This window comes from Mesoplodon densirostris, chromosome 1 (genome assembly GCF_025265405.1).
Source record: "Mesoplodon densirostris isolate mMesDen1 chromosome 1, mMesDen1 primary haplotype, whole genome shotgun sequence".
NCBI lineage: Eukaryota > Metazoa > Chordata > Mammalia > Artiodactyla > Ziphiidae > Mesoplodon > Mesoplodon densirostris.
Genome location: NC_082661.1, coordinates 146,602,218 through 146,746,396, shown reverse-complemented (window position 1 = coordinate 146,746,396; position 144,179 = coordinate 146,602,218). Strand labels below are relative to the sequence as shown.

Genomic DNA, 144,179 nt, shown 5'->3' with positions numbered 1-144,179 from the left:
ACTGAGTACGGCACAGTCACAGGGATATCTTGGCTTCTTTTACAGGCAATGCCAGGACACTCAGAAACTATTTTTCAAAGGATATTCATTTGAGTATGGAGACAAAATAAACAAACCAATTATCACACATGTTTTATTTAACTATGACCACACCCATCTCAGAGTATGGATATTTTTTCCATGCAGAAGTAGTTTGACTCACGACCAATACAAATGTCATTGACTGAGGTCAAAGTGTAATGAAGAAACTTATTCACCAGATCTATAGGTTCCAGCTGTAGTCTAAATTAGAGCCAGACAAGTCTGGGCACATTTGGCAAATTGGCTGGGTGTGTCTGCCAAGTATTGACTGGCAGGAGAATGGGAGGCCTCCCAGGACAACTCATTCTGGGAAAAGAAGATGCTGTATAAAAACAGCTAAGTTCAATAAAGCATCTGTAGTGACTGGAGAGGAGGTGTGGCTCTGTTTCAAGCATGGTGATTGTAACTCGGCTCCCTCTCTGGTCCAACCCCATAGCTGGGTCCTAGGGTTAAGAAGAGGACAGTAAAAACTGTAATAGCTATTTGGCTAAACTATGTGATTGGAGCCTAAGCAGCACTAGTACAGGGCACCATGAACAGAGTGTGGCACAATGGAAGTGCAGACAAACATAGTGAGAGGTGGTGGAAGGGCATGGGTCTCCATCCACTTTCCTTTACCTTCAGTCTGTTCTCCAACCAGCAGCCAGAGGAATCTTTACAAAACAAATCAAACAACCTCTGCCTAGAACCCTTCAGAATGCTATAAGGACACAGTTTATCTATGGTAAGATCTTGGGATGGAGACCAAGCTTAAGTCACAAACATGTACACTAAACTGCTATGCAGAGGACAATGAGGGGAATTAACTGACTCCTTGATAAGACAGAGGAGAAGAGTGAAGAAATAGGTGCCCCATCCCAAATCATCAGTAGAGTGCCCAGTACCCATGGATGCTTGGTGATGAGGGCACAACCACGGCAGCATTGCTGGTAGCTGGTGTCCAGGATACAGAGGAGGCCAGAAGAACCTGAGTTCCCCTGACATTTGATGGAAATCCCTGGAAGATCTTTGGACATTCACATACCGTGGAATGGTGGTGTTCAAATAAATCTCATTTAGATCTCAAAGAATGGGGAGTTCCTGGCTGACATCTGAGATAACATTGAATGAATGGAATGAATGAGGGAAAGAGGGAACGAATGAATGAATGAATGAAGGCATCAGGTTCTATGAAGCTAGACTGGAGAATTTTAGAATTTTATATACTTCAATTCTTATAGAATAGTCTAGAAGAGTGATGTCTGAGTATCAGGTACTCCAAAGTCTCCCCATTTTACTAGAAATACATCTTGATAGTACTTCTTGTACTTTAGCCCTAGATTTCTAGTTATTATGAGCCTGAAACATTGAGGTCAACCTTGTCTCCTCTCTTCCCCTCATAACCCGCCTCCAAGCTGTCTGTAGATCCTAATGAGTCTGCCTTCGGAACATATGTAGAGGGAATTCCCTGGCAGTCCAGTGGTTAGGACACGGCGCTTTCACTGCCATGGGTCCAGGATCGATCCCTTGTTGGGAGAACTAAGATCCATGCCGTGCGGCCAAAAAAACAAAAAACGAACAAACAAAAAAATATCTGGAATCTAACCACTTCTCACCAGCCCACTGCTAACCCCCTAGTCCAAGCCACCACTATCTCTTGCTGGGTTATTGCTGGAGCCTCTTCACTGGTCTCCCTGCTTCCACACTTGCCTTTCTTTGAATCTTCTCAACTCTTTTAAAAGTTGTTAGGTCAGGGCCTCCCTGGTGGCGCAAGTGGTGAGAGTCCGCCTGCCGATGCAGGGGATACGGGTTCGTGCCCCGGTCTGGGAGGATCCCATATGCCGCGGAGCGGCTGGGCCCGTGAGCCATGGCCGCTGAGCCTGCGCGTCCAGAGCCTGCGCGTCCGGAGCCTGTGCTCCGCAATGGGAGAGGCCACAACAGTGAGAGGCCCGCATACCGCAAAAAAAAAAAAAAAAAAAAAAGTTGTTAGGTCAGGCCACTCCCGCTCAAAAGCTTTACCAGTTGTTTCTATACCTTAGCTATTGTAAATAATGCTGCTATGAATACAGGAGTGTAGATATCTCTTTGAGATCATGATTTTTTTCCTTTGGATATATATCTAGAAGTGGGATTGCTGAATCGTATGATATTTCTATTTTTAATTTCTTGAGGGGGCCCCCATACTGTTTTCCACAGTGGCTGTACCAGTTGACATGGATGGATGTGTTAATTAACTCAATGGGGGAAATCTTTTCACAGTGTATATGTATAGCAAATCATCACCCTGTACACTTTAAATATCTTATAATTTTGTCAATTATACCTCAATAAAGTCCTTTATGGCTTACAAAGCCCTAAGTAATGTGCCTAACCTCCCCCTGTCCATTCACCTTATCTCCTACTATTGTCCCACTGCTCTCTTCCCTTCAGCCACACTGGCTTCCTGGCTTTTCCTGCTGCAACTCAGGACATTACACTAGACATTGCTGCTGCCTGGAACTTTCTTCCTCCAAAGAGATGTGTGGCCTGCTCCCTCGCTTTCCTCAATACTCTGCTCAAATGTCACTTTCTCCATGAAGACTTCTCTGGCCACCCTTTACAACTGCAAAACTGCCCACCTCCTGGGACACTTCCTATTCCTCTTCCCTGCCTCATTTTTCTCTAAATAGACATCACTGTCTGACACAAGGTGTATTTCACTTAATGGTTTTATTTATTGTCTGTCTCTGCCCAATAGAGTGAAAACCTCATGGGAGCAGGGATTTTTGTCTAGTTTATCAGAAGTGTATCCCTAGCTCCACTAACAGTACCTGACCCTGTAGTAGGTGCTCAATAAATAAATGAATTAATGCACTGTTCATTCGAACTCTGATTTGAGGCCATTGTTCCTTGCACATCTCAATTTATATATAACCCTCTTAACACCAGCCCTATCCTGGAAGCGGATAGTGACATGTGAAGTAAATTGTGCCTGGAAAAACACAGTCCCTCTCAGAAGCCCTAGAGGCATTGCTAGGGCAACAGAGATTATGTTTTTAGCCAGTTTCCTCTCATCATTCATAAATCTAGAGCAGAGACTGGCAGAGAACAAGTTGACCCAGGCTGCGCAGCAGTTAGAAGGGGCCTTTGATAGGCCCCCCTGAGGAGTCCAACGACCCTATCTGAAAACCAACTGGAATCTGGCAAAACCCCCAGAATTCTGGGAAGCTCTGACTCAACACAGGAAGCACAAATCCTTTTCTTCTGGGCCTGCTGACTGGCCATTCCCCACAGAAAACTCTGTCTCCATAAACAGCAATCACCTTTATGCCAAAACCAGACCAATGTCCCTACATTGCTTGGGATACTTATGTTCATTGCTTATCCTTTGGTTTTGAGATTAAAACCATGATATTTTAGATTGGCCTTGCCTCTGTCCATGAAACACAATAATTATAACTTGGCTTTTTGTAATGTTTTCTGTAGAAATGGTCTCTATGGGGGGCATTCTGCAATGGGTAAGCTAACCTTGCCTGCCCAATCTGGGTGCTAACACTGGGTGGAACAACCCTATCCCCAGCAACTCTTCTTTACTCTGACTCACCAAAACAATAGGAAGATTAGGCAAGAAGCCTTGCTGCCTCGACAGATCTCACTACCTGTTACAAATTGAATTGTAACCCCTCAAATTCATCTGTTGAAGTCTCAATGCCAATATTCCAAAATGTAACTGTATTTGGAGATAGGGTCCTTAAATAGGTGCTTAAGATGGAGCACCTAATCCAATATGACTGGTGTCTTTGTAAGAAGAAGAAGGGGTGAGTGCACATGAGAGATAGCCACATGAGGACACAGGGAGAAAAGAGGCCATCTGCAAGCCAAGGAGAGAGGCCTCAGAGGGAACCAACCCTGCAGGCACCTTGATCTTGGACTTCCATCCACTAGAACAGTGAGAAAATTAATTTCTGTTGTTAAAGCCACCCAGTCAATGTGATTTTATTATGGCAGCCCTAGCAAATGAATACATGAATTATTTCTCCTGTTCTATTTCTGTTCCTATCTGCTTTACCACACATCATGAAGTGTTGAAAATTCTAAAGATGTGTGTGCCTTCCTATGCAAACGCACTTCTTAAGTACCTGCTGCAAAGTTCTTGTAAATGCCTTGATACATTACAGCCCACAACCAATTCCTATGGCAATGATGAGATGGTCTTAAAAATAAACTTCCATGGTGAGTAGGGAAAACCATGAAGTTGATTTGCAGGAGAAATCTGATCAGAATCTTGCTCTTAATTTGTTAGTGTACAAAGTTGGTTGAAAACAAAGAACACTGATTCTTGTCATCTAAGCTCATTGAAATATATAAAGCAAAGCACAGATACATTACTTTACAGTGAGAGTTACTTCTTTCTAGTGTCTAAAATACTGCTACTCCTTTATGAAGCATTGTCTTCCCACACACAAACACTGGGGAAGATGTACTGACAACTGGCGATCAGACTTGGGAGTGTGGCATCAGATCAGAGGAGAGTGGTGGATGGACAGTGGTAGAGGTGTTTTTCCAGGGCGTGGTCCCTGTGCCAGCAAGAGCGTTCCTCACCAGGCACCAGAAAACTGGTGCTCTCCAGAGAAGCACCTCTCTCACCTGGAGAGTGCCAGGTATACACTTCCCACTTTGCATGCTCCAAGTTGACCCTGCTCTTTCTGTTTGCCTACTCTTTATCCAAAAAGGAGATGATTCAGTTGATTAGACTTTCTTTTTCTAATGACAGATCACGTTCGGATTGGAGTTTTAGCTGTTCCCAAATTCTTGGAGGCCTCGTTTACACACAGTTTCTTGCTTTACTCGTGAAGACGTCAATCATACCGATCGGATATGGATTTTATTAGATGAACACTGAGGACAGCCATTTTTCCAGGGTTTAGGGAGCACATTACTAGGATCTCATGAATGGACAATAATACCTGGTTTTCAGTAGGAAAAAAAAAATGTCCTAGGCACCATTGTCTATTGTATCCCCCTTCAGTAATTCCCAAGCTGAGGCTGCCCCTTGCTGCTCTTTAACTTTCATGCCCAGTCGTGTCTGTGCTCTGCTTCTGGGGCAAGTTCCACGCATGGCACCCCACATCCCTCTTAGCGCACAGGGCAATAGACGTCACAGAAACCCCAGGTGTTCTGGTCAGGATTTGTTTGGTTGTCAGAAATACCCAAACTAGCTTGAATAAAAATAGGACTTCTTACATAGGTACACAGCCTTCGGGAACTTGAAGGTATTAGACCCAAAGCTCACCCGGGCAAAGCAGCCCCAGTTTGGCTCCAGTGTCCCAGAGGGAGGAGCGGAGGATGGTGAGACAAGCAGGGGCTCTCCCAGGACTGCAGCTGATAGACCACAGCTTCTGTGAGAGCTTGTGTAAAACAAACTTCAAAGTTACTTGGCGGCCTAAGGAGAAAAGACAATTGTTAAAATATATATCTTATGTGACTATTTTTTAAATTATAAAAAGCACTCTGCTTTGCCTCTGGGTGAAGGAGTATATTTGACTGCACAGACCCCCCCTCTGTTCATGTCTCCTGCTCTTTTTCAAACAGCTGTTGGCAGATGGATTCGTAAGAGTCTCTTGAGAGCTCACGCAAGGAGTCTCTCTCTCCAGGTCTACGTTGTTCTCCTCTGGCCTTTCATCTCCATCCTCTCCGTGCCTCTCAGCCATGCTTTTCCCTCACACACTGTCTCCATCAGCTTGCGTTCTCAACTGCACATTCTTCCTTAAGTTTAACTTGGCACATGGCTGTAGCATCCATTTATTTAGCCTCAATATTTATTCCATATGATCTTTCAGTGCACATTAGCAGTCTCTGTAAATCTCAGGTGAAGATTCTCCCAAGAGGGAGAATCTGATTGGTTGCAGGCCACCCAGCAGCTGAGTAGGTCTGGGTCAGGCCTCCACCCATGATGTGATCAGCAGTGACTGAAGAAAGAAGGTGACCACTAGCTAGCTGTAGAGGATGAGGCACAAGAAGCCAGGAGGGAACGTTGGACATGGCAGCAAGCAGATCAATATGTCCTCTGCTCCTAAGTCTCCCAGCGCCCCTGAAATAAAACAGCCCTGAAAGCCAGGGCTTCTGATGCCCAATCCAATGCCACATCCACTGGAATATTTATGGTGAGTATACTAAAAGTAGAGTTTCTCCATCCAGAAATAGATCCACATATATGCTGTCATTTCATTTACAACAGAAGTGCCACCATACTGCAGTGGGAAAGGATGGCCTTTCCAATAAATAGTACTGGAGCAATTGGATATCCATATTGGGGGCAGGGAGGGGGAGGATAAACCTTGACCACTTCCTCGTATCACACTTAAAAGCTAATTTGAGACGTGTCATATATATAAATGTGAAAGGTACAATGATAAAGCTTCTAGAAGACACGTAGGAGAATATTTTCTTGACTTATGCTAGGCAAAGATTTCTTCAACAGTACACAAAAAAGCACCAAATGTGACAGTTAAAAAAAATTTGTTTGATAATTTGGGTCTCAATAAATTAAGAACTTCTGTTTTTCACCATCAAGATAGAAAATAGACAAGCCATAGAATGGGAGAAAATATTTGTAATACATAATATAATGAAGGACTCATATCAAGAATATATAAAGAACTCCTACAAATCAGTAAGAAAAAGACAATCAACCCAAAATAAAAATGGGTAAAAGAAAGGTACTTCTCAGGCTTCCCTGGTGGCACAGTGGTTGAGAGTCTGCCTGCCGATGCAGAGGACGCGGGTTCATGCCCCGGTCCAGGAAAATCCCACATGCCGCGGAGAGGCTGGGCCCGTGAGCCATGGCTGCTGAGCCTGCGCGTCCGGAGCCTGTGCTCCGCAACGGGAGAGGCCACAACAGTGAGAGGCCCGCATACCGCAAAAAAAAAAAAGAAAGGTACTTCTCAAAAAAAAAAGTATTCAGTTGGCCTATAAGCTTATGAAAAGCTTGGTCAACATTATTATTCACCAAGGAAATGCAAATTAAAACCACAATGATCAGAACAAGAGAGACATATATCATATGATATCATTTATATGTGGAATCTAAAAACAATTATACAAATGAACTTATTTACAAAGCAGAAACAGACTCACAGGCTTAGAAAACACATTTATGGTTACCAAAGGGGAAAGGGAGGATAAATTAGGACTTTGGGATTAGCAGATACAAACTACTATAAATAAAATAAATAAGCAACAAGGGCCTACCGTATAGCACAGGGAACTATATTCAGTATCTTGTAATAAACTATAATGGAAAAGAAAAAATAAAAACCACAATGAGTTACCACTATATACCCGCCAGAATGGCTAAAATTAAAGACTGAGACACCAAGCACTGGTAAGGATATTGAACAACTGGAACTCTTACACATGGCTGATGGAATCTCAGCCATTTTAGACGACTGGTAATAACCACTGAAGTTAGACTTACACCTACCCTAGAAGACAGCAATTCCACTTCTGGGTATATAATGAAGACAAGGGAGTGCTTGTGGCAACTAAAAGATAAATGCCAGTGTGTTCCTAGCAGCTTTATTTATAATGACCCAGTATTGAAGACAACCCACATGTCCATCAACTAGAGAATGGATCCATTCTGATATAGTCACATAAGGAATGCTATACCCAATTTAAAAAAGAAAAATCTACTGATGCAGGCTACAACATGAATGAATCTCACAGCCCTGTGGAGCAGAAGAAGCTACACTCAAAAGAGAAATAGTGTTCGATTCCATTGATATGAGGTCCATAAGGACGCAAAACTGTGAATTGTGGTAAAAAATCATATTAGTGGTAAACTCCAGTAGAGGGCCAGGTATGGACAGGCAAGGGGTGAAGGAACTTTCTGAGGTGCTGTAGATTTTTATATCTTGATCTGAATGGTAGTTACATGAGTGTATACATGTAAGTTAAAAGTACTGAGCTTTATACTTAGGATTGTACATTTTGTGCACTTTGATGTTAACTTAAATTTTGTACCTCAATAAGAAAATACATAAATTCTAAGTAAAAGACTAAATGGTGGAAACAATGATTCTTCTCATTGTTTGTCTTTTCTAGACTGTGTTTGAGGCCATAATGAAATAAGGGGATAGAAATTAATAGTATTGATTCAGTAATGAATCATGAATAGTCTTTAAAATAATGGTGGCATTGACAATCACATGTAAAAAATCCATATATTCTCTCATAGGGACATGGAAAATACTGTTCCTTTTTCAGTGTTCTGGGGTCTTAATTTTCTTCACAATATACTAGCTTTAACAATTAAACACACAGCACACTCTCTACCCTTATAACATTCTGGAAATCCGTTAGATCAGGAAAAGTGAAGCAGGGAAACAGTTTTTATCTTATCTAATCTGAAAAAAACAGACCAATTGGATTTCTATAAAGAACAGGAAGGAATTGTTAATGCTATCGATATATAGTTAGCCTTGTGTGCAATGCGCCTCTGGAGGGCAAAGCAACCATAATACAAACAGTTCCCACACTTGGCCTCCTGCTTGTTAGGAAAACAGGAAACAACGTTGACATTAGGAAGATAAATCTTGCACGGAACGCTGTTCCAGACAAAAGGGCAATAGAAGCAGCCACCAGACTGAATGGGAGATGAGGGGTGTTGTATACATTGAGATAAAGTCTAGGAAGCGTGAGGCTATATCTGAAAGCAATGTACAGCAAAGCAGAAACAAACTGGAGCAGATGGAAACACTTGGGTCTGAATGACAGGTGGCCTTCATCCTTAGTGCCCTCGTACTGACCTCCCAGAAAATTAGATTTGCATCTGAGGGAAAAGTCCACATAAGTTTCCTTAGCCATAATTTATTTTTTTAATTGTATTAGATAAGAAAATAATAAGACTATAAAGAGGAAAAGAATAGAGTGGCAGGATGAAATAGAAAGAAGTTTCCAAATATTTTCTGAAGGCCTGGTTCTACCATGAATGGGTTATATGGCCTTGTGTGAGTCCCCCAACTTTTCTGGACCTCAAGAGCCTTTGCTGCCCTAAAGTTTAGATCAAATCTGTAAAACATCTCTGAAACAGAAACAATTCACAGTTTGTGAATTCAGTACAAAAGGTATTTAACTTTGGATAAATCCACCAAGTTTCTGACTCAAGATATACATATATATATAAAAAAAATTTTTTTGGATGAAATTGCCTTTTCTCCTAGACAACTCAGCTGAAGATAGTACCATTAGCTGTACTTCATGATTCAAGTAGGCCAGGAAGACATTTGACACAATCTGCTAGGCTGAGCAAGTTTTTAAAAAATCTTTTCATCATAACACCTTCTTTGTTTTAGCTGGGGACCAGCAGGAAGACATAAGGTTAAATGTTTTGACTACAGTTGACCTTGAAGGTGGTGGCTGGTCTCAATGGCCAATGATCACAACCTTCAATAGGGCTCATCAATATGAAGGAGAAGGGCAGATTCAACCTCACAGTCTCTTCTAACACTTCTATATCTGACACTCTGCTCTTATCTTTTAACCTTTTTCTGCTTCTGGAATTTGTATTTAAAATCCTCAACCACAGTCACAAAACAGCATTTAAAAAAATATGATTCCCCCCAAACATGATTCATGGACAGCCAGCATCACAAAACCACTGGGTGGGGAGGTGGGGGATGCGGTCCGCGCGAACGTGCAGATGCCTGGGCCTAGCCCCAGAGTTTCTGAGTCAGAAACTGTGGATATGGGGCCTGGCACTGTGTGCTTTTGACAAACATCCTGAGTGATTCTAAAACACAGTGAATTTGAGAACCATTTATACAGCTTCCCAGCCTGAACAAAACTGAGGCTTCACTGTTAAATTTTAACAGCAACTAAAAAAAAAGATGGGAGGTGGGAGGTTAGTAGTTTAAATCACCATAGCTTTGGTTCTATAATATGCGGTATCATTTTTTAAGTGTTTTTTTATGTGCTCAAGGCTCACCCGAGGATCTGGTTAAAACACAGATTCTGATTCAGTGGATCTAAGGTGGGTCGTCGTGTTCTACAGTTCCCACAAGCTCCTGGGTGATGCTGGTGCTGCTGATTCATGGACCACTCTTTGAGCAGGAAGGGTGTAGAACTTTGAGACCTGCTCTGGAGCAGTGCATCCATCTCATAACTAAGGGATCTGGTCTCTGGCATTCTGTTAACCAGTAAAGCCTCTTGTCAACATGTCTGCATCTGGAACGTTATGGTAGTTGACTTGGGAACAGCCCTTCCAGGTGTTGACAGTATTCTAAAAATAGTGATTAGCATTTGGGGGTTATCAGTTTTGGCTTCATGTCCCACTTTCACCACCTATTTCTTGTGTATGACGTTGGGCAGAAAACTTAATAACCTGTGCCTCAGTTTCTTCATCTGTAAAATGGGTACACTCCTGATGCCTAATCCTCTGAACTGTTGGGAGAATCAGATGAGAAGAAAAGTAAAAACACTCTGAGCTACAAAGTGCAGCATCAGTATGGATGATGGAGAACTCCATCAGGCTCCAAATTTCAACTTTCCAGTTGTGGGACTTTGAATGAATCCCATAATCTCTCGGGGCTTTGGTTTCTTCATCTGTACAATAAACCTGTCTCAAGGAGTTGTTAGGAGAATTAAATCAGATACTGTGCAATACAAGGCATGTAATATATTTGTTAAATGTTAGTTAAGATAATGTGTATTATTGTTTATTTCACTACTACAGGTATTTTAGTGCACTCTATTTTTTAAAGAAAATATGTAATACATTCATTAATCAGATTAATGAATCCTTGCTCCTAATGTGATAACTTTCCCTGGGTTTACCTAATGTCTAAACTCAATTAAAACATGAATCTCCTTATCATCTCACACCAGTCAGAATAGCCATCATCAAAAAATCTACAAACAATAAATGCTGGAGAGGGTGTGGAGAAAAGGGAACCCTCTTGCACTGTTGCTGGGAATGTAAACTGATATAGCCACTATGGAGAACAGTATGGAGGTTCCTTAAAAAACTAAAAATAGAACTACCATATGACCCAGCAATCCCACTACTGGGCATATACCCTGAGAAAACCATAATTCAAAAAGAGTCATGTACCACAATGTTCATTGCAGCTCTATTTACAATAGCCAGGACATGGAAGCAACCTAAGTGTCCATCGGCAGATGAATGGATAAAGAAGATGTGGCACATATATACAATGGAATATTACTCAGCCATAAAAAGGAACGAAACTGAGTTATTTGTCGTGAGGTGGATGGACCTAGAGACTGTCGTACAGAGTGAAGTAAGTCAGAAAGAGAAAAACAAATACCGTATGCTAATGCATATATATGGAATCTAAAAAAAAAAATGGTCAGAAGAACCTAGGGGCAAGATGGGAATAAAGATGCAGACCTACTAGAGAATGGACTTGAGGATACGGGGAGGGGGAAGCATAAGCTGGGACAAAGTGAGAGAGTGGCATGGACATATATACACTACCAAACGTAAAATAGATAGCTAGTGGGAAGCAGGCACATAGCTCAGGGAGATCAGCTCAGTGCTTTGTGACCAGGTAGAAGGGTGGGATAGGGAGGGTGGGAGGGAGGGAGATGCAAGAGGGAAGAGATATGGGGACATATGTATATGTATAACTGATGCACTTTGTTATAAAGCAGAAACTGACACCCCATTGTAAAGCAATTATCCTCTGATAAAGATTATAAAAAAAAAAGACAAAAACAAAAAACCCCGAAAAAAACACATGAATCTCCTGAAAAAGACCATTAAGAGGGATCAATGATGGGAATTTGGGCAGAGACGGTATTACATTAAAATGAGGCCTTATGGGTGGGACCCTAATCCAATATGATAGGTGTCCTTATAAGAAGAAGAAGTAGAGATAACAGTGGTGCATACACAGAAGGACGGCCATGTGAGGGCACATAGAGAAGACTTCCCTCTGCAAGCTAAGGAGAGAGGTCTCGGCAGATACCAATATTGCTGACACCTTGATCTTGGACTTCCAGCCTCGAGAACTGTGAGAAAATACATTGTGCTCTTTAAGCCACCCAGTCTGTAGGGTTTTGTTATAGCAGCCCTAGTCAATTAAAACAGGAAGGAAACACTTGGGCAAAAGAAGCTTTTGTCATGCAGAAACCACACCTCACAAATATGCTGTTATTTTTCAGCAGTGCCCCTATTCCACATAATTTTTGCTATGTTCAGTAAAAATATTTAATGCACCGCTAACATGTGTCATCTTCATACTTTCACATGAGTATGAACAACTCTATGAATATGGAGGGAGAAATCTTCGCCAGTCCTCTGTATGAGTTTTGATTCATACTCTGGTCTCCCTTCCTGTAGCAGGTGTGAGGCTCCCACAGAGAAGCCACACATGGGGGTCCCTCTATTACCTGGCAGGCCTGGGGTGTAACGGTCCCTCAAAGACATCCACGTCCTAATCACTATAAATATGGTAAAAGGGATCTTGCAGGTGTGATTAATTAAGGATCTGGAAATAGGGAGATTATCCAGGTGGGCACAATGTCATCCTAGGCATCCTTAAAAGAGGGGAGCAGGAGGGTGAGAGTGAGGTGTAGGAGATGTGATGATGGGGGCAAAAAATTAGGAGTGGTGTGAAAAAGGGGCCACGAGCCAAGGGATGCAGGCAACTTAAGCAAGTTGAGAACAGCCAAGCAAACAGATTCTTCCCTGAAGCCTCTGGAAAGAACACAACCATGCCAACACCTTGATTTTAGACTTCTGAGCCCCGGCCCTGTGAGATAATACATTTGTATTGTTTTAAGCCACTAAGTCTGTGGTACTTTGTTACTGGCAGCAGCAGAAAAGTGACATAACAAGCGACCACTCTGGTTTGCGGAGGTGACCAGATCCCAGGGAGCAGACCGTGTCTGCAGTGAGTGCGGTCCAGGGCTGAGAGACTCAGTGAGGGGCAGAGGAGGGAGGCCCACCTGGAGGAGTGTTGATTCCACCCCTGCCTGCTCACAACTGTCCACAGCAGAGCTGGGCAGTGTCAGCCCCCTGTTCCCTATCCAGGCACCTCCCTGACCTGGGACAAGTCTCAGCACCCCAGCCTTTTCTGCCCTGCTCATGGGCACCAAACTGACTGTGCCAGGTACTGGAGCAAGGTCTCAGGGGCCCCAGACATACAGGTACTACTCATTTGGCTGCTGGTTCATAGGGTTCCTGAGGAAGGTGGTCTGGGTAGCTGGGGGCAGCAGAAGGACATTGAGGGGCCCAGGTAGCGGCTATGGAAAAATGTCGGTATTTTTGCATCTTTGACAGCCTCCCTTATGCGACCACCTGATGATACAACCTGGCCACGCTCCTCATGGGGCTTTGTCCCGGGTCTCTCCCAGAGATGGAGGCCCAACCATAGGAGCAGGACAGATGGAGTGTCCAGCATGCTGATCCTCAAGCTGGCAGCACAAGCCTAAATTAGCTACCCTTGGGTTGGACTCCATGTCTGTTCAACAAGCTGTGGCCCTGGGGGCAGTGTCACATGGCACAGAACCTGGCTATTTGTGTGCAGGAACCAGAAGCTTAGTGCAGTGTATAACCCTGACTATAGCCCTTTATGGGAGTGGATGGGGGTGGTGAGTTCCGAGGTCTCTCCTATCCCGTGTATATCTGCTGACCTCCTCCAATGCCCACCTACAATGGCTTTTCTTGTCAACTGCCCATTGTCTTGATTAAAGATCCCATGTTGTAGGTTGCCCCTTGCCCTACTTGGACAGAGGTCTAGTCTTTTCTCTCTAATTGAGAGTAAAAATGAGAGGGGAGAGAGCCGGTATAATTTTACTTCTTCAATCAAAAAAGACCTCGAGGGCTTCCCTGCTGGCGCAGTGGTTGAGAGTCTGCCTGCCGATGCAGGGGACACGGGTTTGTGCCCCGGTCCAGGAAGATCCCACATGCCGCGGAGCGGCTGGGCCCGTGAGCCATGGCCACTGGGCCTGCGCATCCGGAGCCTGTGCTCCGCAGTGGGAGAGGTCACAACAGTGAGAGGCCCGCGTACCGCAAAAAAAATAAATAAATAAAAAGACCTCGAGGAGAAGGCAGTGTTTCATGGTGATGTGTAACAGCACACACGCCTCGTGCAAACGCAGTCGGTGGGGACTCTTCCCTTGGGAAGAGTTTCGAGGAAGGAGGAGAGGCAGGGTGAGGTGGGAGGTGCTTGGAGAGTAACCTCAGGCATCACTGTCTTTTTTCCTTCAAGACTGCTGGTCCTCCAACTGTCCAGACTTCACATCCTGGGACAGTGCCAGCCATGGGACCACACGACTTAGCCAGCCTTTTTATTTAGTCCTTGAGCACAGAGCTAAGATCTCTCCGTGCCCCACCCCCCACTGACTTATAGTCTCAATCTTCCATTTGCTTTAAATAGCTATCAGGGATTGTGCACAGAAGACTCTTCTCAGAGTGTAAGTGCTGATCCTCACACTGAAATGCCCCAGTTCCTATGAATGAAGTAACTTCAGGTAATTCTGTACGATCGGATTTGAGGAATCTGAGGAGAACAGAAATGGGGGGAAAACTACCTTACATTTTCCTCCTCCTGGTAGCATTCTCATTATTCCAGTGATGTGGACAACTACACTTCTCTGCAAAGTTCCAGAGTCTGACTCCTGCATGTCAGGGGTGACCCTCACTCTACTGCTTAAACACCAGGCTCTGTTTTCTAGTAAAATCCAGGGTTCCGAGGGCATAAGTTCCTACCATGCTCCAAGCACTGCTTTAGGAACCATAGGTTCCTAATATTCAAGACAGATGTATTGGTTAAGGGAATTCTAGAACGTGTAACAAACTAGGCTCAAACATGACGGATGTTGATTTCTCCTTCACATACAGTTCACAGTGGGCATTGCTCACAAGTGGATGCCTCATCCAAGCAGAAATCTGAGGACCCAGCCTTCTTCATCTCGTGGCTCTGACAGGTTTAGCACGAGGCTTTCCAGGTCTCTGTGGAGCATGGAGGATGGCCTGTAGGGGCCTAGAGGACAGAGCAACTAATTCTATTGGGGAAGTGGTTTAACCATGTTAAATAAGAAAAACCAGAACTGTGTTGAATAATCATGATATTATTTGGTATCTTTTTTTGCTTCTTGAACTTGATGTTTATGCTCCCAATGTTTTACTGTTAAGTATCTGTGGAGATGTCCCCTTTCTCCCACATTCAGAGAGTATCTCTGTAACCCTAGGTTTGCTTTTGAAGCAGATCCATTGAATGGGGACCAGAGATGACTGGTTATGGGAGACAGCATGTGAGGCAAACAGGCAGCAGACAGGAGGCTGTTTCCTTCTTCCCGGGTGCACTCAGGAGGACCAGGACCAAGGCCGTGGCAGGCACTGGGCCAGGACACTTCTGTGGATCCCAGGGCTTGAAGAGGGGGTATGAGGGGCTGTGGGTATCTTTATAGTTTCTACCTTGGGAGAGTAACCCCAAGTGTGCATGGGAAGAAAGGAGGTGAGATGGATTAGAGGAGGAGGATGGCGGGCTCTGGTTGGGGACCGGCAGGACATCTAAGGTGACAGAGTAAATAGATAGTTGGAAATATAAATCCAGAACTCAGATAAGGAACTAAGGCTGGGCAGAGAGCGACATCAATATATGTATTGTGTGGGCAGGTAGTAGTGAAAGTCGTGGCAAGTAGAGAATGAAGTTGTTGGGGTTTTTTTTGGGGGGGGGTGTTCTGTTTGTTTTTTGGCTTGCAGGATCTTAGTTCCCTGACCAGGGATTGAACCCCAGGCCCTGGAAGTGAAAGCACCCAGTCCTAACCACTGGACCACCAGGGAATTCCCAGAAGCTGTTGTTTGGAGTGTGTTAGAGACACACACACAAAGGAAAGGTGTCCCTTAAGGGTCGACCCCTTGAAGATCAACACATTCCAGCATCTGGGAGGAAGGGAAGACAGGAGCTCAGGCAAGGCAACAAGATAACCCATCTCTAGGCCAGTGTGGGTACAAAATGACTTTCCTAGGTCCAGAATTCATTCTGGACTCTGAGCTGCTCTGCTGTCCTGTGGTTCTTATTCCTCTCTGGAGGTTGTGTGGCTTTCCCTTGATTCCAAAGGGGCCTGGCCAAGAGCTTGAGATTATGTTTTCCTTATCTCCATATACATACTAGCAAAACCCGCCTTACTTGAAGTAACACAGGTAAGTGTACTCCTTTGCGTTCTTTACTACCAAGGAGTGGAGTGTGTGTGTGTGTTTGTAGAGCGTGTCCTGTGTTGGGAAGATGAGGTGAGAAGTGAAAGGCATAGAGGGCAGCAAAGCGGTGATGAGATTGGGAGGACGGAGAGGTGATAGGGTAGGAGAGTCGAGCCAACAGAGTAACGGAAATGGACGAACTCATCATTCCGGCTTCTTGACACATTTGTCTGGCACCAGAGCCGTGGCTTCCTGTGTCCCTCAGATTCCCTTTCTCTTAAATATATCACACAGGCAGAGAAGAGGGTACATATCCCTTCTATTTACATTCCTGATCCATCGTTGTATTTACTCAGAAAGTCAGCTCATCTTCTTCTAAAGAGCTGCTTTGTAGACCATATTGGTCAGGACTCCTGCTCAGAGGGGGAAGAAGCCCAGTTTGGACCAACCTCTGGCTTCTCCTGGCCTGTCAGTCACCTTCCCATGGGCCTGCTGTCTCCCTGGGGCTGGGACCACGAGGGGGCGGCTCCTGCATCCACATCCTTGCAGCTTCACCGGCCCAGACCACAGAGACCCTTAGAGTGAGCGCTGTAACCAGAAGGGAGCTGTCCTATTTGCATCACCTGTGAGAGCCTTGAAAAAGGTTTGGGGCAAGCACGATAGGGGAGTTGCTGGGATCCACACACACACAGAGTGTCGGCCACATGAGCTGTGGGCCTGGCTCTGGATGTGACCAGCATAGCCGCCACTGCCCTGGACACCCCACTGTAGACTTGCAGCTCCCCTCTATCCCAGTAGGAGGCAGCATTGCCTCTCTTTGTCTGCTCAGCCCGGGCCTCTCCACAGGCTGTGATTCCAGGGTTCCGTCTCAGCAGGAATGGAATTGGAAAAGATGATTTTATCTTCAGAAAACTCTCTCACTCCTCAAATGTCAAGACTCTCCAAGAGTAATCTAGATTTCCCTCCTCCTCTTAAGGTCTCAAATTTTAAAATGGAATTATAAAACAGAAGGAGCCTTTGGAATTATATCACTTCCAACACTCTGGTTTAAAGATGAAGAAATAGAAAAAATAAAGAAATAGAAATACATGAAGAGAGGCAAAGAGATTCAAATATATATTTTAGTATTTGGTAGAAAATTGCTAAGTCATCTGAACCAAACATAAAGCAATCAAGGAGAGAGAAAAATAGCTAAATGAGGTATCGGTTCTCAGTTTCTAGGAGGTAGGAACTAAGCTTTTAATAGAAAGACAACTTGTAAAAAACACCCAAGTAACCTTGAAGAAGAAACACTTGTACAATATTTGGACAAGCACTGTGCACTAGAAGTATCATTTGAGCCACAAAGTTTAAGACATAGACATAATTTTAAAGTGGCTACCAGAAAATTTTTGAAAGGTAAAAAGAAACAGGTGAAATCAATTTTAATAATACTTTAATATTTAACCCACGTATCAAATATATTATTTTACCATGTAATCAATAAAACATTATGAATGGGATCGTTCACAGTTTTTTTCTGCACTAAGTCTTTGAAAGCTGGTGTGTATTTTACCCTCAGAGCACCTCTCAGTTTGGACCAGTCACATTTCAAATACTCAGTAGCCACATGCTGGTGGTTCCTGTATTGGACTGTGCAGGATTGAACACCAGGTTCATTCCAGACCTTGCAAAGCCTTCAGGACACACTGCACAGACACCTGTGCTCACCCAGAGTCCTTCTGAGAAATGTTTTATCCAAATGGAATATAATGGACTGATAACCTTTGATCAAAAGGAGCTTCCTGTTTCAAAATAACCTACTTTTAACTCCACCTCTCCTCCTCAGATAAAGTCCAGAAGGACACATGATAATCTCATCCTTGTTATTCTTCAACAATGAGCTAGAGTGGACACGGTCAGGTCAACGTCCACGGGAGCTGGATGGAAGAGGCTGTCCTGCTCTCTCCCAGAGGGATGCCACACTCCATGCCGCAGGAGGGATTCACATGCTATCAACAAGCCTGCTGAGAACAAATGTGCTGAAAACACCAGGGGCAACTTTCACAGAGCCACCCTTTCTTTATAGGGGCTGGTGGGAGACGGAGCTGTCATCAGAGTGTGTTATGAGGACAAACAGAACACCTCGGGCAGATTGCTCCTTTTGACAAAAGCCAAATAAGCAAAATAGCTTTCAGGATTTCCAGACACTTTCACATGCTCAGGAATGGATAGCGGTTCCAAACCCAGCGTCAAAATGAAGAAGAGTCAAGGCCAACCTGGATGCCAGCAAGGAGTGGGTTAAGAGGCCCCCGAGGGCTTCCCTGGTGGCGTCGTGGTTGAGAGGGGAGCCTGGCTCCTGAGCAAGCAAGCCAGTCTTGCTTTGAGTCATACTGTAATGATTTTTCTCTAAAAAATTAAGTGAAGAGACACAGAAACTAGGAGTTGAGAGCTGAGTCTCATTAATGTCACAGTTGGGGTCCACATGGCCCTCAGGACTGGCTGTTCAACTCCTCCTTGAATTCTGAGAGGAATCCATTGAATTCCCCTTGCCCAACACAGCTACTTGTAATTGTTAGTGAAGAGCACTTGAGTTGTCTTTTCAGCACGCTTGGCTTGAGTCCTGTACACTCATAGAAGTCATATCACTACCTTTTATTTCATTGATTCTAAAACATCATCTCCCAGTTTAAAGGTGTCTTATTTAGTTCTTACAAATGAGACACCATACTCTAAATAGTAGTGTCTAAAATAAATCAAATTTATTTACACCCTTAGTGTAAAAGCTCCTCAAGGGCATTGATTTCATCTGTTTTGTTTACTTCTGTATCCTGAGCACCTAGCAAAATGCCTATTACTTAGTAGTATTCAATAATAATAGTAATAATGAACAAAGAGCTATGTATAAATATTTTCTCCCATTTTAAACATGTGGTAACTTGCTATATATACTGTTCTGCATGTTGCTTTTTTTTCTTGAAACTTATTCATATACATTAGAGATTGTCAACAGAGGGGCAGGAGGCAGGATTCGTTTAATGAAAGAGTTCTAAGCAGAAAAAAGCAACTCTCCATCCATGCATTAGTGTACTAATCCCAGGAAACAGCCATCATCCAGCATGAATTAAACCCGCTGGGCAGGGCATGCCTGGTATGTGACAGAGCCCCTCTTTGTTCTGTTTTTAAGTGAGATGGCCCAGACAATAGCCTACATACAGCCTACAGAACCAGTTAAATTTTTAAATGTCTATTTTGCCCTGTGGAATCCTTTTATCTTCCTACGAAGCTAAACACAGGTGACTTACACATTATAGGCACTCAAACGTGTAGGGGGTGAATTAAAAGTTAAGATCTACTAAAAAGTAGCTTATATTAATTTTTTTAAGTTAAGGTGATTCAAACAACAAAGAGATACCACTATGCACTTACTAGAGTGGCCAAAATCCTGAACACGGACAACACCAAGTGATGATGAGGATGAGAAGCAATAGGAGCTCTCACTCATTGCTGGTGGGAATGCAGAACAGTACAGCCACTTTGGAAGACAGCTTGGCATTATAAAACTAAACATATTCTTACCATACAATCTGTCAATTGGACTTTTGGTATTTACCCAAAGGAGATGAAAACTTACGTCCATACAAAAACCTGCACACAGGGCTTCCCTGGTGGCGCAGTGGTTGAGAGTCCGCCTGCCGGTGCAGGGGACGTGGGTTCATGCCCCGGTCCGGGGGGATCCCACACACCGTGGAGCGGCTGGGCCCATGGGCCATGGCCGCTGAGCCTGTGCGTCCGGAGCCTGTGCTCCGCAACGGGAGAGGCCACTACAGTGAGAGGCCCGCATACCACAAAAAAAACCCATAAGATGTACAGGTGTGACATAGCTACATAATATTGCCTGAGAAAGAAACCTGGAAGTGGAGGAGGAAGGGGAAGAAATGGAGCTGCTGTCTCTAAGCTGAACCTGGTCACCTTTTTTGAGCAAAGAGCCCTGGGATGTGAAGAAAAGGAGACAACAGTCATACACCCAGGTAGGTTATTACAGACTGTTGAGGAGAGTTCCCTGTGCTATCAGCCATGTGGCTGACAGGGTCTTGGTGCTCCGGTCAGGTGTCAGGCCTGAGTCTCTGATGTGGGAGAGCCAAGTTCAGGATATTGGTCCACCAGAGACCCCCTGGCTCCACATAATATCAATTGGTGAAATCTCTCCCAGAGATCTCCATCTCAATGCTAAGACCCAGCTCCACTCAACGACCAGCAAGCTACAGTGCTGGACACCCTATGCCAAACAACTAGCAAGACAACAACACAACACCACCCATTAGCAGAGAGGCTGTCTAAAATCATAATAAGTTCACAGAAACCCCAAAACACACACCAGACGTGGTCCTGCCAACCACAAAGACAAGATCCAGCCTCATCCACCAGAACACAGGCACTAGTCCCCTCCACCAGGAAGCCTACACAACCCACTGAACCAGCCTTACCCACTGGGGGCAGACACCAAAAACAACGAGAACTATGACCCTGCAGCCTGGGAAAAGGAGACCCCAAACACAGTAAGTTAAGCAAAATGAGAAGACAGAGAAATACACAGCAGATGAAGGAGCAAGGTAAAACCCCACCAGACCAAACAACTGAAGAGGAAATAGACAGTCTACCTGAAAAATAATTCAGAGTAATGATAGTAAAGATGATCCAAAATCTTGGAAATAGAATGGAGAAAATACAAGAAACATTTAACAAGGACCTAGAAGAACTAAAGAGGAAACGATGATGAACAACACAATAAATGAAATTAAAAACTCTCTAGAAGGAATCAATAGCAGAATAATTGAGGCAGAAGAATGGATAAGTGACCTGGAAGATAAAATAGTGGAAATAACTACCACAGAGCAGAATAAAGAAAAAAGAATAAAAAGAACTGAGGACAGTCTCAGAGACCTCTGGGATGATATTAAATGCACCAACATTCGAATTATAGGGGTACGAGAAGAAAAAGAGAAAAAGAAAGGGACTGAGAGAATATTTGAAGAGATTATAGTTGAAAACTTCCCTAATATGGGAAAGGAAATAGTTAATCCAGTCCAGGAAGCACAGAGAGTCCCATACAGGATAAATCCAAGGAGAAACACATCAAGACACATATTAATCTATCAAAACTTAAACTTAAACTATCAAAAATTAAATACAAAGAAAAAATATTAAGAGCAGCAAGGGAAAAACAACAAATAACATACAAGGGAATCCCCATAAGGTTAACAGCTGATCTTTCAACAGAAACTCTGCAAGCCAGAAGGGAGTGGCAGGACATATTTAAAGTGATAAAAGGGGAAAACCTACAACCAAGATTACTCTACCCAGCAAGGACCTCATTCAGATTCAGTGGAGAAATTAAAACGTTTACAGACAAGAAAAAGTTAAGAGAATTCAGCACCACCAAACCAGCTTTACAAAAAATGCTAAAGGAACTTCTTTAGGCAGGAAACACAACGGAAGGAAAAGACCTACAATAACAAACCCAAAACAATTAAGAAAATGGTAATAGGAACATACATATCGATAACTACCTTAAATGTAAATGGGTTAAATGCTCCAACCAAAAGACATAGACTGGCTGAATGGATACAAAAACAAGACCCATATATATGCTGTCTACAAGAGACCCACTTCAGACCTAGAGACACATACAGACTGAAAGTGAGGGGTTGGATAAAGATATTCCATGCAAATGGAAATCAAAAGAAAGCTGGAGTAGCAATTCTCACATAAGACAAAATAGACTTTAAAATAAAGACTATTACAAGAGACAAAGAAGGACACTACATAATGATCAAGGCATCAACAAAGAAGAAGATACAACAACTGTAAATATTTATGCACCCAACATAGGAGCACTTCAATACATAAGGCAAAAGCTAACAGCCATAAAAGGGGAAATCGACAGTAACACAGTCAGAGTAGAGGACTTTAACACCACATTTTCACCAATGGACAGATCATCCAAAATGAAAATAAATAAGGAAACACAAGCTTTAAATGAAACATTAAATAAGATGGACTTAATTGATATATATAGGACATTCCATCCAAAAACAACAGAATATACACTTTCTTCTCAAGTGCTCATGGAATATTCTCCAGAATAGATCATATCTTGGGTCACAAAACAAGCCTTGGTAAATTTAAGGAAATTGAAATCGTATCAAGTATCTTTTCCAAACACAATGCTATGAGACTAGACATCAACTCCAGGAAAAAAAATTGTAAAAAATACAGATACATGGAGGATAAACAATATCTACTAAATAACCAAGACATCACTGAAAAAATCAAAGAGGAGATCAAAAAATATCTAGAAACAAATGACAATGAAAACACTATGAGCCAAAACCTATGGGATGCAGCAAAAGCAGTTCTAAGAAGGAAGTTTATAGCAATTCAATCTCACCTCAAGAAACAAGAAAAATCTCAAATAAACAACCTAGCCCATCGACAGACAAATGGATAAAGAAGATGTAGTACATATATACAATGGAATATTACTCAGCGATAAAAAGGAACAATATTGGGTCATTTGTAGAGGCGGGGATGGATCTAGAGACTGTCATACAGAGTGAAGTAAGTCAGAAAGAGAAAAACAAATATCGTATATTAACGCATATATGTGGAACCTAGAAAAATGGTACAGATGAACCAGTTTGCAGGGCAGAAATAGAGACACAGATGTAGCAAACAAATATATGGACACCAAGGGGGGGAAACTGGTATGGGGAGTGGTGGTTGTGGGATGAATTGGGAGATTGGGATTGACATATATGCACTAATATGTATAAAATAGATAACTAATAAGAACCTGTTGTATAAAAAAAAATAAAATTAATTAATTAATTAATTAAATTAAATAGGAAAAAAAACACAACCTAACCTTACACCTAAAGCAATTAGAGAAAGAAGAATAAAAAAATACCCAAGGTTAGCAGAAGGAAAGAAATCATAAAGATCAGATCAGAAATAATTGAAAAAGAAATGAAGGAAACAGTAGCAAAGATTAATAAAGCAGAAAGCTGGTTCTTTGAGAAGGCAAACAAAATTGGTCAACCATTAGCTAGACACATCAAGAAAAAAAGGGAGAAGACTCAAATCAATAGAATTAGAAATGAAAAAGGAGAAGTAACAACTGACACTGCAGAAATGCAAAGGATATTGAGAGATTACTACAAGCAAGTATATGCCAATAAAATGGACAACCTGGAAGAAATGGACAAATTCTTAGAAAAGCACAACCTTCTGAGGCTGGACCAGGAAGAAATAGAAAATATAAACAGACCAATCACAAGCACTGAAATTGAAACTGTGATTAAAAATATTTGAACAAACAAAAGCCCAGAACCAGATGCCTTCACAGGCAAATTCTATCAAACATTTAGAGAAGAGTTAACACCTATCCTTCTCCAACTCTTCCAAAATATAGCAGAGGGAGGAACACTCCCAAACTCATTCTACGAGGTCACCATCACCCTGATACCAGAACCAGACAAACACGTCATCATAAAAGAAAATTACAGGCAAATATCACTGATGAACATAGAAGCAAAAATCCTCAACAAAATACTAGCAAACAGAATCCAACAACACATTAAAAGCATCATACACCATGATCAAGTGGGGTTTATCCCAGGAATGCAAAGATTCTTCAAAATATGCAAATCAATCAGTGTGATACACCATATTAACAAATTGAAGGATAAAAACCATATGATCATCTCCAGAGATGCAGAAAATGCTTTTGACAAAATTTAACACCCATTTACGATAAAAACCCTCCAGAAGGTAGGCATAGAGGGAACTTACCTCAACATAATAAAGGCCATATATGACAAACTGACAGCCAACATTGTTCTCAATGGTGAAAAACTGAAACCACTTCCACTAAGATCAGGAACAAGACACGGTTGCCCACTCTCACCACTATAGAAATAAAAGGAATCCAAATTGGAAAAGAAGAAGTAAAAGTGTCACTGTTTGCAGATGACATGATACTATTCATAGAGAATCCTAAAGATGCTCCTAGAAAACTACTAGGACTAATCAATGAATTTAGTAAAGTAGCAGGATACAAAATTAATGCACAGAAGTCTCTTGCATTCCTATACACTAACGATGAAAAATCTAAAAGAGAAATTAAGGAAACACTCCCATTTACCACTGCAACAAAAAGAAAAAAATACCTAGGAATAAACCTACCTAAGGAGACAAAAGACGTGTATGCAGAAAACTATAAGAGACTGATGAAAGAAATTAAAGATGATACAACAGATGGAGAGATATACCCTATTCTTAGATTGGAAGAATCAACATTGTGAAAATGACTATAATACCCAAAGCAATCTACAGATTCAATGCAATCCCTATCAAACTACCAATAGCATTTTTCACAGACTAGAACAAAAAATTGCACAATTTGTATGGAAACACAAAGGACCCCGAAAAGACAAAGCAATCTTGAGAAAGAAAAACGGAGCTGGAGGAATCAGGTGCCCGGACTTCAGACTAAACTACAAAGTTACAGTAATCAAGACAGGATGGTACTGGCCCAAAAATAGAAATATAGATCAATGAAACAGGATAGAAAGCCCAGAGATAAACCCACACACATATGGTCACCTTACCTTTGATAAAGGAGGCAAGAATATTCAATGGAGAAAAGACCGCCTCTTCAATAAGTGGTACTGGGAAAACTGGACAGCTGCATGTAAAGAATGAAATTAGAACACTCCCTAACACCATATACAAAAATAAACTCAGAATGGATTAAAGAACTACATGTAAGGCCAGACACTATAAAACTCTTAGAGGAAAACAGAGGGAGAACACTCTTTGACATAAATCACAGCAAGATCCTTTTGACCCACTTCTTAGAGAAATGGAAATAAAAACAAAAATAAACAAATGGGACCTAATGAAACTTAAAAGCTATTGCACAACAAAGGAAACCATAAACAAGACGAAAATACAACCCTCAGAATGGGAGAAAATATTTGCAAATGGAGCAACTGACAAAGATTGATCTCAAAATATACAAGCAGCTCATGCAGCTCAATATCAAAGAAACAAACAACCCAATCTAAAAATGGGCAGAAGGCCTAAATAGACATTTCTCCAAAGAAGACATACAGATGGCCAACAAACACATGAAAGATGCTCAACATCACTAATCAGAGAAATGCGAATCAAAACTACAATGAGGTATCACCTCACACCAGTCAGAATGGCCATCATCAAAAAATCTACAAACAATAAATGCTGGAGAGGGTGTGGAGAAAAGGGAACCCTCTTGCACTGTTGCTGGGAATGTAAATTGGTACAGCCACTATGGAGAACAGTATGGAGGTTCCTTAAAAAACTAAAAATAGAATTACCATACGACCTAGCAATCCCACTACTGGGCATATACCCTGAGAAAACCATAATTCAAAAAGAGTCATGTACCACAATGTTCACTGCAGCACTATTCACAATAGCCAGGACATGGAAGCAATCTAAGTGTCCATCAACAAACGAATGGATAAAGAAGATGTGGCACATATATACAGTGGAATATTTTTCAGCCATAAAAAGAAATGGAATTGATTTATTTGTGTGAGGTGGATGGACTTAGAGTCTGTCATACGGAGTGAAGTAAGTCATAAAGAGAAAAACAAATACCGTATGCTAACACATACATATGGAATCTAAAAAAAAAAAGTTCTGAGGAAAGTAGGGGCAGGGCAGGAATAAAGATGCAGACGTAGTGTATGGACTTGAGGACATGGGGAGGGGGAAGGGTAAGCTGAGACGAAGTGAGAGAGTGGCATGGACATATATACACTACCAAACGTAAAATAGATAGCTAGTGGGAAGCAGCTGCATAGAACAGGGAGATCAGCTCAGTGCTTTGTGACCACCTAGAGGGGTGGGATAGGGAGGGTGGGAGGGAGACGTAAGAGGGAGGAGATATGGGGATATATGTATATGTATAGCTGATTCACTTTGTTATAAAGCAGAAACTAACACACCATTGTAAAGCAATTATACTCCAATAAAGGTGTTAAAAATAAAAACAAATAAATAAATAAAATATAAAGTTACAACCCAGTTTGGTAGAGCTTGACTTCAGATATCTCTGCATTGTTTAGGCTTTCACTCTCACCCTCCTCAAAGTCCTTCTGTCCATTACCCCATTTCAAAGTCACACTCGTAGGTTCAGGATTTTGTTATGGCAGCACCCCACATCTGGATTAGTTATCAACTACTGAGTAAAATAATACCTCAGAGTTTAGTTTGGCTTAAAACAATTGTGGAATAATGGAAAATATATAGAATCATCTTTATCTACAGTTCCTGGCACACAGCTTCTAAGACCCTTGGAATTTCTGCAAGGATGTGTCTTTTTTTGTTTGTTTTTTGCTGCTTTCGGGATCTTAGTTCTCTGACCAGAGATTGAACCTGGATGACCACAGTGAGGGCACCAAGTCTGGACCGACAGGGAATTCCCCAAGAGTGTCTTTTATATGCTAATGAGATGACTGGTGGCCTGGGACCTCTAGGTAGCTTCAGGGTGGGGCTGGTGGCCAGAAAGACCAAGCCATGGTTAGAGTGTTGGAAATTTCAACCCCACCCCCTCAATCATTTCCCAGCCCCTCCCTGGCCCTCAGAGGGGAGAGGGGCTGGAGTTTGAGTTCAATCACTAACAACAAATGATTTGATCCAGCATTCTTATGTAATGTTACCTTTGTCAAAATCCTAAACAATGAGGTTCAGAAAGGTTCTGGCTTGGTGAACACATGAAGGTGCTGGGAGGGTGGTACCCCCAGTGAGGGCATGGAAGCTCCACTCACTTTTTCCATACCTTGCCCTGTGCTTCTCTTCCATCTGGCTGCTCCTGAGTTGTATTCTTTGCAACAAACTGGTAAAGAGACGTAAAGTGTTTCCTCAGTTCTGTGAGCTATTGTAGCAAATTTTATTATCTCACAGTTTCTGTGAATAAGGAATTTGGGAGCAGCTTCACTGGATGGTTCTAGGTTAGAGTCTTTCTGGGAGGTTGCAATCAAGAAGTCTCGGAAGGCTACAGTCATCAGAAGGCTTGAGTGAGTGGGCCAGGAAGATTTACTTCCAAAGTAGCCCACTCACATGACTGCCAAGTTGGTGCTGGCTGTGGCCAGGAGGACTTGGTTCCTCACCTCTGGGGCCTCTCCTGGGGGCTGCTCAGGACATGATGGCTTCCCCCACAGCAAATGCACCCCAAGAAAGCAAGATGAAAGTGATCATGTGTTTTCTGTCTTAGCCTCCTAAGTCATACCCTGTCATTTCCAGCCTCCTAAGTCATACCCTGTCATTTCCACAAAGTCCTCTTGGTCACCCAGGTTGGCCCCAAGGATTATAGAAGGAAACTACCACATAAGAACATAAATAACAGGACAGCCGTCTCGGAGACTGAAACACAGTGTTCAAATATATTTTTCAAATAAATGAATGAATGATTTAATCATCTCCAAGTCCTCTAAACTCAGTCCATTTGGATCTAGTGTTTAGCATGAGAGCTCAGGCTTCTGGCAGCATGCAACTTTTTATTGGCTTTTGTGTTTTCACTCTGGAGGAGCTCAGACAAATGATCTGCTTTCATTGTGTCTCAAGTCTTAAAACGGGGGTTGTAAAATCACCATGAAATTAAATAATTTTAGAGCCATGAAGAATGTTCACTATTAAAATTCTCCCACAGGGCCAGCCCCAGGCAAAATTGTGAAGTGAGAGGAACTTGGCTTTTCTACCCCAAATCTACAAATCTCCACAAGCCCTCCACCCACAACCATTACCAAACTAACACATGCAATATCCAGCTCCATGGACAGACATGTATTTTGCAGGGTTTGCTTGAGGAAGAACCAGTTAAAAATCATAATACTATATCACTGCACATTTTAGTAAATTCAATAAGACCAATTCTTCCCCTGGCTTTGAAACACATCACTCAATCAAAGTTGAGCATCTGATAAAATTATTGGCTTACAACTAGGAGTTGAGGCGTATGGAAATCCTTAGCACTAGGAAAGTTCATTGTGGGGAGATAATCAATGTCTAGATCTCCCTAAGGTGCAGCAGATTCCCGCACCCCATCTCAAGCTCACTTGAAGAACACACGCATTGAGTGGAAAGATAGAGTTTACTTATCTGTTCATTTAACAAATCTTCTCTGAGCCACATATTGTTCTAGGTGCCAGGTTACTCTCACTTCCAGTCTTTGCTCAAATCTCCTTTCAGTGAAGACTAGCCTGACCGTTATATTTTAAATTGCAATTTAAATTGCAGACTTCTTGTATCTTTTTTACTCTGCTCTATGCTTTCTTGTTTCATAACATGTGCTACCTGCTAACATACTATAATTTACTTTTTTAAAATTTTATATTGGACTATGGTTGACTAACAATGTTGTGTTAGTTTCGGGTGTACAGCCAAGTGATTCAGTTATACATACCCATGTATCTATTCTTTTTCAAGTTCTTTTCCCATTGAGGTTATTACAGAGTATTGAGCCAAGTTCCCTGTGCTCTACAGTAGGTCCTTGTTGGTTATCTATTTTAAATACAGCAGTGTGTACATGTCAATCCCAAACTCTCAATCTATCCCTCCCCCTCCCCCTTCTCCCCTTATAATTTACATCTTTATTGCTTTTTATTTGTATCTTTCTCCCCCACCCTGACTCCATGCTGGAAGTTCAGCTCCGGAAAGCAGGAATCTTAACCCGTTTTGTTCACTGATACAGGGCCTGGCTCATAATAGGTACTGAATAGTTGGTGAGTGAACAGAACAAGGCCTGGGGGTACAAGAGTGAATAAAACAGACACAATTCTCTGCCTTCTGCAAATATACCCCGCTGTCCCACTCTCTCCATCCATGCACAGAGTTGCGATTCACTGGGTTTAATCTAGCAATGATGGATTTAACACATGGTCCTGAACTTTCTGCTGTTTTCTGCAGATGCCCCAGGCAATCTGTGGCTTCTCCTTTCCAGAGAAGCCTAAGTGCCTTGGCTGCAAAACCTACATCCTCCAGGTCACTCCAGATTCTAATTTCACACTTGTTTTTAGGAAAATAGAGTTTGCCCTTCAAATGTAAAATGTTCCAGAGCTCCAGCCCTGCTTCCTGAACTCTCTGCGTGGCAGTACTTCTGAGCTTAAGGAAGAAAACCTGCTTGTTTTTACCCTCAAATCATTCAAAACAGGGTTACAAAGCTACACTCTTTTGTCAGTAAAGTTAAGATTATCACCCGTCCCTTTCCAAACTATGAAAAAGACAATGCCCGTTCCTCTCCAAAAAGCCATATTAAAGGCAAGAACATTCCAGTGACAGTTTAATAAAAAACAGGCCATGCCAAAAGGAAGCATACAGAGAATGACAACTGGAATTAAACAAGGGGGCCAGAGAGGCCAGATTAAGATTCTTAGTGAGCATGTCAGCAACAGGCATGTTTTAAGGCGGGTTTTCATTAAAGTGCATGAAAATGGTAACTGGCTTAAGTAACATCCATGACCTTTCAACAGAGATAATTACATCAGTGTATGTGATACAGATTAGACATGAGGAAGTATTTTTCCAGGTAGAAAACAAAATGGGAACAAAAAGCATTATATGTGGAAACCAACTGGGCAGAAAACCAGAGGAAAAAAAGAGAGGATATGAGTAGAAGAGGAAAGATGCTGAAACCAGCAACGAAGGGCTGTCTCAGAAATTTAAAGGAGTGTTTTGGTGGGAGGGTGGGAGCAGAGAGGAACACACACACACACACACAAAGCCTTGCGGCTTTTGTTTCTTTTGCTGAAGAAAGAAAGGCCCGTAGTATGTGGTCCTGCAAACCTGGGACAGAATTATAACAAACCCGATCCTCTAGAGCTCAGTCCAGTAAGGTAGCCACCAGCCACATGTGCTATTTAGAATTAACTAAAATTAATGGAAATGAAATAAAATTTAGATTCTCAGTCATATTAGGCACATTTCAAGGGCTCAGTTGCCACATGTGACATAGCATAGTGCAGATAGTGATAGTTTCCATCACTCCAGAAAGTTCTCTAGGGCAGCACTGTTACAGAGCTTGATAGTGAAAAAGCAAATACATGTCAATACCTATACCAGCTTGACCTATTATTCTCTTATCCCCCTAAAGAGAGGCAGACTCATAATGCTGTAGTTGGCAAGGACCTTGGCAACCTAGGTCGAAATTCTTCTTACTGCTCCTAAAGCTTTTTTTTTTTTTTTTTTTTTTTTTTTTTTTTTTAACAAATGAGGCCCTGGGAGGTTAGTTTAAGCCATTTATTGAACATATATTTATAAAGATGCCAGAGACACTAAAGTGAATAAAACACAGTCCAAAACCTCTAGATGCTCACATCTAAGTCAGAAGAATGGACATGAAAGAAACTAATTGTATCAAGTTGGTAAATATTATAATAGAGGTGTGTATAAGGCACTGTAACAGATGGATTTTCTAAAAACAGCCACGGCAGTATTTTCAGTTCCACATACTTTTCCAGAACCCTCTCTCCCCCATCAAGAGGCAGAATCAATTTCCCCACCCCCTCCAACCTAGGTGGGCTCATGACTGCTCTGCAGGATACAGTATGGCAGAAGTTATGCTACGTGACTTCCAAGGCTGCTAGATCATATAAAGAATACAGCTTCTTCCTGGCTCTCTGTACACCTCTGGAGCCCTGAACCACCTTGTAAAAAGTCCAGCCACCTTGAAGCTGCAATATGGAGAAACAGCAGAGATATAGAAAAAGATGCCAAGGAAACCCCACTGTTCCACCCCACAGATGTTTGGCCCTTTCCATCAACCACCAGCCAGGTGAGTGAACAAGTCATCGGCTGATCCTAGCCCCACCATCAAGCCTTCCAACTGAGGCAGGGACAAGCCAACCTGCTGTGCCGTGTACAAATTCCATGGAATCCAGGAATATAATAAACAGTTATTTTCACCACTAAGTTTTGGAGTAGATTGTTACACAGATATACTAAGTGAAACAGCCACTCTGGGAGAATGAAACTCTTCACTCTATTTAGGGAAGTCAAATAAGATTGTCCAGAGCTGCTGATATTTGAGCTCAGTCCTGAAGGAGGATGCACAAGGAATTCCCTGGATGAACAATAAAGAGATATTCTTCCAGACACAGAATAAATTGTGCAAAATGCAGAAGCCAGAGAGCAAGTCTACAAACTGTTAACAGTCAGGTACAGCTGGAGTGTGGGAAGTTGTGCTCGAGGTAGGAGTTTCATTCATTCATTCATTCTCTTATTCATTCATCCAATAAATACATATTGAGCCCATGGTGTCTGGTACCCAACTCATGTATCACTGAGGATTGCTTTTGACTGCAAATCCCCCCTCCAAAAAAGTGGTTTCAACACTAAGGAACTATTGTTTACTTAATGAGAAAATCAGAGGTTGCCAAGGCAGGCAGCATCAGGTAATGCAATGCAGAGCCACGGAAAGACATGGAAACGTTGCAGGCAGCACACTGATTTTTTTCAGAAACACAATGGGAAACAAAGGAGAGGGAAAGAAGGGGAAGCAGAGTATAGTAATTTCCACATCACACCTTCACAAGTCATTCTTACACACGCACACACACATATACACACATACACACACAATCATATAATTATTATTTAAGTCAATAAGAATAATAGGACACATTAGAAAACTCTGGTGTAGTATGGGAGATGGATTGGCTGGGACTAAGTCAGAAGCAGGAAGACTAGACTTGTCAAAAAAAATCCACCTTAAACAGACATTTCTCCAAAGAAGACATACAGATGGCCAAGAGGCACATGAAAAGATGTTCAACATCACTAATTATTAGAGAAATGCAAATCAAAACTACAATGAGGTATCACGTCACACTGGTCAGAATGGCCATCATCAAAAAATCTACAAACAATAAATGCTGGAGAGGGTGTGGAGAAAAGGGAACCCTCTTGCACTGTTGGTAAGAATGTAAATTGGTGCAGCCATTATGGAAAAGAGTATGGAGGTTCCTTAAAAAACTAAAAATAGAGTTACCGTATGATCCAGCAATCCCAATCCTGAGCATATATCTGGAGAAAACCATAATTCTAAAAGATACATGCACCCCAATATTCATAGCAGCTCTATTTACAATAGCCAAGACATGGAAGCAACCTAAATGTCCATCAACAGATGAATGGATGAAGATGATGTGGTACAGATACACAATGGAATATTACTCAGCCATAGAAAACAATGAAATAATGCCATTTGCAGCAACATGGATGGACCTAGAGATGATCATACTAAGAGAAGTAAGTCAGACAGAGAAAGACAAATATCATATGATATCACTTATATATGAAATCTAAAAAAAAAGTTACAAAAAAATGATACAAATGAACTTATTTACAAGACAGAAATAGACTCACAGACATAGAAAACAAATTTATGGTTACCAAAGGGGGCAAGGGGGAGGGACAAATTAGGAGTTTAGGATTGAAATATACATACTACTATATATGGAGTAGATAACCAACAAGGACATACTGTATAGCAGAGGGAACTATATACTCAGTATCTCGTAATACCTGTAGGGAAAAGAATCTGAAAAAGAATATACATATATATGTATATACATATGTATGTATAGCTGAATCACTTTCCTGTACACCTGAAACTAACACAACATTGTAAATCAACTATATTTCAATAAAATTTTTTTTAAAAAATCCACCTTCGTTTTAAAGCAAATTTGAAGCCAAGTTTGAAGAACCTACTTCATTATTATATGATCTACAGAAGCATAAAAATTGCCTTCTCCAGAATTCCTTTCAATTTAAATGTTTTCTATAACCAAAGCAATAGAGAAAGAGGCAGAAGTAAATTTCTTTAGATTGAGAGAACTTTCCAGTGCTTTAAAGAGGAACAAAGGAACTTTGTAACACAAAGAGTGTCAGCTCCAGAGAGGATGCCCGCCCCCTCCTGTACCAACTGCTCACCTTCCCCCAGCACAGGAGGGCAAAATGCAACTCATTTTTCACTGAACTGCCAAAGCACATTTTCTCTCCACCAAGCTCAGTCCTGAGCTTGATAGATAGAAAGTGTTCAAATAAGAAATGGCTCTGAGATGTTCTAAAATAGTAATTAAGCTGCATACACAATTGCTCTAGCCAAAAGGGTCTCTAATCGTTTTTCTGCGGATAAGGAATAGACACAATTACCCAAAGGCTTCTGAGTGTTGGTGTTCAAAGGGCATATTGAGAGTGAATTACACTGGAAGGTTAGGCTAAACATAAAAGTAAACTGGCTCATTCTTCTAGGAAAAGTTACCTTTTCGCTGAAAAATGAATCTGACTGCGAGGTCTTGCTTTTCTCCCAAATCAGTGTTCAACCAGGAGACTGGAAGTATCTACAGGATGAAAAAGAAACATGTGTGAGTGCTGGGTGTATACGGATGGAAGGGAATGGGCACAGCTTTTCGCTGAGGGTGGAGGATCGTACGTAAGAAGTGAAATCTTCCTGCCAGCTGCTCTTGTCCCTGAGTTGCCCCAGCCAGGTGTAGCTCTGGGTGACTCCAGCACAGCAATGTGGGGCCCACCTAAGACAGGCAAGTAAGCATCAACCCAGCTGCCCAGGGTGCTTGGTGTCCTGCAGAAGCCACTGGAGCCACACTCTACCCCTCCTGCAGGCTCCCCAGTCATCCCCTGCATTCAAGCCATGCCCCTCAAAGGAAGGAGCAACTCAGCCCGGGCAGGGTGGTGGCACATGTTAGAGAGTGACCTGTTTGGTTGGGGAATAAGGGAAATGGGAGAGAGGAGTGACTGGGAAACTGTACCTCCTCAACCCCAAGATCTAAACCTCCCACCCTCTCTCACATGTATGAATAGTGATGGTTCATGTGTCAGCTTGGCTAAGCCACCCTACTCAGATATTTGGTCAAACATTGTTTCAGATGTTTCTGTGAAGGTATTTTTAGATTAATGTTTAAGACAGCAGATTTTGAGTAAAGCAGATTACCCTCCATAATGTGGGTGGGCCTAATCCAATCAGTTGAAGGCCTTAATAGAACAAAGATTGATCTCTCCTGAAGAAGAGGGAATTCCGCCAACAGACCTCCTTTGGACTCAAGCTGCAATTCCTTCCTGGGTCTCCAGCCTGCCAGCCCACCCTACAGATTTTGAACTTGCCAGCCTTCACTGTTGACTATTGTGTGAACCAATTCCTTACAATTTTTCCTCTTTTTCTCTCTCTCTGTCATGCTGGAGGGAAGCAAGCTGCCATGTATGACCAGCCTGACAGAGAACCCCATTAGACTAGGAACTGCTATCCCCAGCCAATATCCAGTGAAGTTCTGAGACTTGTCAACAGCCATAGGACTTAGCTTGAAAATGAATATTCTGTAGCCTGCCAACGGTGACCTGAGTGAGCTTAGAAGCAGATCATCTTGTAGTCAAGCCTTCAGCAGCCCCAGCTTGAATGCAACCTCATCAGAGATCCTGAGCAAGAGGCTCTCAGCTGAGTGACACCCAAATTCCTGACCCATAGAAACTGAAATACTGGATATTTGTTGTTTTAAGCTGCTAAGTTTTGGGGTAATTTGTTACACAGCAGTAGATAACTAATACACTGCTGAAGAAAGTACATCCACTTGGAGGGCAATTCGGCAACATCTAGTAGGGCAGACAAGCCTTCGAACCAGAAATTCTAATCCTGGGTATTGTGGTAAGCATTTATTATGCTTTTTAGCCACCAAATACCCTTTGAAAACTGTCCTCCATTTGAGGGATTTCCCACCTTTAGCTCCATCTCCCCGGGGCAGAACCTCGTGCTGCCTCTTTCTCAGCCCCCCTTACTGCTAAAGCATAGGAATATGACCCAGGCTTCACCATTTAGATACACTCACGTGAACCTATGATTTAGAAGAGAATAGGGTGGAAATGATTCTGGCAAGGAGGAACCACATGACGCTGGCCTTTCAGAGGCAGTAGACATGGAGTTCCCAGTGATAAGAGCCATGCCTGGCATCATGGTGAGAACGGCAATGCCCCTGCTAGAAGCCTCAGCAGCTCCTCTCCCCTGGGGCAATCTGACAGTGTTGGTGGATATTTTCCCTCACTATGAGCTTCCAAATCTGCTTCTCTGCCCTTTCTGGAGATTCTGTTTGAGTTAGAATCCTCTAATATATCCTTTTTACATGTGCCTAAGCCAACTAAGGCAGTCTATTTTTTGCAACTAAGACCCCAAAGGAGTTCAAGGAACTGTTGGGTTGAAGGCCTTAGTTCCTCACTGGCTGGTCATCAGAGGCTTCTCTGAGTTTCTTAGCTGATTTGAGTTGCTATAACAAAATGTCGTAGACTGGGGAGCTTAAATAACAAACATTGATTTCTCCTGGTTCTGGAGGCTGGGAAGTTCAAGATCAAGGTGCCAGAAGATTCAGTGTCTGGTGAGAGGCTTCTTCTTTGTTTACAGAGGGTCTCCTTGTTGTATCCTCACATGGGAGGGAAAGGTTGGGGGGAGGGAATGGTGTCTTCCACCTCTTATAAGGACATTAATCTCATTAGGGCAGGTCTACCCTCATGCCTTTCAAGTTGGCACTGAACTATATGTTAAGTGCCTGTGATGTGAACACTGAGTATCCTACATGCAACTGGTGCTCCATCTATGCTTTACTGGTTGCTAGATTGTGGATTCTTGTATCTATAATGTCCAGGCCTGGACGCTCTCTGTCCTTTGGTCCCTACAGTGGGGCCAGCCCACTGAACATAACTAGAACCTTTTTTTTCCGGCTGTGCCGCAAGGCTTGTGGGATCTTAGTTCCCCCACCAGGGATTGAACCTGGGCCCTCGGCAGTGAAAGCGCAGAGTCCTAACCACTGGACCACCAGGGAATTACCCATAACTAGATTCTTAATTAAAGCAGGATGAAGACCAAGCAGTCCCTATCAACCCTCTCCTGGATAAGGCAAAATTTCACCACCTAAAAAATTCACCTGGGGGGCTTCCCTGGTGGCGCAGTGGTTGAGAGTCCACCTGCCGATGCAGGGGACACGGGTTCGTGCCCTGGTCCGGGAGGATCCCACATGCCGCGGAGCGGCTGGGCCCGTGAGCCGTGGCCGCTGAGCCTGCGCGTCCGGAGCCTGTGCCCCCCAACGGGAGAGGCCACAACAATGAGAGGCCCGCGTACCGCAAAAAAAAAAAAAAAAAAATTCACCTGATGCCACTGGACACTGCAGAGAAGGTGCGAGTCAGCTCTGGACCTCTCACAGCTCCTCTCCAGTAACCCATGCTGCCAGCCCTACCACCCCTTCCCGAGGTTTAGGGACAAGGAAAGTTTTGTGGGAGTAGGTGGTGCCAGCTGTTAGATAGTAGTAAAACTGGGTGTCAGGGAGAGTGAAAGGGCACATCGAACCCTCTGTGAATTTCTTTTTTAATTTGCACTAGAGTTACTAAAGCTATATGATCAGAATTTTTAAAGGATGCCCAATCAACATGATCTTATTTATCATGCCCAATCAACATGATCTTATTTATCTCCTATTCCAGGTAAAAGGGGAAGCATAGTTTTATTTATTTTTTTAGTATATTGGCCAATAAATTTGCATGGGCTCTTAGAAGAACTCTCCTAGCACTCCCCCTTTTCCCCTCCACTACCTTGGCCTAACTATATTCTTGTCCTTTGGATCTTAGCTTAGAAATAATCCCCTCCAGCATGTTAATTTTACTGCCACACATCATACTGCATGTACTTGCCTGTATAACTGTCTGTTTCCCTGAGAGCAATATCCATGACTTATTCATGATTAAATGCCTAGATCTTGGCAGAATGCTGAGCACATGCTAGATAACTGTTGAGTTTAATGAATCTGGTCCAATCCTTTACCATACCCCAACATCATTTTATCATGTTTGCTTTACTAGGTGGAATCAAGGCACTCCCCGCCCCACAAGACAGCTTGCTCCAGATTTAGAAAATTCTAGATATCAGAAAAATAAGTCTTCCTTAAAAAGGGCTTACAGCTGCCTTCCTGTAATTGTTTCCACCCCCTGGCTCCAGTTCTGCCTTCCTAAGCTACACAGAATAAGCCCAGTACCTATTCCGTCAATCAATCCTTGAGCGCTTGGAGCCACATCCTCCCTTCCCAGACAGGGTGAAGCTCCTTCTCTTTAGTCTTTAGATCAAGCATCTGGATACTTATCAACACGTGTGAAGTATGTGTTTTCCTAGTGAATACTGTTTATAGGAAACCAAATAGACTTCAGACCCAAAAGAGGTAAGACATTTCTTAAGGCCAGCAATTGCATGTTACTTTTCTTTATATCTACTTCCCAGGGCTCAGTAGATGTTCAAATTCAGCTATGTTGGCTATTCTTTTTCTTTTATTGTATAAATGTGAAAAAACAAGCATGGCTCCACAAAGTCTTCCCCTACATTGTCCCTCCTCATGCCCACCCCCAGCCTTGTTGGAAAGAATTCATTGATCCTTCAGGTACTTTCACAGCCCTTTGTACAAACCTATGTAAGAGTCCTGATCACAATGTATTATCATGAAATTTCCTGTATCTGTCTATTTCCACACTAGACCGTGAACCCCTTGAGGAGGGCAGGGTCTTATTTGTTATTGTATCACATTACCTAACACAGTGCCTGGTACATCATAGATAGTCAATATATGTTGCGAGTAAGTGCCATAGAGTATCTAAGCTAAAAATACCTTATTTGTACACAGGATGCCTTGTCTTATCCATTTTGAATAAAGGGATAAAGTTCTGCTTTGCTGGGCCACTTGGGGGCAAGAAAAGATGACTGTACCTATATTGTAGGTATAATGTTCAGATATTTGGGGGCTCTCAAAAGGGAGTCTTTGCAGGTTTTCAGAAGAAAAGGTATATATTTTTTATGCTTCTGTGTAGTAAATTTACAGAGCACAGGCTATGCCCTGAGTTGAATTTAATGGCATGACGCTTCATTGAGGGCACTCTGATGTTCCAAAACATGATGCCTGGAGAGTGCAGAAAATGTCCTCGCCCCTTTAAGGAAACCTCTGTGAGAAACAGCAATCCAAGACAAGACTTCCCCCTGGGAGTCAACCCTTACAATGAAATTTCTTTCTTTCTTTTTTAAAAATGAATCTCTATAGTCACTTTAATCTTCTTTAGCAACCTAATGGATTGGTGGGTTAGAAGTCAATAGCCATGAAAAGCTTTTCCCAAGAGGTATCCTCACAGCTGCTATGAAATCGGAAATGTGTGTGTAGCATGGAAGTGATGGGTCAAGGAGACTTCAGTTCAAAAAGAACCAGAGGGTACTAGAATTTCACTGAGATGCCCCCAAGGACAGACACTCAAATTTACAAAAGTGAAGTCCAGACAAATTCCATGGCAACCATCGTTAGGAGATGTGGGGTTAGTAAGAGAGAAGAGAGTTAGAAACAACAGATGAGCTTTTATCTTATGGCTATTGCAAAGCATGTAACTGTCCATTTCCCTTTTGCAGCTGGCTGTTGAGTGAGCCAAATCTGTGGTCCACCCTTAGGAATTGTGAGTTTACATTCTGTATACCACCTCTTTGCTGAACTATCTTATGTGTCTACCTTATCTTTATCAGTCCTCATAAATTTGTTTGGTAACAAAGTCAGAAATAGTGGAAACTCTCTGTACACAGGGCTTGTTGCCTGGTGGGCTTCTCTGGTGGGACAGTAGGCTAGAGATCACTAATTCTTTGCATGCTCGGGCTAGATACCACTAATTCTTTTCTCTCGGGCCAATTGGTTTTACCAGAGAGGCATCTTCTGACTTTCTACCTAGGAGTAGAGAGGGACTTAAAGCCTCTTTCCCCGTCTGCATGTGCTTTCAGAACCCAGTGGGGAAGGAGAACTAGGGAAGAGGGTAGTCACTGTTCAGTTGATGTCCTCTTGTGATTTCCCCTTTGCTTGTCCCTTTACTAGATATTAGTGATGGGGGAAGGGTGGTGGACTGAGGTAAGCATGTGTTTTCAACCTACCATGATTAATTGCAAGTCCTTCCAGGGATGTCAGGGCACGGTGGGGCCCTGTAAGTGATTGCATGAGCAGGAACATCAAGTATGACCTGTATCAAGTATCAAGTATGACCTGGAGAACACTCAGCTGAACTTTCTCTTTGGAAACAGAGCTGCTATTCTTCAGGTTACCTACCATTCCTTGGACCATACTAACCTGGGGGACTTAAAATATCCATCTGTGAAAGTTCCAGAAAAAGGCCAGACACTGTCTGCTATGTAGGTTCTAAGCCATCCCCAATTGATCTGGAGTGGCCTCAGCCTGCAATGACTTGAAGCAGGATTTTGGTTCCTCGGCTGGAGATTGAAATCAGGTCGCAGCAGTGAGAGCGCTGAACCCTAGCCACTAGTCCAGTGGCCAGTGACAAGGCCCCTGGCCTGTTGTCTTTGTAGAAGTGAACTCCCACAAAGAGACAGAAAGTAGTGAAGCAAGTGTTTAGTAGGAAGAACAAGGGTACGTGTGAATAGACTCACATGGGTGGGCTCAGAGTGAGAGTTGTGCCCTTGTGTTAGTTTGAATCACTTATGTGAGGCATTTCTTCCAGGTTTCCTTTGGCCAATCATCTTGCTTTGCCTGGTTCTGAGTCCGTATTTGGTTTGTCTCAGGGTCCTCCCCTGTGTGCGTGCACATCTCTTAGCCAAGATGGGTTCCAGCAAAGAGGCCTATGGGTAGGTTGACATCACTCACTTTTTGACCTCCAAGGAGCCTTTCTGCGCATGCATAGTCAGGAAGGTCTCATTGACCTTGAGAATGAGAAATATGTGGTTTCTCTTTTATCTGGGCAGGGCCCAGCCTCTCCTATTATCCTCCTGCCATTATCTTCATCTTGGAGTATCTGTCCGCAGGGGACAAACTCCAGCTGCTCAGCCTGGAGCCCATCTATCTCCTGCCTCACAATCACTAGAGACCCCATGGTCTTTGAAACCATTATTGAGAGAGGTTTGGGTACACACCAGGACCGTCCTGGTCCACTTCCTCAAAAGGGGTGCTCCAGATTAGATTCCAGGCTAAGGTCCTGCTAGGGGTGCCTACTCTCCTTCTCTGTGATTATTAACTCTAGAGAGTCCTAGTGTCCTCAGGTGACCCCCAAGCAAACTCAATCCCAGGAAGCTCTGGGAAGCTGTGAGAATGTGGGGAGCCTGCCCACGTCGTACGAAGCACATTTCTACATACCAGGGATACAACAGGGAAGAACATAGGAAAAAATTCTGCCCTGGTGGAGCTAACGTTCTCAGGAGGATGAAAGAGAGCTTAAATTTAAAGAGACCAAGACCCATTTTAGGAACAACCTACCCACTCATTCTAATTTGGTAAGAAAAATAAATACAAGTGGTGCATGTAGGCTTCTAAATCTTAGGAAACACAGGTTTTTATAAACTCAAAGAGTGAAGGTGGTGGCCACAGGGGAGCAGAATGGCAGGTTAGCAGGTCAGCAGTGAGTCAGCAATGTTCCCTGAGCCCCTGTGAGGTCTGGACTGGACGTTCCTCTCCAACCATTGCTGAGCTGGTGATCTAACATTTTAATTTTTCACATCTGCACTTTCTCTATTGGATACAGAAACACAGGTAAAGTGTTGTACACAATGCTCAAAGGATAAATGCTGATATTACAGCCATTGTAATGAACTGTCCTGCTTCCACCCCTTATTCAAGTCTTACTGTGTACACATACATTTCCAAACACACTCCTCTTATCTGAAACTTTGTTCCCTTAAAGCACTTGGATTTATGCTATAGATAAAATTTCTCATTTAACCCCATAAAAAAACATTTGGAAAATTGCGGTCTCCTTTGACTGTTTAGGGTGTTGACTTCTTTTGTTATCGTAACGCAGAGATCAGGTTTAGGCAGGTCTGGTAAAGGACATTTGTTGATTTGGGGTCATCCAGTATCCATTCACCCTACTTCCACTAATAGGCCCTGCTCTCATTTTCTTTGGGGAATCCACACTCCCTTATTCTTATACCATGTAGATCAGATGTACACCACCCCTCATCTCCCTGTGACACCACCACCCCCGCTAAAGCACAAGGGGTGAAGTATGTGAACTCAGCTAAGCCACTCATTCAAACTCCCCACACGCAGTGATTGACCTAAGGTACCAACACACGTTCTAATCAGAACTACAGAAATGTAATGAGACCTTCTGTGGAAATGCTAGGATAGAAACCAGTGTTCTTTCCTGATGAACCTGAACCTCAGACATTGGAAGACCTAGGGCCACGGACATCTTGAACCAGGAGGACACTGAGAATAGAGCTAAAATTGAGGAAATAGAGCTGAAAGGGTGAGATAAAATAGGGGAGACAAAGGATATAAAAGGAAAGAGGAAAGAGAGATTGGATCCTGTGGACGTTATATGAGCCCTGGATCAACCTGTGCTGGAGCCTGGAGAGAGAGCCCTGGACTTTTCAGTTATGTGAAGCAATCATCTCCCATTTCCACTTAAACCAATTTGCATTACACTGGTTGTCATTTGCCAAGAGAGAAGCTTACTTGATAAGCTGGTGTGGCTACCAGCAGAATGAGGAGGAAAGGATGCCTCATGGATGTGACTTGAAGGACACCAGGTCCAGGACCAGCTGACCTGATGGGAGAGAAGTGCACACATCAGACCCTCCTGGTCATCCTACAGGATCTGGGACTGCTGAGAGCTTGGAAAGAGAAGACACTGTTTGTGTCAAGTAACGCTGAGCCTATATGGCTATAAATTTGGAGGAGACGTGATTTGAGAGATTGCAATTAGGATAATAACAAAGTGCTTCATAGGTAGATTTCCTAAGTCTCTCAGATTCCAGAAAGGAAATGATTCTCATAGGGTTCTAACACATGGATTCATCAAAAGATCACTGGGTCAAAGGAAAGAACCCAGTTCCCACATTCTAAACCCCAGAAACTTTTTAATGTGAGGTACAAAGTAAACCACTGTCTTAGCTCAGGCTGCTATAACATTAATTAAACAGGTGGCTTAAACAACAGACATTTATTTCTCTCAGTCTGGAGGCTGGGAAGTCTGAGATCAGGGTGCCAGCACGGTGAGATTCTGGTGAGAACCCTCTTCCTGGCTTGCAGACAGCTGCCTTCTTGCTGTGTCACCTCATGGCAGGGAGAGAGGAAGCTCCAGTGTCTCTTTCTTTTCTTATAAGGGCACTAATCCCAACACGAGGGCTGCACCCTCATGACCTCATCGAAACCTAATTACCTTCCAAAGGCTCCACCTCCTAATACCATCACATTGGAGGTTAGGGCTTCAGCATATGAACTAGGGGGAGAGGGGAGGCAGGGAACACAAATGTTCAGTCCATAACAATCACCAAGATGCTGCAGATATTCAGAAGATGCCTGGCTGGTGCCGCTCTTTAAATTTCATGCTATTACAACCCCCTTCTGGTTTTTCAGAGGCTGCTGTGACAATTTTAATAGCTGAGCTTCCAGACCCTCAGCTTCGACCTCGCACCCCAAACCAACGTGCCCCATTCTCATGGGGTCGGCAGGTTTCCTCCGCGTTCTCCTTCCTTCCTTCAGTTTCAAGTTTAGCCCTGTTTTCTAAATTGGTATGCTGCCCTTGGCTGCTGATCATGGTGACCTGCTAAAGGGGCTTAGCCAAGAAAATAAGCCTCGTTCCTATGAAAGACCCCTGCTGGAAAAGCTTAACTTAAACCACATTCCACAAATCACACCACCCCCGGAGAACCCTCCGTTCTAAGAAGATGACTGCACTTTTTGTCTATTAAGTAGAGCTCAAACTCCTGTGAATTCTGTCAGGGATTCTCCATGGGATAATGAGATTTGGGAATAGGATGAACACCAGAGTATATATCCCCAAAGTTTCAAAGAATTACTATTCTTTAAATCCTGTTTTTCATTTTGTTAGAAAATGAAGTTAAAGGGACAGCAAATTACTCACTGGCTTGTTTGTTAATTAAAACAATATGGAGCAAAAATTCCATCTTTGGTCAGCTTGAACAAAGCATTCTCTACCCAGTGAGGTATCCTTAAATTCCAGAGTGTGATTTCCATCTGGTCCAAGCCAAAACGTAAAATAAAAGAGAAGAAAACTAGGCAGAGATTCTCATCTTCTCTATTAGAGTACACTCACGATTGCAAAAAACAACCCCAATCTTAGTGACTTAACATTAGTCAATTTTCTTTCTTGCTTATGCAAAGCTCAGTTGTCTGTAAGGCGGACAGTGTAGTGGGGCTACCGTCTTCCAGCTGAGCCCTGGGGTTGTCGCTACACTCTCTGCTCCTGGCTCGCAGATGAGGGCAGGAGGGAGAAGAGGAGAAACACGCAGGAGGATGCAGGGGCAGGAGTCCCTACTAACTGCAAGGGAGGCTGAGAAAGGCAGTCCCACTCTGTCCCCAGGGAGAGGAGGGCATGGGCCCTCTAGCTGGACTCTGTCACCTCCGCTCTGCCCAACACTCTAAGTCAGCATACAGGCTTCTCTTCTGTCTTCTATGCAGTTCTTATCAAAATCACAATATTTGCCTCATATTTTGCAGTTTGCAAAGCCCTTGCCTGTGCACTATTTTACTAATCCTCCCATTTTAAGAGACGGTGATTAGTGTCAATGATTAATCCCCACTTTAATGATGAGCAAATTGAGGCAAGAGTGAATGAGCAACAGAGCTGGGTCTGGAACCCAGGGTTTGTGGCTCCAACTGCTCTACTTCCCCAGGGGGACAGGGTAGCGAGGTGGCCAAGGGACCTGGCTCTGGCACCAGACTACCGGGCTGCAATCTGAGCACTGCCGCTGGTTGACCACATGATCCATGGCACTTGTTGACTCTCCAGCACCAGTTTACAACGTGGGGCAATTGAAAAACAGCTCTCGTAGGGCCACTGATGAAATTCCAGCTGGTGATGTCCAAGGGGCCTGCAAAGCACCTGGCTTCTAACAAACATCCTCAATGATTGCTAACAGCAGCCAGGGGAAGAAGACTAAGAAAACATCCAGACTCTCGCAGGGCCCCTTCTTAGAGCTCCAGGGTTTGCTATTGAATAACGTTTTCATAAATTTCATTTCCATGCAGAGAAAAAGCCTTCTGACTGCATTTTCACTTTTCATCACCACAGAGGGGTGCCCTCTGGTCTCTTGGGGAGGGACCCACGGAGTTAGTATTCTCTCTCCAGGCTTCCGTCATGACAGCCCTTCATTAATTGCCAGGATGTGCTCAACCCAGAGAGGGAGACTCCAAGACTGGGAACAACTTCTGAGGGTCCCATGACGAGGACCCATGCCCAGGGACCCAGCCCAAGGTGGCCTTCAAACTGGGGACTCACAAACACTTGGACTATTTCATTTCAACACCATGGGTAATTACTAATGATACCAAGACCCCACCAAGTTTCCGTAGACTCAGTAATTTACAAAGACATTCCCCACTTGACTGTCCCACACTTCCCCCATGAGGGAGACATGGAAGATGTTATTACTGGCCATTTCTAAGACTAAGGAAACTGAACCTCACTTTAATAACCTTTCCAAGGTTGTATGGTTATTAAATAGCAGGGTCAGTACTAGAACCTTGCTAGAATATAAAGCGTGACTGCCTTTCTTTGTATGGAGACCTCAGATGCAGACTCTGGACAAGGATTTGAAGGCAAGTAGTTCATTTTAGAGACGATCCCAGGAAGTAGAGAAAGGAAAGAAGAAAGGGAAGGAGCCAGTGTGTCCCCTGTAGGCAACTGTGCAGCTCATCCTGCTGGGGAGTTCTGGAAGATGGTGTAGAACATGCCACCCCAGGGATGCTTGTCCTGTAACCCCCATCTGTCATTGGCCAGGGGTCCCAGGGACATTAACTCCCGGGCCCATTCAGCTTACCTCATGCCCAGGCTGAGAGCAAGCCTTTGTGTGGAGAACCCTGGGGCCTGCAGTAGGATGCTTCTGACATGAGCCCGGACAGGGGGTGTGAAGGGGAAATGGGTGGGGCACCCACAGCATCTGCCGGGCTCAGTGTGGGACCAGAAGCCTCCTTCCAGTGTCCCCTCCTTAGCCCCCAACGTATTCCCACTGACAATCTCTACAGGGGGTCCATAATGGAGACTGGATTTTCCCAAGGGCTGCACATGTTTCCTGAGAGAGACGGGATTAGAAATAGCTGATGATAGGGATATAGATTGAATCCAGCTCTGTCATTTCCTTGGGTAAATCACCTTAACCTCTTAGAGCCTATTTCTCCACCTGTAAAATAGGTATAATATATATTGCAGTGGATTTGGGAGAGGATTAAAAATAGAAAAACTAAAGGGTAAGCCCCCATGACAGCAGGGACCATGCGTGTTGTAATCATCAATGTATTCCCAGAATTTAACACAGTGTTTGGGAATGAATGAATGAATGAATGAATGAATGAGTGGAAGGAAAGATAGAAGTAAGGAAAGTGGGGGTGGAGAGAGAGAAAAGAAAGAGAGACAGAAAGAAAGAAAAAGAAGGAAGAAAAAGCAGGAAGGATGGAAGGAAGGAAGGGATGATGTCAAGTACCTGGCCCACTGAAGGCTCTCAAAAAGTGTTGGTTCTCATCCTGCCTTCTGGTTCTTGGCCTGGTGGTATACTACGTTATAATAGCTGAACCAGGAGAAAATGAAACCTTTAAACTCTGATAAATATTGTTTCATTTCTCAGGCGAGCCACAGAGTATAAAGTTTAAAAAGTGTTTCCCTAAAAAAGAGGCTCAATGTCTCTCTAGCTGTGATCCGTCAAGCACTGGGTGGACTTGCCCTCTCTCCTCCCCCTGCCTCCATCCTGTGGTTCCTTCTCCCACCTGGACGGGTGGTTTTTCAGCCCAGAACTGCCAGGTGCAAAGGACAAGGGCTGGGCAAAAGCTCCAATTTTCTTCCTGCTTTCTGCACCTCTCCTTTTATGTCCTGCCTGCCATGCACCACCTCTGCTCACCTCCCTCCTCTCCCATCTCCCACCTTACCCTAGTAGTGGACCCCAGCAGCGGACGCCAGCAGTGGACCCTGGCAATGGACCCCAGCAGCGGACGCCAGCAGTGGACCCTGGCAATGGACCCCAGCACTGTTCCTCAGCAGAGTACCCCAGCTGTACTGTGAAAACTCGCCTCACGTGAGAAAACTCGCCTCACGTGGAATCTCCTACTCATCTTGGGTCCCAGTGAACGTTGCTGTGAACACTCATATGTCCCCCAAAGCCAGAAACACGCTCTGCATTGACAGTCGTAATGACAATGCTGAGACACCCCAGGCTGATTCACTCCTCCCACAAGCCTTTACTGAGCCACTGTCCCGTAGCCGGCAGTGTGCCCGGTTGTGGGGAGACAGTAGCAAATAAGGTAGAACCTGTCTCTCCTCTCACGGAACCTGAAGCCTAGTAGGAGAGGCAGATAGTAAACAAGTAATCACCAAACAAATACATATTTACAGTCATACGCAAGGTGAAGGACACGTACAAGAGCCTGTAGTAGGGAGATGACGCCTCACCTGGGCAGGTTTGCTGCGGAAGTGGCATTTGGTATGCAGAGGCTAACTAAGGCAAGAGGTATGAGCAGGAGATGGGGACTGCCTGGTAAAACCCTAGAGCAGGAAGAAACCCACTATGTGCCGAGACCTGAGAGGCCTGTATGACTAAGGCGCCGTAAGTGAGGAGCATGGGACGCCGGTGAAGCCTGAGAATTTCAATGACCTGTCCTGAGGTCACACAACCAGGACATTTGGGGACTGGACTGGATCCTGAGCTGGATGATGCAGAGCATTATAGGTTTAAGTCATTCATTCCATGGACACTTATTGAGCACCTACTGTGTGCCATGCACTGTTTTAGGCATTGAAATAGAGAAGAAAATAAAGTCTCTTCTCTCAAGGAGTTTGATCTTTGTCCAGAGCCCTGGAAGCCCCAAGGAAGGATTTTTAGGCAGGAGGTAACAAAATCAGACCTGTATGAGAGACTGGGCTGCTGGCAGTGTGGTGAAAGGTGCAGAGGCCATCTGGGAGGCAGCCCGGTGGTCAGGGTGAGAGCCAACAGCTTGGCCCAGAGAGTGACAGAGGCCATAGAAAGAAGTGGACACATTCCAGAGACATTTAGAAGGACACAGTTATAGCCCTTGGTGATTCATTGGATGTCAGGGTGACGGTGATAGAGACATCACAGGTAACTTCCAGGTCCCTGAAGATATGCAGTGCCTTCTGAATCACCTAAGAATGAATAGTTTGTGGCAAGGTAGTGTAAATATTTGGATTCCTAAAACCATGGACACTGGTATGGGACACCGTAGTTAACCAGAACTCACCCTTTTCTCATCTATGCTTAGCTTAGGATAAATGAAAGGTGCGTGTGAGTAGGGGGTGTTATTTATACTGGCAGAAGTATCGTTGCTGATAAAAAAAATGTTCAGAATGTCCTTAATCATCATGAGGGTTATATTAGTTTCCTAGGGCTGCCATAACAAATGACCACAAACATGGCAGCTTGAAACAACAGAAGCGTATTTGCTCACAGTTACAGAAGCCAGAAGTCTGAAATCAAGGTGTTGGCAGGGTTGGTTCTTTCTGGAGGCTCTGAGAGGGAATCCACCCCATGTGCCCATGTGCCCCCCTCCCAGTTTCTGGTCACTAGCAGCAATCCTTGGCCTTCCCTGACTTGCAGGCGCACAACTCTAATCTCGACCTCAGTCTTTACTGGCTTTCCCCCCAATAAGGTCCCTTATAAGGACCAGTCATTGGATTTAGGACCTACCCTACATCCAGGATGATTTCATCTCAAGCTCCCTAACTTAAATACATCTGCTAAAACCCTATTTCCGAATAAGTTCACATTCATAGAGTTAGGACTTGGACATGCCTTTTGGGGAGATACACTTCAACCCATTACAAGGAAATAACCACAAATATTAGGAAATATGATTGCAGGAAACAGACTCGGAGAGAGACATTTCTGGGTTTCAAGGATGTGCATAGAAATGCACCAGTTTTCTCTTTGTTGCTAAACATTTTTTGTGTGTGTGTGTGTGGTACACGGGCCTCTCACTGTTGTGGCCTCTCCCATTGCGGAGCACAGGCTCCGGACGCGCAGGCTCAGCGACCATGGCTCACGGGCCCAGCCGCTCCGCGGCATGTGGGATCTTCCCGGACCGGGGCACGAACCCTTGTCCCCCACGTCGGCAGGCGGACTCAACCACTGCATCACCAGGGAAGCCCCCTTTTTTTTTTTTTTTTGCTAAACATTAATTAACATAGTCTTTTCTTTTTCTTCTTCTTCCCGAAGTGCCTTAGAGGAAAGATGAGATTTCCATAGTTCTATCTCACAGCTTATATATAAACAGAGGAAACAAAGGATTTGTTTCATTGTACATGGCCCTGGAGATTTATACAAATTATTTCAAGCTAAGACTAATTGTTTAGTGTTAAGGTTGGTAATTTTTGTGCCTAAGAGTAAGAAAATAACCAGAGATTAAAGAACAGCTGTGGATGAATTAATTTTATCTCCAATCACATGGCTGAGAGCTGGAAATGTACCAGGAGGAAAAGCAAATAAATGAATTGAAAATCCTAGTCATGTACATCAGACTTAAGCTGATCATTTCCAATCTATTCCCTACTGCAAAGAATAATAATAATCACAGCTTACAATATTGAACATTTACTTTGTGCTTGCCAACTACTGTTCAAAGCACTCTACATATATTATCTATGTGATCCTCACAACAACGCTATGACAATTATCACCTCCATTTTGCAGAAGAGAATATTGAGGCAATAAGAAACTTGCTCAAGGCCACAAAGCCACTAAGAAGTAGAGAGGCCAGGATTTGGACTCAGGCAGACATCAGAGCACCTACTTTAAATCAGTATGTAATTTTTAAAGTCTTCTTTATTTCAAAAATATATAATAACCACTATTTTTTTTCCTGCTTAAGGCAAAAATGTTGGATAAATTCCTGCCTGTCTCTACCAAGATCCCAAACTTCTAATCAACCTTCATCTTCCTACCTTCCAAAATGATCATTTGACTGTATTTAATGTCTTTCTACAGAAAATGTTAAGTGTAAAACTGTTTTTTAGGGCAGGCAGTCTCTGTTTGCATATCTAGCCAGTATATAAAGGACTTCAGACACTGGGGCAAGGTCACATAAAGGACACCCTCCAAGATTAAAACCAAGAAAACTCAGATTGTGGATTCTGTTTAAAAAAAAAAAAAAGAAAAGGATGAGAAGAAACCTGCTGATTAAAAGAGACTTAAAAGATATAACAATTTTTTAAATGATCAAGTCTAAACAAACCATAGTGTCCATAGATGCACACCAGGTAATAAAACTATTTTTAAAAACACAAGAAAGTGATAGCAGTTAAGTCAGCAGAGTGGTTACCTCTGGGGAAAGACGGGGTGGTGTTTACAATGGGGCACGTGGAGGGGCTTCTGGGTGTCTCCCCAAGTTCTATCTCTTGTCTTGGGTGATGGTTACAGGGAGTTCAATATGCTCTCCAGGTCCCATTAAACCATTCATTGGCTTTATGTGGTGTTCTGTGTCTGTGTTTTATTTTACCTTAAAGAGGTTTTATAATTTAAGAATAATTTAAGCATATTATTTACAAATACAGAGGTAATCAGGAGAAACGGCTAAAACAGGAGAGGGTAGTTCCTTCTAGGGGGTGTATGGCTTAGGGGTGATGAACTCCTATATTTCATTGTAAATCTTTTGATGCTGAGTCTTTCTGATTAAAAAATTAATTAATCTTAAAAATAATATAAACTAGGTATAGTAAAAGCTTACCTGCAGGACTGTCAAAAGGATTTAATGATGAACACGGAGCCTAGCTCTTAGGAGGCACTCAGTAAATGATGGCGATTCTATTCCTTCTCCCATGCCAAACTGAGGGATGGAGAAATGTGTCCATGGATCCCCAGCACTGCCTGGCACATAGTATGCACTCAATATATATCTACTTATTGAATGAATAAGTGAATATAGGGGTCTTTTTATATAATTCAACGTATTTTCAACATAAGCTTCCTAGCAAACCCTTGCTAGTTCTGACTGTGAGCCAGCTCGGAAATGCCACATCATATTAAGGCATTTATAATTAGTGTGAGGAAGGTATTGAAGCAGGGTTAGATTAAAATATTTCAGAGGAATATAGACTCTCTGCCCCCAGAAATAGTTGAATAAAAAAATATTAAACTCTAAATCACAAAAGTAGCATGTATACTAAAAAAAAAAAAATTTTTTTTGGCCACACCCCATGGTTGGTGGGATCTTAGTTCCCCAACCTGGAATTGAACCCACACCCTCAGCAGTAAAAGTGCAGAGTCCTAACCACTGGACTGCAAGGGAATTCCCAATATATTAAAAATTTTTAAGCTGCCTTTTGCCCCTCCCCACCACACTGCTAAATGTGGGCTGGACTTAGTGACTTGTTTCCAAAGAATGGAACAGAAGAGGAAAAATAATAACATTACAGTGGTCAAGTCTGAGATACCACCTTAACTGAGGGACCAAGATTAACATCTACAGTGATAAGTCCTGTTGATGGCTAGCAATGAGAAGGCGGATGCCTCCTCTCTGTGGAATTCTTTCCCCGAATTCACAACCTCAGTCTAATCATGAGAAAGTCAAAATTGAAGGACATTCTATAAAATATCTGACAAAACTGTCAAGATCATGAAAAAAATGGTAATTAATTTGATCGTTGTAATCATTTCACAGTGTGTATATATATATATATATTATAAAATCATCACACTATACACCTTTAGAAAAAATAAAAGTTTGCTGAATGAAAACAAAATCATGAAAAACAAGGAAAGAATGCAAAACTGTCCCACACTAGACTGTGGCACATGACAACTAAATGTGATGTCTGTCGTATCCTGGATTGGATACTGGGACAGAAAGAGAACAGTAGTGTAAAGACTGCTAAAATCTGAAGAGAGTCAGATTTTAGTTAATAATAGTGTACAATCTTGGTTTCTTACTTCTGACAAATGTACCAAGGTGATGTAAGATGTGAACATTAGGGGAAAGGGGTGAGGGCTGATACAGGAACTCACTGTAATATCTTTGCAACTTTTCTACAAATCTAAATTATTCTAAAATTAAAAGTTTTTTTTTTTTTAACCCTGAAATCCTGTTTTTACTAAGGCTTAGTGCATGTGAAGGTGCATAAGGTTATACAGCCTAAGATCCATTCACTGACATTATTACTTTTAAATTTATTTATTTTATCTTTGGCTGAGTTGGGTCTTCATTGTGGTGTGCGGGCTTCTCATTGTGGTGACTTCTCTTGTTTCGGAGCGCAGTCTCTAGGTGCGCGGGCTCAGTAGTTGCAGCTCTCAGGCTCTAAAGCGCAGGCTCGGTAGTTGTGGCACATGGGCTTAGTTGGTCTGCAGCATGTGGGATCTTCCCAGACCAGGGCTCATCCCCTGCATTGGCAGGTGGATTCTTAACTACTGTACCACCAGGGAAGCCCTAAAAGTTTATTTTTTTAAGTGCTGCCTTTTAGATTCTCTTATTACAAAAAGCCTTCAGAAACAAAAACCAACTCTAAACGTACCACATAGGAAAAGGGTTATACTTCGGAGTGCGCTGAGGGCGTTATGGAGCATCCTGCCTTTTGAGTAATGCAGCATGAAAGCAATGAAGCAAAGAAAACAAAAGACAGGTAGACTTACGGAGGGAAAAATATTTTGAACACAAATCATCTTGCAGTGACTTCCATTTCAAGGGAATGGCAATTCCTTACTCTCTTCCTTGGGTAAACTCCTGGAATGTGCAGACCGGCAGACTGTGAGAATGGAGGGGGGGAAGAGCTTTTCACGGAGAGGGATTGATCGGCTCAAGGAACTGGAGGAAGCCCAGTAGAGGTGGTGTGGCGAGGCTAATTCAATGACATGCCTCTGGAGGGAAATTAACCCAGCAGAACCACACGCTGATGACTTTCCATGGTCCCTCTGACCCGTGATGTGATGCTTGGAGAAGGAACCGATCCAAAATGAATCACCCACATTTATTTACTCGTGAGGAAACCTCAGACGAACCCAAGCAGAGGAGTGTTGTATAAATGACAGGTCTGCACTCTTCAAAAGAGTCTAATGTTACAAAAGACAAAGTCTGAGATTATAAAAGGCTAAAGACATAACGAATAAATGTCTGCTGGGGACTGGATCCCTGAAGAAAAAATAATTTTATAAAGGGCACTTTGGGGACAATTTGTGAAATTTAAATATGGACTGTATATTAAATAATAGTATTGAATCAATGTCAAATTTCCGAGTTCGATCATCGTACTGTAGTTCCTATGTTAAGAGGATGCCCTTGTTCTTAGAGGATAAGGCTGAAATATTTAGAAGTGAAGGGCCATGATGTCTCCAGTGTACCCTCAAGTGGATCAGCAAAAATAAAATACAAATAATAATAGTAATAGTAATAATAAGACATATATATTGAAAGTGATAAAGCAGGTATGGCAAAATATTGCAATCGGTAAATCCAGGGAAAGGGTAAACAGGTGCTTATTACTCTGTTCTTGCAACTTTTCTGTAGGTTTGCAATTTTTCAAAATAAAAAGGGAAAGGAAATCCCTCAGGCTATTGTACCATGAATGGATTGGAGGGAGAAATAAAGAAGGTTGGTCCAGGTAAGACAGAAAGGTGGCCTGGACTAAGCATTTGGCAATGGACATGAAGAGATGCATGTATGGTTGACGTACATCTGGGATGTGAAGGAATGAAAGGAAGGAGGTGTTATGTTCACATTTGACATGTGACAAGTCTACACCTCAGTTGCTTTCTGACTGGTGTATCAGCAAAATGATACCTTTCAACATGCTACAATAATCATTAAAATCACCATAAGCATAAATGTAATAAGTGTTATTGTGAATGTTATTATTACAAACTACATACTAATAATTTGTTTCCATTGAGATAATAAATGCTCATGGATGAACTGTAACCACAGGTTGAAGTCTATGATCCAGTTGGTGTTGGAGGGAGACCCGGGAAATTATGGTGAAAGCTTCCTGCTGGTTCTGATGTAGTCAGGTCACAGAGCCACTGCTCTAGAAACCCAGATCCATTCTAGTCTGGGTTTGCATTCCAGTCTCTCATCCTGTTGCCTCTCAGTGTTTCAGAGGAAGCCCACTCTCAGGCTAAGTGGGTTTATTAATCACTGTTGCAGGGATTGTCCAACAGACAAACAAGATTATTCAAGAGAACTTGAAGTCAAAGCAGGGGAAGATATCATCACCCTCATTAAGGACTTAGAAAGAGTAGCTTCTTTTTTTTTTTTTTTTTTGCGGTACGCGGGCCTCTCACTGTTGTGGCCTCTCCCGTTGCGGAGCACAGGCTCCGGATGCGCAGGCTCAGCGGCCATGGCTCACGGGCCCAGCTGCTCCGCAGCATGTGGGATCTTCCCGGACCGGGGCACGAACCCGTGTCCCCTGCATCGGCAGGTGGACTCTCAACCACTGCGCCACCAGGCAAGCCCAAGAGTAGTTTCTTAAATTCTCTCTCCAAGTCCTGCTCCTCAACTTTCTGATTTCTAAATTTTATCTCAAGGATAGCGGAATAAGAATACATGTTGTGGCATTTACAATTTAAATCATGTGACTTTGGCAACAGTTACAAAACAACCCCAAATCAAGGAAAAACATTGCAGCAAGAAGACAAGTTTCACAACTGGAACCGCTGGAAATTCCAAACCCTGGTGAACGTGAAACAACGGAAAAACACACACTATCAACTTTCAAGCCTCTCTCAGCTCTCGGACACTTGAAAGAATTCCAGACACCAGATGAGGATAGACATCAAGTCCATTACAATGTAATGATGGCTCCTTAGATGATGGCTCCAGGTTCTGCATACATTCAACCAATGTGAATCTAAGAAATCTCTTCTGGCATTCATAAAACCAACTGGTTCTGAAGTTCAGTGTTCATTCTTGTCCGAGATTTAGAGACCCTCTACTTTCACGAAGTGCTTCCCTGGACTAATTCAACATGTGCACATAGATATAGCTAACTTTTCCAAGCCTACCGGTGTAAATCCTTCCTGCCTTAAGAGGAAAAGTTTTAAGTTTAAATGAAAAATGCTGTTTGCACAAAGATATATGTACAAAGACACTTACTGCAAGGTTGCTTATAACAGCAAAAAAGAACCTAAATGTTCTTTAAATAAGTTATGGTATATCCATATTATGGAATTATATGCAGTAAGTTTTTTTTCTTTTTAATGAAGTAGCTCTGGTACAGAAAGATCTTTAAGACTATTAGGCTGCAGGGGGAAAGAAAGTTGCAGAATAACATTTTTTATTTTTTTAAACATCTTTATTGGAGTATAATTGCTTTACAATGGTGTGTTAGTATCTGCTGTATAACAAAGTGAATCAGCTATACATATACATTTATCCCCATCTCTCCTCCCTCTGGCGTCTCCCTCCCACCCTCCCTATCCCACCCCTCTAGATGGACACAAAGCATGCAGCTGATCTCCCTGTGCCATACGGCTGCTTCCCACCAGCTTTCTATTTTACATTTGGTAGTGTATATATGTCTATGCCACTCTTTCACTTCGTCCCAGCTTCCCGTTCCCCTTCCCCATGTCCTCAAGTCCATTCTCTACGTCTGCGTCTTTATTCCTGTCCTGTCCCTAGGTTCTTCAGAACTTTTTTTTTTTTTTAGATTCCATATATATGTGTTAGCATACGGTATTTGTTTTTCTCTTTCTGACTTACTTCACTCTGTATGACAGTCAAAATGGATTAAAGACCTAAATGTAAGGCCAGACACTATAAAACGCCTAGAGGAAAACATAGGCAGAATACTCTATGACATAAGTCACAGCAAGATCCTTTTTGACCCACCTCCTAGAGAAATGGAAATAAAAACAAAAATAAACAAATGAAACCTAATGAAACTTAAAAGCTTTTGCACAGCAAAGGAAACTATAAACAAGATGAAAATACAACCCTCAGAATGGGAGAAAATATTTGCAAACAAAGCAACTGACAAAGGATTGATCTCCAAAATATATAAGCAGCTCAATATTAAAAAAACAAACAACCCAATCCAAAAATTGGCAGAAGACCTAAATAGACATTTCTCCAAAGAAGATATACAGAATAACATTTTTAAACATTTACGTTTAAAAAATCAAAACTAAATACATATGCACATGTTAATATTAACTCTGTGCATATATATGTGTGTTAATGCAAGAAAAGGTCTGGAAGGGCCTTCTACAAACTTTCATTAGCATTTACCTTTGGAGAAGGAAATGGAGTTGGCAGAAAGCAAGGGGAAACTTTCATTTTTACTCTATTTAACCGGGTCTTGTTGAATTTTTAATTATAATCATGATTTGTACATCACTTCTGTAATTTTCCAAAAAATTGTAAGTCAAATGTACAGAAAATAAATAGCAAAAAAGCTTTGTGAAGATTATTCTATTCCTATTGTGTTCTCCTAACTGCAGACAATGAGCATTTACTACTTTTATTTTTTAAAATAATACAAAGTGTTTTTAAAAAGAAAAGATAATCATGTTCTCTAACTGGAGCTGGGGAAAACCAGGCTGTTTCTGAGTAAAAGAGCCCAGTAAGGGATCCCTAAATGGTTCAGGAAAGGGTTGCCAAATTTGCTTCAAATTTGCCACAAAGTTGCTACAAGTGTGGAGCAGTTGGTTTGCTGGGCCGACCTTCTGTGGACCTACAGGGATAGAGAAGCCTTCACCCCGGGGCCCTGTTCCCTGTCCCTTTGGGCCCAGGAGGGAACAGTACCTGGGAGTCTGGGCCACTGCAAGCAGACTGCCCCTCACTGAGCCCCATGGTATGTGCCCCACAAAGGCCTGTAGCCGGCAAGCCCCTCTGTCCTTCTGCAAGGACAGAAAGAGCACCTGAGGGGACAACGCTAACTTCATTAGATGCCAGCAGCAGGAACTGCTCCTGGGGGCCAGACTGCTCCCAGAGTGACTTGCAGAAGTTTGCACAAAACACAAGAGTGAGAACTTGATTATCTCAGCTCTCTCTGCTCTTTTTTATTGGCTGGCCCAAACAGCATCCCCCTATGCCTGAGACTCTGACCTGCCCAAAAGGAAGATACCAAACATTAACTTTAGAACCAGGCCATGGCAGAGACCCACTATGAGCTGATGTCTCTCAGAGAGGCGACCATACCTCCAAAGAATCAAAGAATTAAGCTAGGTGGTTTTAGCATCATCTTCTTTCCTTAAATTAATCCAGGCAACCTCACTTATTCTTATTTTAAATACGTGCTTAAGTGGAAGATTTAATGGGTACCGTTTTGTTCAGCTAGGCCGATTAGTGAATTAACAATGACAAGATAATAGCTAACACAGTCCAGCATTGATATGTATTGCACGCACTGAACACGTGGGCAGGTGTTGTGTTATGTGCCTGACATACTTCATCTCATTTAATCCTTACAACAGCATTAGACCTGGGTGTTATTATTATCATCCCCATTTGACTGATGAGGAAACTGAGACTGACCAAGAATACACAGCTGGTAAGTGCCAGAGCCTATATCCTAATTTGTGTTCATTTGATTTCAAAGCCTGTGCTCTTAACTGCTGTTATTTGGGGGAAAGATCTGTTCTTCAGATGAACAAAAGTCCTAAACTATCTCATCATTTGTACCTGAAATTCAAACCAGGTAGCTTGAGAGGTCCCAAAACAAAATGCTCCAAAAAGACCCTCAGTGTGCTCTGAAAGTCCCAGTCTCAGTTTTTTCATCTCTAGATGGGAATGGTAATACTAGACCCTATCTCACAGGGTTGTGAGAACCCAAGGAGGAAACTCACACAAAGGGCTTCGTTTAATATCTGGCACATAGCAGTTGTTCAATAAATAAGTGATCAAAATAACTAACACTTCAGAAGCGTGCCAGTAAATATATCAGCTGGATTAGTTTACCAATACAGCCAGCAAACACCTCAAAGAAAGTAGGGTCCAAGCCATGGGATACTGAAAGGGGAAGTCTTAATGGAAGGATGGAAGAAGTCATGAGAATTAAGTCCATGTACTAGGCAATGCTCCTTGGAACTGGAACTCACCCCCTTGGTGCCGGGCAGGGGAGCAGAGAGGAGGGAAGGGAGATGGGAACACAGGGACCCAGGCAGAACAAGCTGGCTACTGCACCTTCCTCTCCATCCTCCCACCAACAGGGCTATCTTAGTGAAATTGAGGTACAATGAGCTCAATGCTATTTGAAAGTTGCTAAGACAGTCCTCACCACAAAACAAAACAAAACATTGTAACTATGTGAGGTGATGGATGTGTTAACTAACCTTACCAGTGGTATTTATTTGCAGTACATACATATGTCAAATCTTTATGTTGTATACCTTAAACATACATAATGTTATATGTTAATTATATCTCAGTAAACCTAAAAAAATAAATTAGTTCAATGCCCTCTCTAAAAGGGGGGAAAGCCATGAAAGGGCAGCATTAAGGCTGAAAGATGCTTGGGTAAGGGAATAAAAGGAAGCCTTACCTTTTTAGCATCAGATTGGTGGTTTTCAAACCCTGCTTTGCGGGTTCCACAAATGTTTTCATTAGGATTTCACTTTTTAAAAATAACTAGGTTAAATAATCAACAGACATGCTTAAGAGTGTTATAAATCAAATTTAAACTCATTAGAGACCCCCAACGGAGATAATTTGGGAGGTTAACTTATTTTTATGAAGACCTCAGAAGTAAATGTTCTCCTACTACCTTTCTTTATTGAAAAGAATCTTGGATAATGCAAGACAACTGTTTAAAAAACAACAGAAACAAAACAGAAGCAGTATTTTCAATCATGTATTTGTGTGAACTTGGATTTTCTTAATCCTCTGTGAGCAAAAACAAAATTCAGATACAAACTGGGTGCTGAGACCAATAGCAGACTGCCACTTCCAAAATTTCATGTTCTTCAAGTAGCTGCTTTGTTCTCATTAACTTTATAAAATTAACTTATAAAATAACTGTACACTAATAAAATACCATGTAAAATACTACATACATATGTAGTAAGGTTCTTCATAGGATTTTACTTTTCAAAAGGATTGTGGTACTAAATGGAAAGTTTGGAAACTTCAGCCCTTGATCATTTGGACAATGGGACGGGGAGGGTGAGGTTCCATGCATAAGACCCTCTGGTTCCTGCTCTACCCCTGAATGTTAAGACCACCTCTTTCTCTTTCATGTCCAACCCCCTGTGGCTCTGCAGGCACCAGGAAGAGACAGAGATTCAGAAAGCTGAAATGGAGCCTGCAACCCTTTTCTGCTGCACGGGTCCACTACACAGAATAGTGACCCTGCTTCAATGCCCAGCAACTTCCACCAGCTCCTCCTTCCTTACTCTAGGTAATACTGACATAGAAAACAGTGCAAGCCAGTCTTGCTAAGATCTCAGAGCTTCCAGGTCTTAACACAACTATGGAAAATTTGCACTCTTATCCAGGAACTTCCTTCCCTCTCTGGCATTCTTCAGTTCAATCCATTGATTAGTGAAAACTGCTAATGACACGCCATAAGGAAAAATACAAACAGGAAAAGGTAGAGACAAACAGAAACGTTGAGCCTGGCCATCTCTTTGGGAAAATTCCAGAAGTAAGGGGTAGACAGAAAGGTGAAAACCTACAAGAGAAAGCATGTGGGAGAGCTGTGGGCCTTTGCACTTTTGTATAAATATACGTAAGAAAATATACGTAAGACCACATTCTATATTCTACAGTAAAGTGCCATTATCTTTGTTATAATTTTCCAAGTAAATGTGGTCACGTTCAAACACTGCAGCTTCAGTTCCACTATATTTCATGTTATTTAGCCACTATACACAGTAAGCCTATTTCAACCATAACATCTCTATATCACACACACACAAAAAGTTTCTGCATTCTGCACTTATGCCAAAACATTTCAAGTTAGAGGAATGACACATTATTTCAAGTCAGAGGAATGACTAAGTAGATAATCCCTTGGAGGTGGTTGTTAATCTGAATTGAACTACACCTTGCATAGTTATCCTCTACAGGTTTAGAGATTCTGAAAAGTTGGAAGCTTGTTAGTTTGGTGACTTTCCAATACTATACGAGAGTTCTGTCTGAAACAGGAATAGCCATAGTTAACTGGTGAAGCTGAATCGTGGGTTCATGGAGGTTCAGAAATGTATTCTATTCTATATCCTACTTTTGTACATGTTTAAAATTTCCCATAATGAAGTTTTTAAAAATAAAATGTATCTGCCTTCCTTGAGATCTATTTTAAAATAGATTCTATCAGCCAGCTTCATCTAACTCTTCCTGTGACAGAAGTCACACACTAACCAGTCTCGCCTACGAAGACTAACACGTTCTTTCTCTCTGTTCCCTTTGGCCCTGCTTTGCAATTTTTCTTTATTGAATGTTCTCACACTTCTAACATTCACTTATTCACACTCTTCAGACGTCACTAGAGACTTTCTGTCCAATACTTCACTTCCCTATATGTCCAAACAGAGAAGAGAAAAATCCTGAGCCTGATGTAACTCAAGTTCTATTACATATCCTGAAGTTCGGGGTCAGCAGACATGATTACAAATAAAGGTCAACACAAAAACAATGTAAGACTGCTCCAAACTGCAAATGAATTTTCCAGAAATTCTAAAACCACTGAGTCCCTGTGAGGCCTCACAATCTTTATCACAAAAATCAATAGCTTATAGAGAATTTTAGCCAAAATGTGCACAGAAAATAAAACAGTATATTTGCCCTTGGGTTGGGCTTTAGGGAGTAAAACGATGCCTTGTCACCTTAGCTGGCTTGCTGTGGGTAGCTCTCCTGACACTTCCCCAAATAAGACAGAAGCTCTTAGATCTTTGATTTAAACCCTTACATCAATTTCTCAAAGTTGCCATTTTTCCTTCCTTCCTTATCCTTTCTTCCCTTCCGGCTTTGTGACATTAACAAGCTAAGTAGGACCAGAAATCAATTGTCCTTTACCCTCCTGACTTAGTTTCTCCACGCCAGCCCCTGCCTGATCTCTTGCTCTTGTTTTCACTCAATGCCCTTCTCTGGCCATGAAGCTTCAGAAGTGAACAGGACACTCTCTGTCTTCAAAGAGGTCATTTTCTTCTCTCCTTTGACCCTGGGTTCCTGTGTTCCAGTGTCCCATCTTGCTGAAAGGTGAGGGCCTGTTTAACTTAAGCCTTGGCATGGAGTCAAGGTAATTGTCAGGTTTTGGGTTTGTTTCTAACAAAAACCCATGGACAAATAATGTATATGAAATAAAAGCGAGACGTGTCTAGCAGTTCTTTTGAGAAAAATCAGGAGGTATTTTAGGTCATTCCCACTAGAGAGCACTAGACCCAGCACAAGTCCTCAATCACCTCTTCTGCCACCTGCCTTCACCCCTCGCTGCCCCTTATCCCACCCCAGCTGTAGGATTCTAAAAACCTCTTCCACATACACAAGGTCCGTACAGAATTGGGACCTTGCCTGTTGTAGAAAGTTGGAATTCCTGAAATAGATTTTACACCCTTCCTACCGATGGAGCTCAGGCCCCATCTTATTGGTTTCAGACCCTGCCTCAAATAGGGGGTTCTGACACTGCAGTGAATTCAAGGGCTCTAGAGACAGACACAGCTGAGCCTGAGGGATCCTAAGGGTAGGTGTGGAGGTGCCAGGAATAGATAAACAAAGAACAAAGCTTGTCAGTCTTACCATATCCTGCTCATAATCACATTATATACCTCGCATGCTTTCTAGCAGTTTCTACACATCACAACCCTCTTCTAACTTTATTTTACAGGTTAGGAAAAACTGAGGTCCAGATTCATCCAAAGTTACTTGGCATCCAGCCGACCATCAGCATCCCCTCTGGGCAGGAGTCGCTGAAGATCAATTAGGTCTCAGGACACTGACGACAACCTTGAATGTGTGGCCCTGTCTCCTTTGCAACCATGAGATCAGCAGACCCAGGCCGACCCGAGGAAGCGTCTGATCTCTCAGTCCAGCACAGTCCTCTGTCCATGCTGTCCAGCCAGACCTCCAGGAATAAAACGGTGTTTAACAAAATTGTGTTTAAAGCTCAGAGAGACCACACACCGTGGGGAAGCGTGGGGAATTTCAGTAAGAGGCTGTTAGAACTTACAGGATTGGGGCTTTGGTTTGGTGATTTGGGGGAGGGTTCAAGGAACAGAGTTTCACTCTGGACTGGGTGCTGTCAGGAAGGGGGGCTAATCCTTTGATCATGTATCTTAATAAATCTCATCTAGGACAGATGGGAGCAGTGCTAAAGCCGGCACTGGTACAGCAGCAGCAGTGACTGGGATTTGGCGGGAGAGGGGTGTTTGGTATTTTGCAATTTGCAGTGATCTTGTTTTTGTCCATGCTTAGGCGAAATTACAAAGTGGTCTTGTTTATTGCTTCACTTCATCATGGTCATACCATGACCTTGTCTGAGGTTGGTGTCCTGTGAGGTTGTTTATGTCCTACCAGGAAACACCATGGTCCAGCTGGAGTTGCTGGGCCAGCTCCAGAAAACATCCCAGGTGTAGCTATCGCTGGCTATTTCCTGGCTATCAGGGGCTGCTTTCCGCCCCCCCCGCCCCAGCTCTCTTTAGTCTTGTCTTTTATGCCTGGAAGATGTTGTGGGGATTAGATTAAATGAAATAGTACAGCACAATACCCCACAACTTCCTGTTTAAGCAAACAGCTCTCATATGCTCTCTGTTGTTTTGGCAATTGTGTCTCTACCTCCCTGAGGACCTGAGAAGGGCCCTTCTGACAAATGCCTCTCATTATCATCCCAAACCCAACATTATGACCAATATCTGACTTAGGTGACAAACCTCTAACATCATCCAACCAGGAAGTCACGGTCAGGACTTGAACTCAGACCTTCTGCTTCCTGACCCTTTGCTTTCCGCACATGCTATGACGATGGCACCAGCTAGTCACAGCCCACGCTAGAACCTGGACTTGCAATTCCAAGTCCAGTAGGGCTTTTTCACAAGACTATTGACTTGAGTCTGAAATTCTCCTATTAGAGATCAAGGTCAGGGCAACGACAGGAAGGGCATAGAGTCCGTAGGTTGTCTATCAGATAGGGGCACTTGTGGGGCTTGCTGCAATCCCACCTGACTTTGCAGGGCAAAGGCACAGATTGGGACAGACATTGCAGTGAGACCTGAGGCCAGAAGCTATGCTATGTCACATTAGAAGGGTCTCAACCTTATTCCCCTCCTCTTACCCCCTGAGATTCACACCCCACCTCCTCATTCTTCTACATTCTCTACCAATTCCCATCTGAGGGCAGATTCTGCAGTGAGTTTGTTCTTCATGATCTTTGCAGACTCCTCAAATGACACAAAGATCAGGTCAATCAATGAATGTCCAGGAGGAGGGTCCCTCTCCATTCTGCAGCCTTCACTCCTACTTCTACTGGAGGCTCATAAGTCAAAGTTGGAAAAGACAACATATTTAGGCTAATTTATACTTACTTCTGGTTCTCTGGGCTTTGGGGTAACAAAGATGGAAAACTATGCAGAAACAACTTCTTTTCAGGGTTTTCAAACTATTCTATGGAGTTGGGGGGCGGCAAGAGAATGAGTTTCTCCTTTACACAGGTTTTATAACCCACAGAAAAATATTTTTCTACCCCTCAGCTTGGGAAACAGGCAATTCTCAACCCAAGACGGGCTCTACAGTGAAGAGACCTAGCTTTCTGTAGAAGACTCACTCTCAAATTTTCCTTGTGTTTATTTTCATTCATCTCAGCACAGAATGTTCTCTCAGGCAAGGTCAATTAAGAGACACTCTCTGAAATACAAATACAGTTGAGTTGGATCATAGAAAGAGGATTTGGTTAAATATAGAAATAGTGGTTTCAACTATTAAATTATTTTGCTTCCTGCCAAGTCAAATCTGCATCTCAGTTTTCTTCTCCAAGATCCGTAACTACCAGGACTAGGTAAGAACAAAATAGGATTTCCACCAACACCACAAATGCCCAACCTTCCCGTGCAGAGTTTCTGTGGAATTCCACACCACCTTGATACAACCTGTATGCTCACCCGAGGGAGGAGAAAAAAGTGAAAGACGCATCCATGTAAATTACAACATGAACATGATACCCCCAAGGTTGTTAATAAATACTTTATTATGAATCATCACGTGGGAAATGAGTAGAAAATTAGGAATCCTTTTTACAAAATCTAATGTTTCTGACTCTGGTGTCTTAGGACCAAAATGAAGCTATTTTTCATTCATCTGTAAGCTCCTAATGTGCTTTATTCAAAGCACTATTAAAACATAAGGGAGGAGGTCTGGCGCAAACGAGCGAGAGAGAAGAGCCCCCACAGTGGCGCCAGCTGGGGCCGGCTTGTTGCGGTAGAACAAGCGCCTAAATATTTCTGCCCCAGCATGAGCCGAAGCTGCCCTCCGCCTCTTTAGGAGACTCTCCAAGACCAGCAGTGCCTGGAGAAAATGGAAACTGTCAATTGGATTCACTGCTGAACCTCCCAAGATAAGGAAAGGCATCCCCCACAGCTTTCAGCACAGGTCTGTCCCAGGAGGCATCACGTGACATTAAGAAGACCACCTGGAACTCAAGCTCACATCTTTGAGACCCAATATCTATTGCATCTAAGCAATTTTCAAGTCTTTGAGGACATTTGCCTCAAGAACTTGCTGCAATACAAGCATAAGTGCGGTCAGAAATAAAGCATGCGGAGTGAGCCAGAGTCCCCGAAGAGGCTGCTCCTTTAACCCTGTCCTGTCTGAGCGAAGAACAGACGCCCTCCGGCGACCTACACGCAGAGGCGGGGCCAAATCCAAAGCTGAGACCCAGGAGCTGTGAGAACAGAGAAGAGAAAGGGAAACCTCTCCCAGCAGCCTCAGAAGCAGCGGATTAAAGCTCCACAATCAACTTGATGTACCCTGCATCTGTGGAATACATGAATGGACAACAAATCATCCCAAATTGAGGAGCCAGGAGTCAGTGCTGTGCCTCTGAGGTGGGAGAGCCAACTTCAGGACACTGGTCCACAAGAGACCTCCCAGCTCCACATAATATCAAACGGCGAAAATCTTCCAGAGATCTCCATCTCAACAGCAGCACCCAGCTTCACTCAACGACCAGCAAGCTACAGTGCTGGACACCCTATGCCAAACAACTAGCAAGACAGGAACACAATGCCACCCATTAGCAGAGAGGTGGCCTAAAATCATAAAAAGTCCGCAGACACCCCAAAACACACCACCAGACGTGGACCTGCCCACCAGAAAGACAAGATCCAGCCTCATCCACCAGAACACAGGCACTAGTCCCCTCCACCAGGAAGCTTACACAACCCACTAAACCAACCTTAGCCACTGGGGACAGACACCAAAAACAACGGGAACTACGAACCTGCAGCCTGCAAAAAGGAGACCCCAAACACAGTCACATAAGCAAAATGAGAAGACAGAAAAGCACACAGCAGGAGAAGGAGCAAGATAAAAACCCACCAGACCTAACAAATGAAGAGGTAATAGGCAGTCTACCTGAAAAAGAATTCAGAATAATGATGGTAAAGATGATCCAAGATTCTATTTCCCAGATCCAAAATCTTCGAAATAGAATAGACAAAATGCAAGAAACAGTTAACAAGGACCTAGAAGAACTAAAGATGAATCAAGCATCGATTAAAAACACAATAAATGGGACTTCCTGCGGCCGGAGCTCGGCGGCGGGAGCGGCGGGAGCAGCTGCTGCAGCTGGCAGGTGGGGTGGGGGCCGGCCGAACTGACCAAGCACAGACCCGGCGCGGCGGCACTGCGGCCCCGGGGCAGCCGGCGCGGGGACATGCGCTGATTCGATCCCTCCGGAGAAGTTCATGGAAGAAAATTCCTATACACAAGTATTGAAATACTTCAAGTCTCTGGATCACACATTTCATCATTTCAAAAATATTACAGGAGACTTCCGGGTAAGATGGCGGAAGAGTAAGACGCGGAGATCACCTTCCTCCCCACAGATACACCAGAAATACAGCTACACGTGGAACAACTCCTACAGAACACCTACTGAACGCTGGCAGAAGACCCCAGACCTCCCAAAAGGCAAGAAACTCCCCACATACCTGGGTAGGGCAAAGCAGAGAGATTCCCGCACAGAGGAGCGGTGCCGAGCGGCACTCACCAGCCCGAGAGGCTTGTCTGCTCCCCCGCCAGGGCGGGCGGCGCTGGAGCTGAGGCTCGGGCTTCGGTCGGAGCGCAGGGAGAGGACTGGGGCTGGCGGCGAGAACTCAGCCTGAAGGGGGCTAATGTGCCACAGCTAGCCGGGAGGGAGTCCGGGAAAACTCTGGAGCTGCCGAAGAGGCAGGAGACTTTTTCTTCCCTCTTGGTTTCCTGGTGCGCGAGGAGAGGGGATTAAGAGCGCCGCGTAAAGGAGCTCCAGAGACGGGCGCGAGTCGCGGCTGAAAGCGCGGAGCCCAGAGACGGGCGTGGGACGCTGGGGCTGCTGCTGCCGCCGCCAGGAAGCCTGTGTGCGAGCGCAGGTCACTGTCCACACCGCCCTTCCGGGAGCCTGTGCAGCCTGCCACTGCAGGGGTCCCGGGATCCAGGGGCGGCTTCCCTGGGAGAACGCACGGCGCGCCTCGGGCTGGTGCAACGTCACGCCGACCTCTGCCGCTGCAGGCTCGCCCCGCACTCCGTGCCCCTCCCTCCCGCCCGGCCTGAGTGAGCCAGAGTCCCCGAAGAGGCTGCTCCTTTAACCCTGTCCTGTCTGAGCGAAGAACAGACGCCCTCCGGCGACCTACACGCAGAGGCGGGGCCAAATCCAAAGCTGAGACCCAGGAGCTGTGAGAACAAAGAAGAGAAAGGGAAACCTCTCCCAGCAGCCTCAGAAGCAGCGGATTAAAGCTCCACAATCAACTCCATGTACCCTGCATCTGTGGAATACATGAATAGACAACAAATCATCCCAAATTGAGTAGCCAGGAGTCAGTGCTGTGCCTCTGAGGTGGGAGAGTGAACTTCAGGACACTGGTCCACAAGAGACCTCCCAGCTCCACATAATATCAAACGGCGAAAATCTTCCAGAGATCTCCATCTCAACAACAGCACCCAGCTTCACTCAACGACCAGCAAGCTACAGTGCTGGACACCCTATGCCAAACAACTAGCAAGACAGGAACACAACGCCACCCATTAGCAGAGAGGCTGCCTCAATTCATAAAAAGTCCGAAAACACCCCAAAACACACCACCAGACGTGGACCTGCCCACCAGAAAGACAAGATCCAGCCTCATCCACCAGAACACAGGCAGTAGTCCCCTCCACCAAGAAGCCTACACAACCCACTAAACCAACCTTAGCCACAGGGGACAGACACCAAAAACAACGGGAACTACGAACCTGCAGCCTGCAAAAAGGAGACCCCAAACACAGTAACATAAGCAAAATGAGAAGACAGAAAAACACACAGCAGGAGAAGGAGCAAGATAAAAACCCACCAGACCTAACAAATGAAGAGGTAATAGGCAGTCTATCTGAAAAAGAATTCAGAATAATGATGGTAAAGATGATCCAAAATCTTGGAAATAGAATAGACAAAATGCAAGAAACAGTTAACAAGGACCTAGAAGAACTAAAGACGAATCAAGCATCGATTAAAAACACAATAAATGAAATAAAAAATACTCTAGATGGGATCAATAGCAGAATAACTGAGGCAGAAGAACGGATAAGTGAGGTGGAAGATAAAATAGTGGAAATAACTGCTGCACAGCAAAATAAAGAAAAAAGAATGAAAAGAACAGAGGACAGTCTCAGAGACCTCTGGGACAACATTAAACGCACCAACATTCGAATTATAGGGGTTCCAGAAGAAGAAGAGAAAAAGAAAGGGACTGAGAAAATATTTGAAGAGATTATAGTTGAAAACTTCCCTAATATGGGAAAGGAAATAGTTAATCAAGTCCAGGAGGCACAGAGAGTCCCATACAGAATAAATCCAAGGAGAAATACGCCAAGACACATATTAATCAAACTGTCAAAAATTAAACACAAAGAAATCATATTAAAAGCAGCAAGGCAAAAACAACAAATAACACACAAGGGAATCCCCATCAGGATAACAGCTGATCTCTCAGCAGAAACTCTACAAGCCAGAAGGGAGTGGCAGGACATAATTAAAGTGATGAAGGAGAAAAACCTTCAACCAAGATTACTCTACCCAGCAAGGATCTCGTTCAGATTTGATGGAGAAATTAAAACGTTTACAGACAAGCAAAAGCTGAGAGAGTTCAGCACCACCAAACCAGCTTTACAACAAATGCTAAAGGAACTTCTCTAGGCAAGAAACACAACAGAAGGAAAAGACCTACAATAACGAACCCAAAACAATTAAGAAAATGGGAATAGGAACATACATATCAATAATTACCTTAAATGTAAATGGACTAAATGCTCCCACCAAAAGACACAGATTGGCTGAATGGATACAAAATCAAGACCCATATATATGCTGTCTACAAGAGACCCACTTCACACCTAGAGACACAAACAGACTGAAAGTAAGGGGATGGAAAAAGATATTCCATGCAAATGGAAACCAAAAGAAAGCTGGAGTAGCAATTCTCATATCAGACAAAATAGACTTTAAAATAAAGACTACTAGAAGAGACAAAGAAGGACACTACATAATGATCAAGGGATCGATCCAAGAAGAAGATATAACAATTGTAAATATTTATGCACCCAACATAGGAGCACCTCAATACATAAGGCAAATACTAACAGCCATAAAAGGAGAAATCGACAGTAACACACTCATAGTAGGGGACTTTAACACCCCACTTTCACCAATGGACAGATCATCCAAAATGAAAATAAATAAGGAAACACAAGCTTTAAATGATACATTAAACAAGATGGACTTAATTGATATTTATAGGACATTCCATCCAAAAACAACAGAATACACATTTTTCTCAAGTGCTCATGGAACATTCTCCAGGATAGATCATATCTTGGGCCACAAATCAAGCCTTGGTAAATTTAAGAAAATTGAAATTGTATCAAGTATCTTTTCCGACCACAATGCTATGAGACTAGATATCAATTACAGGAAAAGAGCTGTAAAAAATACAAACACATGGAGGCTAAACAATACACTACTTAATAACGAAGTGATCACTGAAGAAATCAAAGGGGAAATTAAAAAATACCTAGAAACAAATGACAATGGAGACACGACGACCTAAAACCTATGGGATGCAGCAAAAGCAGTTCTAAGAGGGAAGTTTATGGCAATACAATCCCACCTTAAGAAACAGGAAACATCTCGAAAAAACAACCTAACCTTGCACCTAAAGCAATTAGAGAAAGAAGAACAAAAACATCCCAAAGTTAGCAGAAGGAAAGAAATCATAAAAATCCGATCAGAAATAAATGAAAAAGAAATGAAGGAAACGATAGCAAAGATCAATAAAACTAAAAGCTGGTTCTTTGAGAAGATAAACAAAATTGCTAAACCATTAGCCAGACTCATCAAGAAAAAAAGGGAGAAGACTCAAATCAATAGAATTAGAAATGAAAAAGGAGAAGTAACAAGTGACTGCAGAAATACAAAAGATCATGAGAGATTACTACAAGCAACTCTATGCCAATAAAATGGACAACCTGGAAGAAATGGACAAATTCTTAGAAATGCACAACCTGCCAAGACTGAATCAGGAAGAAATAGAAAATATGAACAGACCAATCACAAGCACTGAAATTGAAACTGTGATAAAAAATCTTGCAACAAACAAAAGCCCAGGACCAGATGGCTTCACAGGTGAATTCTATCAAGCATTTAGAGAAGAGCTAACACCTATCCTTCTCAAACTCTTCCAAAATATAGCAGAGGGAGGAACACTCCCAAACTCATTCTACGAGGCCACCATCACCTTGATACCAAAACCAGACAAGGATGTCACAAAGAAAGAAAACTACAGGCCAATATCACTGATGAACATAGATGCAAAAATCCTCAACAAAATACTAGCAAACAGAATCCAACAGCACATTAAAAGGATCATACACCATGATCAAGTGGGGTTAATTCCAGGAATGCAAGGATTCTTCAATATACGCAAATCAATCAACGTGATACACCATATTAACAAACTGAAGGAGAAAAACCATATGATCATCTCAATAGATGCAGAGAAAGCTTTCGACAAAATTCTACACCCATTTATGATAAAAACCCTGCAGAAAGTAGGCATAGAGGGAACTTTCCTCAACATAAAGGCCATATATGACAAACCCACAGCCAGCATCGTCCTCAATGGTGAAAAAGTGAAACCATTTCCACTAAGATCAGGAACAAGACAAGGTTGCCCACTCTCACCACTCTTATTCAACATAGTTTTGGAAGTGTTAGCCACAGCAATCAGAGAAGAAAAGGAAATAAAAGGAATCCAAATGGGAAAAAAAGAAGTAAAGCTGTCACTGTTTGCAGATGACATGATACTATACATAGAGAATCCTAAAGATGCTACCAGAAAACTACTAGAGCTAATCAATGAATTTGGTAAAGTTGCAGGATACAAAATTAATGCACAGAAATCTCTGGCATTCCTATATACTAATGATGAAAAATCTGAAAGTGAAATCAAGAAAACACTCCCATTTACCATTGCAACAAAAAGAATAAAATATCTAGGAATAAACCTACCTAAGGAGACAAAAGACCTGTATGCAGAAAATTATAAGACACTGATGAAAGAAATTAAAGATGATACAAACAGATGGAGAGATGTACCATGTTCTTGGATTGGAAGAATCAACATTGTAAAAATGACTCTACTACCCAAAGCAATCTACAGATTCAATGCAATCCCTATCAAACTACCACTGGCATTTTTCACAGAACTAGAGCAAAAAATTTCACAATTTGTATGGAAATACAAAAGACCCCGAATAGCCAAAGCAATCTTGAGAACGAAAAATGGAGCTGGAGGAATCAGGCTCCCTGACTTCAGACTATACTACAAAGCTACAGTAATCAAGACAGTATGGTACTGGCACAAAAACAGAAAGATAGATCAATGGAACAGGATAGAAAGCCCAGAGATAAACCCACGCACATATGGTCACCTTATCTTTGATAAAGGAGGCAGGAATGTACAGTGGAGAAAGGACAGTCTCTTCAATAAGTGGTGCTGGGAAAACTGGATAGGGATATGTAAAAGTATGAGATTAGATCACTCCCTAACACCATACACAAAAATAAGCTCAAAATGGATTAAAGACCTAAATGTAAGGCCAGACACTATCAAACTCTTAGAGGAAAACATAGGCAGAACACTCTATGACATAAATCACAGCAAGATCCTTTTTGACCCACCTCCTAGAGAAATGGAAATAAAGACAAAAATAAACACATGGGACCTAATGAAACTTCAAAGCTTTTGCACAGTAAAGGAAACCATAAACAAGACCAAAAGACGACCCTCAGAATGGGAGAAAATATTTGTAAATGAAGCAACTGACAAAGGATTAATCTCCAAAATTTATAAGCAGCTCATGCAGCTCAATAACAAAAAAACAAACAACCCAATCCAAAAATGGGCAGAAGACCTAAATAGACATTCCTCCACAGAAGATATACAGACTGCCAACAAACACATGAAAGGATGCTCAACATCTTTACTCATTAGAGAAATGCAAATCAAAACTACAATGACATATCATCTCACACCAGTCAGAATGGCCATCATCAAAAAATCTAGAAACAATAAATGCTGGAGAGGGTGTGGAAAAAAAGGAACACTCTTTTACTGCTGGTGGGAATGTGAATTGGTACAGCCACTATGGAGAACGGTATGGAGGTTCCTTAAAAAACTACAAATAGAACTACCATATGACCCAGCAATCCCACTACTGGGCATATACCCTGAGAAAACCATAATTCAAAAAGAGACATGTACCAAAATGTTCATAGCAGCCCTATTTACAATAGGCCGGAGATGGAAACAACCTAAGTGTCCATCATCGGATGAATGGGTAAAGAAGATGTGGCACATATATACAATGGAATATTACTCAGCCATAAAAAGAAATGAAATTGAGCTATTTGTAATGAGGTGGATGGACCTAGAGTCTGTCATACAGAGTGAAGTAAGTCAGAAAGAGAAAGACAAATACTGTATGCTGACACATATATATGGAATTTAAGAAAAAAAATGTCATGAAGAACATAGGGGTAAGACAGGAATAAAGACACAGACCTACTAGAGAATGGACTTGAGGATATGGGGAGGGGGAAGGGTAAGCTGTGACAAAGTGAAAGAGCGGCATGGACATATATACACTACCAAACGTAAGGTAGATAGCTAGTGGGAAGCAGCCGCATGGCACAGGGAGATCAGCTCGGTGCTTTGTGACCGCCTGGAGGGTGGGATAGGGAGGGTGGGAGGGAGACGCAAAAGGGAGGGGATATGGGAACATATGTATATGTATAACTGATTAAATTTGTTATAAAGCAAAAAATAAAAAAAAAAACAAAAAAAAACATAAGGGAGGGCTTCCCTGGTGGCGCAGTGGTTGAGAGTCCGCCTGCCGATGCAGGGGACACGGGTTCGTGCCCCGGTCCGGGAAGATCCCACATGCCGCGGAGCGGCTGGGCCCGTGAGCCATGGCCGCTGAGCCTGCGCGTCCGGAGCCTGTGCTCCGCGACGGGAGAGGCCACAGTAGTGAGAGGCCCGCGTACCGCAAACAAACAAACAAACAAACTCATGCTGGATTGATTTTGGTTAAGTTTGGATAGGCTCTAATTATTTGGTAATCATGGGAAGAGATCATTTAATTTATTCATAAAATCCTCTGTTAAGACTTTCAATATTCTGGCTCTTTTAACACGAGAATTAAGAGGCAAAATGCTCAAGTCCATCACTGTAACCTAATGGATTTAAGCAGTTTTAAAAATTGCGTCGTCCCTATTAGAAGAAGCTAAAAGGCAGGCTAAGGCAACATGGAGAGCAGGAAAGGAGGAAAGTGGGACACCAAGAAGGGGACCCAAGGTCAAGAAGGAACCGGGCTGCTTTACCCACAGCACCAGCTGGAGCAGTGTCCATCTGCTCAGGAAGACCCAGGCTGAACACCCAAATGAGCAAGATTGTGATGAATTTCGCCGCCCACATGTTATCTCCACAATTTAAATTTCTTTCCCGCAAACCTTTTTTCTCTGAGGGAGGAAACTAGAAGAGGGATCCTATCTGCTTCACCTTTTTATCCCCCAACTCCTGTCCCCTTGCCTAGCATATAACAGGTGCTAAATAATGGCTGAATTAAAAATCTCTCCACCTGGGACATCTCTAGGACAAGTCTAAGAGGTTTGAGTACCATCCCCAAGATCAAAGTCTTCCCTCGGGGATGGGGGGTGGGGAATGACTTAGCAAGCTTTTTTATCTTCATGGGGATACAAGGCATGGAAATGGAAGGCTTCGTTCTCTGTTCAAGGGGTTTTAAGTCTCAGTGAACAGAGGGAGGGAAATTTGGAGAAATGGGCAACTCTTCTCATTCCCCAGAAACTGTGTCGTGCTGGTGGTGACGGGCCTATCCTATAAACCCTGTAAGACAGGTGGACAACAGGAGGCCGAGAAAAGAAAAACCCTTCTTCCTGACGTCTTCCATTCCCGTGGCCGTCATGGCGGAGGCGGGCTCCTCCCCAGCAAGCCTGTCCCAGCTCAGCCAGGTTCAACTGAGCTGCCCTGAGAGAAGATGGATGGAAACCGGGAGACTTCAAGGCACTTTGCCTTGCCCTTGGTCTGTGGGGTTTTATTCCCATCACTGGGCCCAGGAAAATGTATTCAAATGACAATCTCCTGTCCACACACGGACCCCTTGAAGTGACTGGTTGGGGGGAAAAAGACCCTTACGCATTTTAACAGCAAGCTTGAGTCTCAGCCCTGGGAGGGCCACACTCTGAGACCATAGAATATGGGCCTGCACTGCCCCGTTTCTGGCAGGCCAATAGAGGGAGTTGTGTGCACCCCGCTGGGGTCACTGCAGCTCAGACCCCACCCAGAAGCCTGGGGCTGCTGGCAGTACACCAGGACCCGGACCACACTCCTACTCTTTCCTAGAAACCAAATGCTGATGGGATCAAAGAGCTGGAAGCCACTTCCTTATTTTGGGAATGGATCTTTTAATTTCATAACTGGTAAAGGGCATTTTCTATGCAAAAGCGCTGCTAAGCAATTCACCGTGATGCCTAATATACCAACCCTAATTCTTTTTTTCACTGATAGTCTCAATTTGCTCTTCCCCAGACACAGGTTTCTGGATTAATTGTGTTGATCTTTCTCAATCAAAAAAGTGGTGAGATATCTCCAGAACACTAACTTTATGAACGTGGACAGTACGTTATTATTACATGTCCATTATTACAATGACCAGAATATTCTTTACAATGCTTCAAAATTGGGTTTGTAATGATTACTTGGACAGGAAGCTTACCAATGACTCACATTTTATAAAAAGGATTTTAAGTCCATGTGTATAATGCTACCGAGATAGAATTCTCTAGGAAGAGAATTCCTCTTTTATTTATTTATTTTTTGCCAACAATTTTAGAGGCAGGGTGTTAAACTGATTGAAGTTTCACAAGATTGACATTATTGCTTAAAGTGCTTGAACTGGTTACATTAAAAAAAAAAAAAGGTACAGATTATTTTAAATAAAAACTAAAAAAAATTTTTTAGCAACAAAGTCAAATAAATGAATGCCACATAAATACAGTAACTATTTTGGTTATACAGAAATGGAAGCCAAAATAAATTAATGCAATACCGAAAAACAAATTTAATTAGGCAGAAACATAGGAAATCATTTTCCCTGACCCATGCCACTTACATGAGTTAATCACACTAGTGCTGATAAATGCCTTGACCATATAATAGCAAACGAGGGCAAAACATTTAGTGCACAATATTTTAATACACATGAATATACAAAGTTGATCAAAATGCAATGTTTAAAGATAAAATCCATCTGTAATAAAGCTACACTCCAATATCTAAAATAAGCCCTAAGCTCCAGTTAGAACATAGTTTCATTGTTAGGCATGCCCATGAAAATTAAGGGTATCCATGAAAATAAATGCACAGGGACCATTTCCGTCATTTTTTTCCCCATTTCATCTGAAATCCAAAATATACCAGGCTATAAAACCAATATGACTGGTTTCCTAGTCAAAGCACCACCCTCTTGTGCTGCTCCTTGGCTCTCTTCAAACCAGCCCACTTCGTGTTGCCTTGGAATGGAAAATGCATCAGAATAACAGGACTGGGCGTCAGCATTCTACCAACATTGACTTTCAAACACTGTAACATAATCTAGATGTTAAACAAGAAGTAACCAATAAAGCAAATATTCCTTCTCTTTTTAAAGTGGAAAACACTGCAACTTAACACCCAGCAGTTAAAAGAAATACAGCAGGCCTGCTCACTCCTGCCAGAAAATGACACACAAAAACCCTGGCCATTTGAGGGAATATTGCTGAGCCTTTGTGCTATTGTTGACCTCAGAATGGTCTCACACATCCCACACCATCTCTGCTTCACACAATGAATGAGGGATGAAAAATAAAGAAGTGTTTATGTGCTCTAGTCTTCACATAAAGTGAAATGACTGAGGGGGAAATGTAGCTGCCTTGAGTTTCTTTCGTTTATTAAAGAGGAAGGGGGAAGAAGTTCCCAGATAGCTCTAAAGTTTAAAAAACTGATGGAGTGTTGGCGGATAAGTGTGTTTTGGTCTTTTTTTAAATCTTCTTTTCCTGCAACACACAACCATTTTAGTGTCTTTGTATTATCTTCGATACTTATTTTTTATTCCAAAAATTTATCTGTGAATACTGAATTTTAACTAACCTTTTCTACTAAAAGGCATTATTTCAGTTAAGTCACTGGGAGAAACTTTTTACACATCAAAAAAAAAAAAGTACTGAATCTATGACTTAGCATTCAGATATTACTTCCATAGACTTCCAACTGAAACTATTTTTTCTAATAAATTAGCTTCAAGAGTCATTTCAAAGATAATTTTAATAGTTTTTCTCATGTATCAGTTCCAAATATATTACGGATCAATCAGCGTTTTTTTAAACTTTGCAACCTGCAGTCAAATATATGGTTTATGTATAGTACAAACAGCTCCCTGTATCAGTCACCTTCAACTGGAAAGTGTCTCTCCTTAAAAAAGAATAAAAACACACCTTCCAGGTACGCCATTACTGCATAAGTTTTGTGGAGGAAAAAAAGACAAAATATTTATAAATATGAATTCACCTCTAAACAAAGCAAGGTATATTTTCATCACTTTTATAAAACAATAACGTGAAGATCACCCTGTTTTTGTCTTCTCCAGTGAAAAGTAAAACATTTCACTTCAAGCACGAACAGATGAAGTGTTGGCATGCTTATGTAAGTTGTGAGTGACAAACAGTTCAAGATACTTCAAAGATAAATCCAGTTTTCATCTAGATAAAGTGCTATGTTCTTAATTGTCGCAAAATGGCCAGTAACATTTTCAATTTCAATCTTAGTTCACATTATGCCACAAGTTTGCATGTTCCTTCGCTGATTTATTAGGTAACAAAATAACAGGTTCACAGTATATTATAGCGTATGGAAGTCAACTGTCTTCCCAAAGGAAGCCAAGATCTACAACTCATAACATTTGTAGGAAACCAAAAACCAGCTCAACAGCAAAACACTGTATCGACCCTTTTAATAAAAGGTGCCAATACTCAAAAGATTTAATAAATACATATGTAACAAAAAGTAACTACGGTGAGATGAGGTTCTTCCAAAAAACTCCATTTGTCAAGCAAGCGTCCTGGAAGTCTGAGCCAAAGAAACGCCACCATTTTGTTCATCCCTCCACCCGCCCACTGACACTTCCTTTGACCCACTTGCATCCCCAGCTAACTCCAGTATCTCCTGTAGGGAAGGTTCCATGTTAGCCCTGGGACTTGCCAGGGCCTCAGTACACAGACTGAAATGCTAAAACGTGAACAGCTGTACAATGTGGCTGATGGGAGGAAAGGTGCAGAGCCTTCGTTCTTCCTGGGAAAGGACGGTGTTGGTGCTGCCTAGCTAAGGAGAGCTGGGCGGAAGGCAGTCCCTGTGGTGGCTCAGCTCTGCCACCACTGACTGCGAAACACCAGTAGGATCGGAAAGATACCTTGGGAAGCTTAGCAGCTCCGGATAAAGGAGGTACAACTCACAGGACAGAAGAAAAGCATCACTAAAAACAAAGAGCATAGAGCTATTTTCCTGAAACTTGGTTTTGGTAGAAAGATAAGAAAAGCAACTTTCCGCTGTGCACAAAAGCTACCTCCTCTTGGCTTTGCCTGCCCGGAGCTCCACACCTCCTCAGCCTCTGGAATTCTCATGGCTGGGTGAGCTCAGCCCGGGGCAGCCGCTAGCAACCGCGAACGGCTTCTGTTCACCCTGTTCCACCCGGAGGATGAATTCAGTTTCGAGGTTACTCACTTTTAAACATTTTCACTGGCAAAACTTAAAGCTATAGTTGCAGCTCTAAAAGGTGAGTATCTACCCCGTTCTTCTGTCCTTCCGTCAGAAAAGAGGCAGAGAAGCTAAAAACGGGAAGCGGTGTTTCCAGGGACAAGTTAAAGGAATGCATTGAAAGGAGACCCCGGAAGCCATTTAGGAAGATGAGCAAAGACCCCAAAAAGACTGTCGACGTTCACAGGAAATGTCCTTCTAATTCAGCCAGACACAGCCAGTGGCATGGCATGTACCTGATCCTAAAATTAGCAAATGTTATTCATCTAAAACTTACTACAATCTGATTGCAGTTAACTCTACCTCAGACTAACATAAAACCACGAGTAGTGAGTGCTGCATGTAGAAAAACAAAGGGGGAGAGTCACACGGCCAGACCTCTGACCTCGGAGCCGTGCCGCTGGTGGGCCGCGGGGGAAGAGGGACGTCTGCAGAGAAACCAGGTAAGAGCGCTTTGAACATTCCCCCACTCGACTTAGTTCCACAGTCCTTTAAGTTATTCTCTTGACTGATAGAATAAAATATATCCAGATTCTGAATTTTTTGATATATCTGATGTCAGGCCATAGAATTCTTCAATAGCTTGGGCATCTATTTTCTGCAAGCAAAAGAGAAAACAATACAACGGTTTAACATGATTCCTGGGAGAAGGAAAGAAACACTAATGGAATGCACAAGAAAATGTAAGAAGCACTATCATAAAATTGGGACCTTTCAATAGCAAATGGATAGCTCCACAGACCTGACAGAGGGACATGATTACGTACATTGCATATCGTTGGGGAAGAAAGCCGCCCTTTAATCTATCAGCAACCATAAGTGGGCGCTCTTTGAAGAAGCCAGGACTTCCGTCTTTCAAACGGTAAACTGGGGGAGCTCTTGGGAATAACCTTAATTCTTTCAGGCCATCAGAGTTTATTCCCTTTAGTGCTACCTTAAGTGGGCTAAAACAGACCACGCTTTTGAGTGTGGAATTCTCTCCAGCTAGTATTCCTTTACAACAAAATGAATATGTGGAATACTTTGGTATCATATAAAGATTTCCAGGTTTAACAGATTGAAAAAATATATTTTTTAAAATAATAATCAATACAAGAAAAATTTGGTATAATAAAAGAATTTGAATAGAACTTTGAAGTTTATTATTTGGTCCCAGAGAGGGCTTTAGTCACTGTAGGAAACAGGACTTACACATGGGCAGCAAAGAGATCCCATGTCTACGCTAATCAGTTAACAAGAACACAGTATTGATGAGTCCACGATCACACCCCTTTCTCCCCTTCCAGACAGAATGGGGAGCAGCAGAATTTACTTTTGAGAGAAATGTAAGTTGTTTTCAAGTCAGATTATGGGAAAACAGGCCTACTTTAGCAAATGTCCACACACACACATCCCAAAACACCGTCTCTGCCCCACTTCTCTCTGATACAGTCATCTGCATACCAACCTCTACAATGTCATCATCAAACAAAAGCCAGAAGCCATGACTTTTCACAATAGTAATATAATGCCCACGATTAGGACCACTGGAAAAGAACAGACAAAGAAAGTCACCAAGTTAACATTTATTTCTCCATAAAACTCTATGTAGCTCTCTACATGCAGTGATTTACTAGGGAAAAAAACCCTCTATCTTCAGGACAGAGAACTTGGCATATATGTCTATTTCCACATTCCTTTGGCCACAACTCACAGAGGGACACCCAGGGACTGGAGCTGTGCTGGGCATAAGAGAAAGATGAGAAAAACCTCATCTTAGTCTTCTAAGGACTCGCAATCTGCTGGGGGAAACAGACATTCAAATTCAACAAATATTAACACATAATTATGGTACACCCACTATGTGCCAGACCCATTCTGGCTGTCGGGCTAAAAAGCAGTGAACGAAACAAAGTCCCCACTTTCTTGAGATGAGGGTTGGAGAGGTAATAAACAAACTAAAATACAAATATATTTCAATTGGTGGTAAGTGCCGTGAAGAATATAGCGGAGCAACGGGATGGTGAGCGATAGAGGGAAGGCGGTATTGGATATAACGTGCTGAAAGAAGGCCTCTCTGATGACAGGTGATTTGAACAGAAGGAATTTCCCTGAAGGAAGGGGAAGGGGCATGTATATGTGTGTGTGTGTGTGTCACAGAGAGAGAGACAGAGAAAGAGAAGCCATGTGACCACGTGATGGAAGTGTCGGGAATGGGAAAGAGCAAGTGCAAAGGTCTGGGGGAGGCGTAGGGGTGGGAATAGTTCTTGGTGTGTTCACCCAACAGCAAGGCAGCCAGAGCCCAGTGAGCCCGGGGTGAAGGAGGGACGGGAATGGGCTATCGCAGCTAAGATTCTGGACTCTGCTGTGAGTGAGCCAGGAAGACACTGGGGAGTTTTGAGGAATGACGTGATCTGGTTCAAGTCTTAGAAAGATGTGACACTAAAATGTATAATAACAAGCACGAAAACAAAAAGATACATTACACAAAGCGGAAAGAACAGCTGCTACTATGTAGTTGGATCTGCACAACGGAGGGAATTTTTAACTCTAAATCTAGAGTTTTGTTTTGTTTTTTCAATGCACCATCAAAATTGGAAAGCTGAATTTGCCTTAGTTTGCTTTCTTTAAATACAACATGCCCCAAAGGGTCTGTTCCCACCTTTGTCAGGCCACTCTCTCCCCTCCCTCCGAGCTCCAGCCCACAGGCCGCCTCTGTTTTCATACACATCACCATTCCCATCTTGGTTCTGTGCCCGCTGGAGCTTGCCTGAAATGGTCTTCACCCATGTTTGCCTTCTTGGCTCTTTTTACTCCTTAGGCCTCAGCTCAAATGTCATCTCGGTAGATAAATCTTTGCCGACCACCTTCCCTAAAGAGGTGCCTTCGTTGCTCTCTGTCATTGCCCCGATTGTTCCTCATAGCACTAATCAAAATCATAAAGTGATTTTGCAGTGGTTTGGTTTTGGTGGTAGCAGCCTGGTGCGTTTACTTATTAACTATCTGTCTTTCCCACTAGATGCTCAGCTTCATGAGGGTAGGGCCCCTGTGTGTCCTGTTCACTGCTGTAACTTCAGATCTTGCTACGGAACCCAGGAAACAAGGGTTTAAAAATGCTTGCAGGAGAAATCAATGAAAGAGGCTGTGCACCTGGGGCAACTGTGGGCCGGGGGGTCCTGGCACAAGAAGGAAGCGCTGAGCTCCCTAACCTCAGAGCTTTCCAGAGCCCATGGCCAGAAGCCACCTGCTCCATGTATGAGAACAATTCCACCTCTAGTGGGGAGGAATTTAAAGAATCCTCATTAGTAGCATGCGTGACTTGGCACCAGCTCAGCCTTGCTGCCAGAGCTGCTCTGACCTTGGGCCCCAGTTACAGAGACTGACTATTCTAGAACCCAACCTCCTACTTGTCCCCCAGTTCTCATTAAGTGGGTCTCTGCCTTGTCCTCACCAGTGTTCCCAGGAACCACCCACAGAGATCCATACTGAAAACCCCTGCGTACCCCACACACCTGACTGCTTTTTCTTCTCCACCTCCTGTCCACACTGCCCACCTCGGCCACCAGAGACCCTCCAGGTACCAGGCTCTGCCTGCCCCCAAGACCTCCTCCCAACCCAGTGTTCATGGCTAGTTTCCAGATCACTGAACCCCTATGTTCTTTAAAATAATTGACTGTTAGAAGTATTCTTCAGGCGAAACAGAAAGATGGCTTATAACTGATCGACAAATACAACTTTCTGAGAACGTAAGGCAATTACCTGTGACTTAAAGTTACTCTGCATGGGACAAAACATGAGGTGCTTCAGATGTGAAGTCACAGTTTCTGATGCCATCCACTCAGTACAGGGCAAGAAATCAATCCATCCATCCCTCCACGTGGAACCATGCATCCTCTTGGTAATGGTCTGTTCACCACAACCCAATCCAGGAGAATGGAGAGGAAAAGACACCTACTCCGTGACAGGCCCTAATCTGAAACCTATAAGGGTGATGGCATGCCAATCCCAGGGAGGGGACACAAACCTGTCCCAGCCGAGCAAAGGATAGCAAACAGGTGAATTTTCGGCAGACTTTTCCAGGCTTACACCAAATTATGGAATAAAAAATACTTCCTCAAAAGACTTCCAGCAAATACACTTTGCTTCTCTACATCGAGGGGCCTTCTCTCTTACTCCCTCTTTTTTTCTGATTATGTACTTATTATAGAATATTGGGGAAAGACTAAAAACTGCATAAAGAATATTTGTTAAGAGTACATTTTAATCATTCAAAATGCCAAAAAATTTTTAGATTCCATCTACTGCTTCCAGTCTTTATTCACACATCTTAAACCACTTCTGAGATACTATACGTGTAACCTGGTTTCTTAGTTAAAATCATAGCATAAACATTTCTTTCTCCATGTGATTTCAAACTCCATAAGCGTCATTTATATCCAATGGAGACTTAGTATTTCCCTTATGAGAGAACGTTTAGATTATTTTTATTACAATGCAATTGTTTTATTTTTTACTTTTTTAATTTATTTTTTATTATCTTATTTTATGTATGTACGTTTAGGTTCATTTTGAGGTGATAGATAAACCAGAGCTTGGAGGAGACTCCCCAAAGCACCATTACCGCTGAGTCTCACCAGCCAGGAAGGGTGTGGTGGGGTCCACCCGGCGCACCCCGGGTCCACCCGGGGTGAGCCCTCCCGCTTCTCCCACGCCGCGCTCCCCACCTGCCCTCACCTGCCGCAGTGGACCACCACCGCGACCAGGTCGTACATGCGGTCCAGGTTCACCGCGTCGCTGGAGGTGTTGAAGAGCCGCAGTTCCAGGGGGAAGACCACCCGGTAAGACAGCTTGGTGTACCTGTGGAGCTGCTCCATGTACTTGAATCGCTTGAGGTGCAGGGCCAAAATCATGGGCAGCTTTTTGACTCTCATCCTAAGAAACCATGACGTAGAAAATCAGTGGTAGCCAACCCCCATGAGAGGAAGAGAATACACCGCCGCCTGCACAAATGGAGAGCAGGAGGAGTCCAACAAACTTCAAACCAGCAAACGGCCAAACCACTCGCAAGAATAAAAGGATACTCGCTTATGTAGAGCTGCCTCCTACAGGCTTGGCTAGCTGGAGCCTAGCCAGCAGAGAAAAGCGCAATGGAGGTGGGGGGTCTCTGTTTGGTCGAAGGAGACATCCCAGAACTTTCGTACCAATGAAAATACGTAGAATTGCTCTGCATCACTGCCCTCTGCCTCCCAGGGAGAACAGTATTTGGACAAACCCCCTCACCCTGAGATAATGGAGACGAGGGGGAGAGTTTCTGAGAGAAGGAGGCTGGGGAGAGGACAAGCGGAAAGGTGCAGTCTGGACGCACGGGTTCTGAGGACCGACCAGCAGGGATGCCTCAGATACTGCCCACTGCGGGCCATCAGATAACCAGGCATGCAGGGCCCATTCCCCCTCCCTACCCCTGTGCTTCTGGGCAAGTGATTTCCCTTCTCTGGCTTTCAGGTTCCTCGCTTGTAAACACAAGGGTTGGCTTAGGGCTACATTTACCCAAACAGGCTCATGAGAGCCCTGGAGATGTTAACGGATGCGGGGTTTCTGGGGCCAAGTCTGCACAATGCTGCCTTCTATCCTGAAGTTCCTCCTCGCACATTAGCATACTGAGGGATTTGAAAAATCCTGCAGAAAAGGATTTTCTTTTGTGTTTGATGCAGCATTTCGCCAACTTACATAAACATGGAAAGCTTTTTTCACTAGATGACCATTAATATTTCTCGGTAGGAAGTCACAAAGACCACAGTTTACGTGGATAACTCTCCTAGAATAGAGGATTTTCTGGTTGCCTTCCAGGACCCCCTCTATCAAGGTACTGAATCAGTGTAAATGCTGTTCAACTTGTGCACATTTTCAATGCATATTATTTGTAAAGGACAAATTTTAAGAGAGTATTACTCAGAAATCTATGGAGTAAAAACCCTGTTCGTAAAAATAAGCAAAGTAACAACATCAGCAGAAACATAAGATTTATAGTGAGCCCTGTATTTTTCAGGAACATGACATTTTAATGTATAAACCTCCAGGGCTAAACAGAAAACACCTTCATGCCCCATAGGAAGACCTAGATTACATGGGTGGGAGAAGAGGTGAGTTCCTCGACCACTAGCAAGTGTTAACTCCTGCCTGCCACCACAGTGACTAACCTTTCTTAAGTTTTGATGCACCAAGAAAAGATGTGCATGTCTGAGGATGGAGGGCTGGGAGACTGGGCAGAGAAACTATTTCGACCTCAGCTCTAGACCCCTGAGGGTTTTAGGCGGCAGGAATGGGCGTCTGTGAGTTACCCTGAATATACCACAACCATGGGCAGGGTAAACGTAACTCACAGTAAGCCTTCCCAGGATAATTAAAATGTCAAGTTTCTTGGCTTCTGGGGACAGAACACAGGGAAGGACTGGCTATTTCACATTGTCCAAGAGCTGGAACTGGCTGGTGCTGGTAAAAAGATGGGCAACTCTGCGTCCTGTATCAACTCAGAATATGATAACTTTCTTATCACCTATCCACAAACTGATGTTATTGATTTCCTCATGATTCCTTATTAAATGATTTTTTTTGGCCTGTCTTCTAAATAAGGAGTTCCAATATTTAGGCAATACTAACAATATTATCGGGTGACCACTGTGTGTCATGTACTATGCTAAATCCGTTTTATAATTTGCCTTTAATCCCAACAGGAGAGTGCTTATACTTGCTCACCATTTGTTTACCCAGCACGAGTATCTGGCACATTGAATGAATGAACAAACAGATGAACAAACAATCAGATGAAAGGGCAACTTCCCCAAGTAGGCGTTCTTATCCTATTTTACCAGTGAGGAAGGTAACTAACTTCTCCAAAGCTACTTGGCTACAAGACCATGGAACTGGGATTCAAAAATCATATCTGTCGGGCTCCACTGTCTGGTTCCTTCTGACGACACAAAGCCACCTCCTGAGCTAAACCCTTTACGTACCTTTTCTGGGCTTCCTGTTTGCTGCAACACGTTTCACAATAATACTTCTGTTCACTACACAGTGTTTCTGTGTTGCTGAAGTCTCTGCAGAGAAAAATATTTTCAACTTAAAAGAAGTCCAAAATGCACTCAGTTTACCATGTTTTAAACCCCCTATTACCTGTAGGGTAATTTTTACGTGAATGTGGGGAAAGAAGTAATGAGAAAAGATCCTTCTTAGAAGCAGGTGCTATGACGCATTAGAGCATGTCCACTGGGCTGGGTTATGATTTTACCACGAGAGATTTTCAAGTATAGCTTTATTTAATGGGACACAGGTAGATCTAAATTAGGATTTCCAACTGATTCAGAAAAAAAACTCAGGGTTTAACAGAGAGTACCTGTAAATTGGAAATAAAATTACAATGGAGGGGGGCTTCCCTGGTGGCGCAGTGGTTGAGAATCCGCCTGCCGATGAAGGGGACACGGGTTCGTGCCCCGGTCTGGGAAGATCCCACATGCCGTGGAGTGGCTGGGCCCGTGAGCCATGGCCGCTGAGCCTGTGCGTCCGGAGCCTGTACTCCGCAACGGGAGAGGCCACAACAGTGAGAGGCCCGCGTACCGCAAACAAACAAACAAACAAAAAATTACAATGGAGGGCTTCCCTGGTGGCGCAGTGGTTGGGAGTCTGCCTGCCGAGGCAGGGGACATGGGTTCGTGCCCCAGTCTGGGAAGATCCCACATGCCGCGGAGTGGCTGGGCCCGTGAGCCATGGCCGCTGAGCCTGCGCGTCCGGAGCCTGTGCTCCGCAACGGGAGAGGCCACAACAGTGAGAGGCCCGCGTACCGCAAAAAAAATAAATAAATAAAATTTAAAATTTTAAAAATTACAATGGAAAAATACTAACTCTAGTAAAAGCCAAGCATTTCTGTGAAAGTCGAGTCCAAAAATGTCAATCATACAAAATGCAAGGCGTCATTATTACGTGGTTAATGAAAAATGGTCTGTCTCAGGTGGTATTTTCAAAGAGCACAAAAGTAAAGATAATAAAATTTAAAGCATATTCAATGGCCCTTATATTGAACTAAGGAAGTCCCAAATGATCAGGAGATGTCTACCAAGCCCCTGCTCCCCACCTCCCCACACGCCGGGAGATAACTTCAGCCTGCCTCCTGAGAACAAATGCCACTGGGATGTTATATCTGTATTCACCTTATCATGAGGTTTTACTGTACTACCTATAGTTTTCACTTTTTAAATGTCATGGCTTTTCATTCTTCTCTGGTCACTGAGATTCTACTTAGCATTCCTGTGGTACTGCTTCAAAGGCTGAATAGAACATTCAGAATATCATAATACCCCAGAGTCTTGAAAAAGTCCATGACATTTCCTTATTCATAGGGAGTGTCCTAGCGCCAGAGTGATCAGATTTATTAAATAGAAAACGTTATTTACATGGTGTTAATGACTCAACCACTTAAACAGAGCTTATCAAGAGAAAACATAGGTTGTTCATTCATTAAATTCCCCAGTGGCTACTGACAGTACCCTGGGCTAGGTGCTGGGGGTCCGCAGAGAATGCCTGCCCTCACCCAGCTCACAGACTGCCAGAGACACGTGCAAGAAGCCACTTGCAACACTTAGTGTTCACTGCAGGCTAAACATAAATCATTTCACACGATTGACTCCCCTGCCTAAAATCCTCCAATAGTTTCTCGGTGCAATCAGGAATAAAACTCAAATTTCTTACCATGGCCAACAGACCGTCTGTCCTCAGAGTCCTGACTGCTCTTCTGGCCCACCTCCCGCCCCACCCCATCTCCTTCACTCTGCTCCAGCCGCCGGCTGGCCTTCTCTGTAGCTCCAGAGGGCCACGCTCTCCCTGCCTCGGGGCATTCGCTGCTGCTATTTCCCCTGCACTGACAGCTTCTTTCCAGATGCTTCCATGGCTGGCCCCGCTCACTGCTCAGAGCTCAGCCTAAATGTCACCTCTTTGGAGAGGATTTCCCCAGCCACTCTCTCCAAACCCATCCAGCCCCTACTCTATTGCTGTCTTGTTTTCTTCTGAGCACTTATCACTATCTGAAGCATCCTCCTATTCGTTGGATCACCCGCCTCCCCTCTGTGTGGGCAGTGACCCTGTCTGTCTCACTCACTGCTAGAACCCCAGCACTGAGAACAGGCCCAACCCATAACGGCCCTCAATGATGTGTGTTGGCTGAACAAAGGAACAAAGAGAGAATCGTGTGTATAAAGTCCAGGGGAAAGCACAGAGGACAGAGAAGTGAACTGGGATTATTCAGGACGTTTCCCCAAGGGGTGATCTCTGAGTCAGGTTCGCAAAAAGGGAAAGTGAGCCAGGGGGTAAGAGTCCAGGGTCCCAGATAGAGTGAAGGCTGAGGCCCAAAGGCATGAATGCAAGGTACAGAGCACGCTTCTTGGAAGCTGTTTGGACCGTGTGGCTCTCTAACTGGTCTCTGCAGGGGCGATGGCATCAGACAGTGCTTTTTGGATCACTTCTGGCAGCGCTCTGGGGGAAGGACTGGAGGGGGTCAAAAAGCAAGGAAACAGTTTAGAAGGCAATTACACTCAACCCTCAGATTTCAAGTGCTTGGTGCCTAATACAGACTCAAACTTAGCTGAATGCATACTAGCCAGCTCTTCATGGAGTTAACTGATGTGAAATCTCTTCTTGGCCCACACACGGTTTATTGGGGTGGAACGGAACAACCAAGGAGAAGTGGGGGATGAGCCCGGGTGACGGTGGAGATTCACATTTTTGGAATGTCTACCACAGACAAATCTCTTTATCCAACTAAAGAATCAGAATAAGTAAGGCAAGCACAACAACAAATAAGGAATTAAACACTTTCTACTCTCTCTTATTCTCCCTCCCCCCGTCAAAACAAACAGAAGTTTTTGTAGACCCACTACGTAGAAATATAGCAGAAGTTGGTACCTAATGTGAAGACCTGATTCGCAAATAACCACCATCCTGCCCAGCCCTAGCTGGCTGGAAGCTCAATGACACAGGAGAGACAGGGTGATGCTTTTGGAGCATCTGTGAGTTGAGAATTGGAAAATGCGGCTAAGTTAGGGAAACAGAGTGGCCCTGGCAAGAAACTGGGGCAGAGCAGATCTGCCAGGTGATGCTACACAGTTGTGGGAACAAAAGCAGGCAACAAAGGTTGAGGAAACTTTTCAATGAGAAAAATCAAAGAGAAGAGGAGAGAGGAGAGAGGTCGTTTTGACACTTGGGATAAATTACAACAAAGCACAGAGGAGAGGTTACTGGGAAAGCACAAAACTCTTTGTATTTCTTTAGAAAGAGTCGAAGTGGCAATGAAACACTTTTAAAAAATACACTTTGGGAACAAATCTAATATGAAACACATACCTGTAAACGGAAACTATGAAACCTAATGGAAATGTATACAAGAAAACTTGAAAAAAATGGAGAAAGACTATGTTCCTGGGTAAGATGGCTATAGGCTGTAAAGATAGCTACCATGTCCATGTTTAATGTCTATGTTTGATACATTTTTAATTAAAATCTTAACTTTTCACTCAACACAATAGCTAAAAAATTGAATTTAAAAGAATTCTCAAGCTAGGCTTCCCAATAATTTTCATGTCATGACCCACATAAAATAATGGTGCTACGTAGAAATGAAGCAGCACCGATGCGGCTGCTTCTCTGGCAGCTCCAGGCTCTGCCCAGCCTCCCAGAAGCTGAGGGGATCTACACGCACCTGTAACCCATCTTCTGGGGCACACCAGCTGGGAAGCTTTGTTCTAGAATCTGCAGCAGTGGTTCACCCAGCTGCTCATCAGAATCACCTGGGGAGCTTTAAAAACAATCTCAATCGCCCCTCACCCTCCCCCAAGCCTAATTACAACAGAATCTCTCCAGGTAGAACCCGGGACTATTGTTCTTAAAGCTCCCTAGGTGGTTCCAGTATGCTGCGTGGGCTGAGAGCCACTGTCCCCAGTGCTTTGCAAATATTAACATGCACTCATGCACTGGGAAATCTTGTCAAGACGCAGGCTCTGAGTCATGCACTCATTCTTGGAGGAGACCTGAGATGCTGCCGTACTAATGAGATCCCAGGTGATGTCAACGGCCCTAGTCCACAGACCCCTGTTTGAGTAGCACAGATCTAGAGCGGGGGTTCTCAAACTCTGGTGGTATCAAAACCACCCAGAAAAATTAATTAAAAATAGATGCCCAGGCTCACAAAAGTCGAATATGGCCTGGGCCTCAATTTTTACCAACTTCCCCAGGTGATTCTGATATGCACCAAAGTTTGAGAACTACTGACTAGAGTATTACAGAAGGTCAAAAAAAGAAATCCAAAAGAAAGACATGTCAGATATTAGCAAGCACCATATATAAATAATAACCAAAACCAAGACATAAGTGAGGGAAGCAGAGAAACTAATAGATGAGCATATGGCAATGGATGTGTGATGGGGATGCACATAGAGCAAGTTTCCAAAATGAATAGAAAAGACGTTTCTTTAAAAAGAGAGTAATTTTAAACAAAGAGCTTTGGGAGAACTAAAAGGCTGACCTCCCTGGCCCTGGGAGAATGGGAATTTTTAATGACAGGAGGACACAGGAAGAAGAGAGTGGTTTCAGAACTTGGAGCACTTTGAGGAGAAAGGTACGTTTCTGTGCAGGAACCACAGGGAGGGACTAAGGCCCTGAAGCAAAAGACAAAAAATACCAAAAAGGACATGGGGGGATAATTAAGATAAACTTCACGTATTTTAAGTTTTTGCCTGAGGCCATCCCTCAACTTTTTAAAAGAAAAAAAAAACCTTTCTCAGCATCCTCCTATGATACAGATGGTTTACTCTGCCTAAGACACGGTGCTGAGATGTGAAATATCAGAATCATAGCTCAGCTACAATATGGCTTCAGTGCCTTCTCTAGACCTGTATCCTGAATTAACCACCATTTATATCATTTCTCTGGGACAAAAGTTCACGGAAAACACACTGTAATTGATCATCTAAAGCCCTTCAGGAAGGAGGTGGCAGGGATCTTACGTTTAAATCCTACAATGTTAGCTTGATTTTTAACTTCTTTCAAAATCAAAACAAATGATAAAATATCACATCAGAAGAGAGATGCAGGCATGATGTTAAAGAAGAAAACTCATAATTCTAGTTTGAGAAAGAAACCCTCAAGAATGCAAACCAAATTAAACCACGAAAGGGGCCAAAAAAGATCATAATCATTCCTCCTCTTTTGTCTCAAATAGAAAAAGCTAATGGATCAGCTGGCATCACTTATTCCCTGGAACTTTCTCCTGCACTTTGTTCTTTTGGGAAAGGCTGGAAAGCTGCCACCCCCATCACAGAACTGTCAGCGGTGAATGGCAACACCTGGCAGGCCTCTCTTTCTGTTGGGGAGGTGAGACCTTAGGCATATATGAGGGCAGGTCTAGGTAAGTCAGTCAAGGTCTATGTTAAGGATGATGTAAGATGGGGTGGGGCAGGCACTTCAGGAATATCAGCCTGGACAGTCAGATGAGAATCTGGTGTGGTTTAAAAGGTATTCTGAGGCTATTCTGTACCCACCCATCCTGCTTTAACGCCTCCACATGCCTCTAGCCTGCCTTCATCAGGTATGCATCGCCAATATACACATTTCTCCAAGGAAAAGAAAAGGGGGGGCGGAAACATAATTCTGGGTTACATTTGTTTATAACAAGGTTCCCCAAAGTTTGGAATTATAACTAACTAAAGTTAGCCCTTTACCTGCTTAGTCTCAAAGCTATAGTCACTGCCATCTGCCCTTTTGAACAGCCCAGAATTTCTTAGAGGGGAGGGGAACAGTCAGCCTCCCAAACTAACTCCCCTTCTCAAGAAGCAGAAATGGGCAAGTAATACCTTTCCTCCCACCCCCTCACCTACGACCAGCGCTGGCACAACCTTAACTTTTTCGACTCCCTGTGAACACAAAACCCTGAGGAAATCAAAACTAGCTGCTTTTCACAGGAATATTAGGAGCCCATGCCATAAACTGAACCATTCAGAAGAAAGAAAGGCCATCCAGGCCCACAAAATGCTTTGCAAACAAAGAGGTAACAAATGTATCCTAGACACCTGGACCCAAGGCATTTGGAGACAAGGGATGAAACATCAGACCAACAGGACGTGCTGCAGTAACCCTAGGGGGTGAGGGTAGGCTCAGAATCCTGGGAACTGGAGAGTAATCAGCCCCCAGCTCACACAATACATGACGCTCAGATGGACCAGAATGCTCTTCCAGGTTGGAGTTGGTGCCTTTGCCCTGAAAAACGACTTTCTAACAGCCAAACGGCCACAGCAAGTCTCTTTAATCTAGTCTAAAGAGTTCTAAGTAACCTGAACTCCTGATAGAACAATTCTGTTACACAATTCCCACTGATAAAGATCAACAGTGGCTTGAAAGAGAAAGACAAACACCATGTGGTATCACTTATATGTGGAATCTAAAATGTGACACAAATGAACTCACCTATGAAACAGACTCACAGGCATAGAGAACAGACTTGTGGTTGCCAAGAGGGAGGGGAGGCGGGGAGGCATGGACTGGGGGTTTGGGATTAGCAGATGCAAACTATTATAGACAGATTGGATAAACAACAAGGTCTTACTCTACAGCACAGGGAACTATATTCAATATCCTGTGATAAACCATAATGGAAAAGAATGTATATACATGTATAACTGAATCACCTTGCTGTACAGCGGAAATTAACACAACATTGTAAATCAACTATACTTGAATAAGTTTTAAAAAATAAACAAAAAAATAAAAATCAATAGTGCCTTGTAGTGACACAATAAAACGTCTCTGAGCTGACGTATCATAAGCAATGGGAAGGCCCACCTGACCACCTGGTCTATACTGGCACCCCCAATACCAGGCACTCTCTAGACGTGTTTAATGTCCTTCAAAGTACTGATCCCTGTCCATGGATTCCCACTAGACTGTAAGCGCCATGAGATGCATACCTGCCGCTCACCCTCGACCTCCAGTGTCCACAACAGAGCTGGGCTAATTATAAGTACTCATGACCACTTGTTGAAAGGAGGAGAAGACAGTGAGCACAGGAGAAGGGAATCGTGCTTCTATATCAACTTTGAGCACATTTTCAACACACAGGTCAATGCACAATAGCTACAGTAATCCTGGGCATGTGCTGCTCTTATACTCTGGGCTCCTTGCTTTTCCTCAACCCTAATTAAGAGGAAGTTTTTTTTTCCATAAGTGAGCTCCATATAATGCTGAAAGATGGAGGAGAAGGTAATGCCCTCATTAGTTCTCAGCTCAAAAGTGCATAATTTTTTTTTTTTGGCCACGTTGCACAGCTTGCGGGATTCTTAGTTCCCCGACAAGGCATTGAACCCCGGCCACAGCAGTGAAAGCTCCAAATCCTAACCACTGGACCACCAGGGAATTCCCATAATGTTTTAAATAACAGAATAGATTAGCGTAGAAAAAGAAAGTAATGGTAGGCATCTGTAGCACTTTTTTTTTTTTTTTTTTTTTTTTTGCGGTATGTGGGCCTCTCACTGTTGTGGCCTCCCCCGTTGCGGAGCACAGGCTCCGGATGCGCAGGCCCAGCGGCCATGGCTCACGGGCCCAGCCACTCCGCGGCATATGGGATCCTCCCAGACCGGGGCACGAACCCGTATCCCCTGCATCGGCAGGCGGACTCTCAACCACTGCGCCACCAGGGAGGCCCTCTGTAGCACTTTTTAACTTAATTGTGTGACTCTGTGATTGTGTGTGTGAGAAGGAGAGAGGCCGATGAGAGCCCAAAGCACACATCTGTATTAAAGATCAAAACCTTATTTTTAAACTTAATGACTAATGACTTCCACTTGATCCTCTCTCTCCTCAGCAGGACTCTTCTCCAGACCACATACACTTATTTTTAATCTCTCTTAGGAAAGAAGAAATAGAAAATAAAAGGATTATATTCGTTTAACAGAAAGGAAGATTATGTCCTGAAGAAACACAAGATTTTTCCCCCATGTACTTACTAGCCTGATCAAAAGCTCAGACCACAGTCAGAATTCATGAGGTTACCTTAGACAGTGGGTAATAGATGTATTCTGCTCCACATCAACAGAAAGGTCAAGAAAATCTTCATCTTTGCTACTAACCTGGAGCAAAAAAAGGAAAAAAGTATTAGGCACAAAATACATAATAGACAAGTAGATAAAACTTTGAACACCTACAGGTAACCAAAAACCATAACTGCAGTAAAAGTCAGGTATGGCTTTGTATACTCTCTGGCTACCAGTTACCTTGAAAACAATCCAAAACAAGAGAAAATCCTAAATTCTCCATTTAACCTTATCTGTGTCCAGCTTTGATTCAGGCTTTTCATAATTAAAACTCAACCAGATTTCTCTTCCTGTCCATTCATTGCCCCCACTGTTTCAAAGCAGGAAATATCAAACAGGTATCCATATAGCTCAGCCTGGCAGAATGATAACAATGGAAATGGAAAAAGGACAAGAGCCTTAAAAAACCTACTGCTCAGGTGATCACCCTCCATTCAGCTGTCTGCACTTCTTGCCAGTCCCCTGAAATCACTCCCTTCCTCCTGTGCCTAGCCATTCAAACTGTGTGGGGGGCCTGGGGGCCGAATGTGCTATGGGCTGGAGGTCTCTCGGTCTCTCTCTCTCTCTCTCTCTCTCTCTCACACACACACACACACACACACACACACACACACACACACACACACACACCTGTCCTCTGGCCCAGGAAGTGTTGTCCTTTGTAGAACACGCCCATGCTGTCTGTGGTACCACTCAGACCTGGAGCTAGCAGGGAGCCTGGGCTCACAGGGGCCCAGCAGACTGGACTGCTCTCAGCCACACCTATCACCAGCCCTGGCTGTTTCTTGGCCTGCACAGCTGACACCACACCAATTCTGGGTCTGTACTTATCAAAGCTCACCGAGTGGTGCTTGCCTTCCAGCAGCTCACCAGCTAGCCTGGCATTTCACTGTCTTGGAGTGGGAGGGACAAACTAGCCCAGCAGGAACTTTGAGGTGCCCAGTCAACTGGCAGCAAAACAACAATAATACTCCTGTAAGTGAGACAACTATCCTATGACCCAATACTCCAATAGTCAGAGATGTGGACACAATCCTTTATACTTTTATTAGTATACCCAAGAATGGGTATTGGCAGACTGCCCAACTCCATATCCTGTCTCTGCCACTTATAAAGTGGATGACACTAGGCAAGGTACTTAGCCTCTCTGTACCTCAGCTTCCTCATCTGTAAAGTGGGAGCAGTAAGAGTATCTATTTCATAAGGTTGTTGTAAGGATGAAATAAGATAATACATGTAAAGTGCTTTAAGAGGTAAGCACTCAACAAATCAAGGATGGAAAAAAACATTTAAAAGGGCCTAAAATGGTCAAAAAGTTGGGAATGGGTTACTACATTGTGAGTATCATATTAAATGAAACATGAGACTGCTCTCCTGCACTTCCACCGTCATCATGAGAAGGGTAACCCAGGCTAGCCCACTGCTTCCCAGAAAAAGATGAGAGACCCACAGAGGAGAGCTGTTCTCACTAAGGTGCCCCAGCTAAGCCCAGACAGGAGCACCATCCCCACCGGCCTTAGACACATACGTGAGACAGCTGAAATGCAGACGTACGGGCTCAGCCAAGGCCAGCTGCATCAGGCGACCCCCCGCCAACCCATGGTTGCATGAACTACAGTAAAAAAATCAGAGTGGATTTAAGTCTCAGAGTTTTAGGGAAGTTTGTAACAAAGCAACAAATAACCAATACAACTACTTAACATGACAGGCATTCCTCCTTTTACTGAACTTGGCAGATAGTGTGTTTCTTTCAATTTGAAGTTTTGTGGCAACCCTGTGTCGAGCAAGTCTAGTGGCAACGGCATTTGCTCACTTCGTGTTTCTGTGTCACATTTTGGTAATTTTCACAATATTTAAAACCTTCTTCATTATTATTATGCTTTATGGTGATCTGTAATCAGTGATCTTTGATGTTACTACTATGACTCACTGAAGGTTTGAATGATGGTTATCACTTTTTAGCATTAAGTATTTTTCAATTAAGGTATGTACATTTTTTAGACATAATACTATTGCACACTTAATAGACTACAATATAGTGTAAAAATAACTTTTATATGTATTGGGAAACCAAAAAATTTGTGTGACTCGCTTCATTGTGATATTCACTTTATTGCAGTGATCTGGAACCAAACCCACAGTATCTCCAAGGTATTTCTGTATGTATATTTTATCTTTATTCATTTATTGTCTACTTCCCCCTTACTAAAGTGAAAGTTCAAAAGACTGGCTTCTGTAATGACTAAGATCCTGCCCTTCCAACACTCCTCCAGAAAAGTATAAACTCAAATAACTATAAACTAACAGCAACTACCTGAAGGCAATGGAGGCAGATGGGGAGTCCACATGTGGAGGAAAAGAGCTGCAAATAATGGGTTCATGGTTTCACAGCCTTTAGCGGGATCCATGGGGGAAAATGCAGTCTTTCTGGTCTAGGAGCCAGAAAAACCAATCTGGGAAACCATGTCCACTGAGAAGAAGGGAAGGAATCTGAGAAGGTATCCCCAACTCTGTCTACCCACATCTCTGGCTGACCCCTGAGCCATACACATGCACAGAGTACACTCACAGCAACTTGGCTGGTGACAAAAGGGATGACCCAAGAGTCAAACTGCTGCCTAGGAAACAGTTTATAGTATGAGTCCAACCAAGATAACTACCTGCTAAAACTAAAGAAACTGAATACTAATTGGAGAAGAACAGCAGAACCCAGAGTCTCTCAAACTGAACATTCTCAATGTCCTAGATATGACCCAAACTTACAATATGTGAAGAACCAGGAAAATGGAAGATATTCTTAAAATAAAAGGAGGCAACTGAGACCAATCCTGGGATGACCCAGATGTTGGAAGTAACAAACAATGATTTTAAATAAGTTTTTATAAATATCTTCAATAAAGTGAAATATATTCACAGTGAACCAAAAAATAAGACATCTCAGCAGAGAAATAGAAACAGACAAACAAAAAAGAATCAAGTGGAAATTCCAGAACTAAAAAATTAATACACTGGATGGACTTAACAAAGAACTGGAGATGACAGAGAGATACCAGTGGACTTGAAGACAGAACAATGGAAATTATCCAAGGAGAAGAATAAAGGGAAAAAAAAGAAAGATTGAAATAAAAATTAACAGATACTCAATAAACCTGTTAGATATCATACACATAATTGGAGTCCCAGATGGGGAGGAGAGAGAATAGGGCAGAAAAATGATTTGAAAAATAATGGCTGAATATTCCCTAAATTTGGTGAAAGACATACATTTATAAATTGAAGATACTCAACAAACACCAAGCAGGGTAAATACAAAGAAGGCCAGCCAAGGTCAAACTGTTGGAAGCCAAAGGTAAAAAAGCAAATCTCAAAAACATCTAGAGAGGGCTTCCCTGGTGGCGCAGTGGTTGGGAGTCCGCCTGCCGATGCAGGGGACGCGGGTTCGTGCCCCAGTCCTGGAGGATCCCACATGCCGCGGAGCGGCTGGGCCCGTGAGCCATGGCCGCTGAGCCTGTGCGTCCGGAGCCTGTGCTCTGCAACGGGAGAGGCCACAACAGTGAGAGGCCCGTGTACTGAAAAAAAAAAAAAAAAAAAAAACATCTAGAGAAAAATGACACATTACAGCGAGCTCCCTGGTGTCCTAGTGTTTGGAATTCCAGGCTTTCACTGCTGTGGCCTGGGTTCAATCCCTGGTCGGGGAACTGAGATTCCACAAGCTGCGTGGCATGGCTAAAAAATAAATAAATAAACTTTTTTTTTTTTAAATGACACATTACAAGAGAATGATTCTGTTGGAAGCTGGCCTCTCATCAAAAATTAGAGAGGCCAGAAGACACTGAACATCTTTAGTATGCTAAAAGAAAAAGCTATCAAAACAGAATTCCTGTATCCCATAAATATATCCTTCAAGAATGAAGATAAAAGTGAACAGAATTCATTATTAACAGACTTGCAGTACAAGAAAGGTTACAGGAAATTCTTTAAACCAAAGGGAAAAGCTACCAGATGGAAATCCAGATCCTCAAGAAAAAGTGAAGAGCATCAAAAATGGGAATTATGACATTGTCCTGTGGGGGTTATAATATACATAAATGTAATACATGTAGCAACTATAGCATAAAGGACAAGGTAGGTCAGGGGTCGAAGGAATATGCACCTACACGGTTATATAAGTTAACTATGTTTTATGCGAAATGGAACATTATTAATTGTAAGGGGACTGTGAAGAGTGAAGAATATACTGTACTCTCCAGAGCAACCACTAAAAAGCAACATACAAAGATATACTAAGAGGATGGCTTCCCTGGTGGCGCAGTGGTTGAGAGTCCGCCTGCCAATGCAGGGGACACGGGTTCGTGCCGCGGTCCGGGAAGATCCCACATGCCGTGGAGCGGCTGGGCCCGTGAGCCATGGCCGCTGAGCCTGCGCGTCCAGAGCCTGTGCTCCGCAACGGGAGAGGCCACAACAGTGAGAGGCCCACGTACCGCAAAAAAAAAAAAAAAAAAGATATACTAAGAGGAAAATTAAAATGGAATTGTTAAATGTAATATACACACACACAAATAATCCAAAAAGGGAAAAACATTTAAAAAGCAGAGAAGGAGGAAGAGAGAAACAAAAAGCTCCGGGGGAATAAATAGAAAACAAGTAATAAAATGGGAGCCTCAAAGCCAACCATATCAATAATTATATTAAACACTAATGTAATAAACTTTTCAAGTAAAAGTCAGAAATTGAGTTGAATTCTTTTAAAAAGCAAGACCAGCTACATACTGTCCACAAGAGCTATACTTTAAATATAAAGAAACAGATAAGCTGAAAAAACATGGATGGAAAAAAATATACTATGTAAAGAATTAATATACATATATAGTGGGCTATTTAATATAAGAAAATAGATTTTAGACAAAATTATGAGAAATAAAAATGGTATTTCCTAATACTTGGGTCAATTTACTAGAAAAACGTAATGAAAAATATGGAAGTCCCTCATAACAGAGCCTCAAAAATATATGAAGCTGGAGCAGTATTCACCAACAAAATGGAATGAACCACTTGCTACCACGCAAATGAATCTCAAAAATGTTATGTAAGTGAAAGAAATCAGACACAAAAGACCACATCTTGTATGATTCCATATATATGAAAGGTCCAAAAAGGCAAATATCTAAAGACAGAAAGTAGCTTAGCGGTGGCCTAAGGCTTGCAACAGAGATTAACTGCCCAATACAAAGGATCTTATTGGTGTGATGGAAATGTTTTTAAACTGGATTATGGGCACAAAAACAGAAATACAAATCAATGGAACAGGCTAGAAAGGCCAGAGATAAACCCACACATAAATAGTCACCTTATCTTTGATAAAGGAGGCAAGAATATACAATGGAGAAAAGACAGCCTCTTCAATAAGTGGTGCTGGGAAAACTCGACAGCTACATGTAAAAGAATGAAATTAGAACACTTCCTAACACCATACACAAAAATAAACTCAAAATGGATTAAAGACCTAAATGTAAGGCCAGACACTATAAAACTCTTAGAGGAAAACATAGGAAGAACACTCTTTGCCATAAATCACAGCCAAGATCCTTTCTGACCCACGTCCTAGAGAAATGGAAATAAAAACAAAAATAAACAAATGGGACCTAATGAAACTTAAAAGTTTTTGCACAGCAAAGGAAACCATAAACAAGACGAAAAGACAACCCTCAGAATGGGAGAAAATATTTGCAATCAAAGCAACTGACAAAGGATTAATCTCCAAAATACACAAGCAGCTCATACAGCTCAATATCAAAAAAAACAAACAACCCAATCCAAAAATGGGCAGAAGACCTAAACAGGCATTTCTCCAAAGAAGATATACAGACTGCCAACAAACACATGAAAGAATGCTCAACATCTTTACTCATTAGAGAAATGCAAATCAAAACTACAATGAGGTATCATCTCACACCAGTCAGAATAGCCATCATCAAAATATCTACAAACAATAAGTGCTGGAGAGGGTGTGGAGAAAAAGGAACCCTCTTGCACTGTTAGTGGGAATGTAAATTGATATAGCCACTATGGAGAACAGTATGGAGGTTCCTTAAAAAACTAAAAATAGAACTAGCATATGACCCAGCAATCCCACTACTGGGCATATACCCTGAGAAAACCATAATTCAAAGAGTCATGTACCACAATGTTCATTGCAGCTCTATTTATAATAGCCAGGACATGGAAGCAACCTAAGTGTCCATCGACAGATGAATGGATAAAGAAGATGTGGCATATTTATACAATGGAATATTACTCAGCCATAAAATGAAACGAAATTGAGTTATTTATAGTGAGGTGGATGGATCTAGAGTCTGTCATACCGACTGAAGGAAGAGTGAAGGCAGTCAGAAAGAGAAACAAATACCATATGCTAACACGTATATATGGAATCTAAAAATAAAAAGTGGTTCTGATGAACCTAGGGGAGGACAGGAATAAAGACACAGACATAGAGAATGTACTTGAGGACACAGGGAGGGGGAAGGGTAAGCTGGGACGAAGTGAGAGAGTAGCATTAACGTATATACACTACCAACTGTAAAATAGATAGCTAGTGGGAAGCAGCCGCATAGCACAGGGAGATCAGCTTGGTTCTTTGTTACCATCTAGAAGGGTGGGACAGGGAAGGTGGAAGGGAGGTGCAAGAGGGAGGGTATATGGGGATATATGTATACATATAGCTGATTCACTTTGTTATACAGCAGAAACTAACACAACATTGTAAAGCAATTATACTCCAATAAAGATGTTTAAAAAAAAAAAGCAATAAATGACTGTAAGAATCCCACCCCTGAAAAAACCTGGATTTTGGTCATAGTTACACAACTCAGCAAATCAGCCCCCCCCACCAAAAAATCACTGAATGGATGAATTTCATGGTAATTAAATTGCACCTCAACAAAGTTGTTTTTAAAAAGTAAAAAAATTCATGAAGCAAAAACTGATAGAATTAGAGGGAGAAATAAGACAAATCCCACAATTACAGTTAGAAATTTTAACACTACTTTCTCAGCAAATAATATAAAACTATGGGGGAAAAAAATCAAGAAAAACACAGACAATCTGAGTAACTCTACCAACCATCATGACCTACTGATAACTATAGAATACTATACCCAACAACTACAAAATATAAATTATTTTCAACTCGGTGGTTCTTAACAAGGGAAACTGCCTTTCGGGATATTTGGCAATGTCTAGAGACATTTTTGTTGTCACATCTTGGGGGATGTTACTGGAATCTAGTAGGTAGAAGCCAGAGATGTTGCTAAACATGCACAGGGCAGCACCCCACAAAGAATGATCTGATCCGAAAGGTTAATAGTTCTAAGGTTGAGAGACCCTGTTTTCAAGTACATTTACCAAAATAGACTGTGTGTTAGGATACAGAACATGTCACGATAAATTGTAAAAGACTGAAATCATACAGAATATATTCCCTAACCAAAACAGAAAGAAATTGGAAAATATTAAGATACCTAGGAAAAGACCAAATAATTGAAAATTAAACAACACACTTCTAAGTAATACATGGGTCAAAGAAAAAAAATAACAAGAGAAATTAGAAAATAATTTGAACTAATGACAAAGAAAACATATCAAAATTTGAGAGATGCAGCTAAAACAGTGCTAAAAGGAAAATGTATAGCTTTAAATGTGTATATTAGTAAATAATAGAGCAGGGACTACCTTTTCTGTTTGTTTTAACTGCTATATCTCTAGTACATAAAATAATTTCCAGTATTTAATAGGTACCCAATAAATATTTACTAAATAAATGAATATATAACTGAACAAAAGACTAAACAAATGAAAAGATATCTAAACACCAATAATGGCATCTGGGTGGCAGAATTATGAATGATTTTCTTTTTATACATTCCTATGCCTGTGCTTTAAAAAATAATTCACAGGTATTATATTTTTTAATTAGTAAAACTTTTTTTTTAAAACTAAATGGCCCTTCTCTGAGAGATAATAAAACGATTATAGCCAACTGAAGTCATACATAATTTAGATAGTTCTGCTAAAGGTCCGGTACTTGAAGGGGGATGAAAACAAAGAAACACTGTCTCCCTTTAGATGCAAATCTTTCCCTGTACTTGTTTCAGGGAGAGGGAAGAAAGGTACAAATCTAATTAAAGAACTGGAGAAAGTTACTGTAACTTTCTCAATTCCCAGTGCAAACTGCTTCCAGAATTAAGAGTGAGAAAGCACTGCTCAGGTGGATCGCACCACCGGTGACATCAAAACATGGCACTAAACCCTTCCATTTGGACTTTTCTCTCTCCCCCGTCTCAGACTGACATAGTCAAAAGCAATGAGTGATCAAGCAATTTTTTTTTTTTCCTTTTCTCTCTTCCCAGAAAGCTGCCAGAAAATAAAACCATTTTCTTCCCACACACAAGGATCTCATTCTGGTCTAAGTGAAAACACAGCTTGTCTCCAAGGAAACATATGTATCACTAAGACTCTGATACTCCCAGCAGGTACAGGCTACATCTTATTCTCCTTTCTTCTCCCCCGATTTTGGGCACGGAGTTCCCCAAAAACTAGTTTTAAAAGGGTGGAAGAGACCCTACTTGCTCTTGTTTTTAATTCATTACAAATCAATTAATAGAGCAAATTAATATAGAGGGCTTTGCTAAGTTCCTGAGTAATTAAAAAAAAAATCATGAGCTTTGATAAGTTCCTGAGTAATTAAAATCCTATTCAAATGTGCTTCTAAATCCCCAGCCACCTTTGCTGGGCTTAGCAGAAAAGGTGACCAGGTGGCAGCTCCACGCTGTTCAGCCAGGGACTGAAAACGTGCTGGCTCAGAGTCGGTGTCAAATTGTTGGGCTCAGGAAGAGTGGCAACCACAGCCCACCTGAGTCCCGGGGACTCAGAACCACCCCTCAGCGACTGACTCCACCTGACCACAGCGCCCATCCCAACTCCTCTCTGTGAAGGGCTCAGAAGCTCTACCGAGTCAATTTTAACCTCTGCAAACAAAGCTAGATGGGGCATACAATTGGTACTTAATAAAGCAGCTCTTTAGACAACCTTTTGGCTTCTCAGTCTTAAAGCCACTGGGAAGCACTGAAAACCACAGATCTGCAAAGCAAAAACTCAGTTGAAAGAGAAAGTTGGGGGGGGGGGAATTAACAACAACAACAAAATTAAGCTCCAACCAAGGGAACATGGAGGCTAGACTGGAAAATCCCCACGCCTCCTGTTCTGGAGTGCCTTGGTTAAGGTTATCTGGGACAGTCAGCACTGAATGACCCCCTTAAAACTGTCTCTCCAAGTCTACTGCAGAGTGAAACCGTTTGTCTCCATAAACCCCTCAGTTGACATCTGCACTGCAATCACAGGCAACATTTACAAAGGGTGAGACCCAGAAAAAGAAGAAAATTATCGTCTGAAAGCATGAAGACTGGCACAAAGCGTTTTGCACAATTGGAGGAACTACCAGCTGAGGCCGCCCCTACGGCGAGGCTCCCCCAGGGGCTAATTTGCTGCTCCAGATCTAGTGCAGTTCAATCCCACTGTGAGTGTTCCACTAATGGTCTTGGCAATTCTGCCGGAAGCGCTCTGTAAAGGCTGCTTGCCCTGGGCAGAGGACATTACTTAAACAGGGCCCCGAATTTCTCATCCTGTGAAGGAAAACTTTAACTTAGGTCTTCTTTTACACAAAGTTCTCAACATTCTACAGTAACAACAACTAAAAAGCCCTCAGACTATGCATTTTCTTAGAAAGTAGAGGGCTTTCTAACAATTAGAGCTTTCTAAAAATGGAAGGCATCGCCTGGGAAGATTGAGTTCCCTATCCCTGGACAGGATCCAGCAGATGCTGGGTGACCAACTGGCTAGGACGTCACAGAAGGGAGTCAGGCACTGGGAGAGGAAGGATTAGGTGACTCGTAGGATCCCGTCCAGTTAAAGGATCTAAGAAAATGGAGGTGATTATCCAAGTAACTCCAGAGCAGGGAAGGTGGGAAGCGCTGCTGCCTCTAATGTAATCATTTCAGGGGATAATAACTGTAGGCTTTTCAGAGTGCACCATCCTCCACCAAGACGCACCCACACACTCTCATTCTCTTCCACAAACGAAGTATAAATGGTTGGAATCCCACTAAAACAAACTCTGTGGTATGATCCAAAAGTTTTGGAGGAATCTTTGGGCACAGGCTTCTGATCCATGGTAACCCTCCATGAGAAAACAGGCTCTGTAACAGCTTCTGCAATACAATTATCTGCGGGTGCAATATTTGCACTGTTGGGATCAACTGACCTGTTCTTAGACAAAAAAAAAGAAACTACAAATGTGACTGAGCCTTTCTGAAAATCCACACAGAGAATCACAAGACGGATGTAGTAACTGTTAATTTCAAAGATAACCAAAAGGATTAGACCAGCTCTACAGTCTGGGGCAGGTTTCCTGCCCCAGAGATGTGATGCCCCATTGTTCTGGTTCCTGTATCTAAGCTCACAGAATACTCTGTACTCCTTCACGGAACTTTGCAATTGTAACCACAAAAAGTTTCAGAAAGGCCAGGCTCTCACTGCATCCTCAGTGTCTATACCTTTACTTAGCAGATATGGGAAGAAAAAAAAAGTATTTATTGAATAAAAGAATACTCGTCTATACAACAGCCACTATATAACTACCAAAGTGAAGAGACATCTGAGAATAGTGGGTATAGACAAGAATGTGGAGAATAAGAATGCTCATGCACTGGGTGTGTAAAATGGTACAACCACTTGGGGGATTTGATATTTTCTAATGAGTTGAATGATAAGCCCATCTTATGACCTAACAAATCTACTTCTGTGTATATATCCTAGAGAAACTAGATTTATGTACACTAGATTATATATGTATTAGAATGTTCACAGCAGCATTGTTCATAGTTGCCCCAAGTTGGATACAACCAAATATCCACCAACAGTAAAATGGATTCATGAATTGTGGTACATTCAGGCAATGGAATACTATATGACAATGAAAATGAATGAACGAAAGCATCATGCAACAGCACAAATAAATCTCACACGGGATAGTGAGGAAAAAAACAAAAACAAAAACAGGTCACTAAAGAATACACACTGCATGATTCCATCCATCTAAAAAGCAAAAAAAAAGCCAAACTGAACTATTTATTTTAGGGATGCACAGGTAAGTTTTGAGTTCTAGCAAACATTCAAAGAACAGATAAATCAAAACGTACACATACTGTCTCAAAGAAGATAAAGAAACTGGAGGTCACTACTCTACTTTGGGCAGGAGAGTAACATGGAAAAGGGCAAGAGAAAAGCAAGAAAACCCAGCAGGAAGTTACTGCTGTAGCTTAGTTGAGACTGCCAGTCAAGAGCTGATGGGTTCCTCCACCCTTCTAGGTTCTTCTGGCTGCTCTAAAGAAGTAAATTGGCATGAGACATTAACAGGAGAAAGTGGCGATGGGTGGCCTGAGCCAGGGTGGGAGCAGGAGGGATGAAGAGAAGCAGAGGATTAAAGAGAGACACAACAAGACAGGACCTGGTGACAGAACAGATACAAGAGGTAAGGTGAGGATGGTACCAAGGGATACTCCCTTATTAAAAGAAGGGAAGAAAGCAAAAAGACAGCAAGTCTGCAGATTATACTATGTACAATATAGCCCTAATTTTGATGTTTAAAAAGGACATGAATTTACTCTAAAAATAAATTTAGTGTCAAAAAGAATTTAAAAACTGCAATGGATTAAAACATAAAATGTTAAAACTCAGGAGTTCATCACAAAACTATAATGCAAAAGAAGGAAAAGGAGATGAAGGGTTCCAAAGCTTCTAGCATTGCTGGGAAAGTGGAAAAAAAAACAAACCAAGTGGGCCTCCCTGGTGGCGCAGTGGTTGGGAGTCCGCCTGCTGATGCAGGGGATACGGGTTCGTGCCCCGGTCTGGGAGGATCCCATATTCCGCGGAGCGGCTGGGCCCGTGAGCCATGGCCGCTGGGCCTGCGCATCCGGAGCCTGTGCTCTGCAACGGGAGAGGCCACAGCAGTGAGAGGCCCGCATACCGCAAAAAGAAAAAAAAAAAAAAAAAAAAAACCAAGTTAAGGATGTGTATTGTAGTCTCTAGAGTAACATCTAAAAGAATTTAAAACTAACAACAACAAAAAAAAATAGGAAGGAAGACAGACGTTTCATTGATACAAAGGCAAGAGGAAAAAAAAAGAATATAAAATAGGTGGGTTAAATAGAAACAAAGAATAGGATGGTAGAAACATACTGCCATTTCACAATACAAGTTAAACACCACAGGATGTTTCCAGAATGTGGGAAATTCTTTCAGACAAACAACCTGATTTCTTCAACAACTAAACTACAAGGGAAAAAAAGGAGGGGTGGTAACTCATAGATTAAGACACATACTGACCAAATGCAATGTGTGGACCACGTTTGGATACTGATTTGAATTAACTAGCTGCTTTAAAAAAAAAAAAAAAGTGACATAATCAGAGAAACGAACACTGAGTGAACAATGATTTAAAGGAATTCTTTTTAGGTGTGATAATGGCATTGTACCAATGTTTTTTTAAAAAAGATTTCTTACCTTTTGGAGATATATAACAAAGTAATGAAGAAATTACAAATGGAATGATGTTACCTGGGACTTGCTTAAAAACAGACCAGTTCAGTGAAGTGGGAGGGGGCGTGAAAGGCAAGATGACTGAGATGGGCCAGTGTGTTAACAATCATTGATCCTCAGTAATACACATACATACGGGATGTATTTTACTATTCTATTTCTGTATGCACTTGAATTTTACTGGAACAGAAGGCGAAAGGGAAGGAGGAGAGATCTCTAGATAGATAAGTATGTGTAGAAAATGTTTTGGCAGGATATATTTCAAAATGTTTAAATGGTTATCTCCAGGCTAACGTGATCACAATTTTTAGAAAATGTTACAAATTTATCATCTCTGGGTGGGGAGATTACTGGTAACTTTTAGTCTCTTTTTGCTTAGCTATGTTTTCTAATTGTTTCTACAATGAACAAATCAGAATGCTTCAAAAATTGTTTAGAAGGATAGAAGACTGCCAAAAAACAAAGAGCCTCCCACTTAAATCCACATTTCTTCACCATTTCTGGGTGCCAGTCCCTTGGCAGAGTCTGATGAAACTACTGTCTCTCTCCCCAGAAAGAAGCCCAATCCTACAGAAATGTTCATATGACGTTCTTAAGAAACTCTGAGACCTCAGATGAACCCATACTTTCTATGTTATTAGTAGTCATAATAAATAGCAATAGTTGGCTTTTATTACACAGTTGGTATGTGCCAAGCATGGTTCTAAGTGCTTTCCAAAAGCTAGCTCATTTAATCCTCCTAGCAACCCTACGAGATAGGCACTCTCATCATCCCCAATTTACAGATGAGGGGAGTGAGGTCAGAGAGGGTGAATAATTTGCACAAGGTCCCACAACTGCTGACTGGCAGAGCCAGCATACAAACTCAGCAGCCTGGCCCTAAAGCCTTTAAAAAGCTTTTTTTTTTTTTTTAGTTAAAGCTGGGCTTTTAACTACCACATTAAGAGGCCACTCAGAGAGTTAAATCAAATATACAAAGCCAAGGCAACATCCTGAATCACGCCCCGGAAAATGTCTTTAAATTCAACTAACACTAAGTGCCTACCTACCATGTGCCAGACTCACCCAGACACATAAGCTAACCCAGCCCTGGCAACAGTGCTGTCAGGGACTTGTTCCACACACCCAGCTAACTGCTAGAAAATCAGAAGCCAAGCCTGGGGGCTTCCCTGGTGGCGCAGTAGTTAAGAATCCGCCTGCCAATGCAGGGGACACAGGTTCGAGCACTGGTCCAGGAAGATGCCACATGCCATGGAGCAACTAAGCCCGTGTGCCACAACTACTGAGCCCACATGCTGCAACTACTGAGCCCACATGCCGCAACTACTGAAGCCCGTACGCTCTAGGGCCTGTGTGCTGCAATTACTGAGCCCGCGCCTAGTGCTGCTCCGCAACAAGAGAAACCACCGCAATGAGAAGCGCACGCACCACAAGGAACAGTAGTCCCCACTCGCCGCAACTAGAGAAAGCCCGTGCACAGCAACTAAGACCCAAAGCAGCCAAAAAAAAAAAAAAAAAGAAGTCAAGCCTGTCTTCTGATTTCAAGTTCACCATACACAGCTGACTCCCTTTATGTTGGGGAGGTGGTCTGTTCTAAGTCACACATGACCTCCCCGTGGCCAAACTCATTTCAAGATAACCAGTGGAGGTCCAGTTCAATACTGCCAATTGGTAGACCCTAAAATTAGCCCATGATGCATAGCAATCTAGTTTTTGAGATTTTCCCTCATCACTCTACTTCAGCCAGCTGAGACGTCTTAGATGGAGACATGCTTCCAAAAGTTTGCATCGGAGGTTCATACACATAAACAGAACAGTATGCATATACTGAAGGCAACTGCTAGGTGCTACGATACTACACTACACTCACGCACAACATACTTAGTACAACTGTACACAAGCAAATTACATGAAAGCCCTCCTGATGCTTACAGTTTCACAGTTCAAGCATCGAGTTTCATTGGTGAGCGTTCCCTGAAAAATCTCATGGACCCAGGTGAGTTCTGGTTTATTATTCTCCGCAGGTTCGTTCATGTTGCCATTTTTTAATTTTCCATTTTGTTTCTCCTGTTTCTTCTCTTCCTGCAGGATGTCCGCAATAGTGTTTAGCAAATAATTTAAAAATTCGTGAGCATCCTGCTGCATGTAGTTATCAAAGAGATCTGGAAAGGAGAGGGTCGGTATTTCAATCTCTGGCTCTTGAAAAGCAAATAAAATGCTAATTTTACAAACCACACTTCAGTTTTTATATTGAAAGAGTGGACAGGTATGGAATATATATTCACCTCTATTTTGCAACTTCAATGGGTAAGTTTTTAAAAAATTTTTGTTCACTTCCACTTTTTACCACCCACCAAGAACTAAATTTCCCATATCTTCCTAAAGTCAGTCATATATATAAAAAGCTACCAACATTTTTATTTGTTCTACAAAAAAAAAGAAAAAGAACAGGAATTACTTGATAAGCTCCCTGATAATATATCAGTATTTAATATGATGTGACCACCAATGATCAATTATTCACTTCGTAATTTATCCAGAGCAACAGGGTCTCTTCCCAAAGATCATATTAAACCCTGGACCAACCTGGAAGCAGCTTAAATGAAACACATAAGGGAGATGAGGGATATATATGAGAATGTATCTATCTGAGAGTGTTCTGAAACCAAATACAAATGATTCCAGCAGCCTGTTACTATTCCCTGCCATAAGGACAAACTATCAAGAGATGAATGCAGCTGTGAAACTTCATTATTAATCATGTGCACAAGGAGACTTGGGAGGGCTCTGCTTCCTTCTCAGATTATTTCTATTCTGGTGTGTATAAACTACAACAACTTCAAAAGGCAGCAATCAAATTAAATGAGACTTTATAAGACAAACATCTGATTAACTGTGCAAGTCTGTTGCAGTAAGGCTGAAATCTAGGCTAAACACAAGTTGCCATATCAAATATTTCTATAGTCATAAAAATTATCCATGCAAAACTTGTGGAATAACCTCATCTCTACCATCACTTCTCACACACACACAAAAAGAATATAGGGCTTCCCTGGTGGCGCAGTGGTTGAGAGTCCGCCTGCCGATGCAGGGGACACGGGTTCGTGCCCCGGTCCGGGAAGATCCCACATGCCGCGGAGCGGCTGGGCCCATGAGCCATGGCCGCTGGGCCTGCGTGTCCGGAGCCTGTGCTCCACAACGGGAGAGGCCACAACAGTGAGAGGCCCACATACCGCAAAAAAAAAAAAAAAGAATATAGAAAAAAAAGAAGAAAATCAGGTGACAGCAGGACATTTTTTATCACAGAAAAATATCAGTTTGATATCCTTCAACTTAGTTGACAAATAAATATCAAAGGTATTATTTTTAAAACAGCAGAGGCTCTGATTAGACAATCTGCATTTAGTTTAATCACTTATGGCAAGTTTATAAGATAGTACTATTTTATTCAATTATTGCATCAACCTATGTATTCCAATCAGTGTCCTGCCTTGGGCAATTTCTCCTCTTACAATGATCCTACCCAGAAAAAACTCCTTCCAATGTGGAGCAAAAAGAAAAGGTCATTCCAAAATGGAATGATAAACTTGAATTTTTAAGTATATTTTTAATCCAGTTTTGTTTTATATACTGGCTGGAAAAGGAGAAATATCTTTTCAAATGATACTTGAGTAGGTGGCCATATTATTTTCCCATTAAAAAAAAAAAAAAAAAAAGGTTTCGTTTTGAGGATATCCAGAACTGTCAATTCTCCTTATTTCAGAGCCTGAAACCCATTCATCTCCATGCTACTCACCATTTTCTTTTCTCAGCCTCGAAATGAACTTCTTTGGTGGGATCACGCCAACCTTCTTCTTCTGCGTGGCGATGCTGTGGAAAAGGTCTGCCAAGCAGGTCAACAAGTTTTCCTTCTTTTTTTGCTGGGCCTTGTATGCCAGCACATTCTCCCGGAAGGGCCGGCAGAAGTACAAGGCCTGAAGCACGGAGTTACAGTAGCATGTGTTTCCGAACTGCCAAAGGACAACAGGGACGGTTCAAATCAGGGTCTGGGGCTGCACCACCTCCGAACCAGGTGGGGAGAGGGCCACCCTCCGTGGGAACCAGCCCAGATTCCGCATATCACGGCCCTGCTCACGGTGGTAGAAGACCAGTATATGCCACTCCGAACATCACCAGGGAAATGAATGCTAGTATATGCAAGCCTGGTAGCTCTCTAGCCCATTATAAGTCTCTAAAATGATAAGAAGCACTCGGCCTTGATTTTTAAAAATCTAATGAAACTTTCTGGTGTTTAAAAAAGAGAGAGACACTGAAGAAGAAAAAAATCGACATGATGTGGAGACGCAGAAAAGCAGCTGGCTACACAAAAGATGTCACAAGGCAACACATCAAAACTCCTATGACAGGGAAAATAAAAATCCCAATCAGAAAGAAATCCAGGAACTAGGAACCACTTGCTCAGCTAAAACAGTCTTCACCGAATGGGGATTTGTTTTAGTTTTTCTCTTTCAAGATTCCAGCACGCCTGCCATTGGCTTCAGACCACATTTCCTCACTTTCTCCAAAGCAATCTTATTTCTGCCGAAGTAGCAATTGTCTCAATACAATAGTACCACCCAGTTCCTGGTCTCCTGCAAGCTGATTAGGGCCCACAGAGTAATATTCTGACCTCTCAAAAGCCACGGATACTCAAGATTATGATTAACGAGGGAAAAAGTCATCATCTCCCTGGTTTTCAACTGACTATATAACCAACCCTGTGGGTGAACACGTAGCTGAGACATTCACTTTAGAATTTTTCATGCACGTTAAAATGAAAAGGAAAACAAACTAAGGAAATCAGAAGATTAATAACAGATTACGAACTGCTGTGTAAGATTAAAATAGAACATGAGCATTTCAAGATTGGTTGTTGGCTTGCGTGTCGTCTGCCCAAGAGCAAGGCAGATGCACCACCATCCTTAACGTGACATTTCTACGTATGTTAAGATAGAACACTTCCTATTTTTATATATTTTAATCTACTTTGACACAATTATGTAATGAGACAAACCTCTTTTTAAAGAGAAGCTGTAACTTTCATGAATTACCATTCGAAATAAACATAAATGAAACTATTAATAAGTTTAGGTCTCACAATGCTTCCACAGACTAGGAGATGGCCTTAGTTCTTTTTTCCTCTATAGTCTGCACTTGTCTTTTCCCTGCACAAGGTAGAATTCCAGCAACTTGAATAACTATCCTCACAGAGCTTAAGCAAGAGGCCTTTGCACTATGCCTAAAAAAACTGCATTAAAATTAGGAGTCAGTATTTCATCAACACAATGTCCTATATTCCAGTACTGTAGCCTCCTCCTACCATTCTTTTCTCTGTTACTCAGTACCTCACCTTCACCCAGACACCCTTTAGTAACACTTGGCCCTGGGCCAGTGGACAACGTCTGGGAAAGAAAAGGAACTAACATTTACCGAGTGTCCACAATGTGCCTCAGCCTCACGTCAGTACCTTCAATAGGAGCTCTCATGGATCCTTCATTATAGGCCGAGAGGTAGAAACCATTATGATCTCCATTTTACAGAGGGGGAAATGGAGACACAGAGAGGTCAAGTGACTTGCCCAAGATCGCACAGCTAGTGAATGGCATAGGCAGAATTCAGACTTACGTCTGTACTACCGCAAAGCCAGTGTCCACTCCATTATCCCACAGGCGGCATTCACTCAGAGAATAGTCCCAGCGGAAATTACCACCTAGCACACCTGAACTGACAGACCACACTCAAAGCAGTTGTTCCAGAAAACCAGGTGCTTATGAGTTAACACCGGATGTCGCTTAAATCCTCCACCCGAGAGAGACAGGATCAGGTGGGGAAGAAAGCTCATGAGGGTGGTGGGCAATACTGCTTTACTACTTGGTCATAATCAACTTGTCTAGGACACAGGCCCTGGCAAGTATGGCCGTCTACAAGGGGACCATTGCTGAGCACAAGCAAAATGAGGCCAAGGGATTTTGAGATAAACTGGCCCCAGTTTTCCCGACTCCCCACCCATGCTTCAAATAACAAGTTGTGCTGTTAAATAGCTACTGGTGATAAGCTGGAAACTCTTTCGATGCTCTGGCTGAACTGATGCACACTGAAACAAAGCTACCACGGAGCCCACCCAGATGGTGAAGGGAGAACATACAAAAGCAGATGTTGCTACAAAGGCTAATAATATCACTGTGAAAGTTATGTGTGCAGAAGAAATCTTTTAAAACACAGGGGAAAAAATGAGAATCTGACCCGATAATGCACTAATTAAACACTTTCTTCTGGGGCAACTCATACTTTCAAAAACTGGACTAAATTTCCCCCACCCCAATATTTGCCACTTATGGTAACCAAGGAGTATGAACGATTATTTAAAGCTTGATAATAACGAAAATGGGAATGGAGTTGCTTCAAGAACTCTAAAACATTGGATTAAGATAGTACATTTTAAAATACTTACATTGACCAATCCGAAGTAGTGTTCATTGATTGGAAACTGCTCTGGACCAATGTCTTTTTCCAGAGCAGAGGCATTGGTGCCCTAAAAGAGAAAAATAACAAAAGTTCTGTTGTGTGTAAAATAGACAAGAAAGCAAAATGATACTTGAGAGAGTCCACTATTGAGACCAGCATCTCCTCGGGTGGCCTGGAGTTTGGTGACGGTCACGCTGAAAGAACAGGTGTCAGAAGTAAACCACAGATGAGGTAATGACATCAGCCTACTCCTCTCCTCATCCAACTTCATCATTCCTTCAAACCTGTTCTAACCGGCTTCAATTCTCTTCTATTAGGAAAGGAGTTTTGGGACAGGCAAATCAGCAAATCATCACTCAGAACTTCCGAATAAAACATTCTAAGCTCAGCCAGCTGCAGTAGCTTTTATACTACTGGTGTATAGAATCGTACCACCACTTTCAAAGTCAATACCATCATCCTGATAAAGATTTATGTACCTTGCACCCACTATGTGCCAGGTACTATTCTAGGCTCTGACAACAGAAGAGTGGACAAAGACAGGCTGAAAGAAAAAGCAAGTACACTGGACAGGACATCAGAAGGTGACAAGTGCAGTGAAGAAAAACAAGGCAGGAAATGAGGGTGGGGACTCCAGGGAGTAGGGGGTGAAGGGGGGGCATGGAGGAGGAAGGAGTGGAGGGTAGATCATTGCAGCTTAAATAGGGTGGTCGGGGGGGCCTTACTGAGAAAGTGAAATGTCCAAGGAATATTGTATATAATGGAGAAATACAATTTAAAACCTAACAGTTCCCAAATGCATCAAATTGGTGAGCCATGTGTACTCAAGTTCAACACTCCAACACGATGATAATAAGTTCCTGGGTACTCCCACTATATTCCAGGAACTGCACTATTTATTCTCACAACATCCTATTAGGTAAGTACTTACTATCATAATCCCCATTTAACAGACAGGAACTTAAGGCTTCGAATGGTTAAGAACCTGCCCAAAGACCACAGGCAGTAAGTGGCAGGGCTAGGACTTGAACCCAGGAGTCAGACTTGGGAGCCCACGGTCTTAACCAAAGGCTGTGCAGAGCAATCCTATGACAAAACCATTTACTGAACCCCGCTAAGGGCCAAGGGGTCACTGACAAAAGCACACTGATTATCACTCCCCCCCGCCCACCCCGCAAGGCCTGGAGGAGTCTGCTGGGATTAGGAAAAACGACCAAAGTTCAGTCCAATCAGGTGAGTAGTTAGGGCGTGGGTAGGAAGGACCACAGGTCCCACGTATACCCGTGGCTCTAACATCATTCTACAGCTTCTCACATCCTCAGGCTATCACGGAAGACTCACAGCCCACCGAATCTCAGAGATTTGGGAGACAGGTATTTTAAAAAGAGACTGTTCTGTTTTATAAAAACTAAATCTGCTGTTGCTACTTATTCTGGGCTCATATAACTAGAATCTCCCATCACAGAAAGAAATGCCCAAAAGGTGGGCTGAGAACCAGTTAAAATGGTCACGTGTCAACAAGCAAACATGAAATGCAGAATAACTCAATTCTAAGCAAACACAACCTCCGCAGAAACAGTACATTCCATCCCCTTATCACAATATCCTTTGTTTCCACTTGTTTTCTAGGTCCATCATACTGTTCCACCAACCTAAATTCCTTTACTCGTTATCGGAGACCTTGAGTTTAGCCGTCATCTTTGTGCACAACAGTTTCCCTATCTTTTCATGGGGGCGGGCGGGGGAGGCAGGGTTTCATTGCCTTCACAACTAATGTGACTCCATATCCAGGCAGAATTTTTAAAATAATACTTCTATTCAAGCAGGATTTTATGGTATAGACAAAAATCGCTGCAAGTTTTCAATAAAGCTACATCTCAATCATAAATCGATGTAAATAATGTGTATTAAATATACCCACAGCCATTTTTGAAACAACATTAGAATATATGGCTTAGAGCCCAGGAGGAATGTCAGATATGAAAGTATAGCACATGGAGACAGACCTCATTAAATCTAAAGCTTCAATCCATGACTTCTGGTATTCGGGAATTCTTGGATGGAGTGCTTTTTTCTATCTTAATATTTTCCCACTGGAGAGGGAGCTGGTGGGGGGGTGGCTGGCTGTGACTCAGGCTAAGTACAGTGACCCAGGGGCCGTGATTAAGAGGAATAATACCCTGGGTGGGAGGAATAATATAATAATGATTATTATAATAATATGATAAGACCATGGAGGAAGCAGGGCAGGAGCGCCCACAGCACAGCTCGGGGGAGAAGAAAGGAGCTGGCCGTGTCTTCAGTGAAACCTGGCCCTCCCTGCGGTCAGGTCTGCTCATCCCCTCTCACAGCCCCCGCACACACAAGGTCTAGAAGGGTCAGGAGGGGAGGTCAACCGCGCTCTGATCCCCAGCGTCGCTCCCAGACCCCTGCACCATCACCCATCTCGTCAAAACATCCACCCTCTGCAGCCCATGCCTCCCAGCGCCATACAAACCCCTTTCCTTCTCCTCGTCTCGCCTGACCCCTCCACGCCCCGACGACCTACCTTTACACCCTGTCTCCTGCCATCGTGCTGGGTGGCTTCAGGATCCATGTGGCGGCGCCTTCCCATACCCTGCTCTCTCAGCAACTCATGCCCTCTTTTCCAGCTGTCTTTTATTTCACTCCACTCCAGCTACCCACTCCCAAAGACGCACCCTGGACCTGGTCGCCACCCCAAAACCCAGCCAGGCTGGACTCTGTGTGCCGGCTCATTCCATCAGAGCCACTCGTACACCCGCCAGGACCCCGTCGCTCCTCTCCTTTCTCATTCAGCTTAGAGTCCACGGATCAGGATGTCAGTTGCTCTTATAAACACCCCTTACCTTATGCTTTGCTCACACCACCTGGCAAAAAACCCACCCAATGGGCACCAAAGTATTCACCTTCTCTGAACATACGCCCAGACAGATGTGCAGCGCTAGGGGGGAGAAGTCGCACCTCAGGCTGATTGCATTCGCTCAAACTCACCAAATTCAAGCGGCCCACGTCCCCACACTCCAAGAGGCTTTCTCTGAGGCACTCATTCTCCACGCCACAGCGACCTTTTCCAAACTTCCCCAAGCGCCTCAAAACTATATACCTCTCTGCCCCTCTCACTGGCTTCCCACTCAACAGGAAAAAGAAGAAAAAGAAAAAGATGAAACCAGCAGAGGGGAACTCTCTTAAGTTCACACTCTCAAACCTTCAAACCTATGCGCCTACCTCTCTCAATGATGGAGACCTCGCTCTCGTGCAGGTCAATTGCTCCCGCACTATTAGATCCCGCCCGGTGGAATTTAACATGCCTCTGTGTCTCTCATGTTAAAAATACACATACACGTCTTCTTCCCACCTCTCCCAGTCCCCACCCTCTTTCTCACCTCCCCTTCATAGCTAAACTTCTTTAAACAATTGTCTATTCTGACACATTTACAAATGAATCAGATGATTTCTAAGATTTACTTCAAATGATCCAGTGGGGAGAAGTGGGAGGTGCGCGTGTGGGGCTTATTATACTATTCCATTTATACTTTTACATAGATGTTTACAGGCAGAGTAATGGTCTCCCAAAGATGCCCAGGCCTTCATCCCCAGAACCTGTGATGACGTCACCTTACATGGCAAAGGTAAACTTCGATTGTAGAAGGGCTTAATTTGCTAATCAGGACTTAGTTTGACCTTAAAATAGGGGGACTGCCCTGGATTATCCAGTTGGGCCCAACGTAATCACAAGCATCCTTAAAAGTGGAAGACAGAGCAGAACAACAGACCGGACCACTTTGATGTGTGAAGGACTCAACTTGCCTTCGCTGACTCTGTAGGCAGAGGAAGGGGCCAGGAGCCAAGGAACCAGGCAGCCTCTAGAAGCTTAAAAGGCGAAAAAACAAACAAACAAACAAAAAACCAGTTTCCGCTAGAGCCTCCAGGAAGAACACAGCCGCACACTGCCTTCATTTTAGCCCGGTGCTGGGGGGCCTAGTTCAGACTTGTGACCTCCAGGCTATAAGGTAATATACTTGTGCTGTCTAAGCTGCTAAGTTCACAGTACCTTGTTACAGCAGCAATAGAAACTAATACAATACGTCTGGAGTTTTCCATAATACTCGCTAAGACCTGTCTCTATTTCCTCACCTCCCCATCTCTCCACAAAATAACCCCTTCTGGATTCTACCCCTGATGAGCTCCACACATGGTCAACTCAGGAAGACACATTTAGCTGTTGGTTCTCTCCAGGTGCTGTCTAAGGCCCTCTTCCCTCCCTCCATGCCTCTTTCTGTAGGGTCCAGGCAATAACCAGGCTTCAAGCAGCAGCTACGTGCCAACCATTTCCAACGCTTCACCTTCATCCCAGAAAGCTCACTTCTGGGCTCATTCAGGTCGGGTGAAGACACAGTTCCACTTGCTTGTCTCATAGGCCCTCAAAATCACTCTACCCCAAAACTAGAGCTTTCACTTCTCCTTCCACTCAAATCCAGTCTCTTCCTGTTTCCCCACTTGTCCATGATGCCACCTTCCTCCTGGCTCCTGCTAGAAACCTGAGGGCCACGCCTAACGTCCTTCTCCACACTCGACACCCATCCACCACAGCATACTACTGACCGATTCACTCTCCTTAAATCTCTCAAATCCCTTCGCTTCTCTTGAACCTCCTGCCACCAGTGAGACCAGGCCACCAGCATCTCTCATCTGAATTACAACAGCCTCCTAAATGGCCTCCGACACCCACCTTGCTCACCTCTAACCCCACCATCAACATGGCAGCAAAACTGCTCTTTCTAAATACAAATCTGCTTTAAGACGCTCCAGTGACTTCCACTGCTGTCTCCAACGTCACCTCCTGCCACCCATTCTCTCATACACTTGGCCTACTAGGATGGCCTTTGTTCTGGTCCTCAAATCCCTCAAGTTCCCTCCCATCCATCACCTGAATGCTCTTCCCCTGTTTCTTCACCTGGCTGTACCCTATCATCCTTCTCCGGGAATTCTTTACCGGCCACCCCTAGATTCAGGTAGTCTCTGTAATGGACAGAATAATGGCCCCTCAAAGATGTCCACACCCTAATCCCTGGAACCTGTGAATATGTTAACTTATGTGGCAAAAGGGACTCTGCAGGTATGATTGATTTAACAATCTTGAGATGGGGGGGTGGTGTGCAGTTATCCTGGATAACCTCAATGGGCCCAGTGTCATCAAGGGTCCTCATGAGAAAGAGGCAGGAGTATCAGAGTCAGCGAGGAGATGTGACGACAGAAGCACAGTTCACAGAAAGACCGGAAGATGTTACACTGCCGGCCTTGACGATGGAAGGGGCCCAGAGCCAAGGAGTGCAGGCAGGGCCTAGAAAAGGGAAAAGGCTCTCCTAGAGCCTCCAGAAGCTGTGCAGCCCTGCCGACGCCTTGATTTTAGGAGTTCTGACCTCCAGAGCTCGAAGAGAATAAATTCCTGTCATTTTAAGCTGCTAAGTCCATGGTCCTATTTTACAGTAGCAACAGGAAACTAACACACCCCTCCCCAAACAACTTCCACTCTCCACTCATAGCATACTGTCTCCCTTACAGTTTTTACTCCAATTCTTATTTATGTAATTATTAATATCTGTCCTACCCCCTCAACTACATGTCTCACAGGAGCAATGACTTATGTCTGACCTGCTTAATACTGCACTCTCAGTGGCTGGCACAGATTAGGCCCAGGCCTGCTGGGTGGGTGGGTGGATGGATGGATGAGTGGATGGTTGGTTGGATGGATGGATGCATGCGTGCATAGATGGGGATGGTTAGGGCTGTGCAAGTTGCTTCCATGTCCATGATCATTTGGACACAGGTGTGTGAGCTCTCCCGATCTACTGTTCAGTCAGGCCTACATGGTGCCCCCTTCCATTTCCCCATTCTCCCGTCTCTTTTATAAATATACACCCTGGGAATTCCTTCCCATGGATACAGAATGTCACTGATACTGACATCTGGAACCAACCTCTTGCTTCACATGCTAGCATCTTCCACTGGTAACACGAATTTTTGTGCATCTTTAACAGATTTTGGAGTTCTCTACGTTAAATGTAAATCTCTGTATGATAAAAGGACACACACATGATGGGGAATGTTTCATGACAGATGGTGGGAGCTTAAAGATCAACTAGGCAGTATAAATCGAAATTTTAAATGAGCACATCCTTCAACCCTGCAATTCTTCTTTAAGCAATTTGTTCCACATCTAAACTCACACAGGTAGAAAACATACAGAGACTATAGCAAGGACCAAAATAATCCGGGCCTGGCTTAAACAAGATGGAAGTCTAGTTCAAGAGGAAGCAGCGCAGGCCTGACACGGTAGCTCTGCAGGGCTGGGGACTCAGGCTCCTTTTATCTTGTTGCTCTGTCATCCTCAAGAATGCATCTTGGGAACCAACATGGTCACTCCAGCCCCTATCATCAAACAACCTCCGCCGGGGGGAAGCAGACAAGACAGGGAGAGACTGCGCCTTCTCTTCCAAGAATGTTCCTGGAAGTCACATACGTCACTTCTGCTCACGATCCCGATGGCCAGAGTCTCACCCAGCCACGCGGCCACACCTAGCTGCCAGGGGAGCCTGGCAAATGGGCTCTATAGCCAGCCAAAATTAGAGATGGAAAAAGGATACTGAAGGAACGATCAGCAGGCAACATCTCAGATGGTCCTCCCCAGCAAGGTTTGCAAGAGGAAAAAGTTAGAAATAACTGGTTAAATAATTACAATAGAAAATAGGATGGAATACCATGTAGCTACTTAAAAAAGTAAAGCTACTCTATAGGTATGGCTATGAAAATTTGTCCAAGATACAGCAATAAGTATCAATAAAAACGTGTGAGAGAGTACGTGTGTGTACAGGACAATTACTGGAAATGTCCTCCTTTCAGGCAGCAGACGCTGAGCCCTCTTCGTGTCCAGCGCGACTCTACTTCTGAGGGACACAAAGGGACAGAGTGGCTCGGGCCTGCCTTCAACACCTGCATTCTAATGGAAATTCCAGAACGAATACTTGAGAAATTATTAACACTTGTCACCAGTGTCTAGGAGTGGGGCTGGCAGATGACAAGGCCACCGGGGGCTTTTTGTTTTCTCAACTGTTCAAATTTTCTACCATGAGCATGTATTATTTTTGTCATAAAAAATGTAAAAGAAAGTTAGCAAACTAACATCCTGCAGACCAGTTACCTAAGGCCCACAGCACACAACTCAGAGCTTTATTTGGCCATTTTTCCGCCCGGTATGAATTTGCTTTCCCCTCTCTTGGCCTTAGCTTCCTGGCTGAGAGGTGGGATATTCAGCCTGCCTGTGGCTCAGGTGGCAGAGAGAATCAAACAAAACGGGGAACACGATCAGCACTATGTACACTGCAAGGTGTGCTGCAAACCCAAGAGCCCGCACTTCTACCGCGGGCACCAAGCACCGCGACACGTAAGGCAAACGGAAGGCACTGAGAATAACTGACCAGATGCTGAACAAAAAACCAATCTGTAGCAGTAAATCACAGGGTCTGGAGGTGTAAGAAACGCGGTTCTCAGTTTCATCAGTAAAAAATTGGGTAACCTTTGAAAACAATGCACCACACTTTCTTAAAAATAGAATCTGGGCTGGCACAAGTTCCAACAAGAAGACTGTAATGCTAGCTCTTCACAGCACTTCTGAAAGCAACTGTGTGACTGCCAAGGGGTGGTACAAAAACACAAAACCAACAATAACAACAACTTGGGAAGGATGAATCATAAATGTATAAGACGGGTATAGAAAGGCATTTCTTTTAAAGCAATTTTAAAAGCAGTTTATAGGAAAACATGTTAGAATGTCTTCCTTCGGGGGAGGGGCGAAGAAGACAGATTTTTGCCCAGGAGGATATAATCAGAATGATGGCACTGCTAGGTCTATAAACACCAATGAGAATATCACCTCACACTGGTGATACTACAAACAATAAATGCTGGAGAGGGTGTACTGTTGCTGGGAATGTAAATTGATACAGCCACTATGGAGAACAGTATGGAGGTTCCTTAAAAAAACTAAAAATAGAACTACCATAGGACCCATGAATCCCTCTATTGGGCATATAAGCAGAGAAAACCATAATTCAGAAAGTCATATACCACAGTGTTCACTGCAGCACTATTTATTTCCAAAAATGGAAGCAACCTAAGTGTCCACTGACAGATGAATGGATAAAGAAGATGTGGCACATATATACAATGGAATATTACTCAGCCATAAAAAGAAATGAAATTGAGTTATTTGTAGTGGGGTGGATGGACCTAGAGTCTGTCATACAGAGTGAAGTAAGTCAGAAAGAGAAAAACAAATACCGTATGCTAACACATATATATGGAATCTAAAAAAAAAAAAAAGGTTCTGATGAACCTAGGGGTAGGACAGGAATAAAGACGCAGATGTAGAGAATGGACTTGAGGACACGGGGAGGGGGAAGGGTAAGCTGGGAGGAAGTGAGAGAGTGGCAATGACAGATATACACTACCAAATGTAAAATAGATAGCTAGTGGGAAGCAGCTGCATCGCACAGGGAGATCAGCTTGGTGCTTTGTGACCACCTAGAGGGGTGGGATAGGGACGGTGGGAGGGAGACGCAAGAGGGGGAGATATGGGGATATATGTATATGTATAGCTGATTCACTTTGTTATACAGCAGAAACTAACACAACACTGTAAAGCAATTATACTCCAATAAAGATGTTAAAAAAAAAAAAGTAAACCAGTGAGAACATTGTATAATATGCAGGAGGCTAAACCAAAAATAGAGACCAGGAAGGGGTCTTGGAGATCAGCTCCATTCCACAGATGAAAAAAACCAAGGCCCAGAAACATAAACCTCCTCCCCCAATTCTGCATCCTAAGGCAGGCAGGATCTCTTTCAAGTCTGTACAAAGTGGAGAAAGGCCTGAAATAACATGTAAGGATTTCTAAGTACACAGAGAAAAAGTCACTGGTTATAAACCATGAATTAAAATATATGACAGGAGAGGTGAATATTGTTGCTAAAACTACATTTTTAAGTCTATATTCAAAAAAGGCTAGTTTACTTATCAAGTACGTTTTCAAAGTACAAAAGTACATAGAGGACTAATTCTCAGAAGCACTAGTATTCCCAGACTTCTGATGACAAAAGGTCATTCCTAGAGCCTTAAGGAGAAAGTGAAGCAAAAATGAAGTGATGCAGCTCAAGATTTCAGGATGAGTCAGGAGCCACTTGCCAGAATTCAAGGATGGTTAAGGAGGAATTATAGTCACTGGCTTCCACATAATTAGTAATAATAATAACAGACATCACAAAAATAACACTTACTGTGTCCAGTCACTGCTCTGAAGACTTGATGTATATTTTACTCATTTTAATCCTCACAATAATGCTGTGAGGTGGATGTCATTATTGTCTTCATTTTAAAGATAGGAAAACTGAGGCACAGAGAGGGTAAGTAACTTTATCCAAGTTCACACAGCTAATAAGTACTGGAACTAGGTTTGAATTCACACCTTCTGACTCCAGAATGTATGCTCCCAAGCACTACACAATATTGACTCTCAAGGTGGCAGGGTCCCCTCAGAGTCCCAGAATTGCAGGAATGAAAAACCGAGGAAATAGAAGGGGTCACAGAGTTATACAGGTAAACCCCTACCTCTGAGGCACCATTCAAAATATTCTAGAATGAGGAGCACAGGTGTCCTCTGTAAAATCACCATAGAACACTGCAACCTATTTAAAGAGAATATAAAATTGAGGTTGAAAATCAGGAGAAACTTGAGATGTAGTCAAGAGGAAATAGATTTTTTTTTCAAAATGGTTTCAGGCTGTGGATTTTTATCTAGCCAAATAGGAAAAGAAAATAATATTGTTTAAAATAGGAAAAAGTGAAAACAAGATCAAAAAGCAGAAATGAGTTCTAAGAAGTAAACCATTTGACACCTAATACTAGAAAAACGTGCACTCTCACTTCCCTAACTTCTAAATTTTTGGATACTGACAAGAAAAAAAAAAAAAGGAACAGAAAGAGAAAGGACCTACCAGAAGTATGCAGAACAAAATGTGTTAATATATTAATACAGCTCATCTCTCAGTGTTGGGATTATTTGGGAGGGGTGCGTGGGGAGAAGTAGTATGAATTATAAATCAGGGAAAAAACTGCCATTATTTTCTTATCCAAAGAAACTGGCAAAGCATCTGTTGTGTCTCTACAGAGACAGAAATGCAGATTGCAATTCTGAGCCTCTTGGCCCAGAACTAGTGTGGCCAGTTCTCTGGCCCCTCAGAGCCGTCCCCTCTTTCCCCTCATCTCCTACTCAGCATTTGCCTTCAATGTCACTTCTTCACAGCTACCTTCCATGACCCTTCCCTCTCTCAGAATCCTGTGTGTCTCTTCATACAACGAATCACAATTTGTAATAACTTACTTATTTGTGACTATTTAACACCGGTCTTCCCACTGGACCACAGGTTGGCAAATGACAGTCCATGGGCCAAATGTGGCCCACCAACTGTTTTTGTAAATAAAGTTTTATTGGAACACAGCTGCGATCACTCATTTACTTATGGTAGCTACTTTCACAGTACGACAGCAGAGTTGAAGAGCTGCGACAGAGATATCATGGCTCACAAAGCCTAAAATATTTACCATTGAGCCCTTTACCAACAAGTTTGTCAACCCCTACACTAGACCATAAACTCTATGAGGACAGGGTTGTGACTGATTGGTCTCCTAGGATCACGCAGAACATCTGGCATACAAAAGCACCTACTAAATTTGCTGACTAAATAAATTTGGTAAACAGGGTAAGCAGTATGTACCGCTCGTTGTTCAGAGAACCTCATGTCTCTGTATTCATCGACTCCACTGTCCACCAACCAAGGCAGTCCCACTTACTGTCCCCATGCCACTCATGCAAGAACAGAGGGAGCCTGCCCGGGCTCACTCAGCCAGTAGAGGCAGCGCCAGGACTCAACCCCAGGCCACTCTGGTCCAGAGCCTGAGCTCCTGACCACAAGTCAGAGAAGATGGTCTTCTCATTCATACTTTTAGTAATTCCTTAGCTGCAGACATAGAGACTGGGCAGAGGGCCGCGGCTTCTGAGAGTGTCCTCTTTGGCTGCTGGCCATCACACATCACCTATCCATGGGCGGGCAATACCCAGAGGGGCTATGGATGCCGCCCATCCTGCTCAGAGAGCACACACATCACCTGGTCCCATCGAGCAACACTGACACTCTCCCTCCAGATAAGTCACACACTCAGACTCACTATCCCCATTTCATAAGTGAGGGAAATGAAGTTAATGGAGGTTAAGTAACTGGCCAAGGTCAAGTGTTAGTATGAGGCAGAGGTCAGCTGTGAACCCTCAATCTTAAGACCATCACGACTCCAACTCCTGGCTCAACAGTGCTCCTCTGCCGCGCTCCAGGCTTCCGCAGGAAGGCAGTTAAAGGGCATTTTCACTCTGCACCAGGATAGCACGTCATTTCCATGCCTTATACGATACTGGGGAGAGAGAAACAACTCTGGAAAAAACCTCAACGTGACTTCACTTAATGATGTAACGCAGAAGCAAAAATGTCTGCAACTGAAGAAAGATGACCCTGGGATACATAATGATCCCAAGTCATCATAGGAAGGACAGTAAACAGCAGCTAGAGCCTCTGGCTTGTAAAACAACTCTCTTTGTGGCTAGACACAGCCTAACAAAGTCCTCAGGCAGAGATGACATTTCAACTCAAAAGGAGAGGGGCTTCCCTGGTGGCGCAGTGGTTGGGAGTCCGCCTGCCGATGCAGGGGACACGGGTTCGCGCCCCGGTCCGGGAAGATCCCACATGCCGTGGAGCGGCTGGGCCCGTGAGCCATGGCCGCTGAGCCTGCGCGTCCGGAGCCTGTGCTCCACAGCGGGAGAGGCCACAGCAGTGAGAGGCCCGCGTACCGTAAAAAAAAAAAAGGAGAACAAAGAGCTGGGTCTGTCTTCTAGCAGAAGGTGGAGGAAGAAGGATTTACCCAGTCCCTGAATTCAGTGACCTGGAACCAAGAACCTCACTCCCAACCCAGTATTCTGCAAAGGCACCAAGCTGCCTCCTCGAACATGAGGTCTCTTAAGCTCCTACTTTACCCACAGGTACCCTTCTCATCGTTTCCCTCAAAGGCAGCATGGGTGTCACAGGATCCTGGCAAAGCCCCAGGTCAAAGAGGCCAAGTCCTCAAATTTAACTAATAAGCTGATTTCAAGTACTTCTCTCATCCCCCTCTCTAGTTCGAGCTCAAGGTCTTCATCAGTGAAAAACCAGGACAGCATTATCCCCACCTCACAGTGTGGAATCCCTGCCCTGGCATCGGTACTGCACTACCAGAGATATTTTAGTCTGATGTACTGAAACCCCCCTGTAATGTATTGATTATGAAACATAAAATATAAAATTCGGTGCTCTCTTCTCCCCTCCCCAGACAGGATGGCAAGGGGAGAAAAGAGACGTAGCAGGTCTTCACAGCGGTACTGCTCAAAGCGTTATTGCTCTGCCCGGGAGCAAAGCTCAGAAACGGAAAACATGTACAATGAATGGACCGGGTAAGTTTGCACCTGTAGAGTTTAGTAATATAACAACTGCACTTGGTGTTTTAAGCATCTTTGAGGTTTCTATTCCATTTTGCAATTAATGTTTTATTGTATTTTACAAAAGTATCAGTCTGTGACAGATTGAAAATAAAACTGGTCCTTCCCTACAGACTGAAAATAATTGCCAACAGCAAAACAGTTAAATGAAATTGAGCTTGTTTTCTGAAATGTGTGAATAGCTGCTCAAGCTCACTCCTAATATGAGAAATGCAAACTAAAAATATACCAAGACACCATTTTTCCCCCCACTGGCAAAGATAAAAAAGCTTTTGGATAGCATCCGACTTTGGCAAGGCTGTGGGCTACGAGAGTCACACATATTGATAGTGGAGGGCAATTTGGCAGTTACAAATGCATCAAAGTTACAAATGCAGATCCATTTCTAGGAAGTCAGCTGACAAGATACACCCCAAAGTATGCAAAATGATGTAGGGACAAAGTTGTTCCCTGCAGCCTTGTTTGTAAAATACCAAAGACTGGAACACTACCTTCAAGCCCATCAGCTGGGGGCTAGTTAAGTGAATTCAATATGTTCAGGCAACTGAATACTCTGCAGCCATAAAAAAAGAATGAGGATGCTCTTTACTTACTAACACAGACCTAACTCCAAGATACAAAAACAAAGGGCAGATCAAGACTGTTCAGTACATGCTACAAGCACTTTTGTGTTTTTAAAAACTAGGAGAGAAATATAAACATTCTTGCTTGGGTATGCATAAGATACCTCTGAATAGAAGCGGAAGAAACAGCAAATACTGCTGGATGCCAGAGACAAGAATTGGATGGTGGGTATAATTGCAACATACATCCTTTTGTACAATCTAAAATTTCTACCATGTAACTCATATTAACCTTTTCAAAAACTTTCTTTAAAAATTCTTTTAAAAAAGGAAGAAACTGAGCTTAGTCGCCTCACGTGTTTTTGTTAGGAATACCTAACTGTACACCAGATAACACAAGAGGGTATGTTTATGCTTATCAGATGACTGAAAATTGTTTACTACATGATGTGTCCTCGTTACTAGGAAAGGAAAAACACAGTATCCTGACTGGTGATTACAGAAGCTTTGCCACACACCCTCAGTCCTGCATCTTCCAACAACATCTCAGTCGGAAATCACAGCTTCTTCCTCCTTTTGTCCGCTCCACGCACTTCCCCTCCCCGGGCTTGTCTCAGATTGGAAGCCACCGTGAGCTTATAACATCTTCTCAGCACTGCTCACCAGGAGCAATGGCTCTCATACAGACCCAGAGACCTAAACTCACCTGCCCAATGCCACAAAAGTGACAAAGTGGCAGGATCAAGATTGGAACCCGGGACCTCGGATCCCAAGATCAGGGCTCTTTCCACTACAGCCTTTGGACTCCTTTGCTAGTGGGAAGGAGGGGGCTCTGGAAGAAAACTGCAATTAAATGGCCAGGCACTGGGCTAAGCGCTAGACACAAATGATTCCACTTACGCCCCACAATGCCCCAGGGAGGGAAGTTCTCTCATCACCCACATGCCATGGATGAGAAGCAGAGTCTCTGAGAGGGTGGATGATGGCCAGCTCTCACACCCGACCAACCGGATCCCATCCACACGCTGACCTGCCTCGGGAGGAAGCTCGCCAGCCTGCAATCCGCAAACCGTTTAACAGGGCTCCTCCAAGAGCCAGTTAGGTGAACCACCATAAAGAACCTCTTATCTGAGCCAGTGTCTCCCGGTACAGACCATGAATGCCCAAGGGAGGGGAGATGATCTTAGGTGGCACGAATATGAACATTTTTAACTTCAGCAACTACGCTTTTGATATGTATTTAAAAAGCACATAACCAGCACATCAAACCCGTTACTTCACAGATGTCATAGCACAGAATGAGGCCAAATTAAAAGAGGCTGAACAGATTTAAGGACAACTACTAAATAAATAAGTTCAGGTGGTTCTGAGATATAATGAAAACCGTGAAGGACAACAAACTGACACTTGAGAATCACGGGTCTAAGGAAGTGGATCCAGTCCGTGGCTTTTCTCTAGAGGAAGAGAAGCTTGGGAATACCCCAGCACACAATACACAAGCGTTCTAAATGTCACTTTATTTGTATTTATTTTATTTTCATCCGCCCTCCACTCTCCACACCAGCCAGCCTCTCTCAGATGGATGAGGCAGGATGCCAGTTACCAAAGCATCCTGAACACTTGTATCTAAATGACAGTGTCCTGTGGTGGCTTAACCTTGGGTTGACCACAGGCCTAGTTTGCCCTGAATAGCTCTGATTACACCTATAGATCAATTAGTATCAAATAATTAGTTTGAGCATGCCCCCTCTCACTTTAAGTGTCTGACCTGGGGAAGAAATTGGAGAGCTGACTGGGAGAGATGTGACCTCATTCTAGCCCTTCACACTCAAGAAACAGTGAGAAGGGAACCCCACTTCCTCAGCACCCGCAGTCAGAACCACAGCATCTGATGGATTTTGCCTCTGCTCTTGCCCAACCTCCTTCCCCAATCCTATTTTTCCCAAAATGCCCACTAAATGTAGATGGCAGGTCAAAATGAAAGGATCCCATTGGCTCTTGCAATACCAACAGCTCTGTGCTTTGAACAAACTGAAGGAAAATGTTCATTCGCTAAAAGAGAATTATGAAAAAGTAATACGCGTGAGGGCATCACAGCTCACAAAACACTTCCGCAGGCAAGATATCCTTTGATTCTCCAAAAAAAAAGCCATGAGGAGGGTATTTCATCATGCCATTTTGTGTTGTAAAGAGATGGGGAAACAGGCCTTGAGATTTACCAAGCAGGATTTTAAACCCCAAACTGCTCCACTTTAGAGCTGTATGGAAAAAAGAAATTGTTTTCCTTTTCTCCCTAGGGTCTTAAGTGTGCTCCCCAAACCAGGAGCATCTGGTCACGAGAGAGGATGCTAGAAAGGCAAAATCTCAGCCCCACTCCTAACCTAGTGAATCAGAATCTGCATTTTAACGAGATCCCCAGGTAACTCCTGCAGACAAGACAATTTGAGAAATCCCTGGCAGTCCAATAGTTATGATAGTTATGACTCCGTGCTTCCACTGCAGGGGGCACGGGTTTGATCCCTGGCCAGGGAACTAAGATCCCGCATGCTGCACGGCATGACAGGGAAAAAAAAAAAAAGACAATTTGAGGAGCACTGCTTTACGGCAAGGCAATCCTTCCATTCTCCCATGCTGCATCTCTTCCTTCATTTATCCAATAATTATTTACTGTGAATCTACCACACTGTGCTGAATGCTGAGAAATCCCCAGTGAATAAGATAAACATAGCTCCTGCCCTCGTGGGGTTGCCAGTCTAACATAGTGGGTTTTTTTCAACCTTGGGTGCTGATCAGAATCAAGGGTGGCACTTAAGGAAAAAATGCGGGTGCCTAAAACCCACTCCAGACCTACCTACACCTCCATACAGTCAGAAATTGAGACTGAAGCCCTAGATGCTCCTTATCAGACAAGCTCCAATTCATGCAACTACGGTGGAGAACGATTTGACAATACCTAGGGAAGCTGCGGGCGAGCATATCCTAAGAGCAGCATTTCCACTTCCGGGACTATATCTTGGAGAAATGGAGGCATGTGTGCAAAGAAGATAGGAACAAGAACATTCACTGCAGCACTGTTTCCAGACAGAATATTCTGGAAACTATCCAACTGTCCCTAAATAAGGGAATGAATAAGTAAACCATGGTGAAGCCAAAAAATACTGTTAAAGAGCCCTTAGAATGAATAAACAGAAAATAAATAGATGTATGTGTGTCAACATATTCTCGAATAGAATTGTTGAGTGAAAAAAGATAGTCACAAAGGCTATACAGTTTCACACATACAGATATACTGCTTATGGATTCATAAATAGAAGTATAAAGACATGCATGGTAAACACATACCATCTTCAGGAAAATGGTCAGTTCTAGGAGGAGGGGATAGGAAAGAGATAGGGGTGGTTAGTGGTTTTTTTAAGGTAGCATATCTAAAAAATGATCTTAACCAAATATGATTAAACATAAGTCTGTTAAATCTGAAGGGTTGGCATTTGGGTATATAACATATATTAAATTACATTCTTTTTTTCCATGCTTTTTTGGGTGCTAATGTTTTGTGATTTAACTTCTTTAAAATTACTTTCAAAAGCTTCACAGGGGATGTGATGTATAACCAGGGTTGGGAATCCCTGTTACAGGAACATAAAGCAATAAAACTCTACTATTTAATATCAGGAAATACATCTACAGAATGGCAATGATCTATAGCTCTTGAAGTTAAATTACTACCTTAAATAATTTTATATAGACTTAAAAAAACCTTTCACATGGCAGATAATTTCTATAGGCTATATATTTTTTTTAGGAGGCCAAGGTTATTACCCAAGGAAAGCAACATTTCTCAAACTGTGATCCTTAGCTCACCTGCCACAGAAGGAAGAGGGAGTGAGAAGAGGAGGGAATATTTATTAAAATGCAGATTCCAGGTTTCCTACCTTAGACCTACTTAATCAAAATCTCTGAGGGCAGAAACCCAGAGGCTGAATTTTTAATAAAAGAATGCACCTGTGGGTACAATTCTTTCGTACACCGAAGAACCACTCAAGTATATTTTTTAAGTTAATGTTACTCATATTTTTAAAACCATACGTGTCTGCGTTCAATAAGGTGACATTCATCATACTCTGAAAATTAAAATAAAGTATAGGGAATGTTTTCTAAATACTTGAGATCATAATTCCACAAGTACATTCAAGCAGATCCTGATAAAAACTGTTTTCCTGCACAGTGTATCTAACCTGAAGGACAAAGAAATGTATTTCAGGAAGAAGAACATAACTTCACATTGCCTTTCTAAAAGAACTTCAAAAAGCAACTGGGTAAACAAAGCTCCACAGGTCCAGCCTTGATGCTATTCTCACCGGAAGAGGCCCCAGACATGATTTTCACCGAAGCCAAATTCGATTAAACAAGGCATGAACGATGTAACTTGAACTGAGGCCTGGCTAGCACAGTAAAAGATCCCAAATTTCCTCTCAACACTCAAGACTATCTTCTCCATTCTAGTCTATAATCCTTTTTGCTACATTTTCCCCACCTTGTTATCATGTCCTCAGCCTCTATCTTCCATTCCATCCTTATCTTGCTTGACTTTTTCTTTGGTCTCCCTGATGCTCCCCTTCATTTTCCTTTTCCCTACGTGCAGGCAAAACCAACACCACAATCCTGACTTTCAAGCCCTGGAAAACTGCTCTGGAGCCCCTGGATTTAAAACAACCCAGGGCCTCCCTGGTGGCGCAGTGGTTAAGAATCCGCCTGCCAATGCAGGGGTTTGAGCCCTGGGCCGGGAAGATCCCACATGCTATGGAGCATCGAAGCCCATATGCCACAACTACTCAGCCCGAGCACCACAACTACTGAAGCCTGCACACCTAGAGCCCGTGCTCCGCAACAAGAGAAGCCACCGCAATGAAAAGCCCGTGCACCGCAACGAAAAGTAGCCCCAGCTCTCAGCAACTAGAGAAAGCCCGCGCGCAGCAACGAAGACCCAACGCAGCCAAAAATAAATAAATAAATAAATAAATAAATAAATAAATAAATAAATAAATAAATAGACAAACAAACAAACAAACAAAACAACCCAGCGCAGGGCCTTCTCTCAAGGTCCAGTGGTTAGGACTTGGCATTCCCACCGCCAGGAGCCCGGGTTCAATCCCTGGTCAGGGAACTAAGATCCCACAAGCCATGCAGTGCGGCTGAAAAAGAAAAAAGAGAGGAAAAAAAAAAAACAGCACAAAGGGTGGTGGCAGGGGGGATAAATTAGGAGTTTGCGATTAACATATACACACTATTGTGTATAAAATAGATCACCAGGAAGGACCTACTGTGTAGCACAGGGAATTCTACTCAATATATTGTAACAACCTATAATGGAAAAGAATCTAAAAAACAATATATATATGTGTGTATAACTGAATCATTTTGCTGTACACCTGAAACTGAACAACACTGTAAATCAACTATACCTCAATAAAAAGTTTTCTTTTAATAAAATTAAAAAATAAAAACCCAGCAGGGACGAAGGGAGAGAGTGGCATGGACATATATACACTACCAAATGTAAAACAGATAGCTAGTGGGAAGCAGCCGCATAGCACAGGGAGATCAGCTCGGTGCTTTGTGACCACCTAGAGGGGAGGGATAGGGAGGGTGGGAGGGAGACGCAAGAGGGAGGAGATATGGGGATATATGTATATGTATAGCTGATTCACTTTGTTATACAGCAGAAACTAACACACCATTGTAAAGCAATTATACTCCAATAAAGATGTTAAAAAAATTAATAAAAGAAAGAAAAAAACAACCCAGCAAAATAAACACATGAAAAGATGTTCAGCCTCACTAGAAAACAAGAAATTGCAAATTTTAAACCACAAAGATATCATTTCACACCCATCAGACTGGCAAAACATTAAGTCTAACAATACTGAGTGCCTGCAAGCATGTGGAGCAACTGAAACTCTCAAACCTGCTGGCTGGAATGCAAATTGGAGAGAAATAAGGCAATATATTAGAGTCAAAGATGCCCATTTCCTTTGACCCAGCCATTTCCCTTCTAGGTATGCGCCACAGAGAAACTCTAAACAGATGCACAGGGAGACAGGTTCAAAACTGTCATGGCACACATACAAAATTCTAATCCAACAATAAAATGGATAAATATATTGTAGCACATTCATGTGATGGAATATTATACAGAAGTTAAAATAACCTAGAATTACATGTATTTGCATGGATAAACCTCAAAATCATTACTTAAACAAAAGCAAACAAATTTTTCAGCATTACAAACATGAGGAAGCAATACTCAAATCTGGTTTATGAATACCTACATATCTAGTAAAGGTATAAAAACATGTGATAAACACCAAATTCAGAATAGTGGTCATTGTCTGGTGGGAAGGGAATGAGATGGAGAAAGGTTCACTTGTATTTGTAATATTTTATTTCTTCACAGGATGGAAGATACTGGGTGTTCACTCTTATCAGTCTCCATATTTTTCTGTATGCCTGAAATTTATCACCACCTAGAAAAAGGGTCCCAAGTCTGAGCTACTTGAAAGCATTTGGCGGTTCTGAGAGTAGAATCAGAACTTGATGGGGACTTCCCTGGTGGTCCGGTGGCTGAGACTCCGCACTCCCAACGCAGGGGGCCTGGCTTCGATCCCTGATCAGGGAACTAGATCCCGCATGCCGCAACCAAGACCAGGCACAGCCAAATAAATAAATTTTTTTTTTAAAAAAAAAGAACTTGATGGGCAGGAGGAAGGTTGAACCTACAAATGGAAAGCTCAGAGAACCAACAGGGTTCCCCTCTCACTCTTCAAACTACCCATGGCAAATAATCATTCTCAGAATTGTGGTAAAATTCCATGTAGAGGACTTACGATGTCCCCAAAATTCGAAGCCACAATCCCAGAACAGAAATATTCCAAAAAGCCTTTAGTGCCGGGGTTGGTTGCTGACACAGAACTTATTTGCCTCAAGAAACGTTTTTGCTGGTTCATTTTGGGGTGGCCTATTCTCTTAAAAGATCAGCAAGGTCTTTCAAACCCTTAGACTAGCATTTGGTTCCACCACAACTGAAGGTTTATTGTAAGAAGTTACATAAAATATTTAGGCCAGAAAAGTTAACTAGACTAAAAGACACCATTTTTTTTACATCTCTCCCAATCGATTTGCTTTGGGCTGGCTCCGTGGGTAGGCCAGAAATAAAACCACCAAGAGATACCTTTCTGATGATACCACAGAATTAGATACCATCATAAAACCTCAACTCATTCAAACTAACTAGACAGACTGGGGCAGGGGGGGGAGGGAGAAGGAAGACGTGAACTAGACAATCTTCTCTTAATTGCTCAAGAGAATCAAAACTGAAAATTACTTTCAGTTACAACCCAAACACACCAAAATTCCACATTAATGAAAAATAAATAGGTTTTAGTGTTTGGGTGAACTGGAACACACATAGTTGATATCCAGAAAATGGTATCACGTTAATTCTAACTAAATATTGTCATTCAGCTTTGTTTTCCCTTACGATTCCAAGAAAAACAAAGAAGAATCTGTAGACCTAATTGTCAGGTCCTAACCCAACACAAACTCCTCCATATTAGATCTGAGAGGCCAGAAGAACAGAATTTTTCTTTAAACATTAACCCATGCTACCTCAGGCTGCAATTTCTAAATCTGACAAGTATCAGTGGAGACGCTCACACATGACCTTAACCTCTCCGAGCTGATATATTAAACTCAACTTACGATTTCCTATTATCTTTGACAACAGGAAGGAGTAACAGTAATAGAGGAAGAAGCAAGTTATCTCTTCCAAATTTTGAGATTTACATATTTTTAAATAACTTTAAAAAGTTTTTTCAACTATTCTCAAAACACTTGCCTCAAATAAGTAACTGACTTACCAACATAAAGTGATCTCTATAAAGATCCTCTAGCATTGTTACAAATGTTTACTAATTTTACTTCCCTTTCATATCAAGGTGACTTCATCTATTTATAAGAATTCAAATCTGGCACTCATAGTGATGTCCAATAATATCCTGGGGTTGTTCAATGAATGCTGAAATGGTCATATCTGGTAAATTCAACACAGTTTTAAACAAAGTAGTTAGCCACTCAAGTAAAGACTCCAGAAACTACTACTCACTAAGAAGTTTCTGACAACCAAAAATATATATATCAGTTTTACAAGCTGAGGAAAAAAACTAAGATCCCAAGAAATATAACAATTTGTCCAGAGGCACCATTAGACTCAGGCTTAGCTGGAGAAACACCCAATGGCACAGATTCCAGTTCTAAGTTACGCTGACTATAATCATGTCCTCATATCAAATTAAAAAAATAGTCAAACTTGAGTCAAATGCAAACTATATTACAGAAACATCCTGCTGTGTTCATTAGTCCACTGAATCGCTTCTGAGATTTTGTTTAACCCTTATCCCTGTGGATACCACACTGTATTGAAATTGTTTCATCTTTACCAATGTTTTACCCACAAGATAAGAAACCACTGAGCTCCTTGGGGACAGGGACTCACCTCATTCAATTAAGTACCTGCACATAATACGTGCCAACACTAATATAAAGGTCCTCAACAGATGGCCATTTTCGGGAACAAAATGTAATCTATTTGACACACAGCATTTCTTCCATGGCACAACTTACAAGCGCTATTACAAGTGAAATTAAGATCTGATGATTTAGGCCAATTTGCATCAGTACAAGTCACATTTCTAGAGGGCACATTTGGTTTCTCCTAACAAATGCTTCCTCTTTAGAAAATTTCTCAGGCTCTTCAAACAAAATCTACCCCTAAAAAACCTTCCATTTGTAGGGCCATAAAAATATGTAGGAAGTTAAATCCATTGGTCTGGACAAAAGTCAGGATTATCAACAAGGAACATTTCCTTATGCTTGGTAGCGGCTAGTACATTTTAAAAATTACAACACACCAGCCAAACAAGCTTTACTATCTCTGAACCAGAAACGCTGTGTGGCTAAGCTGACAAGCCCTAAGCAAGTTGATCAAGAATCACTATGGCAGGAATTCCCACGAAGTGAAATTAAAACAAATGGGAACTCACATTAAACTGCCAATGGACTATAAAACTTCAGTGGGGTAGGGGACAAGCGGAGGGATGTGAATATTTTCCACAACTCCTGTACCTAAAACTGGCACAAGAAGTGTGGGGAAAAGAGAAGGTGTTTATTTTTCAATCACACAAAGGATTTGCTACAAGGTTTTTCCTGCTCTGCTGGGTCCTTTCTTGTCGGCTGGATGAAACAAATCCACTTCTCAATGCTAGGTCGGTTTGTACAAGTCTTACCTAGAAGGATGATATCTTTTAACACTCTTTCTGGACACACATCAGCCTGTTTAAAATATGCCAAATGACCTGCTTAAAAAAAACCCAAAAAACTGCCACTCGTTCTAACTACGACTCAGACCAGCTGGGACCAAATGGAGTTGGGAGTGGGAAGGATCAGTAAGAGCCCCAGAGAGAAATGAAACAGTGAGGAGAGACCCATAGAAAACCTACCTGGAAACAATTCATCATCAAGTGAAGAATCTAAAGAGAGGTCCAATGAAAACGTATGTTTGATCAAGTGAAAAGACAGCAGTCTCCTCATCACCCAGCCTCCTCTGTGGGAAGCAAGACTGGGAGGGGCCACACTGACCTGAGCAGCCTTTTATAAGGGGCGGAGTTAAGGATTCCCATCCCAGCCTCCCTATACTGCAGTCAGCTTGGTTTGCATAAATGAACATGTGGGTTATCTTAGTGGCTGCTTCCATCAGGTACAAGAAGACATCAAACCCATTGCCCTTTAAACCACTGAAGATGACATAATAACGAGAAAGATGATGTTGATAACAACTAACACTCAATGAGTACTTGCTACATACTAGGCTCAGTAACTCATTTAATACAACAGTCCCATGAGGTAGGAACCATTATCATCCCCTTCTTATAGATAAGGAAAGTAGTAGAGAGAGCAACTTGTTCAAGGACAAAAAGCTAGTATATATTAGAAGCAGGTCATTGAACCCAGGAAGTCTGACTTTAGGGCCCAAGCTCTTCATATCACTTACTCCAGGCACAGTGTCCATACAGAAACTAGAAACGTAAGACTCCCTAGTTATGAATTATTGGTTCCTCACCTCACCTGGGTGATGACCCTAAATTTGGGGCCTTTTTAGGGACTCCATATGAGGTACCAACTTTCCAGACACAGTGCCAGCCCGCTCCTCTCATGTCCTCCCTGCAGCTTGCCTCCCTGGCCAAGTTTTACTGGAAACAGGTTGTGACATTCTACTCAGGTGTGCCAAGAAGCCCCAACTGCATTGAGGGCCAAAAAAAAAAAAAAAAAAAAGCAGGGGACTGACTTCATCTTGGGACATGTTAGCTCTCAAGTTTCCAGCCTGCTTCAATACAGAGAGGTGTCACCACACACAAGCAGGACAGGAACACCACCAAGAGCTTCACTGCCCTGTAAGCCCAAGGCCACCCCAGCAGGCACGAAAGAGAGTATTGGAGATGCTCTGGTTTCAGAGTTCCCCTCAGGAGCTGGTCTTAGCAGACAGAGAGATGGAGAGGATCTTTTCACTGCACCAAGCGACATTAATGCCACTCGACAGCAAGGAGCAGAAGACCTGTCTCTGTGTGGAAAGGGAAGGAAGAGAGGAAATGTAAACGTGCCAGGAGCCACTCACCACAGCTGGTCCTGCACCAGTACCTTTGCAGCTATCACTCTGGGAAGGCCCAGCAACTGCTCTGCCGACCACAGCAGTAGCCACGTCCAACGGTGCTGAAAACTGAAGCCAGCACCAGTGGGTCTTGATTCCACCCCTGAGCTAACACATGGCTCCTTAATGCTCCTTTCCCATGTGTTAATCTTGCAACAGAATGTGGGACAGAAGATTTATAAAGCTGGGTGATGGGGGAAGGGCAGCCAGATCACCTTACTCCCAGGCTTCTCAATCAAGCCTCCTCAGATTCCCTTTAGTGGCCTGTATTATTAGCTTCAAGGGAGGTTCCCCCAAAATGGCATTAAAAGAGCATGTGTTCCATTCAGCTGGGGGGAGGGGAGACTTGATGCGGGGCAGGGGAACCCTGGAGAGCCAAGGCAAAGTACACACTCTCTCATCCTGCACAGGAAGGCAATGCCTTACTCCAGGGGGCGAGCTGTGCTCTCCAAGGCTCTGACAAGTAGAGGTACCAGCAGGATGCACCCTGGGGACCCAAGGGCTGGAGGCTGTTCCTGTAGAAAATGAAAACGAAGGGAAAGCAATGAGAGAAACCCAAGTTAAAGTGCTCACCACGTCATGGACCCAGTCCAACTCGGAGCCCAGCAAGGTCCCCTTGCTGTGTCCACGCCCACCAGTCCGCGCTTGGGTCTACGGTGGATCAGGCAGGATAATCCTGGAGACCAACTCCACGCCCCCAGCCGGCCCCACCCTTAGGGCCTCTAATTGTTACTGCCTTATAACCTTGTCCCCCTTTCACAGATGGGAAAACTGAGGCATCCAAAGCAAATGCCATGCTTTCCTAAACCAGGTAGAAGTTCACTTCCCTAACCACAATTTTGCACTTTTTTACAGCTCTATCACATTTCAGATTTCACCAGATACACCTATTGCCTCTGCAAAGTGAATCTTAAATACAGTTTAAGGAGTGAACCCAAAAATGAGATGAGGGCGGTCAGGGAGTCCGGCAGGGCTTTATCTGTGGCAAGGACAGGATGGGTGCCCCCCCAGCCACCAGCTTCTCCTCCAACCCGGTCCACCGGGACGTCCGGGTTCTGCCTCCCCCCCCAAGACGCTTCCACCCTAACCCGAGGGCGGAGGCGCAGCGGCTCGGCCCGGGGGCCGGCAAGCGGGGTCCCCGGTCGGGACCGAGAAGGGGGCGGGGGGCTCGGGGCCGCGACCGGCCCGCCCAGCCCAGTGGCCGGGAACTTCTGGCGGGGCCGCGCCGCCCCCGCCGCCCCCACCCCCACCGGCCGCCGGGCGGGCGTGCGACTCGGGTTTCCCTTTCTTCGCCTCGCCGCGCCTGGGGCGCGACCCCCGAGGCGGCGGCGGCGGCGGCGGCCACTCACCATATTACAGATGGAGGCGATGTTTCGGACAGTCATTAGTCTAAAGGTTACAGCGATCCCGCACCGCCATCTTTATAAGGTGAAAACAGGACCGGCCATGGTGAAGCGCTCGCGGGGAGGCCGGGCGCGGCAGCGGCGGCGGCGGCGGCGCGGCGGCGGCGGGGAGGCGGCCTGGGGTCCGGCTTTCAGTTTGGCTGGGAGAGGGAGGCCGGGAGGGAGGAGAGGAGGAGGGGAGGGCGGGGAAGGCGGGAGGCGGGAGGGAGAGCGGAGGGGCGGGGAGTGGCGGAGCGAGGGAGCCTGGGCCGCGGCCGGCGGCGCCGGGAGGAGGGGCGGTCCGAGCGCCGCGTGCAGCCCGCTCCCCGAGCGCTCCCGCCGCGCGCCCGGCCCCGACCCGGCCCCGACCCGGCCCCGGCCCGGGTCCCCGCGGCTCTTCCTCCCTCCTCCGCCCGCCCGCGCCCCCGGCCACCTCGGCTCGGCCTTTTTTCTTTTTCTCTTCTGCTGTCCTGCTTCACTCTGAACGGGTTGGAATGCGCGGCCAGGCCCTCGCTTGCGCGGCTGCCGCAGGTCCCCCGCGCGGACCCCGACGCGTCGGCGGCCTCCTCCGGCCCGCGGCACCGCCCGGGAAGCAGGGACCGCGCCCGCGTGGTGTGTCGGCCGGCGGAAGGGGCTGCCCTCGGGCCGGGGAAGCGGGGCACGTCGCCGGGGACAGGGGGCCGCTTTCGGTCTTCATTTGTTCTTTCCTGCCGCGCGGCACCCAGCAGCCCCGGGTTTTTATGTTTGGGCGAGTGGAGGAGGCAAGGGGTAGGGGTGACTACATCCAACTTTTCGTTTCTCCCCGGGGCTCCAGCCAAATGGCACCCGCGGGGACCCAAGAAGTAAATGGGGTCAGGACACGGGAGTGTCCAGAGCCCTGGCCAGCCGCGGGCCGGCTGCCTGATCGAGGGCGCCGGGAGGGGACAGGAATCTGGGTCTGAGGGGAAGCCAGCCACGGCGCGCTCGGCCAGTTTGTGACATTAGCAGGTACAAAGGGAAAGTCTCGGTTCTGGACAAGGACTAGGGACGGTCCAAGGAGCGATTTGAATCTAGAAAGAACGAAAACCAAACTTTTCCGCGTCTTCTAGAAATACCTACCTCTCTTGCGGGCACCCAACCTCTTTAAGGTTTTGAGAAGGGTCATTGTATCGGCGTATACACATTTCCTGTATAAAAGGTCGTGGGTTTTGACTCAAAGCGCGAATCCACACCATTTAGCAGATATGTTCCTGTGAAGTGGAGAAGCCCATTTCCGAAGGTGTGAAACAATTCTCATACAAGGTTGCAGTTCAGTGCTTTCAACAGAGAAGTTGTACAAGCGCAACGCGTGATAATTCTTAAACCAATATATTTAATGACAAATCGAATTAGAGGAGAACGTAATATGATTGAAGATAGCTTTTATCTAACCAAGAGGAACATACTGGGAAAATAGCACGCTTCCTGTCCTCCATTATCTATTTAGTGTTAGGCATTGTAAGATTTGAGAACCCTCGATTGCTAACATCCCTAGGACCTGGGATGGAAATAAGACAAACAACGGCGACTAAAGTTTCCTTGGGGTCATCTTGGCTCTGTATATTTAATGGATTTAAGGAATAAATTCCTGCTTATGTTAAGTCATTCTGCCTACATCTTATTTCCAAACAGATCCTGAGGATGATGATAGCTCGCTTTGATTTTTCACCATTGTCAATCATGATGCTTTACATTCATAATCTTCAGGCACCAACATAATCATCAGGTAATAGATGCTATTATAATCGCCTTTTGTAGATCAGTAAAATAAGGCTTAGGGTATCAAGTATCCTACCTCAATCATGTTCCCCAAATGTTACAACTGAAGTTGGTGTGCTCATCTGGCTGAGCACCTTAAAGAGAGGAAAAGGCAGCAAAACACCCAAGCTATGGCCAGTTGGGTAACTGACACCTGGAAAGGTTTAAATACTTGAGGAAAGTCATAAAACAAGTTCAGGAGCAACCTCAAGGCTAAAACCCAGGCCTTGGGACTCAATTTCACAGACATTCCACTATGAAGGCATTAAGCCAGAACCTTAAATGATATGGAAATTTTATACCATAATAGAGTTCAGTATTTCTGCCAACACTGGCATAATGGATAGCAAAGTCCACAGGATTGAAAATGCCATTGACATAATGAAAATTGAACACCACTCGATTACTGAGTGCTACGTTAGCAAGGCATCCTTTGCATGCTTTTTAACAGCCTAAAGCCTAAAACTGAAGTGTTCAATATAGACAAACATCCAGATTGAAACTCAGGCAGTGAATTACAAACACAGCAAATCAATTGAACACGGCAGATCTTGTCAGACTCATGAATAATTAAATACATTTTTACACTACTACAAGGTTGGTATTCACAGATCTAAATTGGAAAAGGCATCAGTTGAAGAAGAATAATTGTAACCTCAATCTTGTTCAGGGAGGAAACATTACTTGGAGGTGGTAAGAGGTAAAATGATGAAAATGTTGACAAGCTAATAAGAGAACTTTGAGGAAAAGTGTTCCACATATAGGGGCCAGCTGGTATAAAGGTATAGAGTTAAAACTGGGAAAAGTGGGCAAATGGAGAGACGGAACATAGGCTAGCACTAAACAGATGAAGGCACATGATCCAGGCCTGGCCAGTGAGAGCACCTCATGGCCCAGCCACAATGACTGGTTCAGCTACGAGGATGTAATATAAACTGAGCCAATGAGAGTTGGCCCTGGGTCTTTGGGGAAAGAAGTGCTCCCCTTCCTGAGTTTGCTGAGCTGATACGATAAGATCTAGAGCTGCCATCTTTCCACTTCCTGAGAATGAAGAAAAATAAAGCTGAGAAATGTAAAAGAGATCCTAAGGACATCATTTATCCTGTGGCTGCCAGATCTGTATCCTGGACTCTTCAGCAACTCAAGGTGGTCAAGTCCTTGTTTTCTTTGGTAGTTCAAATTGAATGTCTGCTGCTCACAACTGAAACAATTCTCATACACCATTGTCTCCCTATGTCCAAAATTCATTAGGTTCATTCTGAATTCATGGTGTTTCCTTTTCCTCTCTTCTCTACCCACTCCATGGATTTTTCCAGGTCTTCCTCCTCTAGATCTGCCTCCTCCGTGATGCCGTCCGAGATTGCTTCCCACCACCACCACCCGTGAACTATATCCAGGTGTTTCCACACTCACCCTTCTGTCGTTACCAGTTTTGTGTCAGTGCCCCCTCCTGCTTCCCCTCTTTGCTTAGTTAACACCACTCAGCCTTCAGATGACTTGAGACAAGTGGGATGCCTTTGTCATATGTTCTTACAGCACCATCAGTCTTCCCTTCATGGACCTTATATTTGTGAATATGCTTATTCCATCTAGCACACAGCATGGAGGCAGTAGAATGGGTGGTTAAAAAATGAATCCTGGATCCAGACTCTCTGGACTAGGTGTGTGATCTTGGGCAAGTGTCTTAACTTCTCTTTGCGGAAATTTCTGTATCCATAAAAAGAAGAGGCCCCTTCATAGAGTGTTATTATATAGAGTACAAAAAATGTGCCTGACATGCACTAACCACTACATAAGTGACACTGCTATTATTATTGTTCATGTAATTGATTAATGTGTGCTTCCCAACCCTCATTAGATGTGAAGTGAGAGAGGTCTGTTTTTGCTCACCATTTTACACCTACGAAGGACACAGTGCCTTGTCCGTAAGAGCAGCCAAGAAATCAGATATTAAATATTTGGACAGTTGCCTCTCTCCAAGTGGCCTGGAAGCTCCTGGAGGGAAGGAACCTTGTCTTGTGCATTTAAAAAAATCTCATCCGGTCTCAGGCACTGTGCCTGGCACATTCGTTCCTTTCCTTTTTTTCCTCATTGCCAAATAGGTTACTGCAGCTCATGTGAGATGCAAGTGCTAGTAAACATTTGGCTGTCTCAGGGGAAAACATTTTCCTGACTGTACTTTAAAACCAAACTGGTTTCTGAGGATCATATTTCAATTCTGTGAGGAACTTTATGACAGCCTTTTCCCTTTTTCATCATGTATCAAACAAATCCTGAAGACATGCTTTGGGCCAGATGCTGTGTGAGGCGCCGGTGGTCCGAGGATAAGAGAAGGCAGTCACAGCACTCGTACTGCTCAATTTCTAATGTGAAACTGTTTATGAACGTCTTCACTACTTTTTGCATGCACTTAGTACAAAATAAGGATAAGCTAACTTTGGAGTGAGTTCCTACAACGGGGAAACTGCGTCTAAAATCATGCATGTATTTATGCGTGGTTAAGATTCCCTAAGTCTTTGAAACAATTGGCTTATTTTGAAGTGCCGACTGAAATGCCACTGAAGGACTCTTAAGCTAGGTTGGAACATGATTAGATTTCTATTTGTTAATACATTTTGATTAACTGAAAGAAGAGATGACTGTAGCTGGCTACTGTGTGGGGAGAGAGGGTTGAAGGAGAGCAAAAGGGCTCTAGGGGAGGCCAGTTAGAAATCTGTGGAGAGGGAGTCCCAGAGCTGCTGGGAGCCTGGGTTTAGGTAAGGAATAGCAATGGAAAGGGGAGAAGCAGATAGATCAAAGACATTTTTCTTGGAGGTAGTTAGCTGAATTTGGTGATTTACTGGGATGAGGGACAAGGATAAGAAACCCAAGTTTCTGACTAGAATGAAAAGGAATGTCATTTTTTATAATAGGGAATGCTGGAGGAGAAGGTGCAGGTGTAGGTGGCTGAGAAGAAGTGAACTTGGTTTCAGAGGCGTTGAGTTGGAGATAACCATGAAACACCTGAAAAGTTATATCAGGTACCACTGGGGCTCAGAAGAGACGTCTGGACTGGAGATAAACCTAAAGGTAATTAATATATAGAAGATAACAGAGGGATAAACCTAAAGGTAATTAATATATAGAAGATAACAGAGGACATGTGGTTATGGATGAAATGGCCTAGGAAGAGTTTTGCCAAGGAGGTTTTCTTTTTTTATGAATTTATTTATTTATTTATTTTTGGCTGCATTGGGTCTTTGTTGCTGCGCGCGGGCTCTAGAGTGCAGGCTCAGTTGTTGTGGCGTGCAAGCTTAGTTGCTCCGCAGCATGTGGGATCCTCCTGGACCAGGGCATGAACCCACGTCCCCTGCATCGGCAAGCGGACTCTCAACCACTGCGCCACCAGGGAAGCCCTGCCAAGGAGTTTTGACTGAGAATAGATAAAGGGATAGTCAAAAAGAGCTCCACCATACAGGATCAGACGGAGGAAGAGCAGCCAAAGAAAACTAACACAGTGCTGCTAATGTGGTAGAAGAAAAGCAAACAAACATGCAACATGGCAAACTCCAGAGTATTTTAAGATAGGAGGAGGTAGTCAAAAGTATCCAATACAACTAAGAGATCAAAGAAGATGATTAATAATAGTGACAATGTTCAATTCTTGAACAAAACTTTAACGTGCATTTAATCCTTCTGACAGCCCTATGAGGAAGGCATATATATAATCCTCATTTTAGAGAAAACTGAAGCTCAGAGAGTTTAAGTAACTTGCCCAGATTCATTTAAGCATTATTGCACCAGAACCTATTACTCAAAAGTTCTTTGAATTCTATCAAAGGCAGTCTGCATGGAACAGTTAGGATATTGGATATTAGCTAATCCATATTGGAATGGATTCATAAATAAGAGGGAGGTGAGAAAACAGACTAAAGGTGTTTGGCTTTCAAGGGAAGAAGAGATAGGGAACTAGACAATTGAAGAGCTCAAAATTACCTTCATGGAACGGGTCTCTGCCTGGTTTGCAAGCGCCTCCTTGAAATCAAGTATTTACATCACTCTCCCTTCATGCTTCCAGGCCTGCGGCCCCACCCTCCGATGATTATTATTCCTTCTATTTCAAGTCCACTCACTCCTCAAAACTCCGTTCAAAGCTCACTTCCAGAGGAAGACTTCCCAGTTTCACCTTCCTTGGTAGGTTTTTATCAGAGGTCACTTTTGACGTTTCATTAAGATTTTTTTTTTTTTTTTTTTTTTGATGTGGACCATTTTTAAAGTCCTCATTGAATTTGTTACAACTTTGCTCCTGATGCATGCCTTGGCTTCCTGGCTGCAAGGCATATGGGATCCCGGCTCCCTGGCCAGGGAGCAAACCCACACCCCTCCAGCCCCCCCCCCTCCCCCACATTGGAAGGCAAAGTCTCACTCATTGGACTGCCAGGGAAGTCCCTTGATGTTTCTTTAGAAACCTGAAATGCCTGGCACAATGCTAGGTGCACACAGGAGTCTCTCAGATAATTAACAGGTAATTAATTCTTTCCCTACAACACTTGGCTCACTTAATCAGAACCATTTTACTCACCACCCTGCTTTCCTGGTGGTTTTCTCTTTCCTCCAAGTTCTGAACTGAATTATATAGAATTTACAGCCCTCATGGGTATGAGGAGGGCAGGGTTTAGAAGGTAAGCGTGTGGCGAGGAAGTTGAAGCAAATGAGCTTCCCTCATTTAGAAATAAGACTTCTAGAGAGATTTGGTCATAAAATAAGGAGAGATCTCAGCACCTTAAGGGAGGCAAGGGAATCAGTGGAATGGTTTGGTCATCTTATTTATCCCTTCTACCATAATTATTAGTACATTTGTCATCAAAATGTGAGGAGTTGTGAATCTACAAGTAAGGCTTGATGGAGTGCCCTTATTAGAAGGGTAGGGGTCATGTCAAGGGCCCAAGAGCTTTGGAAAGGAGGAAGTACATCCATTAGATTGAGGAAATTAACATGAGATGGCCTCCATCTTCTTAGTAGACAGGAATAGACGCTCCATCGCTCCCTAGAGGTTTTGACTGCATTGTTTACTGCCATACCCCTTAGAATAGTAAGGCACATAGAAGGCACTCAATAAATATTTGTTGAATGGGCGATTGAAAGGATAAGATTAGAAGAAGACTCTCTAGGGTAAGAGAATAGTTGTTCTAATAGCCTAATCAGATTTCGAACAGACTTTCTTTGGGGGCATTTACATTCCTTCCATGTCCATAAACACTATTTACAATAAAGGAAAGATGTATGCCTTCTCACCAGATTGTACCTTAGTGTGCTCCCAGCCCATGTGTGATCACTTCCATAGTTTTAACAGCCTCCCGACCACCACTGCCACCTGGTGGAAGGGCAGGGATTCACAAGTGGCACCTGGAATGAGACTTCCCTCAGGCAGCAGCACCTGTAATTCTCCTTTTGTGATCACGCCCTTCTAGAAAGCTGGCAACCATGTGGTTCACTGAAAACAAGATAAGACTGTCCTGAACTCTCTCACTGTACAACTTCGTCCCCAGTGAAGGCTTAGGGTTCTACTCTTGCATTTCTTCTCAGAAAGTAGGGTCAGACAGCCAAATTAAGGGTGACACTGATAAGGCCACATGAGCAGATCCTCCTACTGGTGGCTGTGGTGCTATGTACCTTGAAAAGCACTAGACACATGCCAGTCATCACTCACTGTCACCAGGGACCAAAAAGGGATAGGCTCTGAGGAGGTGACGGCTCTGAATGCTATACATACTCATTAGATAAGCCTTTCAAGCTCTGCATGAACTAGGTAAGTAGATTCAAAAGTTTCAAGAGTACTGATTGATTCAGATGATTACAAGTGATGCTGTTTTTGATGGAATTCTGGTTCAACTGGAACCTTTGAAACAATGATCTGTAGATGTTTCCATTTGAAGCACACTATACTCATTGCTGTTTAGACTTTATTTTTGAATAAAAAGGGCTATTCAAGATAGCTTACTTATCTTCTTTTGGGGGGGGTAATTATGAG

General features: G+C 43.2%; 1 protein-coding gene and 1 long non-coding RNA gene across 2 annotated transcripts; one reads left to right on the top strand and one right to left on the bottom strand.

Annotated features, from left to right (window-relative positions):
• Positions 1–73,803: 73,803 nt before the first annotated feature.
• On the bottom strand, positions 73,804–136,505 carry USP46 (ubiquitin specific peptidase 46). Its single transcript, XM_060110003.1, has 9 exons — positions 136,361–136,505; positions 111,024–111,104; positions 108,330–108,543; positions 106,466–106,695; positions 91,839–91,915; positions 83,768–83,851; positions 81,492–81,689; positions 78,226–78,304; positions 73,804–77,376 (listed from the first exon to the last, which is right to left on the bottom strand). The coding sequence occupies exons 1-9, from the start codon at positions 136,394–136,396 to the stop codon at positions 77,275–77,277; spliced, it is 1,101 nt and encodes a 366-aa protein (XP_059965986.1). The 5' UTR covers positions 136,397–136,505; the 3' UTR covers positions 73,804–77,274.
• LOC132497089 (uncharacterized) lies at positions 136,321–142,296 on the top strand. Its single transcript, XR_009533564.1, has 3 exons — positions 136,321–136,439; positions 141,082–141,238; positions 142,227–142,296. It is a non-coding gene; the product is annotated as an uncharacterized LOC132497089 (long non-coding RNA).
• The last annotated feature ends 1,883 nt before the right edge of the window (positions 142,297–144,179 follow it).

Bases quoted from the DNA above. Each gene is read 5' to 3' on its own strand.
- USP46 (XM_060110003.1), bottom strand. From the start codon at position 136,396: ATGACTGTCCGAAACATCGCCTCCATCTGTAATATG. The intron at 108,544-111,023 runs GTAAGTATTTTA...GTCCTTTGGCAG, and splicing joins ACTACTTCGGATTGGTCAAT to TTCGGAAACACATGCTACTG. The intron at 81,690-83,767 runs GTACGTAAAGGG...ATGGTTTCTTAG, and splicing joins AAACAGGAAGCCCAGAAAAG to GATGAGAGTCAAAAAGCTGC.